Here is a 140,741-nt window from a genome sequence, read left to right as displayed (position 1 = left end):
TATGTACCGGTATATATTTCATAGGCGTACTTTTCGTTGCGTGTTTGCTCTGATTCAAATTTTCCTACTCTTTTTGATAACCCGCCCGCACATTACCGCATTGAGTGCATACCCGTAATATGTCATAATGTGTGCCTCATATATATATTTCCATGTGTATATGATGATACGTGCTACATATTATAACGGCAGCCGAAGACGTGTGAACCCATCGGTAACTCTGAGGTTTGCATGCGATGCGGCTACCATTTTTTCCAATTTAGACTTACATTTTGCCGTTTGGTCAATCGTCCGCCGAGTTAATTTCGTCGAGCGATATACTAGCTATTCCAAAGATCGCTTGACATATCCTTACGTAAACAATAACGTGACGTGGTTCGAATGAAAAAAACCTTCGAATGGCTTATTACAATAAGCGTGCAAAGTCGCCGCCTTCACCGCCGCACTGACAATGCACCGCGTAATGGTTTACGAGAAAAAATTTTTCTCAGATACGATTCGATGTTGTAATACAAATGTTTGATACAGTGTGTAAGCCTGTCTTTAAAATACATCGCACGGACTAGCTCCAAACTCATGTAGCATGTAAAATTATGCGGAATCTTCGTGACCTAGTTTTACAAGACTTCAGCTAAAGTGATATTACAAAAATTGTTTTATCTAGTGTCGAAGGACGCTGGTGGCAGCATTATGCGCAAACATTTGAGCCACACGTGCCATTGCGTATAAATGGAATCACTTATAGGGTGAATTTCACAAAGCAGACTCCGCATATTACTTCTGTGCATATTTTCATCATAAATTGACATCTATAATAATTATTATAGAAATCTTTGATTATTCCGTCGCATTTTCAATAATCTAGAATTCGTCTTTTCGAAAAAACTAAAGTCAAGATACAAATGATAATTTTTTAATCCTTTTTTTAAAAGATTTTTACCGAATATTTTTTAAATTATTTAGCTTAATGATTAACATTTTTGACTTCAACTTCTGAAAAATAATTGGGGGCTTTCCAATATAATATTTAATACAAGTCTTGAAACACTAATTTAACAATTTTCATTTTTTTATTTGGGCATATATGAGCCTTTCCTCAACCCAACAGTACTTAATAATATTTCATTTATTCGTTAGCTATAAACTAATTGAAGAACAGCAAAGTTATTCTCGATAATATTTCACTTTCTATTATATTTTTCATTTGATTTTATTAAAGGTACGAGCATAAAATAATGCTACCAACTTGATGCCACTTTGATGCAGCGCATCGAACGCACTCATTGCGCATTTCAATAAAATTTTTTTGTGGCACGGGTATTTAAAATTTTCATTTTCATTTCTTTTACTTTTTTTATTTACATGAAAATATATTCGCGTATCAAAGACATGTACAACATTAAAACATTAACTCTCTATACGCAAAAAGGAATTAATGCTTTCTCGAATTTTCACTTGAAAAAAACCGCATGCGTCGATGATATTTTCCATTTCAAACGAGACATTTTTGCCGCGATTCGAAAATTAGATTGCAAGCGAACAACACGGCTTCTGATTATATTGACTCGCGCACAAAAAAATAAACGCACTTTGTGAAAACGTTTATGACCAGGACAAATAGTAATTATCCGTATACGCGTTTATCCGAGAATGTATCAGAAAGATAATATGTAATTTTACTAATTGGTCGATCGAAAATATAAAAAAATTTCACTTGTGCGACGTATGTGGACTATCAAAATAATACCTGCCGTATAATACTTTCACATCAGTGGGGCAGTTCATGTACTTCGAAATCATGATCTCGACGAGTTTATAAACACTCGTGCAATATTTGTCTTTCCTATACCCAAACATTAAAAGAGGAAGGAGCCACACGTAGATGGCTCATATCATACACTTACTTACTCATTTACGTTCGTGTGAAAAAAGAAAAGGAGAATTGCGAAGACCGGTGGCAATGATCTTTCACAAACAACGTCTCGTTTCGATTTGTGTACATTTTTCATTGAACTAATTTGTACTAGGAAAGCCTAAATTTGATTAGAAATTTGGATTGTTGCAAATTTACACTCACTTTCTCCGCTCACAACAACGTTGATAAAGCTAATCGAATTGCTTTGGATCGCCGACAATATACGTTTTGTAATAACACGTTCGCTGTAATATACTTTTAATCGGTTTTTTACATCGATCGCTAAGGCCTCACCGATTCATTCGCTCATTCTCGCTCGAACGTAGTAAACGAAAAATATAATCAATCGAGCGAATTCGGATACGCATTTGTAAAAGGGACACACTTGAACGCGAGAAGACTTGGCGCGTAAATTAATCCACATGTATATAATGAATCTCAGTGGTTATACGCGAAGGATTTATGAGTCGTAAGTGAAAGGGAAGCTTACGAGGAGTTATTATATAATCCACTTATCAAGAAGGTCAAGGGCTTAAATCGATTTATTATCCTCTTTCGAAGGACGAACGCGTCTCATTTTATGCCGAATCAGGACCTTTTAGTCCTCCATGATTCATTATGCACTAATGATAATGCTTTGAATAGAAGAGATACTTCATACTTCAGAAAATGATAATGAGCCAAAGAAGCTCGCTCTTATCGTTCATTAGCGAATTCACAGCAAAATGCAGCGTAACCGGCGTTTATGTACGCGTATTCCTAACTGTAAGGTACATATTGTATTTTATCATCGTGGCATCGTGCTTGAGCGGCCGTCGAAATCACCGGAAATTTTTCTCGATATGCACGCGCAACAACGCCAACGGGCCGCTCGTTTTCCTCTACTTCTGCTGTTACTTCTTCTTCTTCTTCTTCTTCTTCTACTTCAATTTTTACTTGTTCCGGTTCAAAGCACACGGTAGCTGCCTATACGTGCCCATGCGATGATACAGTTTATTAACGTTTGAAAATAATAATGATCGTATCGTAGGAAATTTCTTGTTATACGGGACGCGCACGCAAACATCAGTGAAAGTCTTGGTGCGGATCGCCGAGAGCCGTCGACAGGTAAATATTAATATTTCGGATGTAATAAACTCGACGGATCATTTCTTTTATTTTTACAGAGCGAAATGTGCTCGCGAGCGCGTACGACACAATCGCTCAATAAAAATAAGCGAAAGCAAAAGTAAAATAATAAATTACAACTAGAGCAGTGTTAAGGTCTTTCGTTCTCTCTATTTTTGCCATCGCGTACGCTTGTAGTCGTTTTTGTTAAAACTTTTGTGGCATGTGTCACGCCTTCTTGAATCGATGCCTCGATTATATTATTCATACAATTTGTTAGGTCGTGAAACGCAAAAATCGATAATGAATGATGAACAACGACAGCTCGTATAGAAAAATGAAGCCGGCAAAATTTTGCCGATCTGCCAGTGAAATATGGCATCCACAAATTTAAAGTCAAATTCAAAAGAAGTTTACCTGGCCGGGAAGAGAAGTGAAACGCCGCATGCGCTGCGTGTTCTCCATTCAATCATTTCCTTTAATGCCGCGAATAATAATTTTAATACTAAATGAGATCTCTCAAAACTTAGTGTAATGAACATTGATATTAAAGTTTCGTTTGTAACACACTAGCTTACTTGCGGCCGGGACTTTAATCGCATCTCGCTCGCTCTCGAATACGACAATTATTCACGTTATAAACTTAAAATGCAGCAATGCACAATACGCTGTGACGTTAAAGTTTCTACGTCGTATAAAAATTTCAAGTACTCGAAGGATAAAAAAGTGGTCCGTGAGACTTTTACCATATACAGGAGAAGATACCAAAACTAAAAAATAAAATGAAAAAAGTAGACTACTATTAAACACTTGCGTGAATGTAATGCAGCTACTGGTTTTGCTTTACTTTTTTTTATTCTCAAACGAACAAAATAATACGCAAACGTGTAAATTAAAACTGTTTCATATCAAATCTACTGCAGAGCTACATATGCAGCTGGAACATCGTTAGTCCTGACAGAAAAGCACATGAGCTGCAACAAGTGCGGATGCGGCAATAAATTTTTGCTCATATATAAACGCGTGGTAATTAACGGTATATTTTGTTAAATTTTTACAGCATTCAATAAAATGATAAAAGAAATACATTTATATTCATATGTAGAAGCAAAGCTGCCAATTTCAAGGCTCACGTATGCATCGCGCACAACCACAGATCCTTAAATATGTTTTCCTTGAAAGCATATAAAGATGCACTCAATACATCGCAGTAGGTAGGCATTATAATAGGCGTGAATTGTCGAAAGGAAAAGGCCGCGTGCACAAATGTGTGTGTGTGTTTGCACGCGCGAGTGTATACATGTAATTATCTCCGGATTAAGTTCTCATGACGTTTGAGAATGCATATCACACTAGTACATAATACATTTATATGCAGCGACGGAAATTCATTCTAACGGGTTCGCATTGTTAAGTCATATACATATATATTTTTTGCGATAAGCCGCATAATTGCATCACAATGATGAGGATGAAGTGGATTGAAGTAAAATTTATTGAAAAATATATGCGAGCGAGATGATCGATGATTTACCATGTGAAGGTATTCACGCGAATTTTTATGTATCGGACTTTCTACTACATTGATACGATAATACGTAACATTTTTACGCGAGAGTTGCTTCATAATTAAACAATTGATGAATAGAGCAGATTTCGATTTTTAGCAGCGGTACGAGATCGATTACGTTTATTTATTTAGCGACGGATAGAAACGATAAATATTTTTCTTCTGCGAATAATTGCGGTGCGTTCGTTACGCAGGCGAAACTCTCGCAGAAAACCATGCAAACGCGTGGGTCTTATCAATTGCACATCACCATCCCGAAAAATATACGGGGGTAAAAAAGTCAAAAGACAAACAGTGCTTATAACTACGAGGACACATACGGTAATAAAAGTATCGCAGATGAATTGTTAATTAATTCACACGTCGCGTATGTACTCTCGTCCGTAACGCGCCCCGAGCTCCTTGCAATATACATATTCTCTCGCGCTGATGGCATTGTGTTAATGTACATATGCACGCGCTCGAGCTTATGCGTATGTACACGCCATTATCGTATGCATAAATATACAGTTTAAAAAAAAAAGTGCAATCGCTTTGAGGTACGTACCCGTTATTAGACTTGTATCTCCGTGTCTGTGCGCGCTCCATGCGGCGTTTTTTTTTCGCTCGCTACGCCTGCTAACGATCATCGCAAGCGCCTCGCTACTCGTGCATGTGAGTACAAGTATAACGACCAGAAGGATATCTCTCTCGAATGGCAAAGCAGGAAGAAGGAAAAGAGTCATCACGTCGTTTGATCGTTTTTTTCGTAAACCCGCTTCACGCATCAAACGAAAGTTTAACTTGGAGAAAGTTAGGTCCAGAAAAAAACAATATCTATTCGCTACGGGGTTATGAGTGTTAATTTTGGACCTGCGCTCGACGATTACGCGTATTATATGCATATGTGCGAGTATGTGCATCGAGCCACTGTGTTAATTAGCCTTCGCGTGGATATAAAAGTGTGAAATGGGCAAACGAGGAGTTTATGGCGGGGCGTGGATAAAATGCCTGTGTTCCTCAGATTACGTACCAATTTTGTCCAATTAGCCAGACACCTGAAACCGAGTTCGCTCGCGAGTTTCATGCTTAATCGAACAAATTATCGTGACTTTTTATTTTATTTTTTTTCCGACGCGCAGATAAAATCAGAGCTGAGCTGCGGCTATTATATATCTCGCAGCTTCCGAATGTATGTTTCGCACTGAAATCGAGCCTATACTGCTGACACTGCTTTCTTTTTTCGAGATCAAATTCAAAACGAATTATTTGACTGTTGGGCGTGAAATCCGTTGTGTGCTACTGCCTTTTTTACGTCGTGAAAAGCGAGAAATTATCTCCTATCATTTTTATCCGACCCAAGATATTGATTTTCGAAATTTTCTAACGACAATATTCTTAGTATTGTGCAATGCAGGAAAAAGATCCATCGTTCTATTTTGTCAAAAGAAAGTATTTCCGGATGATAAAAAGGACAGCGACATAGAAAAAGCGCATAAGCGGGAATGATGCGCTCTTGTGTACACTTCCCATGTTGGAGATTGCGGACTTGCGTCAATATTTGATTACTGCAGTGACAAGCTGTACACTTGTTTTCAACCTTTGATCTTATACCATGCCCGTTTTTTCGCCTTCGCACGACTTTTTTTGCTTGTACTTTGAGGATCCGTTATGTTGTACTCAATTATGTATCTGGATTAGTCTTTAAAATTAGTTCATTGTTTTTTTATAGTTATTTATTTTTAAAGTTATTCATCATCTCAAAACTAAAAATCCCTTGATTTTTTTTAAACAGAAAACAAGACAGGTTTTTTACACTAAAATATATCGAAAAAGGAAAATCTTCAATTAAAGTACTATTTTCACAGTAAAAATTTGTATTAATAAATGAAATACTATAATATGCGCCTATTCCTGCAGGCGGCTTAACCTTACATAAAATGCCATTGTTTTAATACTTGTTGATAAGAATTTCTTTCATTTTTCTAATTCATTTTTCACGATTGAAAAAATTTCAATTGCTTCCAAAGATACATTAGTGAGACATTTTCTTGCAGTTCGGGTTGCTTGCGCCGAGAGGAAGCCCTATATGGTTTCAATAGTGTCTTTTTTTCGCAAGAATTTGTTTCTTCATTTTTAAAATTTTGCCATAATCTCAATTTTTTAAATCAATATTTACTCAATGTATCTTGGCTTTGCGAGTCTGTTTGAAAAAAAATGAAAATAAATTAAACAGGAAAATCTGCTCGATTTTGTAAAAGGAGAGAAGATTCTCCGCAGGATCTTAGAGAAAATGTTTTAGATCTTGTAAAATCGATATCATGACAGAATGATAATTACAAAATAATCATCTCAATGCTCTTAGGGATAATACTCAACAACCAGAAAATGATCCATATCTATGATTATTAACCTTGCTTATGACAAAATCAATTCTCACCCTAAACAAGTTTTACCATAAAAACCACTTATTTAAAAAAAATAATCCAACTTTAATCCGTGGATATCCGAAAACAAAAGCGATGGGATTTAAATTTCAAAGATTTTCATTCATCAATATACCATTTAAGGATGCATTATTATATATCAGTAATTTCTAGGCATGTTTACATTACACAATTTTTAGACATTATTGGATTGCTGGTTTAAACACAAAACATAACTTTTATCTATCATTCAGTTTTAAGAGTTGAAAGAGGCTACTGCTCATTTAAAACAAATTACTCTTTACAAATGAGTTTTTACGAGTGAGACGGGTTTACATAATTTTTTTTATAATAGAAAAAATGGTACACAATATTGCTAAAGAAATGTAAAAGTTCGTATTATTTTTCAATTTAAGATAATTATTACGAAAATGAAGTATAAATAGATGAAAAATATATAAACAAATTTATGTAGCGCATAAAACGCTATCAGAGTCATTTACCCAAGTCTAAACAACATCGATGGGTACATGATGACAAGTTGCTTTTGGAATGAAATAACTAATATTGAACTTAAACTCACTTCCATAAGTGAACTTGTCGAGAAACTTGGTATGCAGCGGCCTATATCTTTGATTATAATTGAAATAAATATTATGTATTTTAATGAGTTCCATATTTTGATTCTAATTTTAAATTCTTAATTAAAAATAAATTCTTTTTTTGAGTTCTATTTTCCTCACCACTAAGGTAATCTTGGTGATTGATATTTTTGTCATGCAGAATATCAATATTATGATTATGATTGCAATTTTTAAAAAGTTCAACTCAAAAAAGCAAGACATAAACCTTCTATATATGAATCAATTTATCAACCAATATATATTTTTATAAAATATATAATGTAAAAAGTAAAATCATTTCAAAAATCCTGTTTCAGAGTTTAGTAAAGCAATAAATATTTATGCAACAGCACGAGTGGCTTGTGTTGCGCACAGTGTGCGGAAAAAGCTGGGAACATTTTGCATAAAATTTTGTATGCAATAGCATGCGAAAAGTTCATAAATAACAATCATGATATTTCACAAAATATCAAAAAATTTTATTGCACACCAGTGTCCAAAAACGTTGAAGCATCATTTCAACTCTTAATTTGATCATCAAGCAAAAAATGTCAATACAGCTTAGTAGGAGCCAATTTTTATTTTTTATTCACGTACTACGCCATTATTATTATTTCTAGATATTTTTAACGGATTACACACTACGTTGTATTTACCTTTTTTGCTTGATAATCGAATTAAAAGGTTCACTGGTGTGTACTTAAACAGCAATCTGATGGCCACACTGTCGCCGTGTCGTGAACTATACATGGTGCTCTTTAATAAAATTTCACCGATGATATGGAGGCTACCTGGTTTATTACCATACCTTTTAGATCTGAACTGAAGTTAATAGTAACATTTTTCTAAGATAGATGGCGCTCTCATACCAAATTATCCAGAAATAAATATTAATGGAATTACAGATTTCCTTTCATTCTTCCATTGATACAGGCTGTTGAAATTTAGTTAAAGTCACACAGATGCCACTAGCATCTTTTTAGGAGGCAACAATTATTTTTAGTTTATCGGTACAAGATTCGAATTCATTTTATTTAAATATCATAGCTCTATTTACATTGTTAAGAATTTTTAAGCACAACGAATCTGATGAATTTTTAAGATGCAAATTTTATTCATTCAATTTGCGTATGAAAACAAACAATGAAAACAATTTCATGTTTAATGCCAAAGAGTTAAACAGGTGTTCGCTGTTTATTGGAAGGCAAATTTTTAGTCGAAAAAAACTGGAGACGTATTCTAGTCCGAATTTCGAGTATCGGCTATTAATCCTAATGCGCCTAATCTTCTGTCTATGAAGATCATAATATCGCACTCATTTTTAACGAGCTTACTCCTCTTGCCCGACGCGGCCAAAGATGTTTCACTTGGAAAAAAGGGTCACATTAACGGGGCCGAGGCGTGCAAATTGTATTTTTTGGACCGTCTGCCAAATACGAGCTGGCCTATAGACATGCTTAATCGCTATGCACCTCGTGTCTGGACGCTTTACACGCACCTTTTATGCAGCTCGTCCAAGAAAGCATCAGCGCATTATCATCATACGTACAGTCTGTACGGGTCCAAGCGTGGAGGCTGTTTTTTATTTATTATTATTTTTCCCTCATGTATATGGGGTGTATAACAACTGCGAGGTTCGCGAGCCTCGTTGCTTCAAGAGAGACGACGAGACAGCGCAACAGCAGCAATATCGTAAGAGCGCGTGGGCCCCTCCTCTGGTTTTAGAATGCACCGGTCTCTTGTGTTTTCCTGGAAGTATATAAGCTGATGCCCCGCGAGAATCACTTTTTCTTTTTCTCTCTCTTTCTCTCTCTCTCTCTCTCGTCTTCCTCTTTTCTGCCCCCTCTGCACCTACGTCTTCTTCTTCTTTTACACATAATCTGTATAGACTCTCTCGTTCGCGTCTCGAGAACACATACAAACACATATATACTCACGTATATACACACGCACCCAAGCTATCTCGAAGATGAGGTTTCTTCGAATTTTCAAAGTCTTATAAATTTTCGCGCTTTACGTCTATACGTATACATTACACGCGTGTGTGTATGGCGGTGCGCTGCATTAATCCCAAAGATACGCACAACATACACGTCAAGCTATAAGGGCTTTTTTTTGACGATTTTATTAAAAAGATATGCACTCGGACGATGAGAAGACGAGCAGCAGCTGCTGCTTCGCTCTTATATACATCGGCCATACGTACGTGCACTCATAAGCTTTTCTTCTTCTTTTTATTATTATTATTGTGGAATATAAAAGCCGTGCCTTGGAGCACTCTTCACGCTTGACAAGCGCATACGCGTATACGCCAATAAGTGTGAGTATATTTAATACCTACGGGCGAAATTTCAGGTGAATTTTTCGAATGATTCTCAGGATCCTGTCATCGTTCGCGAGCGAACTTATGGGCGTGTATTCTCTTATCGAATTGACAGTTTCTGCGAAGTATACTAGGTAGAGCAAAAAAAACATACATCGAAAAAAATATACTTATTTTTTCATATAATATGCGCCTAACTACGATAAACATACGACATACACATTTTAGTACATTATGATTTGTGGATACGACAACAAAAGATTAGTATGAATCCGAAGTAAAAATAAACCATGACTCGAGGCGTCGTATCGAACTTTTGGCGAGTCGTATACGCGACGACGTAATAACCACGTGATTTTCATATGACTATTTTGGCTTGTGTCTCGCGCGTACTAAAGCCCCCGCGCACGTGTGCAAGTTTTTTCGTCTAACTGTGCAAGTATCTGTATGTGCGCTTGTGTGTGAATTAGCGCAAAATTTTTCCGTGCGTGGGTGTGCGCATTTCTAAATTTACCAAATGCAAACACTTGCCTGGAATATTTCTTTAATAATATTTTGACTTTTCGGATAAGAAAAAATATTCGCGATGTGCTTTTGCACAGCACGTGTTTGAGATTCCACAAGCAACCAGTATGATTCTTGGTACACATGAACCCATTGACATGTATATATATGTTTTTACCAGAATGAATGCGCACTTGTATTTATACCGTTCATTCAAGACTCGAAAACTTCAACAATTGACATGAGAGAATCTGGAGGAATTTCACACCTTTAAGATCGACGCTTATAAGTCTTTATGTACGTTACAGTTTTCAATAAAGATTTTTTGGCGTGGAACAAAAGACTAAAACAGATTACTTGAAAAACCTATTCAGTTGCTATAGACGTTACGAGGTAATGGTATGAAAGAGAGAGAGAGAGAGAGAGAGTGTGTGTGAAAGATCTATTTCGTATGTATATGAGTCTGCATTCCCGTGATTTTGTCGAGACATTTTTGAAAAAAGAAGAGGTGTTTGTTTTGCGGTTAAAGACTATTCTCTAAAAAAAAGTAAAAATAGAGAATGTATGCGACATTCGTTAGCCGATGTTTGTATTCTTCACGCACATACTTTCGTTTCCTAATTAATTATGACAAGCTGATATATATTAATGGGATTAACAGGGATCATGGATTAAACAGAAAGTATATACTTGTAAATACACGAATTAACCAAAATTTTAAAAAATCGTTATAGATATTCATATCGCAGTGCAAAGAAAACGCACGTATACCAGGTCGTAAGCAAGCGAACCTAAAAACAGAGATATATTGCATCAACAAAGATTTTGATTTACAATTTTTTTCATATTTATGATAGAAATTATAAGAGTTTAAAATTTTCTAATTTTTTATATCATGTATTTAATCAAAAGTTGATTTGAATTAAGTTACAAACGTTATATACCTCAATTGTTGAAGCTCGCTCAGTTGTTGGGAGTTTTTGTAAGAAATATTGCTGAAAACATGCAACAGGAAAATTCATTAGAAATACAATGGCCATTCAACGATTCAATAATTAAAGCTTTTTTATTACTTTTTTCTTTTATCCATCACATAAATGAGAAAACATTTTCAGTCGAAAATGATCATTTTATCGAAATGATTAAAAAATGCATCTAATCTACTATAACTTATAAGTATACTGCGCATACTCATATGTGTTTTATTTTCGGAGCAGGTCATTCAGACAATATTCCGTGTTTACATATAGTAAAAAACATAAGATCCACTACATCTCATTACAAAAACTCCAAACGCTGTCATCTCATGATCACAAATCATCGAGGAACGAAGCAATAAAATTTGAATGCTTAATAAGCGCTTTTTCATGGCGGACGCACCGACCATATATTTCTGCGAATTCAATTAGCTGATTTGTGTGAATGAGTATGGATATTATACATTAAAATATAAGTATAAAACTCAATTACTCAAATCAAGTTCAATAAAAATACGAAGAAAAGTAGAGCGAATGAAAAAAAAGATGTCTCCAAGCGTATTCTGCGGGCTCGAGCGTACGACATAGAGTTGCGATCATGGGAGAGAAAAACGAGAGGAAGAGCAAAATGCGGAAGAAGAAAAACAGAGACGGCTGTTGCAGTCGCGTGCGCGCGAAAGCAATAGCAACATATATTACACACGAGTCGGGAGTCCGTCCGTCCGTCTGTCTCTCTTTCCCCGCGTGTGTATACACATCCTCTGTGCGCGACTCGCGGCGGAGCCGAGCCGAGGCGACTGGCGCCGTTTAATCTTGCGCAAGTCGCTCTCGATACGACTTATATATATACAGCCGCGTACACGTACGCTAATAAGCATGCGATGTGGCGCTGCAGTTTCGCGACTGTGTAACATGTATATCCAGATTTCCAAGAAAACTCGCGACCGAGGGGGAGAAGCTCCTGCTGCAGCGCGTCGATCGCGTCACACTGCAACTTTTACGAGTCCACTTGAACGAGTACGCCGCAGAAGCTTCAAACGAGCTGCTGCTCGACGGCTCGAGTGCGCAGAGTCGAGAAATTGCCGTAGCTCTATCGAGACGATAGCTTCTCCTCGCGTGATCAGTGGGTCAAGTTCGCCCGAGCCTGGTGACTGCTGAATTTACATACATTTACGGCACGATCGCTGCTGCTGAGCTTGCGATCGAGAGCTCGTGCGCATCGCGTGTCGTCGACGACGCAGCTGTCAATTCATGCCTTTACTCCCGATGACAAACGAATGTGTAACAACACACATATAGAAGTTCGACGATCGGACGAATTGTCGCGATTCGCGCGCTAATTGTTGCTCGTGCTAGCTTACATGTATATAGGTGCCACGCAGCCGTCGACGTTGCACAACTCACATTTTCCGGAAAAAGCTTATCACGAAAGCTCTCCCACGAGCACACGGCGCGTCGTGCGTATTGCAAGTATACGTATATCGCTGATCTACGTGCGGGAGCAGATTATTTCGATAATTCTCGGAAGAAGCCTTAATGGCCGACGAACAGCATCAGTAACTATATATCTTCTTCTCTCTCCTTCTTCAAAAGTATGGCTATATGCGAAGCTCGCTCGAGCACTGGGTCAAGAGACAGTTGTCGTTTTTCCTCCTCGGTATTTCGGGAGCAGCCGCGATCGAGCGCGAAAAAAATCCAGACGCGTGAAATCTCGATCATCGACGAGTAATTTTTTCCCGGAATCTGGCACTCGTTACCCATGCGTGCGAATGTACGTAACGTTAAGTTTCTCTATACGAGAATTGTCTTGTTGCAACTTATCTATCCATAGGTCGCAAAACATTTCCAGCTAAAATTCTCACATGAATTCAAATTAATTTATGGCTACCGGTCTTTGTCCGTTTGTGTGCATGGTAAATTATATGAGTTATTACATAAAACATAACAGAGACTATATTCATAAATGAGTCAATATTATCTTTTCCACTCGGTCCACAACCTTGATGTTTTTGTGACTCGAAAATCATACTCAGCTCAGCTGGGATCTCATATGGAACGAACATGTAAATATTTAATAACTTATCAGTTGAATAATGATGGCTTTCAATAAGGAGCTTTTTGGGATTTGAAAGTGGGAAAATCTTCTTGTTAGTATTGATTGAATTGTTTTTAGTGTTGTTAGTGTCAATTTAAACTTATTGAAAAAAATTACATTTTCTTTTGTGTTAGTTGATGTCACAGATGCAAACATTTAAAAGAATCCAGAAGAAAAAGCCAGAATAGAAAATGTTTTCAAAATCATGCATGATTTTTTCTTTCAGTGAAAATATAAAAAAAGAGTTCATGGGTGTAAAAAAGCATTAAAAAAATTTAGTAGTAAGCCGTCGATACATAGTTTATATTTGAAGGCCGAGTAAAGAGCGATGACAATGATCCCAAAACTAAACAAAATTTAACCAAATTAAATTACCTTTAAAGAGATCTTACTATTATGAAATTTAGGAACGTTGAAATTCTATGGCCTGTTTTTCAAAATATAATAACTATTTATTCACACAAAAAAGTTTGTGAAAAATTATGTCTCAAATTTTTAGAAAATGTGACCGCACTATTCGTAAATAGAATCTATATTCTATTTCATTTTAATTGTGTTGGTATTAAAATTCGTACATATACGTGTTAAAAAAAATACGATCACAAACATCGAAATGATATTCTTATTAACTAATGAGAGACTAGTAGCATGACGATGCATCTGGATACACATTTGTTATAATTGCAACTTACATGATGTGAGATAAAATAACGACTTAACGCGGACGCTGATATTATTTGCTTCATTTTATATACTGCAAGAACTTATCCTTGGCCAAAATGATATTCTAAGATTTTGAAATCGCAAGATTTCGTTTAAATTAATGAGCGTGAAAAGTTGATTGGTTTATCTACATTTAATTGCAAGAGATGCGTATAGTAATTATGATATATTAAATGTTCGAATTTCATACTTTAATTCTGTTGTCTTATTCTCTGAAATCCGCAACTCAATTTCTGTCACTAATTCTTCAAAATTAAAGACAATCTACAAATAAGTATATAAAACTCAAACTGTATATAAGGATGGTATTCTGAATAATCGATTTTTGTTATTTTCTACTACTTTTTTTCGTGTTTTAAAAACCTTTCAAATTTTTCATGTATGATAGATGGCCACTACGAAAATTGGATGTATCGATTCATGTTTTCAGGAAGCTCTGCAAATGTTTCAGTAATGGATGAATCGTTGAATAACTGGTGAAGGAAAAAATTTTGATGAAAGTTTGTTTTATTATAGTATAAGATTTTATAACAAAGAGACAATTCCGTCGTTCCAATGCAGAATCTCTTTGAGGTAAAATTATATCTATATCTTATGTTATAACATAGGAACTTAGCACCTTTTCGCCTCCCAGTTTATTAAAATACCTCACTGCTCCGAGGCGATGATCTCATCCCTGAGATGTGGATTGGCTACAAGTTCCTGCTCTTGAGGCGGGGATCTACTTACAAGTGTAAAAATTTATCTCAAATTTTTTTCCGTAATTCACATTTTTTACGGTACTAAATAAATTTGGAAAACTCTTTAAAAAGCTAACAATAAATATGGCTTGTTACAGAAATTAGAATATTCCATATAGGGTGAACAATCTTTTTTTTTAAATCGGTTCAAGTTAATAAAACCGCTGCCAATTTATTGGCAAGGAGCTTCCTCCAACGATGGTTTTTACTTATTGTTAAAAATAAAATAAAAATAACATTTTTTTTCTGCCTTCTAATTGAGTAAGAGCGAAGATTACTTTAAGGAATTATGGGAAAGGCTCTAGATTTTGTTATGGTCCCAAGACCAAAATAGTAGATTTTCTTACAAGGGGGAGAAATGAAACTTCCGCATGCACGTGATAATGGCGCCGAGGCGTCATATCACGTGTATGAGGGTTAAAAATTTTTCTACAGTAAAAATGAATTTAGTGGTTTAGTTGAAGTTTCAAATATATTTTGGTACTGAATCACCATGTCTAGCAAAAGTCTGATTATTGAACATTTCATAATACTAAGCAATGATACATCTTTACACCTCAGATGAAAATTTTTAAGTTTTGTAGAATTTCTATTCCGATAAGACAAAGTCACGATTGAAGTACAGGCTTACATACTATTCTGCCCTTATAGTACATGGCTACTGGCCTTTACATAAATATTCGACATTGGAGTTTCTTATCGAGCACACACCCTACTTTCTCGTGCAGCGCTTGTATGTGAGTTGCCCGGCACGAGGTAAACGGTGCATCATGCGCATATGTTTTCATTTGTCAATTATTATTATTCAATTCTTTGGCGTCTTTCTACTGAATCCTCGTACAAGAGAAAATTTTGCATCGGATATAAGTCAAATTTTTGCAAGAATTCGCAAATTCACTGACTAAAATAAATATTACGGAACAAAAATATTAAACGTGTAGGATAATTTATATCGATTAAGAGAATTTTATCGATCAAATAATTGTTTCGCAACTTGCCAACAGAGCGACGCGAACAGGCGTACAAATAGCCTATTCTTATACGTCAGATTTGACTTCTTCAGCATGGGCCTCTTTAGCTCAGTGGTAGAGCACTGGTCTCGTAAACCAGGGGTCGTGAGTTCAAACCTCACAGGAGGCAGCTTAACTTTTGTTCTTTTGGAACATATAATTCATAATAATAAATCGAATTTATATGGGTTTTGGAAGTACGAAGTTTTAATCGATCTCAAGTTTTCTATTACTGATAATCGATCATGTATTCTATCAATTCTTTCTAAAGATGAGTGTTATAAAAAAATTCAAGACCGTGGGAAAGCAATCAATGACAAATAATTACTAATAATTCGAAATTTCGACACAGAATTTCGCGGTAAGACATCAACACCTGAGAAAAAATTCGTCCGTTTACCTCACTACCGCGCGTGAAATATGCCATTCGACGAAAGTAATTGTTTTTTTAATTGCCATGTGGTATATTGTATCATGTGAATTCATACGGGTATAGCAAGAAAACAGTGTTTATCGTCTATATTTTACATAAAACGTTGACACTTTTTCTTATTTTCTTACTTTATAGCGAAAAAAGTACGATCGATGTACGTCCCTGCTTTCTCCTTTATATGCAGACATGCCGATTCTCTTTTTTTTCCACTCCTGTCATCATCTGGATAAAGAAATCTATCCTATACCCACTTACGCGCGCTTATTCTAGCTTAAAGCTTTCTGTGAGTTCTTTTATACCTAGAACTTTCAATTAAGCACAACTTTATATATAATTGAATGCAACACTGTGAAACGGAAAAAAATTGAAAATACCCAATTTAATTTAGGAATATATTCATGAATTAAAAATTTTCAAAAATCTTGATAATCTCTTTAAAAAAAGCAAATTGCACCGAACATTTTTTTAATTCCAAAAAATTAATCGAATATTCAAAAAATCATTTGAAGATACGTTTAAAATTGAATGAATTTATTCCATAAACAATAATATCTCGCTCAGCATACTGCAACCATGTTTGCCGCTAGTATATCATACCCATCAAAAGCTTTGTCAAAGACAACAAGTCATATTCGTTATGAATAATTGGAAACTATGGTGTGAGCATGAGGAAAATTGATGAATCAAAAATACATCGGACAGAGCTAAATACATTTCCAATTAGACGATAGCCTTCTGTAAACGCAGCTGCACATTTTTAAGTGGCGAGATTGGAAATATTACGCATAAGTCAGATTACATACAGACGTTTAGCTGATTTCATTGAACTTAAAATTGAAGCGTTTCTGGATATCAATATGCTGATTATCATTTTCTAGGCCTACAACTATGTTCATCTTTTAATTCTATAATGTCTAAAAAAAAAATTTTCTTAGTCATTAGCAATTTCAAAAAATTGATCGTCAATAAATTTTTATTTTTTTACCAATAACTGTAATAATTTGTTATAATTTCAATTGATACATGTTATGCAAAAGAAAATATTCGCTCAAGCGCATTGGTCGTTTACTTTATATTGTAGCACCGACCGAATAAAGTAATACTTTTGACTCATCGAAAGCATAAATATGTATGCACTCACACATATTTATATATTTGTTAGACGGACGAAAAGAAAATATAGATGATCATCAACATCAACGTCATAATAAGCCATACAGCACAATTATCATTACTATTTCGTCTCGTGCAGATTCTGAGTATAGAGTCGAGAGTAGCCTATAACCATATTAGTTCATATAATATATGTACTTGCGTACTTATATGGTGTACATATACACAAATCGCAAGAATTGTTAATAATGCAGTGTACCTATTACTCTGAGCGGTGCATACTCTTATAACACGAAAAAACGCGTTTGATCTATAGCACTTGCTGCTATGAAAGATAAAAGTTTATGTGATAATATTAAATGTACTTGTGTACTCATGAAATTTGTATATATGCAATCGAGAAACAGAGAAAAGGACAATTTCGAGCATACCTAAGACGCTTCAAGTACATATTATATAGCATATATGCGTATATTTTTCATCGAATTCAATGAGTCAAGTAATGAAATTTTTATTACTTTTTCAAGTTTGACACTGCTTTATACGCGCCGGCCCCTTATAAGTGTAATAAAGTTGGATGAGTACTTAGCGAAATTTTCAACTTTTTACAGGTGTGTAATAAAAGATTAAAGTGGTGTAATGCACATAAAAAAAACGATTACTTTGACATTTTTCTTTTTCCAGAATTCATTATATAAAGCGCCAAGATGACAAGCAGAGAAATTATACATTAGCTGATAGTATTCGAACGATATGTTATAGCGCCGCCTTTTTGCACAATCCGTCCGAAGCTCCTCGTCATTCGCGTTTTCACATCAGCATACGGCCGACAGCTCTTTTATACTCGTCATATAGAAAGAAATAATCGTAATAATAAAATGACATTCTGGAAAGATTTGATAATAATGGCAGTAATGTGTGCGACACTTGATTGCTATTATATATTATATACTCGATGGAAACACTGCGTTTACGATTTCCAGGAATTCAACTGATTTTTTTTTCAACATTTGGGGCGAAATAACTCGTAGGCCTGCATACACTATAGGGGGTTTGCAGCAAAAGATAATTCGTATTCGTGCGGGTATTTGTGTAGTTGCATGTTCATCAACGATGAATTGCAGGTGAAAATTCGGGACAGCAGTGTAACTCCTCGTTTTGCAGAAAAAAGCATATTCACACACGATGCGTAAAGCACTATTTCATCATAGCATGCGAAAAGTTAATTTTAAAACGGCCAGATGTGCGTGAAAGTAGTACTTTCCGCTGTGGGCATTGTTTATTTGTCAATAATTATACAACTAACCGTTTTTTTCTCTTGCTATTGAGAGCAGTGCCTACATTATATACTTAGAGACCTATACAGAATCGTAGTTGTCTATAGTATGTATGCTGCATTCTCGGAAGCGGAAATAGGCTCACAATCGAGCATCTGCTGCAGTACAACGCTTAAGCTGATCGATTAATTCGTAGGGCGCAGAAGGAACTGAGTTAGCATGTGCATCGCACGGAGCAAAATCACATACTTTTTTCTCCTCCACATAGTCGATCATAGAAAGACATTTTCATGGCTCTCTGGGATAAATAATAGAATTTTGAGCTGGAAGACAGGAAAAATACCTTTATTTATAGAGTATCACTGTTCTGACCGTTGTTTTGATCCAAATTCATCGCACGAAGAAAGCGACCCATTGACGGGGGCAAGAGCAGCAGTAGATGAAATGTCGTGTTTTCAGATGGATTTCAGAGTAAACGCGGCCAGTTACAACAGTACTAAAATTGTGGTTTCATCTATCGTTCACGCACACACCAAGTTGGCGACATTTGTCGTGCGTCTCTCGGAAATTTTAACGATACAAAAAAGGCGGAAAACCACGCAAAGTTCTCTCTCCATTCTATATACTACATGGTTTGCGTAGCGCGAACTTGGTGAAAGTTGCACGGCGAGCTGAATGGTATTTTTTTTCAGAGAAAGAGAGAGAGAGAAAGAGAGAAAAAGTATATAAACAAAATCCTCGTGCGTGTGCGAAAGTTGGCAGGGTATAAGCGAAGCTACACATTATAAATGTGGTGGTGATCTGTAGGTTGCTTGCTATACACTGCACCCCCTGCGGTTTTTCAACTTGGCTCCAAAGCTATCCTTACGTTATAGCTGGATGCGTTTCGTTAAACTTATGGTGCATACGAAATTCCGCGTAGACAATTACCGATGCCGCGGCGATGATGAGAAAGAAGGTATAACGTACACGCCACACCACGACGCGCTTCCAACGAGGAACAAGAACAATCAGCGGCTCCTCTCTCTCTGCACGTAGGTATATTTTTTTTAATACATTGTCGCATGCAGCGCAGACTTTTGAGGTGTACATATAGAGACGATCGCGGTTAGATTTGCGGCTTCGAAGCGAAAAACGATTATCGTCCATGTAGGTATTATACGGCGAATGTGGAGCGTGTCCTTAACCTCGCGGCCTGTCTGCCCGAGCGCATAATCCGTCCCCTCATGTGAATAAGTACCCCCGAGCCGTACAACTTATATAAGTACAGGCGATAAGGCAGCGAAGAACATCATCGGCTATCGCTCGGAGTTTGCGGCAGCACAACTTCCAGGAAAAGTGCTAACGCGTGTGTATCGCTCTATCTACAAAGGCAAAATATATATGAGTGAGCTGCATTGACGTCAACGATCGACTCTCGCGACTCTCGGATATATACATATGAAATACAACACTACACGTCTCTCGGCAGGGATCAATAACCATTTGTTTCTTTCCATTTTTGTTATTTCTCGCTGATGCTGCTGCTGGCATTTTCCAAGTTTTCAGACGGAAAAATGAGCCTCTCGCCTTCCCGTTAAGCCTTTCAGCTCGCGCCTCTATACTATTAATTATTTTGAGCGTTTCAATTTATAAATTACGTAGAGCTTTGGGAGATGAACTGAGTTGAACCCCTTTTACTATTCAGCGCAGTCATTCTTGCACGTGCTTCTGTGATTTATTTCTAGACTCGCGCGCATTCCGAGATATTTGAAAGTGTGAAGAATCGAAGAACGATCAGTGGCTCATTAGAATCTCAACAAAATTTTACATTAATGTAATTTCTTTCTTTTATGCATCAAGTACTTATATGCGACTTGTCACCTTGTGTTTACATAGGCTAGAATAACATTAAACCGCATCTGATTACCCATAACATTCGACCACACACGTGGAAATTTTCATGAATCTGAAAGGGGAAGGAATAGAAAAAAAGCTACAACGAATAAGGACTAATATGCAATTCATGGTAATACACTTTGGCGCGTTGCAACGGACGCATGCCAACGAACAAGCGGCACCGTAAATTAATCAATGTGACCGAATATCAGTCTGCACCGGCATCTTTTTATCTTTTTCATCAATTCGTTTGCGCGCTTATTCTTATTCGTTTTGTTATTCTCTCTCTCTCTCTTTGTTCAATTATTTTTTCCTTTTTTTCACTTCATATAGATGCGTGGTACGCTGAGGTAAGTATACGATGCAAAAAAGTGACGCGTGTACATCTTCTTTCCTCTCTCATGTTTGACCCGCATATAAATGTGACACTAATATTTAACCCGCGTTTGACGTATTGAAAAATCGAAAAAGAGATAGAGAGATAGAGAGATAGAGAGAAAGGAAAAGAGGAAAAAAATGTTTGACTGTTTTTAGCGCTCATGTGCTGTACCTAAATATATAGTACGCGTCGTAAGTATAGCACATTCTTCGGAGAAATGTTGAGTTTCGAGGCGGTGATCTGCACGCGCCTACGTAACACTGCCCCGAACCGTCAGTCTCGAGCTATGTCGTTTTATTTTGGCCCCGCGTACTGATAGAGTACATAAGATGACGAGCCAAGACGTCATTCAATATTTGCTCGATCAATTTTTCACCAAGATATTTGTATACAAATGGACGCGCGAGCAGTAAAACTATGTTTTTCCCTGTATATGTATAAAGACAAGCTGCTCTTCTTTATTTTTCGAATCGATATAAACTATACGAACGTATCGATAGGCTCGCAATAATTTTCTGACAATATCTCCGGTCCATCGAAGTATCTATTACTGAACGGAGTTGATGATACTTGGAGTGAAAATGTTGGCTTGTATAAAAGATACTATTGCTAATGTAAAGTACATTAATTTTTGGCATCATCATTTCATTCAATTAATCTATACGTTACGATTGGTGGATTCAAATTTGTTCTTGCTCACTCGTGGGTTTACGAAATAATAAGAAAAGGAAAAAGTCAAACTATCATTTCGACAGTGCGTTTGTGAGCGAGTTTGCACCTTGCAATCAAGAGTAATCAAAATTACAATGGTGACTCGCTGCGGAGGGGGCCGTAATAATTCAAAACTCGTTCTCCTAGCGATGTTAGTCCAAGTCACCAGCAGCACATGACCCTTGTAACATCGTCGTCTTTGTCATTTTGTAACTGCAGACGATTCGGCGAAAAGCCACTCGCCCGGTTGCGATCCGCCGCAGACCGTAGCCTGACTGACTGACTGCCGGGATACTGTAAATAGGTACCGTGTGAGTTACGCGTACGATATAAAACGATATCCGCGCGCGTATGTGTGCGTGCACGTGTAGGGGAGCCAGCGTGCATGCGCGAAAATGCGATGTGTGTCTGGCGCAGCTGCAGTACCGAGAAGCGCAACGACGGCCCAACCCCTGCAATGGGAGATGCTGCTCTCGCTTTCTCCTATACACATACGTTACCAAAGTCCGTAGGGCAGATGCTTACCTATACTTTCATTGTGCTCGTGTGCCCAGTTTTCTTTGATTGGAAACAAATGTACGGAAAAGGTTCAAGCGGAGAAAATACGAACTAGCAGCTTGTGGCCAAATAATGTCTAGAGGATTTTCAAGTGCCCCAACTGCTTGTTTGTAATCATAAACTTTTACATACAATTTGTTACCATAAGAATTTTGTATTCAATGAAACATTGATCCCCTTTCTTGTGTAACTCATCGATACGTTTTTAACATTATTAATCAGAAGTTGCCCGATGAGGATATCGTTATTATATTCCTAGCCTTCATTGGATGCTAGCTCGATTATTACAATGCCCACTTTTAATTTTTTAATGTCTGCGAAAGACTGTCGTACGATTAAGACTCGCGCGGTACGTATCGGCATGAGGTCCGAGCATGTGAGCCTATAATGCACCTATGAGGCGTGGCCCATTATGGCTATTGCAACGTTATTTAACTGGCGAGCAATGAGCCCATAGCCATATTACCATGTTGTGTGTATACGAACGAAAGAAACATGCGAGGGCAAGAGAGAGAGAGAAAGAGAGAGAGAGAGAGACAAAGTGTATTGAGCAAAGAAGAGAAGGAGGAGGAGGAGGAAGAGACTCAAGAGATGAGATGCAATTTTACTGCACACACATACACACACGAGCTCATGGAGTATCGCATATAAGCTGGCGGTGTATGTGCAGCCGACCTTTATTCCGAGAATTACTCGGCGTTGGTGCTTTCCGCGAATTTCGAGCTCGAGCCGCCGTCGCAATGCAACTCGTTGTCTCGGGCGTCTCATTCGCGCGCCAGCGACCAGATTATGCTCGATCTATATACTTATGGTCGGTGCAACCCTGAGCGACAAATTACCATCTTGTGCACATGTATATGAGGTGTGTGTGTGTGTGCTGCTACAAAGACGACGATGACGAAGATGATGATGATGATGATGTAAAGGGTTCGACGCGGAATAAAATCGCACGTCGTGGGTTCACCGAGTCGAGAAATTCGATTCCGAGGATGAATTATGTTCCGCGCCCGGATCGGATTGCTTCATTACCCGCAGGGGACTTTCTATAATGAACGCTCGATTCGCGGTCTATTTCGATCGCACCATGTACCTACGATAAACACAGTGTATACGCAAACGTATACATAGAGCGAGGTGTGTGCAGCAGCTTCGAGTCGTGTCGCGCGCCACTGCATCAAAGTCCAAAGGACACTTTTGTCGTCGCGTGATGCGGAAACGAGAGAGCCGTACGCAGAGAGAAAGAGGCTTTTCGCTCTCGCGGTTTTGCAAATTATAGACGTCGACGACGACGACGACGCCACACAGTCGACTTTATACGTGTATACCTGTCTATGTACGCCGCGCCGCGTGCAAGCGGGTGTCGCGATATTCTCATTTCCATCGCCGACGAGAGTCAAAAAGATCCGCCGCCGCTATTAGCCGAAGCTTTTGAGCATGAAAAAAAAAAGGAGACGCTCATTATGCGATTGGGACACGATTCGACTCATGCCGCCGTACGTCAAACTACTCTGCGCATACTGCGACTGCATTGTAATCCACCCCAGCTCCGTCGCTAGCTGCTGCCGCAGAGAAAAAAGTATTATCATTTCGAGACGACCCTTTTTACATTTCTCAGAAATTCGCTGACGCGAGCTTTGCCTATAATACATTGTTATACCTATTTATATTGTATATTGGTTTACGGAGAAAATGGAACGTCACCGACGTCGCCTGAAATGAAATATTTAAATCTCCGTGAGTGGCGCGAGCGATGGTCTGCGAATGAACGCGAATAATAATAGAAAACATAGCGCGCGCGCGCGTAACGTGAAATTTTTATGAGCTAATATTTCTTTTACTTCTTCTTCTTTTTTCGTAATAATTAGGTTCACTCGCGTCGCTTTGAAAAATGTAATAACGTCGTGTAGATATAGCAGAAAATACGTGGGTCCGCGTGTCGCATCAAACTGATACATGAAAAATTAATCCGATCAATTAAGCAAAGTCACTAAGCAGCATCTAGCTCGCGGTAAATGTGTACAATAATAGCGGCGTGTACGGCCGCGGACGTATACGTGCGGAGAAATTCGAGGAAAAGCTTTGTAATATAGACGAGCTTGTGATATAATTACAAGCTGCGCACTTGTAACAACCGCCGACGAGCATGAAAAATGCATCGCTCTCGCGCACACGAAGGCATTATCTTTTTGAAATTTTTTCGCCGCGTCGCTTCACATGCAAAGAGAAAGAGATTGACAGTTTAATCGAGATAGGAAAATCGAGTTGGCATATATTATGTATTCGCGTCCAAGGAGATGACGATGCGCAACTGCACTCGAACGCGCGTACGTGTATAACGAGACTAAATAAGACTCGCTGCAGACACGAAGGAAAAATTAGCGTTGAAAGCTCGAGAGGCGAACACGCGGCGCGTTCTCGGTAACGTTTAGCCTCGAGCCGCCTTTCCTCGTTCGATACGTCTGTGTGTACTGTGTCTGTGCGTGGGCTATATAGCGCACGCCGAGCGTGTATAGGTAAACTCTCGCACCAGCCTATTCATCGTAGCGGGCGTTTTTCCCCGGAACACATCGTACATGCGGCAGCGAGCGTTGGCCGCGGATATTTACCTTGTGTGCACATGTCCCACAGGTGAGAAAGAGAGAGCAGAGCCGGCCCCGCTATATTGTATTTATAAATTGATCAGGCCGGCGACTCGAGCGAGCGATACACATGTAGCCAGCTATACATATTAATAATATCGCGGCTAAAATATTCACCACCTCTTTCATAATGAAGCGTACATATATGGATCCGCTCGTCTTCGTTATGCTTAGCTTTAGAGGGACAAATAAATAAACAAAGCCACTGAAAACATTCCCGGAACCTCGCGTCCGGCGAATATCACGAGGCAATCGATAATTTCGACGCGTTTTTATTCGTCGCTATTTTTTTTCTAAAACCTAAACTGCAACTCGATATAGCCCGCGTGCATCATAATAAAACCGATATACATTACACATAATACAGATACATAGAGACATGCACACATGTATAGGCAGGAGTACACGCGAGATGATATATTTTCTCCGAAGTTGACATTTATATTTGCAATAAAGACTGTCTCTCATTCGAGTCTCGTACAGGGAGCGTACTATAGACTCGGAGGCGGGCGCACATGCGGGACGATTTATCGTCTTTCCCAGAATGAAGATTTCGAATATTCGCGGGCACGCGCGCTCTACGGGGAAACGAGATTCTCTCTCTTGTGCACCACCGCCACCTACTGTCTCTCGCTGCAATAATAATAGCAGCGCCAAAGTCGTGCAGCACTATACATGTCATATATATGTATACCCGAGCTACTGCAGTCGTCGCTGCGCCAGTGGCTATTATTGTTGTTATTATCGTTTGCCATGTTTCATCGTCGTCGACGCTTGGCGCTCGCTCGCGTTGCTCTGCACTCTCCACGATAGAGAGAGAGAGAGAGAGAGAAAAAGCTGCAGGCCTGCATATTACACCTTGTGTGCATGTATGTACGTGTGCGCCAACTGCATTGTGTGCGCTTCCAAACAGCTGCACAGATAGCTCTTGTGTGCCTTCTTTGCTCTAGTTGCTTCTTTCTCCTCTCTCCTCGTGCTCCTTGAGACCCTTCATCTTTTCTCTCGGCTTTCCTTCGGCCTGCGAATCTACTCTCGAGTGCTCTGTGCAGTGAATAAACCTTTCGTCTGTGCATATATATATATGTGTGTGTACCTATACTGAGCGATGCAACAAGCGCATTCAACGCGTCGAGTCTCTTTGTAAACTGGCTCGCTACAAAAATCCAATCGAGCCATTTCGTTGCTCCTTTTCTTTTTTGCTTTTTAACGTACGATTAGAACGCCCACATATATATATTTATTCGCGCGTCGTGTAACGCTCAACGTTCGAGATTCGAGAAACGACCGCGAGTCCAGTGCTTAAACGCAAGCTCGAGTAAAAAAGTGCAAACAAGTCCAGTGCATCGATAATTGTGCATCGCAGATAATTTTCATTATCGTACTGATCGAGTCACTCCAAAAGGACCATTGCAATAGTCAAACTGGCTGACTCGAAGGAAAATAACAACGAGGTTAGTAATTGGCGAAACTTCAACTCTCTGCCTGTTGCTGCATTATATAGGTATACATTTGCTCGCTCGTGCGTGTACATTGGTATACTTGGAAGAGAGATGCATATTGCGAAAGTTGCTTCTTACGGAGGTTAGGTTTTCGCACGTACTGCTATGTGTGCAGATGGAGAGACACTTTTATATATGTACGATTACCGTGCACGAAGCGCAGTCAAGTTATGCTGCGCGCTCCGTGCAATCAATCCACGCTGCAATTTCTCATCGATAATTCATCGTATCGTTCGATTTTCCGTTGCGCCTCCTTGTGCCGTACGAGGAGGAAAAAAATTCTATTCAACGCGATTGTACATTACTTTGCGCAGATTCCTTTGCGAAATTTCATCCGATTCGCGGAAACAAGAAAAATTATACAATGGGGTTTACTATTTGTATATGCGTACGATTATTACAGATGCACGATCAACGTTCTACATTCAGTACATGAACGTACTTACGTATACACACATTTACATTTGTGTATACTTAACTTGAATTTGTTTCCGACTGTGCGTATTAAGTGCGACTATAGTATGTACTTAAAGCATGTACTAGGTATAAGTGTGTGTGTGTATGTGTGCCGAGAGAGAAAGAGAGAAAATGCGGTACATAGGTACTCGGAATACGATAAATTGGTAAATAAACCGAACGCCAATACATGTGTAAATGTGCATCGCTTGCTGCTCAAGCAAAAAAAATACGTATGCATATGAAGGGTTGAATTGAATTATTGTTCAAAGCGATACCTTTTTTAATTTATACTTATTGACAGTATTATTTAACGAGCGATTCCAAGTGATCCGAGAATCGATGAGCTTAGGATTCAAAATTGTTTATATTGTAACGGTGCCGAGAAGGACGACATACATCGGCACCTTCCATATATTATTGAAAAAATGATGCATGTTGCATACTCATCCACGCCGAGTCTCTTGACTTTTTTGTTCGAGCGAATCGCGTCCAAAAGATAATGAATGATGAACAAAGTGCGCTTTGAACTTGGTGCACATACAGATTCAGACTCTGACAGAAGTATCGGCGCAGCTGATGACGTTTCTCCCGCTCTCCCGGGACGGTCACGCTCGTGTTCGCTCGTTCGTTTTCTTTTCTCTTCGCTCGCGAGACGTGCTGCATTATAATATACACATTGTCCGATGCAGCAGCACAAGGACGACAGGGAAAAATGACGCTGTTCCGAGTGCCTCGAAGGGCCCGACGCGTGCAGCTGCGCCATTATACAGCTTTAACGGTAAAGCGCATATAGTGCGACAGATATAACTAATTGTCTGCATCAGCGGAGAAATGGTCATGGGATTTGAGCTCGCGGCTTACGGTGCAGCCGAGTTTCATTGTGAACTGCATATCGAGCTCTCGATCGATCAAAAGCGCTCGTTTAAAAATATACTCTATGGCAAAAGATTGCCAATCGGAAAACGCATATACTACCGCTAGCTCGAGCGCCTCGTATCGTTTATTTACGAACTGGAAAGCTCGAAGGCCGAAAAAGAAAAAGTAAAGAGAAAGAAAGAAAAAAAATGGAGAACGACCTTTACCCCAAACGAAAAAATCAAAGTCACACACTAAACTCAGAATACACGCATAAACTTTCGTGTCGCTCGAGCGCGCGGGTGTATATAATACCTAAGAAGCTATCGCTCACAAGCGACGTTCTTTTTTTTCGCTTTAGTTTAGTGCACGCGCGTGCTTGGTACCTGCTACGTGGAAATGCACTTATGAGAGTTGCTGGCACACATATACACATATGTATCATACGAATGCAAAGCGCTACAAAAATGTCAGAAGCCAATTCCTTTTCCTCGAAGATACATTAAAAGCACGTCTCTTTAAAAGCCATCACGGCGCGAACCTTTTGAATTATTATTTTGGCGAATCGCATCGACGTACATACATCGAACGATTATCTTCATCACTGATAAAGTGACATTTTTTACCTTATCTATGTAACTGAACGAGACAAAAATCGAGTGTTTATACAGAGTGTACGAATAAACGAGTTGATCGAAATATATTTCCGCGAATTGTCAAGCTCAAGCAGTTTTTTCTTCTTTTATTTTGCACTGTACTACAATACTCCTAGACGCCTATACAGATCGATCGAAATCGTCCCATTTATAAAAGCTGGAAAGCCAAGGTCTTTTGACGTACGTATTATATGTATATGTATACGCGCACGTGTATAGAAGCAGGATATAAATATATACGTCGTCGGTCACTGGTCTTCTTTTTAGCTGCTGCTGCTGCTGCTATGTTCTATTGTCTTGATCGGGTCGTCGCGCGCGTTGACTGCTGTAAGAAAAAGAGAAAGAAAAAAAGAGACAAGATTCTCGATTTTGGAATTCAACGGTGAGACGAGGAAACGTCTCCCAAGTTTTATTTTGAAAGACGGGTTGAATACTCGATACTTCGCTCGATACTTGGTATGCGTGTTTTTTATGCAAGCTTTATTTTTTCAAACCCCTAATATTTTTTGCTCAAATATATCTGCATCGTATTCCATGTAGCCGAGGAATAATTATTACACCAATAATTGGTTCAATGATACAGTTTGAATGTGAAATCGTTAAAGTAATTAATTGCGAGCTCTCGGTATTTCTCAGAAAATCAAATTGAAACTAATAATCAATGGTTTTTTTTCTTTAATTCTCTCTCATCAACATTGTCAAGCATCGCAAACTTCGTCAACATCTCAATTAAGCTTACTTATTACTCAATGATAATTCAAGGCATTTGGAGTTCTCGATGCTCGCACGCACACAGTATGAGGAAGGCGCAATCGTCTTTTTAGTAATTCAAATGTACATAACAGCGCTCGATCGATTGAAAAGTCGCATCGCATTAAATTATCATCGAAATCGCAGCGCTCGTAATATTTTTACGATGTATACACAGTGCGGATGGACGGAGTGAGTCGAGACGTATTATCTATTCAAGACAAAGCATACACTCATACACACGTTCACATTAGGTAGTACATACATGCAGTCTTCGCAAAATTCATGGTCATAAGCTTTCTTCGGACTCTCTTCCTCTCTGTGTTTTGCGAGAGCTTTTACAGCCCTTTTCGTCGAAACAGACGCTCTCGTTCGAAACGACTTTTCGGAAGAATATTTTAATAAATTTTAGGAAGGCTAAATATTTCTTACTTCTTTCAAGTATGAACGGCCTCGATAACTCGCCGCGGATTAATATCTAAAATAGTGTGTCCCTGATAAACCTTTTATCGTTCAGAATGCTACAAACCGAATGTTCAAATGTTTCTATTCGCTTATAACGTTTTATCCAACGTATTTAGAAAAGAAATCTAAACTCACTCAATTGTATAATAACTTCATTAATTTCACAATTCATAATGAAAGTCTAATTCTTCTTAAATATTACGTTTTATGAGTACACTTCATTTTTAAATTATTACTTATCTTGTCATTACAAAATTACAACTAAATTCATCAAGTCATCTTTGTATTTTTCTAATCACCATCATGATTTATTTTAAATTTTTTCCATGAAATTCTTGACAAATAAGGTTTGCCATCGAATAAAAGTTAAAAATTTTTGGAATCAATCACAATTTGTGTACTTTAATGTCTCTATTAAAGGTTATCATTCTTTCTTCGAAGATAACATGCAGTAATATTTGTTAGTAGACAGGGCCACGCGCGTGTAAAAAATTCTTCACTGTTTTTGCGTACACTCCACCTTCGATGTACATATAATATGGGAGTGTATATATATAAACGTTTGGAATAACCAGTTAATATAGATAAAGGTTTTCCTAGAAGTCTTCTGTCATTAATAACAAGTAAGATATTTTCGCGTATAATCAGTGGCAGATATCCATACACACTTATTATTAAACACGCTGCCCGGGTTACTAATAAGTACGAGCACTTGCATATTTAAATAGCGAGTATTTAAATACATATCACTCGACGCTCAATATAAAAAGTTCCGCGAACAAAAAAATCTATTTAATCATGTACTCTATAGACATGCTACAGCTTTTCCCCATGCACGAGCAGGCCATGTGGATATAAATATTTCAAAGCCCGTAGATTAGAAATACGGATTTGTAATGTTTTATTTTAAAGAATATGACAATTTCATGTAAAGCTCACATAAATGTTGCCGTACCTCTGCTCGTGCTCGATGAAAAACATATCGAAGAGGGCTGAAATTGTTATCTTTTAGCATTGGCAAATTCTCGGTAAATGGTCGGTGTAATCGAATCATACGTCCCAACTGCTTTGCTCTGCTTTTATCGCGCAGGCAAAAGATTATCTCTTTTTCTCTGGTGAATTATGAGAATGTCGTCGATGAACTTCATGGAATCCGGAATCAATTTCAAATGAAATCCACGTTGGGTATCATTTTTGACGTGTCTATATTGAAGTTCCTGCAATGAAAGTAGATCTTCTCTTTTGCGAGTCTTTGATTCTGACCTTCTTATCTTTGAACTTGAAAAATCGATTTTTACGCGAGAACAAACGCTTTCTTGCTCATTGCAGCTTCATTTTATTAAGAGGATATAATTTTATTTTAACGACATGATCGGCTATTATTATCATGCATTTTATTAATCATGGTTATTTATAAACTTTGAATAATTATTTTTTATGGTAATCTTAGCACTACGTGACTTTTTACAAGAAATTCGCGCTTGCCATCGTACAAGAGATACTTGGTTTATTGTTTTCAATGCTACCATGACTTGGACAACGTGTCAAGACACCCTTTGAAGAAGCTTTGGCAAAATGAAACACATAGCGTCGAGCTTTGAATATATGCATTTATATGTGATAGTAGTATGTCACATATTAACGTGCATGAAAAATGTGTCGTGCGTATTCAATCGACCTGCACTGAATATAAGGTATATCCTATACTATGGGAGCGTGACACTTTTTTGCACATTGAGTTTCACTTTACGAAATAAAATTGCCTTTTGTTTCTTTTTTTCCGTTGTCTCTATTGATTAAGAAAAAGAAAATTTTAAAAGTCATTTAGAGAATTGTACAATTATTAATATCAGTCATTGTAGAGCTGTCTTACAAATGAACGAGATTTTTAACTACTTCACGTATGCATGCTCACATATACACACATAGGGAAATTAAAAAAAACGTCAATATAATGAAGAGTTGTTCATCCAATTCGCGGAAGAATGCAACATGCACACCATTTTCAGTCAAAATCCGCTTTTATTTATCGTTTCTCTTTCCAGCGCATATATATATGTGCACGCGCGCGCGCGCGCGTGTGTGTGTGTGTGTGTGTGTGTTTGGGTTGTCCTAGTGTCTCAGCGGACACTTTCTTGACTCTAATTCTCTTTTTTCCTCTTTCGCTGCTTCTTTTTTTCGTGTCTATATGCCTCCGGTATAGACGTTATCGTTAAGTTATGTGTGGACGAAGGCCGCAGTCGCCGTCTCCGCAAGTATATTTGTGCTATTTTCAACTTTGACTATTATTGCCTTAATGCTCTTTTACCAAGAGTCGAGAAAGAGAGAGGACATGCCAAGTTCATAAAATTGACGGCCGAGCTTCCTTTTTTACCATAATTTTTTCATTGACATAAATATTATAATAAATGGTACACATAAAATAAATACATTACTTCTAATAAATCATCAAATGTATGTTTTTTATGAATCTCCATCAATATTTTCTAATACTATAAATTGTATCGTCCGAATGATGGTACAAAGAGAAAAAAATCATGTGCAAAAAATAAAGCATAACTGGTAGATAGAGAGAAAGACGTGTCGCTATTATACAACACATCCTAATCTAGACGGAAATGTGTGCTTACCAACAAAGCCAATGGAAAATTCGTAGAAGCAAAATATTACGCGTCGAGCCGTAGTCTATAATGCGCTACGTTTGACTGGTTCTTGCTAGCTCCTTTTTGCAGTCAATTGTGTTATTATAATTACCGTGGCTTGCAAAAAGACCCAATAATCATTGCATCTGCTTTAATTATATACACACACGTGTACGAGTTCACACTTTATTCATTCAAGAGATGTGGAACGTAAGAAAAGAGTTTTTGATGAAATACGCCAGTCTCAGCTCACATCGATTATAAATCATTCGATTCACGCAAAAATGCGTGAGTGCAGTGTAATAAGTTAGGCTGCGCGTATAGTATGCGTGTGTATGCATGTATACACAAGGAAGGTGCACTGTTGAAGGGAAAAAAATTACCCATGCCGCTTGTGAGTACACATACATATATACATACAGGACCATTACTTTTACCCCGAAGGTCTTTTACGTTGCTGTTCGCGTGAACAGAAGACTCATTCGAACGATCCCGCGTATTTTAACGAGAGTCGAGGAGCACGCGTGCTCTGCGCTGCACATGGCGATTTTCGCGGTACTTACGTGTGTATATAACGTACACGATTTTCACGCGTAATACACTCCTCCGTCTCTCTTTCTTTCTCTGTCTCTCGCATATGTACATAAAAGTTTCTTCCCGGATAACGATTATCCGCTCATCGAGTCTCCTCGAATTCAAATGCTTTGAAGCCCGCTCGTATTCCTGTACTCGGCACTACTGCTGCTACTGCTGCTGCTACACTTCTGCTACTCATTCCGCAAGAGAGAGCTTTCCGCGTAAAGAAAATGTTTTTTTTACCTTCTGCCACGAAAGTTCTTAGATGTGCGTATAGCAGACTGAACATCTTTACACAATTTTACAATGTATACTTTTTATTCTTGTGACTTTAACTTTATCGATGAACGGATAAATTGTCAAATTTATTTCTCAAATGAATTTCTCTAATGCACTGATCTGATCAGCCCATAAAATGCAAAAGACAATCGGCGCAACTTTCTAATGAGACACACAAGCAGTAATTGGCAGTGCCGAAACAATGAGATTTGCGTCACCAATCTGGAACTTATCACATCCAGCAGTATTTTCAAAATGCCCGCATCTGCTTATAGTGCATGTATATTCGGACACGCGAGAGTATGCTAGTATGGCTTATCAATCTTTTGCGGGCACGTGTGAATTACAAATTTACGGGTTTTTGTTTCATTTACATTTTGTATTCAATCAATGATAAGTTCAATTTTCAATTGGGGACTTTGAAAAATTTTTAGGCGGAATTTTCTCTGTAACTAGAAATTGAAATTTTGCTTTATTGATGAGCAGATTTTTTTACTTTTTGGAGAGTTTTGTGGGGAGGGTTTTAATATTTAAAAAGAGCGGAAAATTTTACGTTCGAATATCCTTTTTTGTTTTTATTTTTAGAGGTCACTTTAAAGATGCTACAGACTCAAGTAAAACCCCTACGAAATTACAATGAAGGTCAAGTGAAGAATTTTTTTTCTTACCGTGAGGGCTGAAAGTTCAATTGAAGGCTCTTTTTATGTACCCAAATAACATACTAAATTTTGGAATAGATTCATAAACCCTCCTTACAAAACTCACCAAAAAGAAAAAAAAATCTGCTCTAATGTAATTTCGAATGAACTCCACGTGTATTTGCTCATTTGCGAAGGAAACACATGATTCGGCACAATAGTATTCAACTGATGGATTTAGAGCAAAGAAAGGTAAAAAACGTATATTTTCCATCGATGCGTTCTGGATAAACGCGCATCTTAGTGCCTTAGCGAGTTAAATGGCAATTGTTTACGTCAATTGCGCCGAAAACTAATTAAGTTTTATGAGAATGTTGTGTATTTATTTATGTGTGCGTGTGTGTTTGTGTGTTTGTGTGTATATATACTTGCGTGTTGATTGGTAGGTTCTAACGATCATAAATATGATGAGAAATCGATTGAACTTGAAAAAGTATCGTTACAACAATTTTCTCGTGACCACGATTATTGCAGCGTACTTGGAAAAATACAACGACAATGCGCTATTTATTATCACAATTTCTTAATTATTAACCTTGCTTTATATACATAGCAGTACTAAGTGTACGTTTATTTATTGGATAGTTTACTACTACTGTCCGCACGTGCATTTTTAATAACATCCAAATATACGAATCTTAGAACGGTGACACAGACTCTTATTTATGAATTAACTGATCTCGAGTACTACTTTACTCAATTGAATGAATAAGTCATATTTTCATTTGTTTAAGTTTTCGATCGAGCTCTTTGAACGATAAAAGGATAAAAAGCAAATTTAAAAAAATCATTTAAAAAAATCATTTAAATTTCATTTGGCATTTGCCAAAAAGACCGCTTAGAAACGGATGCCACGAGTTATTGTTTGATTCATTTGTTTTGTTTAAAATCAATTAGTTTATTATTTTTTCTCTAAATATAATAGGATTCAAAGTATTTTTTTTCATAAATCTATTTCTAATTCAATGACTATTCTCGGAACCTATGACTAAACGAGTTACTAGTGTATCGTTCGACTTTACATTGTTGATACAAGTAATTAAGAAATTTAAATTTGAACGCTCGATAAATTGCGTTAATGATAAGTACTGAACAAGGCCAGATTTTCCTCCTGCTGTAAACAGGCCATTGTTTGAAACATATTTTCGCGGGCAAAATCGCATCTAATCGTCACGCGTTCCTGATCGGTATAAACAAGGAAGAGAGAAAAAGAGAGAGAAAAGGCACCAATCCTCGTCTCTCCGCGAGTACTTGCCACTGCTCTCTTGTGTACATGCTGTACCTATATAAACTTAACGTTGTTGCGTTCTTGTAAAATGAAAACGAGGATATTCGTGGAAGAGAAGACCTCGTCTGCAAGAAATTTCTAAACCTGCTGAACAAATATTTTCACTTTTTTAAAGTGGCGTAGAGAAAAAAGACCAAGAGGAAGGGAGACCGCGCGCGAATTTAGTAAAAGGCTGAAAATGATGAGTACTGCAGGAAGAAAGAAGCTACTGTGTACAACAGAGCTCTCGGGCTGTTTTGAAAGTTAACAATAAATTCTCCGTATTTTCCTCTTGCAATTGTTTGCTGTGTCCAAACGTCACGTAGAGGAGTTGCATTTATGCAAAATGATCGTGTTTTTTAAGAGTATTCGAAAAATATATTATGTTTGTTACTGCTCGGCAGTTACAGAGTCAACACGTACACAAATCATCTCTCCCTTTCCCTCAATTTTATACATTTACCACGATTCAATTTTTGGTACGATGTATGAATTTTGTACTTGTTTCAGGTAAGACCCGTGAGCGCACGATTACCGTAATCCGGTGTACAATTGAAGACGTCTCGAATGAAGTAAGTCATCATCAATTAAGAAGCTGCGAACGTTGACATAGGAAAAAAACTCCAAATTGCGCGTCTTGCATACAGACTCGTTCGTTACAGCCATGCGTTGGGCGTCGAAGTGATCCGAAGCTTATTTTTTTTCCACAGCTCAGCTTCAGGTCCCCGAAAAAACTCGATTATGTCGATCTCTTCTTGCACTACTGGCGCGACACGTCATTGACGCGTGCGATGACTATATTTGCTTGGGCTCCTCTTTCCGTTTCCTCGCACGCGTGTGTCTTGCGTGTCGGTGTATATTTTCTTCAACCAAAAAAGTGTCTCTTTCTTCCGAAAAGTCGTCGTCTTCGCGGACAGGGTTTGCGAATCGCTCGCAGTTCAACGAGTTGGTAAAATTTTTGAGAAATCGATTTACTTCGAACAGATGTTTGAATAACGAGCGGAAGCACTGATAATGAAAAAAATTGTGTGTGAACAACGGCGGTTATATACGTACGACCCTCATTATCCCTCGAGTACCGCGAATTATCGGGAACACACGATATACGAAAGAAAGAGTCATTGGTATGGGACGTTTGGTAAGGGAACATTACACTCGCGTACGTAAACATAAGTAAAGGCGCATTGGAATGATTGTTTGAGTAGTTGGAGGGAAAAAAGGCACACAGTCAACGATTGAAAAGGAGCAGCTTTTGCTCCATCATGCGCACACGAGACACCTTAGTTTACGAAGAATTAAAACGGCCCTACTGCTCCTGATTGTGCGTAACATGTTTTTCATGACCGTGTTATGTGCGTACACATTCAAGTATCTATATGTAGCCTCAAATATATGAGCAATGGCGTACTGATTGTGTCGCGAGCCCAAAATTGATACTCGTCATAAGTATAATGTAATGGGTATTTTTTAGTCTGATCACCTTCGAATTTCAATACATACAACGAATTTTCAAATATGCTTCCCCGCTTTACTATACGTTCTTCGTTAGCTTGCTTAGCGTACGTGCGAGTGCGAGCGCGTGTGTGTGTACGCGGCGAAACAAAAAATTATGATGTCTTCATTCGGGAAGTATGAATTACGACACGTTATCGGCCATAATTCAGGATTTTTAATCGCGCCAATCCGATCTAATCTTGCTCGAATATCATATTTTTTTCTGAATTATGTAAATGACGCAAAAGCAGATATAATAGTTTATACGAATATCCTACAAGTAAAAGAGAATAGGTAAAAAAGAGTAAATTCTTGTCGCGGCAAAGGTCTAATCGATCAATCTGAGATAATCACTTAATCGGGCATTCTCATAAACACTGCACGCCGTACACGAGGCACTCTTTTAACATTGTAGTAAACAAAGTCTGCTGCTAGCGATGTACTCGTTGCAGCTTTTCATGCGAATTTCACGCGCCGTTGAACCGGGCACTCACATAACGCGGCACCAAATTTGGATTATTACAAGCGGTGCGCGTTGCATTATCGGAGCTCTTTAAAGGCAGAAGCTAACGTGTTGTTTTATTTTTTTTAACGAGTTGGCGCGCAAGGACAACAATCGCGAGAATCGAGCTCGACTGCAGATAAAAATCTATGTATTATATATAATACTCAAAGCTCGTCATGCAGTGCAGCAGGTGCTACGTCATACAACTGCCTGCATAAGATTCATCAACACACGCGTGCATATAATACTTGTCTCTCTTGGCGTTCTTTATTTCATGTATCGAGAATCCCGATGATTGTGTCGCGTGGCGCGTTTTAAGGAGAAAAAGAAATGCACCTCGGCTGGATTCGATGGAAAAAGGCTTAATTTACTTGTGCTTAAGCGCGAGCGAGAGAGAAAGAGCCTCGGAAAAGGTAATAATAGTTTTTGCGAAACGGCGCGTTACAAACTGCAATTCTAAAGAACAAAATGTGTGTCCGTGGATGCAGTTGCAGCTACTACTAATGCTGCTACACACTAGAACGAGGGACTTCAGAGGAACTCGAGTGAGACATGTTTCAGGGAAAAGTCGCAAACACTTTGGTCGATATATACATTATATAGCCTTAGCTCGTGCTGCGGTTGCTCTATTGAAAAATAGACGACGTTATATGCGCTACGCTTCGTTTGCGATGACTAAACTACAATTCGGTTGAGGTAGCCTGGCGCGCGTATATCCGTCTGCGTCATGTGTGCTCGAAGGAAAAATTGCTCTCGCATTTGCATGAAAGAGAAACGTGTCAATAACCGATTGTACGATCCCCGCACGACTCGAGCTATCTTGGCGCGCGATAATAATGATTTGCAGCAGTGACTTGACGCGGCGGATCGTCACGCACAGAAATGCGCTTGTCGTCGAGTGCATTAACCAACGGGTTAAAGGTAATCAGATCGTTGTCGCAACATTCGCCCGCTACGCATTGGCCTTATTTGGAAATCCGCTTATCCCGCGTATTCCTCGCACGATTGCGACTGTCGCAGCGGCGTACAGCTGCCGATTGTCCAAGTAATCATATTTTTTCATTATTCCGCGTTACGAGCTCGCGGCTCCGTGTTTTTTTTATTTTTTGCGCTCAATCATAATTACTCCAGCACAGATTTATATTATAGATTATGATACAGAAAGTGGCTTAGCTGCAGGAAATATTTTATAAAATTACGTAGAATATTGGAAATACTCGCTTTTGCGCCGCCTGCAAATTTGGTACAAGCAAGAAGAAAAAAAACACAGTGAATTAAGCTGAAACTGTTTTAATAATCCGCTTGTTCCGAAAAATTACCACACCAAATCCATCTGTGATTTTAAGAAAGCAGTTCTCGCGGCTATCGTGCTTTATACGCTAATATTCACACGTATTGCTTTTACAGTTACCGAGAGAGAGAGAGAGAGAGAGAGAGAGAGAGAGAAAGAGAGACAGAGAAAGACAGTCGCGACAGCTCGTCACAGCTTGTATATATTAAATGTACGCGTACGACAATTATGATTATTTTATGATCCATGCGGAGATTAAGAAAATCATTTTTTTTATTTATACAAGCATACAGATATAATTTCCAAGAAAGAGAGATAGTGCGAAGTTTGAGCGAGAGTATATATAAGGTGTGTACCGCCCATGTAAAATCTTACACACATTATTATACGCCTACGTGCTGTGCACCGCTCGCGCGAGCTCTTGCCGTAACAAGTTATAAGCTGATTTCTGAAATGGCTTTTGTTATTATAGCCATCCTTGTTCTGTGATTATGTGTATGTATATCTTTAAATTTTTTTAATTCGAGAGAACCTTTCTCGTGTCTTCCACGGATGAGAGAAGTAAAGTATTACCTGAAGTATCTCTCGATACATGTGAAGTATTTTATACCTATCCATACGAGTGTCGATATTAAGCTTCAAATTTATCGCTTTTAATCGGAAATTGATTTTCTTTTTCAGTCATCGAATATTTAATGATATAGATATTTTGGTTGGGAGAGAAATTGATATTGTTAATTCTTGTTGGATATGCAATACGATCTTTATGTATACGCTGTGCAATGGTTTTGTCAAAAGGTATTATACTTCATCACGCGATTCTAATTAGTCCGTCACGTATAAAAGCCCATTTCTGGTGAGACGCGCTTTATGAAAAAGCACTTGTAAATACGATGACAATAAAACAATCAAAAGCCACAGTTGGTTGATTATCTATATTGTCTCGATCCCAAACTCTCGAGTTCGCGGATCAACCACAAAACTTCTGTTGTAGCAATTGGGGGAGGCTATGTATATTATATACCAAGTCCACGTCATCACGTAGTCGGGGTAAATAAAATGTTTTTACGCTCGTGATTACTACATAAGAGTAGCGCGCAGATCCTGATCTCTGGGTGCAGCAGCGTCAGCTAAAAACCACAAGGTCGATTTTCCGAGATATCTATTATAGTTAGAGAAATGAAGTTCGATAATTGATGCACTTAGGCTTTTTCGATATCTCTCTCGCGCGTTCCTCTGTGGTGTACCTGTACTCCGCTACGACTTCGTCATTTTCTGTACAGCTGAGGATTTATATGACCAGCTTGTGGTTTTTCGGATGTCTTCGCTTTGCTTCATGTATTAATGTATATAGAAGATTGCCATACACAAAACTTCAATGTATTTTCTAAAGAGAAGCAGCCATGTATAAACAGCATTCGGAAGTCATGGAATGATTGGACAACGATGCAATTGAAATGGCGCGCATGAAAAGAGAAAATCTAATTAAACTAGTTGTGTCATTTGTGGTATATATACCTCATCAAGTGCGTCTCTGCACTATGTCACGCAGCAGAAGCAACACTAGCATGTATGAAATGGGAACATGTGTAAAACGTTATAGCAAACCCACTAATTGCTCGGCACAGTAGTGGCGAACTCGTTAGTCGTCAAACCAGAGTAAGCAACTTTGCTCTACGCAATAATGCAATGGGCGTGGACCCGATTGGTCTCGTGTGTCACATTTAGAGATATGCAAACACATGATTTCCGAAAAAGTATAAAGCACTTGGCGAATATGCTCTATAAGGGTTGATTTCCAAATGACGAGATAAAGAGAAAAAAAAGGTAATGAATACATTTTTTAGTTAATAACAAATGCGGAATCCAAGACCATAATTCATTTGAAAAAAATCGTCCGTTGCTAAGGTGAATTATCATTTATAGAATGTTTATCAACAAAAAATGGAATGTTAAGGTTTAGCAGCATACAAGATTTACAGAAAAACCCTGATCTTTTATCTTGAGCAATTAGGGCTTACGTTAAAATATTGACCTATTCGTAGGATATAAACAAGTTTACTTTTAAATTTATATGCTATTTTTAAACTTTTACGAGGTTTTAAAGTTATGAATATGAATTTTGACAACAAATTTGAATTCCTCTAAAAATTCTGCATATAAACTGATTATTTGTTTACAGATTTGAAACTCTACAGATTTACGAGAAACTACCCATTTTTTGAATTTTCTTTTATGATTGCACTCTTGATCATACTTGCGTGGATATTTTTTTTAATGTAAGCAATACGATGCTTCGGACCAGGAGAATAAACACAGCCACACAAACACGTGAGTGCGTCGATGTATATCAGTTATCTCGTGAAGAACCTTAGTCATAGGCCAGGCTTACAAAAAGCCAAATTGTTAGTTTGCGTGTCGTCCGTCGCCAAATCGTCGCGTTCTATGGCATATATAGGTATAATAGATACAGATACACATCGGTCGTTCAAGAGGGGATCGGTCGTTAAGAGAGATTCCGAGAAGCTTTTACTTCTGCAAAAGCTGCACTTGATTCTATTTGTAATGGCTTCGCGATACACACGTGTGCATAAGCACACGCATACACCCATACGCAAATACGTGCAGTATCTATACGCGTACATGCTACAATATGTATATAAATATAATAACCGATATAATGGCCCTCTAGCTCATTTCCCGTTAGCTTCAAATTGATGCTTCACGCGGCACATCGCGTTTCTTAGTCGGGCAAAATTGTTTCCTCTCCTGGGCTTGTATATATAGAAACGCGGGAAAACTTGGCGAAAAGCTAATATCGCTATAGTATACCCGAAAAAATATATACACAAATGTTACCGAGTCACACCTCTAGGTCTATAGTCCTAGTCAGTGTGCCATTAAAGTATATAAGAGATTCAAGTCCCCAATTTGAGCGTATTATATCGTCTCACATGGCTGATTTATGAAGCTTTTATGCATGTTTGTACAATGGTCGACTTTCATCATCCTATGCTCGTACGAAAGTCGTGTAGTTGACCTATCCGGAAGCGTTGGAAGCCTAGGAACACGATAAGTTCACAGAAATCGACCTTGTCTCTCACATATGCGAGCTGTAAAGCATATTTTTGCTGAAAATCGCTCGAAGCTCGCGCTCGGTTTGGCAATCGAATGATTCTCAGTGAGCTGCTGCACGAGGCAGATACCGAATGAGATTCTACACAGCGCATACGAGTCTCTGAAAGGCCTCCTCTTTACAAAGTGTACGTAGAGTACATGTAACGCCGCTCGCTGCTCTCTTCCGCAAAGCGATTTTCGTGTCTTAATGGCTTTCGCGAATTTAATAGCGTGTGAGTCGATGAGCGCACTGGCGTATATATACGTGCCGTATAGAGCGGCAACTCGCGCGACGCAATTGCTCACTCGACGTATATTAGCAAGGATGGCAAGCGACGCCGCAGCCGTTCGCGGTAATTAATCAGACGCCGCGACTCAAGAGAGCGAGAGCTTACGCGCGCTGCCTTTAGTTGCAAGTATCTTACTGTCATTTTTCGGCCTCCGCGTGTATGGACGTATTGTGCGAGTGTCGCGTGAGTCTCAACGCCTGGATAGTGTATCTTTGTATTTGAAAAAAAGCAACAAAAACTGTATGAAGTGAGAGAGAGAGAGAGAGAGAGAAGCGCAAGCAAAGGAGTAACGCGGCAAAGAGGGGCTTTCTTCGAAAAGCTCGATGCTGGCTAGGTACAGCGACGAGTGCTCGACGTACTTAGATAAAAGACGGCTTCGAAAAAACTATACAAGCCTCTACAAAAGCTCGTCTTTCGGGAGGAGTAGGCTACGTCACGCCAACGTGTCCAATTCCAAGGATCATATGCGCAACCTCTAAACTGTTGTGTGGGTGGCGTGCATAGCGCAAGCTACTGCTCCGCAATATGCACACTTACATTATTACGCACATGCATAACCATCCTGAATTGAGAACGAGTTCATGCGAGAAAATTGCGATACAATGTATTAAATGCATGTTTCTCTCTGTCTCGCTCATTTATAGCTGAGGAAAATACCGCACAGAGTCGTGCGTCTGCCAAGAGCTGTGAAAAGTGAAATCGGTTTTACAAATTTTTATGATTATCGGAAAAGTTCAACGCCGGTCGTTGCTTTGACTGACGCGTATATGCCGTGCATGTGTGACACGCGCTCACGTCGAGACCAATATTAAGCAATAATATTTCGCGCAAGTGAGAAAATATTATAGTTTTCCTGGAAACTTCGAGCAATACACGCACGAGTCTATCGACGATAAAGATATGCACACCCAAGTCACCACCCCATACCCTGTAAACATCATACATCAGCTATTCTTTATCCTTCTCTATTGTGTAACGCAGATGATCTTGGGTAGCATACCAAAAGAGAAGGAGGAAAATTTCAAGCCAAAAAAATCTTATTCGCATCAATGATCCGTAAAGAGCAACATTATGCGATATATAAGTATCGAAAATCCATGCATGACTTGCACTGCATTACAGTTAAAGAAGTGCATAGCTATGTAGCCAAGTGTGCGTCAGCTGAAAGTTTTCGCTGCGCGAAGCGAATATCATACAGCTGCAGAAAACTATATCTCTTATAATCCAATCTGACGTTTTGATGTATTATTTCTATGTTGCCCGCATGCGCAGTCAAATATCATAAGCTTCGAATCCGTATAAAAATATAAAGAAAAAAGGCTTGTATATATTTCTTTTTTTTTCTCTATCTTTTAACTTCGCGTGCATGTGATCGGATATCGAACCTGTCCATCTCTTAGCTCGAGCGAGTGGAAATTATAAGGAAGACGATTCAGCGAACATTCTTATGCATATTATCCGATTGATATTTTTTTGGTAATGATGCGAACTAAGATCGTAAATTTAAAGTCGAATAGGTAAGACGGGTAGCCGGTTAAACACAAGATAATTTTTTTCTTTTTTTCATTTTAACGCAGGGCAACGTTGAATTCCTAAGTTGTGTTTTTTTACTTGACCATACTAAATGTGCTGTACATCGCCGCTAAAGCTTTTTTTCATTCTATTGTATTATTTCTATAGATACGATCGTTCCGATCTTGATGTAGTCTGTTATTTAAAAATTTTCAGTTTTTGCATGCGCGTGCCAAATAAAGCTGAAACGGACAAAAAAGCCGATGTCGCTGTTGCGCTTGTGATTACCAGATATTTTTTACCCGAAGCGCGTTTTTCATGCTGTTTTTTTCTTTCTGAGGACAAATTAGGACTGCTCTCTGAAGTCAAAGAATCGATGAAAAAAGACTAATTTTGCTACTATTGCCAATTCCCATGATGAACTAATACTGCTCCGTTCGATGCAAAACCTCATCGTCTGTTTTTGAGATTATCCTTCACATTGGCCATTTCTAAATAATTAGAAACTCGAAGTCGAACTATAACGTCTATCGTGAACGCTATATAGAGGGTTAAGCAATCGATTAAACGGCCATTAGCTCGTAGGTATAAAAAAGAGTTAATAAAAATAAAACTCTTTTACAGATGTGTAAGTGTGTGGCACGAGCGATTCCAACAGCGGCTTTTAAAGGCTCGATCCGGTCGCGTTTCCCATAACCAGGATATGCTACGAGAAAATCCAAACTCGTACAGTCCAAGTCACGATCGTCATGGCTATAGCTTCTTTTTGAAAAAAATTTAGCCTCTTTTCTTACTTGGATACTTTTCGGATGTATGTGCTAGCACGTATATATATAGCAACATAAAATATCTACAAGCAGCCCAACACAGCGGAAAAGGTTTTCATGCTCCGCTGAACCTTTTGTACGTGGGAACGAAAATACGAAGATGGGAATGCTCAAGTTCCGTTGGTGGTTTTTCGGATAAAAATGTCCGTCTACGTGTGTTCGTTAAGGGGGCTTTTGCGACAACCCATGGTGAAATGCCATGAACGTGTACGCCTTTTTTGGAAACATTAGCGCAGATGTTCTTGCCTCGCTGTTTTGAAATCATGCACGATGGAACGGCAAAAAAAACAATAATAAATGGTGAACATACATATATTTTTAACTGGAATTAAATTGTAATTTTCGAGAACTCCCTTGCCGCGTATTGGCGTTGGTCTCGGCATATCGATCCGAGAGCGGCAGTAGCAAAAAGCTACGGGGAATCGAAAATGAATTTCGAACAATGAGATCTCATAAGCTATCGTCAAGACAGCCCGCCGCAAAGACAATTACCTTCCAATTGAGAACTATGAGTTCTTGAAAAGTTTGCACTGTCACCGGAAAGCTTTTCTCCCGTTATCTTCTTCCCTTTTTTTGCAGAATTTGAAATTGTCTTGCTGGAATAGAGCAAGCGATTTGCTCTTAAAAAGCTAACTTTAATCAGTCAGATAGTATTATCAGTTTCATTAATTAACTCAAATAGAATCGAAATAACCGACCACAGTGATGCCAGTGACGCAAAAATGTTCTCATTTCTTTTTATTAGTACCGATTAGTTTTGACATTGAATTTCCAAGAAAGTTCGGATGACGCTATAGATAAGAAGAGGCCTCGAAGCAAATACAGATAATTTGATTAATAGATATAAGTCCGGTTATATGAATATACGTATAATCTAAAAATATACAACATCGCATTTTCGAGTTGATAAAAAAAAAGTTAAAAATTGACTTGAGTTAAAGCGAAACTGTACGTCTGACTTTTGCAGGTGATAGTGATTATTTATGTACGTCTGCAGAGAATCATCAATCTCTGCGAAAACGTGACTCCCCTATACGTATAATTCTCCCAACTCTTATCTGCTTTAACATGCTCGTATAATGCGTTTGGCGTAAAGAAATCACACATTCTATTTAGATTTATTTCTCATTTTAGTCTATTGAAAAACAACTGAAAAATAGAAGAACCCCCATCTAAATCACATAGTCATTAACCTCCATCATTATCTTGTTAGTATTAGTAATGCTGTAATCGCATATCATTGAAGTGAAACATATACCACTAGCGGCTGATGACGCGTGAATGAACAAGTAAATAAGGACCACGCGCAGCCGTAAAAATTCCCGTGAAAAAGGCGCATGGGCTCCTTTCGCTGCTTCGAAAATTAACTCCCTTTTTTGGAAAAACTAAATATACTTTTCTTTTGCCATGTACATTACAAAAATACCTTGAGCCGCAGCGCAGATGATACTTCGTTTCTTTTCTGTAGGACGCACCTCATATGTATGGAAAACCATATGTGTATGACACTATAGATACTTTGTACTTTTTTCGCAACAATGTTTTTCACTCCCTCGTATACATAATAACTCATTCAGTTCGCTCGCTAATATAGCTCTCAGAATGCACTTACATGTACATATTTATAAGTATATAAGGGACAAATAATATAGCAGCGCGAACTTGATGATTTACCAAGAACTCGTCATTTATTATAATACGTAATATACCGCTATACATAAGAGTTGTAACGTATGTATACACCAAGTGGTTTTCTTTTTTTCCTCATGCATGTGAGAAGCCTCGTATGTTATTCGACATCATCGTCGTTGTAAAAGGTTCCATATAAGAGGCTTTTTTAGTCCACGTTTAATTATTATTACTAAAGTTCGAAATTCTTCGATGATAGCTTCTATATACATAATATAACTCGTGTGAAAAGGCTTTGACTTCGTGAAGTCCGATTTACGTAACTTCAAACCATAAACTTCACCTAACCCGGTCATAGCAAATAGCCGCGTCGCGTTGCGGCGGCAGATTTTACGGTCGCGGTGTTGTTGACGCGCACGTAAAAGAGAGACAGGGAGACTTGGTGGCTTCATTATAAACCTTTGATAGTATAATACACAACAACTTTGTATTCTTGGAATAATTTTTAAGCGAAGTTTCGAGCACAGCGGTGTGCAACGCGCAAACTTTCAACAACAACAAAAAAAAGAAACGAAACGAAATGAACGGGGATAGGAAATCGCCGCGTGACAGATGGCCGATTTGTGACAATGTATTATTGTCTTTTTTCCTTTCTTACCTTGGGCTTTTCGTGTTTCAACTTTCGTAGAAATTTGTACGTGTCCATATACATATATAGATATATATAATAATATATATTATATATGGGTAAAATCACATCAGCTGGGTTTATTTCTCATCGATTTATAGACTCTAAGTTGGATTTTAAGTTTTTATCAAAAATCTTATTTGTAGCTTTAATACCTATTGAAAATTAATAAANTAAATAATGCATCGTTTGACTTTATCACCTGACACTTTCGCACTCGCGCTGCCTCGCTTATCTTGTGTGCAAACTGACTCTCTATGCACACATATACACATATACATGTACAGACGCAACGACCAATTCAACTTGCTTCTTTTCTTTTCTTTAGATTTTTTTTGTCTTCCTCTCAGCTACTTTAACTTTTTTTTTATTATTTTGAACCACTTCGTAAAATTGACCTAATCGTTTCTCGCGAGCATAAGCTTTTGTCATTTCCGCGACTACGTAGCAACAGCAGTAACAGCAGTGTTATATAGTAGAACTCAATCCATCCTGAGAACACCGGAAGTGTTGCTTTTTTGTATTATTATTTTTATATTGTACTCGTGCGAGAGGCCTCGTGTATAGGACTTATTGGGCCAATCTTTGATACATACTGTAATAACGCAGGAGGGAACAACTAAGTAAGATGTTGCGTGCATTACTTGCGAATTTTTTTTCTTGAAATTCACGTACTTCTTATTAAATGTTTGTTTCTCCCTGCTCGTATGTGAAGGTAAATATTTTTACCTGAATCGAAACGATAAATCAAAATTGAAAATCATCGAAATACGCTTATGATTTTATAGTTTCTAATTATCGTTAATATTATTTACAAAAAAACTCACGAATTCAGTTCGAGAGAGTACACACATGGCAAAGTTGGTGTCTTGCTGCTTTCCATTCGCCATAAGCGAAAGTGAGATGCTCTTTTTGTTCTACGAATAATCATATTATTGAAAAACAATTAAAACAGGTTAAAAAAATTAATTGGGAAAAGTTTAAAATGGTTCGAGGATTTCGACGGATCAAATTAGCTACTCAAAGCAACGGAGATAGCATGACGTTTTTCTAATTTATCCACTCCAGATACACTCAAAATGCCATTAGATCCATTTCGCAAGTCGTGAATTCAAATATTTTTCAGAATAAATAGAAAAAAAGGGCTTTCTTCTCATCTCGATCACAAACATTTGAAATGATAATATGATAGTTCTATTGAAAAAGGCATCACGCTTGAAATTAATATTGAAATGAAGAAAAAAAAACTTGTTCTTCGAAGGACTTTTTTTACTTCTCTTGAGGGTTGTTGTTGACTAAATTCAATGTCGTTGTATTGAGGCAGGAAAAAAATAACAGCCGGAAGTCATCTACTCTCATATTGAATAGGTATCAAAGCGTAAAGATTTATATTATATACATATTATAAAAAGTATTAAATGTGAGGCAATAAATATCACACCTGCTGCTACTGTTTTTTCTTCTCGAGAAATAAAAAATACCTGTGTGTACAAGTTTTTTTTTTAAGATTTAACTATGAACTAAAATAAGTTCGTAAAAGAATCACATTTCGGCGTAAGATTTTTTTCTCCGAGCACCATTCAATGCTTTTTACATGTATTTGGAGAAAGAGCCATTGTTTTTCTCAAATAACTAATATATAAGCCGAAGTCGTAATAGTAGTTTTAGTTTAATATTACGCCAACGTTCAATCGAATTCCATTTCAAAATGGTTACGAATTTTAAACTGCTTGAGGAAATTTAAAGGATCCTAAGTAAATTCTTATCATCGATGGTAATGTTATTATTTCGTAAGTTAGAAAGCGAAAATTGGTCCGATGTATATCCCTGCGCTTGTCAATAGCTTGATTTAAAGTCGAGAAGTGTGACTGAGCGTATCTCTTATACGCAGCTGACGCCGTAAAAGTTTAAAGACCAAATCACTCGTTGTTGAAATAGACGTTCATTAAAATACAAATAGGGATTTAGACCAGATTTGTCTAAAAGTCTTTCTTCTTGCGTTCTTCGAACCATTTCAAAATTGACAAGCAGCATGAGCAGCTAATCCATTAGTCATCGCGAGAGAGATAGATTTTTCCTCGAATTTTCAATCCGTTCCAAACGACGACTCGATATCTCTATATACAGAGCAGTAACAGCCATCGTTTGGCGCTGAAACGAGTACTCGATCGGGCCGCGGTGCGGCGTGCGCAACGTTTTGCACTACTACATCAACAGTACAGTCACGCCTACACCGAGAGATCTTTTTGAACGCTGCTCGTGCGAGCACCAATACACACAGACATGACACACGCCGAGTGCTGACTGCCGACGCAACACAGGCCGAGCCGCCGTCGATTCCGTGGCGGCGGCAATTATATACATTCATTCAGACGCGCCGATGCCAGTCAGTCACTCGACGTCGTAGGACGCGTGAAGACATACTTGGCCGGAGCGTGCCAAAAGATGCAGTAGTCAGTTATCAACTACGCATGTAAGCAGCTCAATTGTTATCTGTTGCAGTATTACCCTTTTTATTGTGTAGACCATTGTAATTCAGAGTGTAAATGGTGTGATTACTCTTTTTGAATTTTTTAAACAGGATCTTGTTTCACGGGATCAGTGATATAGCAAAAAAGTGTATTGTGCATTACTTCGTGTGTATACTAGAGTGCTTGTGTCAAAAGTACGCGTTGATAATTTCGTGCTTAGCGTTTGAACCCCTATTTCACGACGGAGGCCAAAAAAGCTACTAAAACTGATCGAGGCAAGTTTTTTTTATGCATGATCAAAGGATCTTGAGGAAATTAACTTCGTTATTAACAGATCGAATCGCGTTAGAGGATACCTTCAAGTATGATTAAAGTAGTTTGCTTTAGCGGAGAACTCATATACGAACAGTATACATAGCAAAGAAGCAGCATACAGTAACGCGAATTAGTAAAAGAGAAAGAGAAAGAGTAAGAAAAAAAAAAAAGAAGGAATTCAACGGCGCGAATTCCACGGACGAACAGCAGCGGTGCGCGCGCGCGGCGAAGGCAAGATCCGCGATTTCTCTCCCGTCGGCCAAGCCAGCACTACCTATACATATACACATATTTCTTGGTACTATGAGCATTCGCACACACATACACTCTCGCAATCACCAACGTGGGTACATGCACAAGTATACATTTCCTATCTTATGTATGGCGTATACAATGAGCCCAAAGAAATGGAGGCAAATGCAGGAGTTTGGATAGTATAGTAATATATGGTTATCAATATTGTCTTGCAAATTCTATCGTACATTTGTACTTTGAAAAAATTGAAAATTGTCATAATACCATTTTATTGAGACATCATAACGCAGTTTATTTTTTGAAACTTTTTTGTTCGTATACTCGACAACTAAGAACGACAAAATAATAGATGCGGTCTATAGATTTCGCGAGGCTCTCTGGTTTTTCGGCCAGGTATATCTTCTCTCTACTTCGTTTTCTGTACCTTTTTTAAAGAGAAAAAGACTCGACACAGCTGCCTCGGCTCTGCTACTTCTCGGTTCCAGTCGACTTTTCTCAGAAGTTTGACGCTTTAGATATGTATACTGTAGTATATGTGAGTACATACACAACTCTCTTTCTCTTCTCTCCTTTGCACTCTCTCACTCGTGAGGAGTTCTCTTGGGTGTTCGTAATTTTAACTTTATGATGATGATTATGATGACGATCGTCTGGCAGCAGCAAAACTTGTGTATTCTCTCTTTCACTTTCGAGCGAGCAAAGTCTAGACACAATTTTTGCAACATTTTTCACGCAAAGTGCACGCAAGAATCAATTTTTTCGGTTACGATTCTCTCTCTCTCTCTCTCTCTCACGCATGCACATTCTTTTTTTTTACGATTCTTCTGCTTGTAAGCATTATTGGGAAAACACGCGGGTATCCGACCTGCGAACGAGAGACAAGTATTTTTTTCCTTCGAATTTGAGGCATTCTATATACATCAGTCGAAGTGTGCGGCGTTTAATTACCTGGAAAAGAGCTGATCTCAAATCGTTATGTTTTCATCGAACCGAACGAAATTGTAAATTTACTTATAACCGATTAAGCGAACCATGAAATGAAGAAAAAATCCAGGGTTTAATTGTTCTTTAATGGACGATCAATCGATACTTGTGAAACAACTAAATGATATTAGCAATTTTTTCACATTGATAATTCGATTCGGCATTGAGCATTCGAGTGAAAAGTATAGATAGTCACTTGTATATACCTGAAAACAAGAAATTTTTTAAAGTGTCGATTTGATGATTTATTTCAAACTATCTATAAAAGAATTTGATGTGTGTTTTGACTCGAGCTCACCACAGTTTACAAGGCCATTGCTAGCACACGCAGTCTCGGCGAAAAAAAAAATTACTTGGCGTGCAATATTTCAAATTATTGTGGGTCAGTGTCATTGGTTTTTATCATCGCGTTACGACTAGATCACAGATTAACCGAGATTGTTAATTTATGAACCTTGGAATAAAAATCGGAACAATAAACCGAAATGCTGTCAAGTATACATGTATGCGTATGTATGCATTCGGTAATAACGGCGTTAAAACAAAAAATAAAATGTTACTTAATCTTTTGAAATACTTCAGTAACTGGCGTATATCTTCTTCAATATATACAAACATGCTCGATTCAATTCACGGAAAACCGGATGTGTTATGATTTATGCCTGCCTCGAGATTACGAGTGAGGGAAATGGCAAAAAAAGTGGAAGGAGGGGAGAAAGTACACGCGTCAGAGAGTTATCGATGGAAGGACAATCGAAAGCATCGATTACACTTCCGTTACGTGTATTAATGAGTCTTTCCATACGTTTCAAGCAGCGATAATGTCTTCTGAAAATATTTTTACCAACAAGAAAAATGAGGCACATATTACCTGCGTGCATAAGTGGATGACTCATTCGTCGCCGATTATGATGAATAATTATAAATTCGTTAAACTATAAAATACGAAAATTCGGAAGATAGGTAGCCAGGCCAAAACACACGACATAGGTAGTTCTCATACGAATTCGAACGATTTCCGGCGTATATGTAATGTATATTTACGGTACACCTAAATGTAAACGTGCGCGTATATCTTTGCATTAGATGCTAATCTTCTCGATTCCTTGAAATCACATTCAATTTTTCCTATTTTTCCCCATTTATACACATGTAAGTGTATTTATCGCCTTCTCAGAATCATTAAAACTTACATTGTATTATTCGCATGAGTGTATTGGTGTACCAATATATACCTTGGAGCATACACGTGTGAGGCTCTCTCTTTTATCATTTTTACATTCGCACAAAAGTAAAATTGAAAGGGGGCTTGAGGCTTCTTCCCTTGATGCACTTGTGGAATTGACCACACAGCTGGTTTCTAAGCATTGCATTTCTCGTCCAAAAAATGATTGTGACTTCATTGCTATGGCTGAATACTCCGAGACTGTTGGCCTTCTGGCCGGCGCGCGCTTACGGCTGAAGCATATAGAATTGCGACAGCTATATAAGAGAGCAAGAGGAGAGTTCGTGGTAATGTGGCTCGGTTCGCAGCGACTGCCGCTTCCGCGAAATTGTTGCTGGCTGCTGCTCTTGCCTCTTTCTCTCTTTTCTGCTGCCATACCGCTGTCGACTATACAACACACGTGTGCCTGTGGCCCAAAGTATTATGTGTATTCCAAAGATATAGGTGGCAAAGGGTTTTTAGCCTCTCGCCGACATTTGCAGATCTTCTTTTTCTAAAAGTAAGAGAACAATTTCCAAATATTCCCAAGCTACACGAAAACGTTCTTGCGAGCTCGCCTACGCCCAAAACTGACCATGCACATTCGGTCGTGTATTTTGCATAGCGTAGAGATGACATTATGCAAGTAAATCTGCAAGCGGTATCTGCAAAGTGTTTATTCAGTCGCGCAACGCTGACCCAAATTCGTGAAAGTTTTTCACGGAATAATTTTCTCGCTCACTTACATACTTCTGCCCGTGTTTGAATGTTTTTTATGTGTTATGAGACTTCTATTCTGCAACCTTCGCACAAGTTTCGCATTATTTTTTTCTTGGAGCTCTCTCTCTCTCTCTCTTTCTTTTCCTCTGTCTGTTGTCGAAGAACATGCGCGCGAGAAACAAAAAAGTGTTCGCAAAAAACGCGTAACTAGGGTATTGTTAGGCGTTGAAAAATAGCTCATATCAGAAAAGGGGTATAATATACTGTACAACCGTCAAGAAGTTCCATAACAAATTTTTATATAATATTATATCTTTCCTACATGTTAGCTACATTTGCTTACTCTAGATATGAATTTCATACAGCTCGATCATGGACACGCGTATACCGAAATAATAAATTGATAGACGAAATTTTATTGGCTTTTCAAAAACAAGCGGTGGATGGCATTTTTTCCTTTACTTTTGAAATATTTTACCATAACCATTAATCTATGTCTAATATAAAATAAGACCATAAAGACCTTTATTTTTCTCGTATTATTTAGTTTAATTTAACTTTTGTTTTTATTTTGCAGGACTTGGATGGCGAAGACTGCAGTTACGAGGACATCGATTCCGCAATGATGAAGGAATTCGAGGACACTCAAGCTGACAACGGCAGCAACATATCATTGTTCTTCACATGTTCGAGGTGTAGTCAAGTCGTCAATGTACACGCCTGCATTTGCAGCGCGGAATACAACTACGACTTCTATGACAGCGATGAGGTTGCCAGTAGTATCTACGGTAGCGACTGTGGCTACAGCGACAACACTAGCCTAGACGAATATATGTCAACCACCTCACAGGAGCCTAATATTACTCGTTTGTCCTGTGAAGTATCGGTGGATCCTCCTACTACCAAAATTTCAAGCCAAACGAAAATCTTGTCTGGCGGGGGAATAATCTTGTTCAACGATTGTCCACCCACCACTAGCTTCGACGGAGATCCTGAAGCCGGAATGCACCTCGTCAACGTACAACGAGTACACATTAAAACCTTTTCGTCTGGTGGTGATTGCTTGGTCAAGCAAAAACCCGTTGAGGAACAACCGCTCATCAGTGGCAAGGATCTGGAATCTTTGTGCCGGTACGCAATTATTTTTCTTTACAGGCAAATCTTTCAAATGGTTTCTCTCTTCTTTTCGTTCGACACTGTAACATACAAGTCACACTTAATTTGCTATCATTTGCCATAATCGTACGTTTTTCGCGCTTAACGTACACTTTAGTCGCTGTCTGCATCCGTCACAGATTATATAAAATTTCTAACATGTAATTTTTATTCTATTTTGCAGTATGATACAACTACCGCCTACATTTATTACTACTATACCTTGTACAGTGGATGATGAAAACTCAACTGAAACGAGCTACTGTGGAACGACTTCAGCAATATTCATTACTCCTGAAACTTGCGTAAGTTCAGAAACTTCTAAAGTCCCTGAAGTCTCTGAAGTCTCTGAAGTTTCTAAAGATTCTTCATCACCAGATAAAATCAATATGTGCACCGAAAATCACAATTGCTGTAGTAAAGAAAACAATAGTTATAACGAAAATAATAGCAATAGTTGCTGTCGCAGTCATTGCAATGTCAATTGCTGTGATCACTCAATATGTCACAAAGTTATCTCTAGTATACTAGCCTGTCGAAATATCAATGCCTGCTGCTGGTGTAGCAAAGGGTATCAGTCAAATGATATGAACGACAACGGCAATTCGAACAAATGCGTTTATGCAAAGCGCACTATTCCGTTTTGTCATTTCTTCGGCGGTGGAATCATAAATTTCGATGAATTCACGATAGCGATGCATTGGATTTCACCCCCGGGCGACAGTGAAATGAGAATTCTGACGGAACCCGAAATTGCAAGACTTAAGGATATCAAAAAAACTCTACTTGCGAGTGGATGGTATTACGAAAATTTCACATGGAGTCAAGCGGACGTTTTACTTAAAAATGCACCTATAGGAAGATGGTTATTGCGCGACAGTAGCGATAAAAGGTTTGTTTTTTATCCGTAGAAAATAAACACCAATTTTTCAAAAGTCATGTTAATTAAACGTTATGTTCACCGTTCTAGGTTCACCTTTTCTTTATCGATAAAGACGACATCCGGACACATTGCCGTTAGGATATCATACGTGAATGGTTGTTTCAGTTTTGATACCATTCTGCATCCAGGTTGGAACAAAGTACCAATATTTCCATGCCCAATTAGAATGATTGAACATTATATTGCCTACTCTAAAAACCCAACTGGCCGATATCAAAGTGTTTGGGTAGGTTATTATGGTGAAATGCATTCAAAAATGTGCCTAGAAGAACCTATTTTGAAGAGTGTTCGGTCTTTATCTCATCTATCAAGAATATCCGTTTTCAAGAATCGCAAAATATTGTCTTCACAAATACAGAAATTACCTCAACGTGTAAAAGCTTATATCGAGGAATATCCTTATACGATGTGAAAAGAGTGTTTTCCAAAGGATTTAGAAAGGAATATAAGAGTGAATGATGTGGAAGGTGCGATTTGTTTGAAATTATTTGAGAAAATAGTTTCCTTTGCATCAGCATATGAATATGTTTTTTAGAACGAGTTAAAAATATATGTAATAAATATAAGTCCTTTCTAGTGAGAGATTGAATGTTTTGAGTAACTCACTTTATGTATTAACTATTCTAGAAGAAAAAATATCTAGTCTAACTTACGCAAGTAAAAACTTAAAGTAGAAAGTAGTAGATTATCTCTTTTAAAATCAGTTATTTTGGTTTTTTTTTTAAATTAAAGTTAAATTATTTACTGTGATATGTTTTATTTTAAAATATATCACATGGAAATACCTTCAAATTAAAAGCAACTACTTTCTACAAAAAAATTTACAACATACATGAAACATTTTTTCAGTATTTTAAGTTTTTGCTTATTAAAACTATAATACTTTCATTTCAAATCCCGAAGCTTATATGTATTAAAATTGAATTTAAATTATGCTGTGCAGAGGAAACTTGCATCAGATCGTAGATTTTGACCAAATAGAATTATTTTTTAATACGAATTAGAGATCTTTTTAAATTCGTGTGTTTAAAGATAGGAAAAATTAAAAAAGATAAATTGCATTTTAAACGATTGAATGGTATTTTCAAACGAAATCGTTATTTTTAATGATGCATTCATGATTTTATTGCTTTGTTTATTTTTCTATTCATTTGATTAATGTACAGTACAAAGTAATTTACGTGAATTGTAAATAACAATTTCATCTTAGAGAATTGAACCGTATTTTTCTATGAATATGTCAAACTCTGAGTAAAAAAATAGAAAAATTATTTTATTACTATAGAACGTTATTCTCAGAGTAATTTAAGCTTTATAAAAATTTTCATCAATGCCAATTATTTAATAAAATCCACCTAGCTAGAAAGAAAATACTTTTATGCGAGTATTAGTAATAAATTTAGAATAATAAAATTGATTAAATTTACTTATTAATAGAATCGAATTAACCATTCTTTATGGTTTTCACTGATTCTTACACAATTGATTAACTTCAATTGAATAATATGATATTTCAAGTTAAATATTAATTTTGTAATTGCCAAAACTCGTCAATCGCACAGTTAAGATTCAAAATAAAGTTTCTCCGAATGAAAAGTTAACTTCGTATTTAGCTATTGATAACAATGTGTTTGTTTTGTGTAAGTAGAAAAATTTGATTTATGCGTAAAAGTTGTGTTACATGTGCGTGACTGTTTTTTGTACTCTTAATATAATTGAATGTTGCACATAGGTTTTTGTACTGTTTCTATATTAGAAACCAGAAAACGTTTTGTTTGGAGCATGGCTCTAGTAATTATTTTTCAAACAACCGATTCGCAGCGAATTAAGCGAACTTGATTAATGGTATAAAAAATGTATATAATATAGCTATAATGAATTATATATTTATTGAATTGTACTATATTATTTGGTTTATAAATATTTTGGACGATAGTCAAAAAAAATTATATACAAGAGACTGACCAGGCGCCTTCAACTGCCAATTTTTTAAAATATGTTCGTTTTTGCATTAAACGATCGATTTGCATACTTTGTTTTTACCATTGAACATGATTAAAAAAAAATGTTCATAATTAAAAAGAAATAAATCATAAAACTATTTATTAAATCACGAGTATTGATTCTCATTTTGTTGACCTGTACATATTATAACATAGAACACTTATTTTGTTGCATTCAAAGCATTAGAAAATAGATTATCTTTTTCTATTCACAAAAGAATCTCGGCACTAAGTTATATGTAATTTTCGTTAACTTTGTACAATAAATTAGTACCGCTCAAGAAATTTGAGCGTTACTTTCGTTAAATCCACCAAGATACTTTGAGATGGCTGCTTGAAACTGATGAGCTCGCTGAACTTGCTCAGATCTGAAAATAGTGACTGCATTTATATTAACAGTTTTTTGTTTGAAGAAATTGAAAGTGGCACAACTTACTTGTATTCATCAAGATCTCTGGTTTTTTGTGCAATGGTATTTTTCAATTTGTCAATCTCACCGTTCTTTACTCTCAAGGCCTCACTATGGTTTTTTTGTGCCTCACTAAGTTGAGCATATAAATTATTAATTTGATTTATCATTTTTTGTAATTGTTCGTTTTGTTCTTTTAATCTCGATCGTTCTTCAAGTATATCTTTCTTTAAATTTTCTGACTTCTCTCTTTCAATTTGCAACTCTAGTCTTAAAGATTCATATCGTTTCTGCGGCTCTATAGATTCTTCTTGCAATTTTATCACTTGTTTTTGCAATGTAGCCACTAATTTTCTTGATTCTTGAAGTTTATCTTCCAATTTATCTCGCTCCTCTTTGGATTTTATTAATGATTCCTCTATTTTAGCAGTACGGGCTGCAAAGCGTTCAGCATCATCGGTTTTAATTTTAAGTTTGGTTTGTATTTCATGGGACTCACGCAGATCATTTCTAAGCTTTTGCAGTTGTTCTTGACATTTCTCCAGAGCGTCAGTAGTCTCTTTTAATGTTTCTTTCAGGGCGTTTGTTTCTATACGATATCGAGTTTCTTTCTCTGCAGCTTCTCTTTTAACTCTGTGTACCTCTGTCTTACAATCGGATATAGTATCTTCTAATGATTGTACTGTCGATGAGTGTTTTTCTTTTAAAGATTGTAATTCTAATGCAGATTTTCGTAATTCTTTTTCATATGTTCTAAGTTTATTTTCTGCTTCTTGTTTTAATTTAATGTTATTATGATTGAATTCTTCAAGCTCTTTGAAAGTTTCTTTCCAATTTTCTTTTTCTTTAAGATTATATTTTTTCAAATTTTCTATTTCTGTACTTCTTTCCTCTAAAATGTTATTGTTCTCTTTCTTCAATTTTTCTATTTCAGATTTCAGATCTCTGTTTTCTGTTTCTATAATTTTTAATTCACTATTTACTGTATCTATTTCAGTTTTCAAAACGTCAATGGCAGCAGATCTTTCCAATAACATTTGATTTAAGGTTTGAATTTTTTCATTAACATAAGTGTTACTTCTATTACTTGATTTTTTAGAATTTTCCTCATCATCGTTGCCAGAATTGCCCAATGGTGTTCCTCTGTGTTCTTCCAATAAATGTGTTCTTGCCTTTTCTTTTTCTTTTTTCTTTTTATGTTTTTTCTTACTGACCATCACTTGATTATCATCTTCACTTGAATCCACTGAAACCCGATCTTGTATATGAAAAATACTTTTTGGTTTTTCAGCAAGTATTTTCCTTTTTTGATTTTCCATTATTTGCTCTTTGATTGCTGAATGTATATCACTTGGAATACAGTTGCCTTTAACATTAAGTGTGACTATATTATAATTTTGTTTAATGCCTTGAAGGATTTTCTGACCACCCGTCATACCTGAAAAAATCACTTAATAAGTATTGCAGCATGGGTTCAATTTTACCGTTGTTAAAAATGATACCGACCCAAAGAATTCCAAGACAAATCCACTCGTTTTAAATTTTTATTAGTTATAAAGGCTGCTGCTAAGGCATCTGCACATAAGGTTGATATTTGATTGTACCTTAAGTCTAATTCTTCAATGTGATGATTCCTTGCTAGACCAGTACAAAATTTACTAAATGATTGTACCTGCCCTCCAAGATTGTTCCATTCAATATGTACAATTTTGAGAGTATTGTTGCTTAAGAAAAGTTCACCTAATTGATCAACTAAATGACCACTTATATTGTTGCCTTTAAGAAATAGTGAATGAACACTAGAACCCTGAGATAACGCTTTGAATATGGAAGTTAAGCCTTTTGAAAGTAGCATGCAATCGCTGAGATCCAACACTTTTATATTAGAACTGGATGTTAATACTTGTGCAATTATATCACAGAGACCAGCTATAATTGATGTGTTTCCAAGAAAGAGTTGGCCAGTCGTACTAAAAATGTTATTTTGATATTGAGCTGCAGTTCATTGATAAAATTTTGAAAGGTTTCAGTATAATATTCAAACTTACCAACTCGTCTTGACGGCCTTTACAATGTCTGGTTCTGCAATAATGCCGCGTTTTCGACACAATTGTGCAAAAAGATCTGCATCGTCGAGCATTTTCTCGTTTTAATTTTTAACATAATAACATCACGTACAGTAACATTAGGGGTAAGCAGGTTTAGTAACGGCGTCGAACATGTGCACGCTTGAGCGCGGTTACCCCGGGAACGAAAAAAAACATAACAAACAGTAGCGCTATCTTTGAGCTATGTGAATTTGATATTGAACATTTAAATATTTGTAGAAATCGTATATTTTATATAGATGGTTTTATTTTTTTTTTGTAATTTTTGTAGCAAGCATTTATGTAAATTTACAAGTAGCATCAAGTCTTATAAATAATTTTACTTTCAAGTAAAATTTAACATATATACAAAACAATAAAGTTATTTTACACAACATACAAGATCACAATTAATATTTATGTGGTCTAAATGGATTGTCAATATCAAAAAGCATAGGATCGTCAACGAATTCAGCTTCTTTTGTGTAATAACCCATCATACCTGTAAACATAGTTTTTTCAAATTTAACTTATTCTTGAAAAATTACTATAGTTAAAAAATTAAAGACAAATGTTTGAATCAATTTACCAGCATGTTGAGCCTTATGTATTTCTCTTTCAACTTTTTCTTGCTGTGCTTGACACAGGCCTGTTATATGTTTAGCGTAGACTCTACCAGTATAGCGACTTTGAAATTGAGAAATTAATCTAACATTTTTGTAATCAGGCTCAATGTTATATTTACACAAAATGCACTTTTCTTTTTTTTGTGTGTAAGGATTTTCCATTTCAATGGGCTGAAACAATAATTCTTGTTAAATTTGAATTAAATTAACTAAATATTAAAGACAATGTTCTATGGAGTGTTTACATACAGCATCTCTATCCTCGGAAGTTTTTGCTGGCGACGCAATTGATGAAGTAACTACAATTGAGCGATAAATTTTAAAATGTTTAAAAAAATTGTAAACAATAAACAAATTCTTAAACATGTATTAAAACTAACCTCTACCGGGATTGTGTAAATTGCGATTAACAATCATTCCTACTCTATTGCTTACTACAATTCGTAAGCTTGACATAATGTGCATCACTGACATTTTGACAGTTAACTTGTACGTTAAATTAAAAAAAAAAAAAAACAAAATTCCAATGCAAACTGCCAAAAGTTTATGGTGATCCGTACAAAACGAATGAACGAATCACTATAGAAAGTTGCAGACAGCAGAAGGCAGAACAGTAGAAGCGAACGGAATGATGGATTTGAAACGAGGTCTTAGTTTGCTCTTAAATTCAAAATTTTGTCCCATTCGAATGTTGAATCTATATGCTTATACTTGTTCCAATTCATGTTCCAGGAACAAAATTAATGTCCGCACTCCGCATAGTGTCCCTGCTTTATGAACTGCAAGATGTGAGCTCTGTAACTCGATCAATCAATCAGTCTCTGGATCAGAAATTTTAATAACTTTCAAAAAATCGATTCTTTTGTATTTTCTAATTGCTTATAACTTTTAAAATCAAGTCCTAAAATTTGATATAGAAATTCGAATGCCAAGTCAGTCAAAATCTGTATTCAAGTTTTTTTAGTCGTTATCCATTTTTATCATTAAAAAACTCCTGGATCGATCGATCGATTACTTCAAGTTTAAATTCTGCTCATGGTTATTTTTTACATAAATAGATATCTTTGGAACCTTTAACATATTAAGTATTTCGAATATTTTCATTCTTTTAAATTAATAATTTTAATTAGTTATTAATAGTTGTTAATAGTTTTAATAGCGAATTTTTAAAATTTTTTCTCATCGATATCAATCATTATTATTATTTTTTATTCGGATTACTTCAACAATAGTTAATAGCATAGAAAACAAAACACTTTTTTAATATAAATCTTTTTATTTAAATCGCAGGTAATATTAAAGGCTTTTCTCAAATGCTTATGGAGATGCAGACGTGGATCAACGTCAAATAAAAACTTTTTTTACAAATTTCAAAAGTTACTTTATTGAACACGAAAAATTTGGTTCAGTTAGTTCAATACTGAAACCAGTTATCAAAGATTACTGTAAGGAAAAAAATCAGATTTACTTGTAGCGTTAATTCTTCAATACAAATGCAAAGAATCATGTTTCTTTGATTGGTGTGAAACAGAATGATCCTTTAAGACAGTCTAATTTTAAAAGAGTTTACTAAACTTTTCAAGAGGCAGAGGTTTAGTTGTGTAACTTGACTTTGAAAGTCAATTCGGTGTATACTGCGTTCGATGAAACGCATATTCACCGGTTACAGAAAGCACTCTGGCCTGCAGATATGTCGGAGGAAAACAAGGCGCTTCATCTCTCCCTCGAGGGCTCATGCACTAGTTGCCGAAACGGCATGTACACGAAAGGACCTAAGCGACAATCGAAATCGAACATAATTCGTTGGGCGAGAAGCCGCTGCTTTTCCCTGATTGCAGCCGCGCAGTACACGCGTTACAAGAGCCAGTGCAAAAACTATTAGTGGCAGTGTTTGACTCGGACGATGATACTGCGTACGGAATGTTGTGCTGCGCCGGCGCGCCAATTGCCGGGCGGTAGGTATGTAGGTATAGGATAGGTGCAGAGTCTGCAGAGGAGATGCAACGCCCGCCTCTTTCCCTCTCGCTTTGGCACAGTGCAGAATCGACGGCGAGCGACGGACGGCCAGTCAGCGACTCGACGTCGTCCGGTTAACGTTGCGGTCCAGCGTTGGACGATAGACCGCGCGCGCGACTTTGATTTGTGTTCGGTGTGTCTGTGCTCTATGCGTGTGCGTGAGTGTCTGCAATTGTCTGTGTAACTGCCAGAGGAAAATCAAGACATGTCGTCTTTTAATGGAGTGCATCAATAATTTCATTATAGTTCTCTTGGAGGCTTCGTTTGAAATATGATATTTCGCTGATGCCCGTTCGATTCATCGGTCTTGTGTCCAATAGTCATTGCTCGCATTGAAACTCGGGGAGGTTCGCGCTTATCTCCGTTTCGATACGATGGAGCAGCTCGTAGATGCGACTGTGACAAAGAAGACGACGACGACGACGACGACAACGACGACTACGAGAGCCAAGACGACATCGAAGAAAACGTCAACAACGAGGAGCGATTCGTGCACGCGGCTACAGCGAGGCTGCTATTCGATCACGGTGGACGTTTGACGCCCGGCGTTCCAAGCTCCGAGCGCGAAAAAAGGACTCGACTCGATGCCAGCCTGTGCAAGAGAAGCTGGAATAAAGTCGTTGGAGGCTTGAAGGAACATTTTGCCAAACAGGTGAGCTTTTTGCACGGCCTGTATGATACTCGAGACGCGCGCGTCTCCGCTGTCTCGGTGTAGATGCGCTAGCTCGCGTACACGCAGTGCTGCAGTCCTTGAATATATGCGTGCACGGCCACATCGGACGGCCTCGAGAGCGTAGGTGGAGCTCGTACGCTTCCAACCAACGCCGTCTTTCCTCCAACTCGATCTTTTCTCCGTCACATTTTCCTTTCCTTTCTCGGCGCTTTTGCGCTATTTAATTATGCTGCAAAGAAGCTCAGCTGCACAAGGAGACTGGACTCGCGCAAAAGAAAATATACTCGGCGTAACCCATGAATCGAGCTCGTCATTAGCATTGACTTTATTATCTTTCGAGCTCTCATTCTCTCGCCTGCGAGAGAATAATCTCTGTGGCCTTTTTTTCGATCAAATTATTATAGGATTACGCGCGACGTCAACGATGTTATTGCATTATTATATCCAGCCCCTCGCGTTTATACGTGTATACATGGGGACAGGAGGAGGGAAAGGAAAGAGGGAGGAGGGAGGGTAAATTATTATAACAGCCAGCTTATATACGTGCGCGCGCAAGTTTTTAATAATCGACTTATTACTTTGCCCATGGGATTATGAGATATTAATTGCAAAATTTCGCGTGCGCGTTGAGGGCCGCACACTGTGTCGCGTAAATATGTATCCGCGTGTGCATGATACATCCACCTACGTACGCGTGGAATTAAGTACTCCTGCATGCGTATGTATACTACTCCTTACCGTGTACTAGCGAAAGAGTACGATCGTAAGTAGTTGCAGCTCCTCCAGGCTATGTAATGCAATATATCACTCGGAGCCGAGTCAAGGTCAAAAGGTTTTTTTTTGTTAAACAAATTACGCCGCTATAAAGGAAATAGAAAGCTTTAAAAATCAGCGAGGTCAGCCGACTTTTATTGGATTACATCGCTTTCTCCCTCTCGAGGGAAAAAAGTCACTTGTCGACTTTTGAAACATTAGTATACGGGGATTGAATTAACAGAAGTCATCACTAAATTATTCCAACGCGTTCTATACGCGTTATGTATTTTTTTTTTTTTTTTTTTTTAAACACCTGCAGTCGAGTCTTATAAAAAGTGACAAAAGTGGCGAAATTCAGCAAAAATTCCAGAGCGTACGAAGCTGCAAAAGCAGCAGCAATTGGAACATCTGAACTTTGGAAAACTTGAAATATGTAACCAAGTATAAATATGTAAAGTGTGTGAGAAGTGAGGCTAGCGCGCTTGTAAACTTGTTTGACTCACATTCCAATTCGAAGATTTTACATTGCTTTGTTTCGCATTCTTGAATACTCGACATCTATTTTTCATTTACTTTTTTTCCATTGTAGTCCGCGATCAAAACTGTACTGTGCAGCTAAAAGTATAGCAAGTGAAAAAACTAAAGTAATTTTTCGGAAATTCACTCGATATAAGTATGTCGATTGTGTAGCGACAGTTATGTTAGGACAAAGACAACTCATATATTGTTAAAAAATTAGTGTAAATAATTATTGCTCTTGACTATGATGGTGATTGTAGTTCTTAATATCAAAGGCAAATAATATATTATAGCATTATAAAAGCAATAAAATATTCAAGTTTTAGCCGTAGCAAGAGTGACCGGCTACTTAAACTGTCTCGAGCTTGCAAAGCTTTTGGCCAGCTGCTGTAATAAAGCGTAGTCGCACTCTAACGTTTCTAGCACAGCTATTGCTGCTAGCTAGCGCGGAGAGGAGGCGAGGAGGTGGGCTGCTAATGAGCCATTTCGCGCGAGAACTCGATTGACGCGTTTAAATGAATTTGTAATCGTCTTTTAATTGATGTCAGAAAGATCAATAAATATGCCCCGTGTTCCTTTTGTTTTCTTTTGCAGAGGAAGAGTGAAAAAAAATGAGCGCCGAGGAGAGAACAGCTCCTCGACTATTGGAACGTGAATCGTCGACAATCAAGGTCAGCGGCGCATAAGCCTCTACTTGCAACTACTAAGCGTGCACTTAGCCACACACGAGTGCGTACGAAATCAGTGAGTGCTTGATTTTGTGCGCGAACACGCGTGATTGAAGACACGAGAGAGGGAAACGAAAGACCGATATCGATGCTACCGAGTAACGAATAGTCAACTATTCTCATCAAGTTTCTACTTATTCAACGTATTGTTTAAATAAAAATATAAAAGTGTTCAATGGCGACGCCACCAGATTCGCCGGGCCCCGAGGAGGCCCTGTTCGAATTTGAAAGCGCCCGAGCTCGTCACCAGACGACCAGGCCAGTGGCGCTCGAGGAGCTCCTTAGGCAGACCAAGTTCTCTAGACAAGAAATCAGAGTCATGTATCGAGGATTCAAGCAGGTAAGCCTTTAATATCGATCATTAATCAAATCAAAATGGGTTATGATTGGGTGAACGCGCGCAAGTGCATAAAGCACAATAAAAATGTCAAAATTTGCTCGCGAACCGAGAGAAAAAGTGCGAAGAGAGAGAGAGAGGGTAGACAATTTAATTACTTGGAAGTGATAAATCTCAGCTTGCTTCCATACACTACGTAGAGAAGTGGAAAAAAATATTGCCAAGGATAAATTTTCCTTTCTATCTTTCTCTCTGTCTCGATCGCTTTTTTTCCATATGAACGTGCTCATAGTGCAGAAAGATCGACTCTATTCCGCACGCAAATTTGTGATTATATCGCAACGTGTGCGTTTATAGACTGGACACAATGTGTGCGTTTGCGCTCAATTAACATTACCTTTCTGCGCGTCACCGTCGAGAGTCGCCGCGTTGCTGCCGGTTCTGCCACTCTGGTGCGCAAATTTCAATTTCAATTTTGCACAAAATCGTTATATCACGTATTTCATTTATGTACGCACTGACTATCAATAATTATAAATTATTTTGAAATATTGAAACAATCTGGCGCGCGCACGTACATTTATATTGTAAATTGCTTATCGACGCGCGCGTTCATATTACTCGATCATGAATTTACGTTTCAATTTGGAATTATACTCGGCCGCTCGCGATGCTCTTCCTTACACAACCGCGTGGCTGGCTGCACTATAGTTCATACAGCGAAGGTCGTAACGCACGCGTTGCACACCTTGCCGTTATGCACATGAGCTTTTATATTATATGCACACATCATGCGCACAGCTTGTACACAATGGCATGCAAAGTTTACTGGGTCACATGATCGAACAAATGTACAATATACACACAAGCAGTTATTAAAAGCTTTATCTTAACCAATACTTGAACGAGTTTTTTTTTTAAAGGTAAAGAGATATTCATTTTTTTCGCAAGCAATCGTCTTTCTCGAATTACTCTCTGCATTCCGATTCTCGTACACGATATGCAATTATATATTATCGGGAATGAAATAAAATTGCAAGTGCTGACCCTTTCAGCGATCTGCACCTCAATGAAAAGAATAGGGTTAGAGGGGAGAGGCTAGTCTCTCTCTCTCTCTCTCTCTCTCTTATGAATGAATGATGATAAAGAGCCCCAACTATTTTTCGCTTTTCATATTTCGCCTTCATTGCGATGAGCACTCATAAAGCTCGATACTCTGACGTGCATCAATGAGAAAATGTGTTCTAAATGATGAGAAAAAGCTCGCTGACTTATTATGTATCGCACGTCCGCTCATAATGTATTATCAATTACTTCGCATCGTCGTTTCACGTATAAAAGACACATATCATCGAATCGATCGACGTGGAATGAACAAAAACGGATAGAAAAAGAGAAAAATAAGAGAAAAAATTTTTTGCCAGGACCCACCGGAGAAAAAAAAACCCGAACAAGAACAAATGGCTTGTAAGGATGACGGGTAATTTCCTATGATTGTAGAACGATAAGTAGTACCCGATGTGCTCGTTGTGCTGGTCGTAAGAGCGGGTAGTAAAAAAAAGACCGAAGAAGACGAGGGAAGGAGGTCTTTAACGACTCGAACTCTAGGGCGCTCAGTTGCCGCACGTGACGTACTTGTAATACAAGAATTTCCCGATGAACAATAACACGAGCTGTTCGCGTTGCCCATGAGTTATAATCTAATGTTTTATTATTCATAGGGGGCAGCTACAGGCTGGCTCGATTTATCAAAATCGTTAAATTATTCTTGGACACAAGTAACGCTCTCACAAGGGCACAATGAAATATGCCTACGCGCTTATTTTTACAAAGTCATGGACGCAACTGTTTTCTTACATCTATATTTTTTATACCGAATTGCATCCAATTATACATCGACATACATTTTTTTGAATCTCAAAGCCGAGTGAAATAAAACTCCGAGTGATGATATAAAATTGCAATGTATTTGTACATTTGCTGAAAACAGGATCGATGAAAGTGCGCGTGAAAACAAAACATTTGACGCATACCTATATACGAACACGATAAATTAATTCAGCCGCAGGCGTGCCACATACTCGCCCACCCTTCGGGATATAAAATTTTCCATATTCATTTACACAGTGATAAAAAATATGCAAAACTTTGTATCACATGAATATAGCAGTGGCTTAGAGAAACAAATACATTTGCGTATGTACATATGTTTGATATACAAGTGTATATTTGGAATCCACGAGTATCCCGCAACGAGGTCGAGCTACGATGCGATGACTTTCAAGGTGAGGCGAGAGGGACTTGCTCATCCGTCACGCAAGCTCACGATTACACGCGAAAGAGCGAGTGGCATGGAGCCGAGGGAAAGAGAGAATGGGTTACGGTCGTTTTGTGGCTTTCCTCCCCCCAAAGTACTCGTGCTCACGAGTCACGAGAAGCCAAAACTCAACTCTCGTTACGAATTTATTAGCTTTGATCGTCGAGCTATCGTAAAATTTACAGTTATTTAAAGCCTTTTCCACTGTAGTCTCCTCGCATACGTAATATTATACGAAAATGCATGGAAAATGAAATAACAAGGATTGCATTATCTTGGTTAGCCGGCCCCTGCGAGCTTTTGTTTTTGCGTCGAGCAATTCTGGGACGTATTTAGCGAGCATATAATGTAGTAGCGCAGCTCGCTGTTTAGTCAGGCGCGCATGTACACGCACTTGCGCCAAGTTTCGTGCATAAATTTGCGGCGAATAAATCTCGATTTATAATACTTCCATGAGCGCATCTCTCGACGAGATACGGAAACCTGGTTAAACTCTTACACGCGCGAACACGCGTATACATGGCTCATTTGCATCCGCAGTTCCGAGCTGAATTTCGAATTTCTCTTTGCGCTTAAACTCGACTAATTGCACTGCACACGCTATAGCATATACAGCGAGACAATCGTTCCTGGGCGCTGTAGATGCAGGGTTGGGCTCATCGTCGTCGTCGTTTGCGTCGCAGTCGTCATTGGCTGCCTGGTGAGGGCTGCTGCAGCGAGCGCGTGCGATAAGCTAAGCAGTTTCTGTCACTACCAACGTACACACACCTACACATATATAATATGCGAGTGACAGGCCAATTATCTTGCTGCGGCGTGTTCCACTGCTCATCAACTCGCGTATATATAGCCGAATTAAGCCTCGGCGCCTGCACTTCTACGACGAGGCATTATCCAAACTGACTCTAGCACAGCTCTATAGATCTATACAGACGCTATTTGATAATTATGTAAACGCAGAGATGTATAAAAGCCCACACGTACCTACGTAACGCTGCAATCGATATTATTTCGCTCAATGGGAAGGGCTAGTCTCTCGAGAGCCAAGCCGATTTTGCGGGGAAATTCTTACTCAAGGATTTGCTTGGCGCTCAAGGTTGCCCGGAGGCTAAGCTAAAATATTTATACGCCCATACCATTTTCGTGTGTATGTAAGGTGTATTTACTAACCACGCCTAATATATGTGCCTTTGTATTTCTTCTAAAACATATGCGTTACAGTAAAAAAAAAACTATATTCTACAAGGACGTAGCATGTCTTATCCTAAAACGAATCAAATCAATGTTCCATACTTATAAGCATATATTATTTAAATTTCGAGCGCGAGAAGAAGAGATTTAAAACTTATCGAGAAGCACCCCTTTTAATCCACTTTAAAGACGCGCACACAGGCTAGATTCTTAGCGAGGCTCTTCTAGGTCAGCACCTAAAGAACTTTCAGTACACACAAAAAGATTCATGGTCCAAAAAACTCGGCACATTTTTACCCTCTCGCTCTCTCAGTCGAATCAAAAACCTTTAATCTTAATTATGCACAGCCCGAGCCGCGAATAAATAAAAGTACCGTCCGAAATATGATATACCTTGATCATATTTATGAACGGAAAAGCAAGAATTTTTCAGTCAGTCCAAATAAAATGGAGTAAAAAATAGCTTGAAGCACGAAAAAGTACACGAACGCATTAAATAAATCATGAGCGTCCGCTTGCCAGCGGAAGCTTTTATACAAATTCGTTGCTCCCGATACGGTACATGCGTGTCCTTTTCCGCACGCTCCTTCAAATGTGAAAATTGTTCTGCCAGAAAATCAGCCTGGGTTTTTATATTTTGCCATTCAAAATTCCGTTGGTGTACGCTCGATTTACCTTCATAAATGGAGGCTTAGTGAGAGAGTGAGCAGGGACACTCAGTGATCAATTTTAAATGCTCCCCTACTGTAACCTTCATGGTATTTGCCCATGTATTTACACTCGCTTATGAAGTATTAATTATCTGTATATAATATAAGAATATTATCGACATGTCAATCACGTTCACATATATTCACTCCATAAAAAATTTTAAAGTATGGATAACTAGGAATGTTTTTATGTAATTGATGTTAAGATTTTAATTTGGGTAGTCGGACCAATCAATGACCGGGTACCAGTGAATGAACATTTTGGAAAATATGATATGAAAAACAATTAAAATTATATTTGTATGGTCGTTATTCAATTCTTCAGCGAACTAAGTATCTTGCTTTCTATGTCCAATTATCATATAACAAGATAAAAGAATGATTATTGCACATCCAAAAGTGGTTATTTACTGGTCGGAAACGGTCAATCACTAGTCCAAGTACCCTATATCAATTTACAATCGGTGAAATTTTTACAGTTACCCGAATGCATATAGGGTAGTCAGACCAATCAATGACCGGGTACCAGTAAATGACCATTTTGAAAAATATCATATGAAAAACAATTAAAAATATATTTGTATGGATTTAATTCAATTCTTTAGTGAACGATGCATCTTGTTTTCTATGCTCGATCATAATTTAACAAGGAAAATATAGTTATTGCACATCCAAAAGTGTTCATTTACTGGTCGAAAGCGGTCAATCACTGGTATAAGTACCCTAGATAAATAAATTTAGAAATAATTATTAATGGTGTGATATGCATATTTATTGAGTACATTACAAAAATTAATACACAGAATGCATGTATGTATCTTTTTATGTGAAAATGAAGAGTGCTAAATTAATTATTTTGCACTATTAATATATTAAGTAAAACGTCGAAAATAACATTGAATAACGAAGAATGATTTTGCAAATATTTACTTTAAAATTGTTTTTCTATTTTAAATTATACATGTTTATCTATTTCAGTCATATAGACCCAGAAATGGTAGTTTAAATTATGATTATATAAATAATTTTTGCTAAGCAATAAGACGCATAATATGAGATAATAAGCCATAAGAGTATTCCTCTTAGCGGTCGATTTATTTACATTCTTATAGTTTAAGTGTATCACTTTTTACTCAATTACTTGGAGATACTGCTGCCTTTAGTCTTGCATCTGCAATAATACGTTGCTCCAGTTGTTTTATGGTCTGTTCGTTGGACGACGCTTCGTATGTACCTTAATGCGATGGATTGCTTATCATGTACGTCGAATGTATTGCTATTGTTTATTTAATATACGACTTATTTTTTGGCAATACATTTATAGTTTTCAGTAATAATTAAACTAATTATTATTCATTTAACGTGAACTATAATTACTGCGTCGGGTTGACGTGATATGATCGTGTCTATATCAATCACATCATTAATCGTCAGAATTACTTGATGAGATGTAAGACCTTGAACGGTTAAGTGAGCTTGAAATGTCCATAATACTACTGTCCGAGTCAATGGCAATGTAGCTGTCATTGATGTTATAATCGCTACGGTTCAAATCATCACACATGTAACTGGTACTGCTGGTATTACTATCAGCCGTAGTGGTACTGTCAGAGCTAGTGCAACTAGAACAGCTCGCGCTACTATCGGAGCTAATGCAACTGGAACAGTTTGTGCTACTGTCGGAGCTAATGCCACTGGAACAGCTCGTGTTACTATCAGAGCTAAAGCTACTGGAACAGTTTGTGCTACTGTCAGAGCTAATGCAACTGGAACAGTTTGTGCTACTGTCGGAGCTAATGCAACTCGAACAGTTCGTGTTACTATCAGAGCTAAAGCTATTTTTACTCATTGTGTCATGTACACGGTTGTCAAGAGTATTATTCGGGACATTTTTGTCTTTATCATAGCTTTCATTCCTATTATTACTTCCATTGACACTTTCACTTTCACTTTGATCACTGGTACTTTCATCAATTAATTTGCAGTAGTCATAAGCACGTTTTTCGGTATTTGCAGTTGTAGATAATGCGGTGTCACTGGTACTGATAGAGCTTATGATGCTGTCACATCTGTAATGCTTACTTCCATCGTTACTTTTCTCATTATTTACTTTATTGTTGCGACTTTCATGAATTAAGGCATCGATAATATCAATAATACATTTTTTGTCACTATCATAGTTAGAGCTAAATTCGTCGATGGAGCTTTTATCACTTTTAGTGACGCTGTCGGAGCTAGAGCTACATTCGCGGATGGTACTTGTATCATTTCTGGTGACACTACCACAGCTAGTGCCGCCGTCAAAGCTAGTACAACTATCGCTGTTGGTGATAGTGTCACTTCTATTATACTTGTCTTTTACTTCCCTGTATTTTTCCATTGAAATCACTGCGGAATCGTCGTCTAGCGGTAATTGGGGTGGATTTTGAAGATTTTGCAAGATCTCAGTAATGTAAAATAAAATGTGAGCTCCCATGGTGTGTATAATTCAAAGGCGCAAATGAAACTGATTGTTTGCTTCATTTCCTAGACTTCACACTTGGTCGTCACCAATTTAGGCGGAGTTTCGATGCTGTTCTATTCCCACCATTGAAAAATTCTCGACTTTTATCTACTATCGTATGTTTTATAACACAATTTTGAGTCCAATTATCTTTTTCAGATTTTTCTCAAAAACAATTAAGTTTTATCGTGGATTGCATTTGTGTTTTTTATGAGAAATGTGTAGTTGTACAAAAAAATTTTTTTTCCAATGAAGTCCAAGTATTCAACAATGAAATTTCGGAAAAACTATATAAAGTTGGATAACGTTAAAATGTTAGCAATAATTGTTGCATTTCCTAAAATGCTGAATACAATTGAAGTACACATTACTTAATTAAAAATGTCACAAGATGAAGTGTACCATTTAGTAAATTTGGCGCTCTTCCGTAATGATTTATTTATTTACGTTAGCCATGAAAGCAAAAATCAATCGTCATTAAATATGGATTTTCGAAAGTATAACGATTCGAAAATATAATTCGGAATAACTAGACGCGACAATCGACGCTGAACGATCGATGATCGATAAATGTGAACAGAGTAGAAAATAAGAGCAAGCGATAGCGTGTGCGTAATATAATATCGTACTGCTGTACATACACCAACATAGCACTATACACATAGTGTATATCTCTCTGATTGGAGGTATGCACAGAGGAGTTATTGTTTCCCAAGTGCTTGTTGCTGTTTGCTCGACTTGCATGCATGCAAGCAGTGCAGCCGAGGCTTTTGACATGATTGTTCCGGGTCTCGAAAACTTGCCGTATGTTTTATGCGCTGAGTTGCCTTTTCAAATGTTTACCGAATTCGCTCGCTGTAAGAGCGCGCGTGCGCGATGTTGTATCCTGAAAACTCAATCGTGCCGCGTACGTGTTAGTTAAAAATTACTGTCAGCACGGACTCAATAGGTTAAAAAGCGTGACGAGTTTCTCGTCGATTTCTAATCACGTGAATATCAATGATAAACTCTTGCACGTTCATGTCTTTGAAACATATAATAGGCTTAAGACGTGTGCGCGTGTGTCACGTTTACATGTCGGAATACAATCATAAAAATTTGGCCAGGAGCCAGTGCAAGGAAAAAGTATTCGCGTTTTATAACGTACTGGTGTTGTCGCAAGCGTACGCTGAGTACGTGTGTGAGCATGTTTTAGTAGTTAGAGCAGCTACATCCTATAAAACGTTAAACTAAAAGTGTCTCTACGAGCGAATGCGTGGAGGGTTGAACGATCCCGTAAAAGCTCGTAAAATCTAGCCTACTCGACTTTACGATTGTTGTTTCATATTTAACGTATTTGCGATTATCTTCAAGGCTCTTAGAAGCTTGCGATGTTTTCCTGTCGCACAAGCGCATAATTAAAACAACGAGATTTCGATGTGCCAGGTGCCACCGGCTTGTACGTATGTACATCGGCTATTTTTCTACTACTAAGAACGATATCGACAAACCATTTATCCTTCTGACGTTGATTCGTAGCTTTTCCTCGATACGTAAGTGTGAAAAGCTTCGCGCCTCGCTCGAATTTCATGCCCGTTATTAACGACGTATCAACGACAACTTGTGCTGCTGCTACTGCTGCCACTGTTATAGTTATACGGTTGAACGTGTGTTAGTGTGTATATATGAACCAAAGCTCCAGTCTAACGAAAATAAAATTGAAGCAAAATTACTAGAAATACGGACTGACTCTTACAATTTTTATTTTTTTCTTTCTCGTCCTGTTGAAATCTGCACTACTTTCGTTGCTCTTTTAATCTTTGAACTTTGTTCATTTGCTGTTTTTTCTTCGATTTCATTAATCATATTTGACTTATTCGTACATAGGAATTCGAATTTAATGTCCAGCCGTAAATTATTTGGTCACAGCCATTATGGTACTATTTGGATTTGTTATTAAATCAAAAGACAAGAGGGTTTTGTCGACTAATTATCATGGTTCTTCCGTTTCTTCGACCGAATTAAAAATAGAAATTTCGAGCCTGCAATATCGATTTGAAATATAAAAGAAAGTTGATATTTCCAATCGGTGGAAGCAAAAAATATTCAATTCATACATTCTAGAAATCCATGTACAAAAGGTCGACGCAGTCATTGCATAGCCAAGCACGTGTATACATGCGAGTGCACATGCACATAGACAATGTGACTTGAAGCGAGTACAAATCACAGACAGAGACAAAGAGATCGCAGCCTCAGCAGTAGCTGTAGCTGTAGCAGTACATACAGTGGTTATGCGCAGAGTACATGTACGAGTTGCAGGTAGCATCTGTCGGAGCTGCTGCTGTTGCAGCTTGTTAATCACCTTCCTTCCGCCGATACGTATATATTCTGCTATACAACTATATAGTATATACCCACTGCCCCGCTGCCACCGCCGCCGCTGTGCTACTGTTTCTACTAGTGTGTACATCAAGGAACGACTCTATCTCTATATACGTAGCTTTAGCCCTCGCAGCTATTCTCTCTCGCACATCGTGGATTTCTCTTGGCAGTGGTCCAAACCATATCCACCCTCCGAACTCGTAGAGCAGTGGTGAGTCTCTCGCAAGACAATTTTGTATGCGAGATACGAGATTGTCGTCGAGTTTTCGAACGATACGCAAATGGGCAAAACTTGTGATTAGCACGAGTACTCGGTCGGGCAATCTCATTTTCATCGATAGTTGCATTAATTAGCCGCTCTTGTTGGGCTTCGAGAGGAAAAGAAGACGTGATCAAACTTGTCCAATTATTCGTGCAAAACGAATAAGCCAACTTCTTTGAAAGGCCCTGGAACTCGTAACTTTTCTTTCTCTCCCTCGCTCTCTCTCTCTCTCTCTCTCTCTCTCTTTCTTAGCGAAGAGAAAATTGCGAATAAGCGAGTAATTTTAAAGATTGGCTTGTGCGGTTTGGCCTCCGAACTAGCCACTACATAATTGATATACGCCACCACGAGCTAGATGTTTTTCAATTCCTTCGAAAGATATGCATTTGGCAATATGAGTTGGCTTAACACGAGCAATAATGTCAGCCACAAGCACAAAATGGGTAGAGGTTGTGCAAAGTCGTTTACGAGCTTCCGCGTATGCAAGTTTCCATTTTTTTCCGAATAGTTATACTGCCTCTCTTGAACGTATTATACATACGGTGCATTCACAAAGTCGCGTGACTTGGGCTGCACGCCCAGACCAATACAGATGCATCACAGGTATATAGCGCAGAGCTTGCAATTGCGCGCGACTATAAAAAGCAGCGTTTGAATAATAAATCATTCCCGCAACAGTGCATCCGCATGGGCGTGTAGCTATACACATGCACAACATGTATAAATTCTGTCTGGCGTTCGAATTATTGTCGAGGTGGCGCTTTTCTCTCTCTCTCACATACACGCAGGTGCCCGAGCGTGCGTATGAAATATTAAATATCCACGCGATACGTGTCTCTTGAAACGCTCTAAAAGCTCTGAAAAGGCACGAGTAGTGCTCTGTATATGTACACTTTGTAGCTTACACGATAAACAGACGGCGTCGAACTTTTATTTTGCCGCTTGGGCGCGACGCGCGGCAAAACAAGCCGCACACGATAACGACAATGTTGTGGGTGTTTCTCGCTTTGCACTCGAGGCTGTGTGCAGTCCTTAATTTTGACTTTGGCTCGTTGAGCTCTCTTCGAGCTCTTGACATTCATTAGGTACGCCTCCGCCCTCCTGCCCTCTGGCCTTATATAATCTAGCTCGGGGCTAAGACTGCGATGCTATGTGCAAGGCTTTGAATATCGTTCCGTAGACGCTTCAAATTCTCTCTCGTTCTTTTAAAAGATTAAAAACTAATCCGACAAAAGAGAGCGAAAGAAGCAGAGTTGGACTCTGGAAGCTCTCGGCCTGTTTATTTATTGCTGCAGTCGGCTGACGATCAAACGGCTGCACACTGCACCCTACCAACTGCACTGCTAGATGAAATTCCAACACGACCAGGAGGCGTGTTAAGCTTTCATGAAAAACGATAGCGTCGTTCGTGTTCCTTTCATCGTAGTACCTACATAGCGAAACTAGCAAAATATTATTCATACTTGTCTTATACCGAGGCAATCTGAGCATTTTTTTCAAGCCCTTCCTTTTTCTCGGAAATCTCGGGCAAAACATATATAAATTCGTTATATCGTAGCTGGTGTGGACGAACGTGACGCGTAGGGCGTTGTTCGCTTTCGTGTTTATTGCAGCAGCAGTCGTGTCCTCTCGTGTAGCGGCACTCGTGTAATTCGCCATAATTTTCGGAGGGGAAAAATTTAAAGTAGAGCAGCAGGCACTGTTAGACACTGTAGACGTTGTTACATGAATAGCCGCACACGTATGCGAATATGCATAAAAGTTGCCCGCGACGACTCAATGACTCTCGGGAGAACGTCGCCAGCGTCTGTGTATCTTGGCTCTGTCTGTGCACGTGCGCGGATTCTTACTGGTGCACTCGTGCATGCATCGTCCCAGCGCATACACGCGCGTCTACACGTAGAGAGGGAGAGAGGGCCGAGGGACGTGCAAGCGCTATTCAAGTATGTACATTGCCTGGGGGCGCACTAACCCGTACACGAGCCCCTGCGCCGCGCACAATCAACACACATTTTCTTCTTACTCCTCCTCTCTTTTTTCTTCAACTTATATCATAAAAAACAAAAGAATAACATTTTCTGTCGTCGTTTTTTTTGTCCTCTCTGCCTAAACAATAACAATTGGACTCTAATCATCGCGTGTTAGTTCAAGTGTGCAGGTATACATGTCGTGCACGACGAAATCACAAATAAATATCATTCGACGCGCGACTAACAGGTGGCACGTATATATCTCTCTTTTCTCTCGGAGCCACGGAAGGGAGCATCGGGGGAATTTACACCTGCAGCGATTGATTAGATACGCGGCGCGATTCGATATACGTTACATGAAGCATCGAGTTCTAGTGCAGTAATCAGCGAGTCCTGTTGGATATTAGACACATAGCCAGCCAAACGTTCAATTAGGCGAATACCCGAAGGCCGTGGGGCAAATTATAATACACGTCGAAAAGTCACGTCGTAGCCTGTGCATGCATACAGGGCCTCGCCCCGCCGGATAAATATTCATTACATTCGCCGTTCGCTCATTTATATGCAGGTAAACGCGGAAGTATACAAGCGTACGCCGAGCTATGCGTGAAAGCAATTTGCATGATTTATGCGCCATACGGGCTAGATTTATATCAATTAGGCACGCATACAAGCGACGAAGCTCATATATATCTAAAGGTCATAGAAAGATTCGCTTCGAGTTAACTCGCGGATTGTTTCTCGCGCGCGCGAGCTTTCGAGGCGGCTGCGCGCGACGCTCCCTAACGAGCGAGCTATTCAAATTATTCGGAAGAAATTTTTTTTTAAATTAGATACTTCTCAGATTGTCAGCTGATTTCTTTTCATTTAAATATGCTGATTCAAATCGTCGAGTCTTTTTTAGCAAATCACTCGAGGAATTCATCATTTCTCATACGACGAGGATAGCAAAGCGAATCGCCTCGTTCCTCGGTCATATTTTTTTCTTATTACTTCAGTAAACACGAACTTTTTAACTCGATAAAGATAACGTTATTTTCTATTGGTTTTTTCATTTTCTCAAATGCAGCTACATGATGATATACTTAGCGCATACGCCTAAATACGAGCTTGGTATTCTAAATTTATTAGAATATTTTACGACCAATACATGGAAAAAAGCTACAGAATCAGCTTTTTTTTAACTTTCATCTCCCTCGAAAAAGTATTTTTCTTCCTTCTTGCCCTATTCACTGTTTTTTATTACGATAAAATTCAACTTTGTCGCTATGATAACACATAAAAGAAAATTTGCCGATGAAAGGGTATAACATCTGACTTTCTCTCTCTTTCTTTCTAGAACTCGACACACAGACAAGAAGAGAGAGAGAGAGAGAGAGAGAGAGAGAGAGAGAGAGAGAGAGAGAAAGCTGCAGAACTCGCGAAATGAAAGATTCTTACGTAAGCTATGCAGTATTGCTCTGCTACGCTAGCTTGTCGTAATTTCAGGGCGTTTCGATCGATATTCTCGCTGTCTCGCATTTTGTGCAAATTTTAGCAAAATTTACATTTTTTCAAAATCTAGATTAAGTCGATCGTTCAGATTTACAGACATTTTTCCGAGTTATTTACAAAGCCAAGGGATAGAAGCAAGCTGTTTGACTTTATACGACAAGCTACATCTGCTCGCTAGCAGGATGTTGTAGGCGATTATTTGAGCGAGTCTTACGTCGCCGAGAGTTCATGTCGCGCATACTTCTCGAGATGCATATGCACGTGCAGACGTTTAATCTGCCTCGTAAAGAATTCGAAATGAGCGAAAATTCGAAGCTCGCTTCTATTTTGTTTGCTGTGAAAATAGACTTTCATTGCGCATTCCCGTTTCACGGAGAGCGGTTAGTGTCTCATCACACGTCGCCGACAGTAGCAACAGCAGCAACTGCAGAAACTTTCTATTTTTGCGAGAGAAATGCTGCTTTTGTACCCAACGGTAGTCAAGAGTAGTGTAGTAAGCTACTAACCCGGTTATTGTGTGTGTATTCTAGTCTTGAGAGGCAATAATAAAGTCACCTCTGCTGTAAGCTAAACTCGCCAGGAGCTCAAGGCACGTAGCCCTAGCGAGTCTTTCATATTTTCTCGTTCATTATCTCAAAATGAAACCGAGTCCATGATCATTACATTTTTTATTGTTTAACGATCGATTCTTTGCCGTCAAACTCGTCAAACTCAGTGGCTCTTGGAGCTTGCAAGCTTGACTTTTACATCCGCGGATAGATAGCTGCGTCTTAGAAGGATAGAAAATTAAGCCCTTTTCTCGATTCCCGCGTTGCAAGGTACTGTCGCTTCAGTCTTTGATGTGATATAAACTCAGTCAAAAAGACGGGCGTGCGCGTCTGCTGGTGCTTTCAGTGTGTACGTAGGGAAGAGGGCGGCTGTATCGATCTGTCGTCGTCGACTCTTTCGTGTGTGCGTCGCGTGACGTCATGCGCATGCACACGCGGCGAGAGCGGCTTGCAAGCTCGCATCTCTCTCTCTCTCTCTCATCTCACTCACTAGCTCGTTGCTATCCTCTTCCCCATTCAGCAGCAGCAGCAGCAGCACTGGCGGCTAGAAAATCGATGGCTTGTTTAAATGGACAATGACCTTCTCGTCTTATTTCTATATTTATATATGTAATGTGTATCGGTACGTTAGAGTATACGCGATGTGCGCCATAGAGCCACGGATCTCTCGCAAGATGACTTCTATTAGAGTTTTTTTTTAGAAAAGCTAGATAAATGAGGTGAGGGACGTATCTGTCGCTCAAAGGTCGAGCAGGTGGAGATGAATGAATGTGCGTAAGCAGCAGCATGAGCAATGCAACTTGCAATAACTACATACTCTAGCAGCTTCTTGATTGAGAAAAATGCCCAACCAAAGTACACGTGAACTCGAGTACTAAGACGATAAACTCGTCGTCCCTCGAGAAGCCACTCGATTAGATACATCGCGATAAGTTTAAATTGCATCTCTTGCCATGTAGCGATGTCTAATTTGCTTACTCGATGTATTTACACTGTCTCGCTTATCACGCGAATGCATGTAAAGTATTTACACGAGCTTTAAATGGTGCAGCTAAAACGCTTGTCACGGCCAAGCCGGTAAAAACATCCAGAATTAGTACAGTAAAACTATAGACTAAGCAGTCTACATTTACACCCCCCAACATCGCCGCTCGGGTTTGTAAAGCGATATTCCATTGGCAAAGTAGTACGGGGCAACTGTTGATTCCTTATTTGCTCGCACCTTGCCACTATACCGCAGGGAAAAATACAGTTTCGAGGTCTTTGGAAAAAGATGCAATGCAAGCTTTGTGACGTAACGTTCAAAATATCAAGGACTTATCTCGCTCGCATGTAACAAGAAAATTTTTTTGCTGTCTCTTTCCTCGCTTGGAAACTTTTACGTGAGTGTTAAAATAAAACTTGATTAATAATTTTATCATCTTACGCACGTGTAAGTGCACTCTAGACTTTTGACTTTAAACGAATTTTTCATGAAAGCTTTGTTGTTGTTTTTTTTATTAAGATATTTATATATATAGTATGGTGCAACGTAGTTAAAATCGATATTTCACAACTTTCGATACAAGTAGACCAGTCGACGAGTCTGGTAATTGGACACTCTTCTAAAAGTTGCGAACTTTAATCAAGTTGTTGTTTTGATCTGATCGTTTCGTCCTGTATCGGTGGTGCAGTAGAAAGGGCTTCCCCAATAAGAGTCGTTGCATCGTCCAAGTGTTCAGCACCATCTTCTGCCGCTATAAAATATAATGAGAAATTAATTCCCTACTTGGTGAGGCTGCCTCGTGCAATAAGTATGTAAAAGTATATAGAGTTCGGTCAATGTCGAGTGCACGCGCGCGTTCGTTCGCTCGCGCTAGACCCACGCCGAGTACTCGACCTCGTTGCGGGGCTTTTTAATCGATGCTCGTGCGCAGCGCACTTTCAATCGTACAGCATATGCATATATAGATATACGCGCATAATGCGGCAGTTCACTTGCTTGTTTTGATTAGAAATGGCGAGGGAGGAGCAATCCAAGAGGCTACAGGGAGAGGAGGGAGGGCCAAGTGACACGCTCCGCTCGTGTCCTACTGAAAAAGTCATGCCTTACTTATTGTTTAATTGGAAACCCGAGCTACAGGAGGGATGTTCACTCTGACACACGAGCAATCAAGATCTTTTTCAATATCCTTTTTTTGCGTTTTAATACACCTACAGCCGAAATAATAAAACGCTTGCTGAATTTTAGACGAGGCTCATGCACGCATATTCATCAGTCGCACAACTCGAGCTATTATTGCACTCGTACAATCCAAATGATTTATCCTTAATATCCCGAAATTTTTCACTGTCTCTCTCTCGAGAAAGAATAATAACGGTCAGTGGCGCGGTAAAATCTGCTCAGGTTCATGCTTAACTTGAACTGCGTACGTACCATTTTTTTTCCATACACTTACCTTCGTTTTCGATGGTAATATTGTCGTATGATTGTGGTTTTTGATAAATCACGTATTCCTTAGGGGGCTTGAGACTCGGAAAGCGACGCCTCGTTCCTTGTTTTTTGTCGCTGCTTCGACGACGATGCAAATAGTCGACTTTCGATCTCGCTCTATTTCTAAAAAATGCAAATAATAAAACTTGAATACTCACTGCTCTTGGAACTTATACTGTATTATATTTGAATTGCTAAGTTTATTTAATTTAATGCGTGAATTCCCAGAGAGAAGAATTTCTGCAATGTTTTGGCGATGGCTTTTGCTCAAATAAACCGAGCATAGCTGGCGTTTGTTTTCAAAGTAGCGAAGTGCAGCTTGAAAAATGAGCGCGAAAAAGCGCGCGAACGGCTTTCCATACGTGTATATATACAGAGTGTGTGTGTGTGTGAGAGAGAGAAAACTTATAAACTGGCGCATTATCATGTGAATTACGAGGGAGAAAAATTGCATCGGCAAAATATAGGTACATAAAATAGGTTCTTATCGGATACATAGTCATCGTCGTGGCACAAGTACTCTTACTCGCCTGACACAGTTCGAGTACATATTTGCGCTATTGCCCTCGCACATATACACCGATGCTTATTCGATCCACTTTCGCGAAAAGATTTCAACGGTTTTATTTATGCTATGCACTTTATTTGCCTTCACTGCCCGAAGCGATTGAAATTTTGGGGGAAAAAGTGTCTATTAAGATTTCGGAGTGATTCGCTCTCGACGTTCGACGAGACCTTACTTAGAATACAAAAGATCTATTCGTACAGATAGGAATAGAAAAAGGCAAAAAAAGCAAGTTGAAGAGAGGGCAAGAAAGAACTTTTGGGCTTGGGCCCAAAGGCTGTCTGTGACGATTGCTTTCACACTACAGCTGACAATTTCAATCGACTTTTTGTGCGTTTACGCGAACGCGAAGGAAAAATGTACCGTCGGTACATCCCCGCATAAAACTAGCAATGACTTAGCTATGATCTCCTTGCCATTGACCACTTGAAATAAAAAAAAAGAAGCAATAAATACCGGAGCAAATCTCTTTCGACTCGTTTTTACCTTATATTTTCATGCTTCTTTCAAGAGAATATATCCGTTGATTTATAAACATTATCGTTGCGCACACGCACGCCAAGAGAGAAAGATCCGTTGAATTTTTCGAGCTGACCCACATTTCTTCGGTCATTATCGTAAAGCACAGTGCGAGTCTCTTTTCTGCACTACACACACACACACGTGCACATAGTCGTGGAAAACCAAGCCTTTTATTGCTTCCCGCATAGCTTCTATCGCTTGCCTTTCCTTTTTCTTCTGGATAGTTTAACTCTTTTTTATCTACATATCTGGGAAATTTACATCCCTTAGCGAATTTCGAGGGTGTTATTATAATTCTTATTTATAGCGTGCATTACATGCCTAGTGAGGGTGAGCGGCTTCAGACTCAAATGTACGTAAGCTAAGAGTGCAGCTTTTGTGCGCAACGTGTTCGTGACATGTTTTTACCGAGATGACCATTTGTACACGCGTCAAGGGTGCCATTATCGCTCCCGAGTCTGCACAATAACTTCATTTGTGCAACGCCTGCGTGTATGCGTGTATATTACAAAAACGACTTGGATAAAAGTGAATGAGCAGCTTTTTTATTTGTAAAAAATTGCAAGATTTTCACAAAGAATTAATTTTAATTATGGTAGAATGAATTACGGTCCATTGTTGAAAGCAAAATAAACGGAGTGAAATAAATTTCAAGCTGAATTGAATTGCAATAATAACGATATAACGAAATTCAATTCAAACAAATAATCTTTCACGAGCAAAAATAAAATCGGTGACAGTCGAATTGTTGTGTGTATAACAAAAAGAAATAATAGCAGCTCGTAAATTCGAACACGTGACGCGTACTTGCATTGGCTTTTGTTCGAGCGACGCGTGCAGTTAGACTTGAAATTTTTAATTTTTGAGTGCTCTCCCTGCATTAAAAAACGAGACGCACATACAAAAGAAATAAAAGTGTAAGGCAACGAGCGAGTGCTTTTATGTGTAAATTCATGAAGTATTTTTGAAATTGACTGCTCTAGCAAGCTACGATGCGTATCAATCGAATCGACTGCGAATGCGTACAGCACGCCTTCAGACTCTCGCGTGGCGAGTCAGCATGTGCGTGCGGCTAACTGCTGTGCTCTGTTGTAGTCGGACGGCGTATAGGTTAGACAGGTTGTTTTCACGTGCGGCAACGTCAACAAATCGACTGATAAATAATAACAAAATGGAAAATATTGAAGAAATTGAAAGTGTTAATGGACAGCCGGAGGTGCTGCAAGAGGGCAAGGCAAAAATTTTAATTGACAAAAAAAATATATTTTACAATCCTGTGCAAGAGTTTAATAGGGACTTGAGTGTAGCCGTTTTAACACAATTCTCGAAAGATTGGACAGACAAAATGAACAATGATCCCAAAATTGTGGAAAAAAGAGGTCTTAGAGTCTTGGAGGCTCTATCAGCTACTGGTCTAAGAAGTATAAGGTATGCCAAAGAAGTGCCTGGTATTGATGAAATTGTCGCTAATGACATATCCGTCTCAGCTGTGGAGGCAATTAAGAAAAATGTAGTTTTTAATCAAGTTGACAGTATTGTTAAGCCTCATGCTAATGATGCTACAATGGTAATGTATGAGAACAGGAGAAACAAGTTTGATGTTATTGATTTAGATCCTTATGGTTGTCCAAGTATATTTTTGGATGGCGCTGTTCAAAGTATCAAAGATAATGGATTGCTGTTAGTGACAGCTACAGACATGGCTGTGTTAGCTGGTAATTCTCCTGAAACTTGCTACGTCAAATATGGAGCAGTCTCTTTAAAATCTAAGTCTTGTCACGAAATGGCTTTGAGAATTCTATTACAGCATATAGCCAGTCATGCAGGAAGATATGGCAAAGTTATTACTCCATTACTTTCTGTAAGTGCTGATTTTTACATTAGAGTATTTGTGAAAATTCACACTAGTCAGAAATCTTGCAAACAAAATACAAGTAACTTAGGTATGGTATATCAGTGTACAGGCTGCAAGACTTTAAATATTCAACCTCTGGGTATCATGCCTTCTGAAAATTCTTATAAAATACCAGCAGCTCCTGTCGTAGATAAGCATTGTGAGTTTTGTAAATACAAACATCAAATGGGTGGTCCTTTGTGGACAGGTAAACTTCACGACAAAGACTTTGTACATAAAATTTTAGAAAATATAGAAAGCGAAGAAGAAAACAATATCCAATCTTTAGGAACAATCAGAAGGATACATGGAATGTTATACGTCATTGAAGAAGAACTAGAAGTTCCTTTATATTACCAACTAGATCAATTAACATCAACCATAAGAGGAAATGTACCGCCTATGTCTACCTTTAGATCAGCTATATTAAATGCAGGACATCAAGTCTCTTATTCTCATGCTAATAAGTATTCCATAAAAACAGATGCACCAAATACTGTAATATGGGATATAATTAGGGCTTGGGAAAAAGAGAATCCAGTGAAAAGAGAAAAATTTGTCGAGAATAGTCCAGGCCTGGCCATCCTTGAAACGGAAACAAAAATAAATGTATCATTTGAAAAACATCCTAATGCAGTGCCACAGTCGCAGCAGAAAAAAATGACTCGCTTTCAATTAAATCCAAGTGCATACTGGGGTCCTGGTACAAAATCCACAACAATAGTTCAGGATCAGCGAGCACAAAGCAAAAGGGAGAAGAACCAAAACAAAAATAAGCGTAAAAGAGAGAGAAATGCCAAAAATGATGAAAGTATGGAAGAAAAAAAAGCCAATACATCTGCTGAATAAAGTTTTGTTTGTAAATACTGATAGACAATAAAAATATTTTTTTCCAAAATAGTTTTATACAATTATTATTATTATTATTATTACTATTATTATTATAATTATTATTACTTTTATTATTACTTTTATTATTATTATTATTATGAAACTAAAAACATCTATAATTGTTTAGAACCTGGGTGAATTTCTTGCAGGCTTTTTCTTCTCCACTTATTTTCATAATATGTTAACATTTACTCGTGAAAAATCTTAAAAAACGACAAAATGTACAAAGTCATTGCTATGAAGCCATCTCTCTTTCGTTTACATATTTTTGACATGATTATAAAACTATTTACTAAAAAACCAGCTAAAAAATGGGAAAATTTAGTTTTACTTAAGCTCGTTCGTATACATGTAGAAAGAGAAGGGTTTAGATGATTCGCGTTGAATATTTGATCGACGCCGAGCTCCAAGTTTCAAAAGCTAAAAAAATTCGTTTGACATGAAAAGCTACGTAAACAGCAACCTCTACAAGGCCAGTTTATAAAAAAGTCGCTTTATACATTGACGAAAACGCTCAGGGTACATTGACTGCTAGTGGTCAAAAGGGTTTAATTAATTTTTGGCAAGCATCTTGAGAGTGAACTCAAAGACCTGTAGTAACTCATTTAAAGTGGGTGATAATTAAATTGCGTTCAGGACACTTACTCAAGATGATCTTCTTTCAGTTAATTCGAATTTTATTTATTAATAGAATAATAGAATTTTGTTATTTATGAATTTCTGGCGATTTGCTTGACTGAGGAGCGTAATAAAAATACTTTAACCATTTAACTTAGATACATCGCAATATTTTTCGTACGTTAGAGCGTAAAAAAGTAACTGTAAACCAACTAATTTTATAACAAAATTCTAAGATTGAATTGTGGCATCTTAGTGAAGAAAAAAAATATTCCTAGTATTTTTTTAAATGAAATGAAAATGAAAACAAGTGAAAATATTTTACGTAAAAGCTAAGAAAAAAATTCTGTGGACGTGGGTTTGTTTCAACGAGTCAGTATGATTTTAATCGAGCCAAAACTGTGTGCACGTAGAATAAATCGATCCTTCAACTAGGTTTATGTAGCCACGCGAACGATCAACGATCTACAATTAACATCGCGCAGTAGTCTGTAGGTGTCACCCTCGCACGATTATTGTTAATTACACTGCGGAGCACAGGTCGGCATATAATAGCTGCAGTCGAGCTCTTATACTCGAAATCAATCCAGTATTGTAGCCTTTGGCTTCCGTCCAACGGCTCGGCAAATTCATATTATATGTGTTATACATGCATCGAACAAGGAGTGGGCTTGAGTCGTTTATAAATTGCACCCAGGGCGGTTTTATCAATTTTTTTCATTTACAATGCGAAATCAACATGAATTCGTACGTGTGTAATATAATAATTGGGTTGAATATCAATTTAAGTCATTACCTGGCCACGTTATCGCTGATGACGAATTCGGATTCTTTACGGAAGCCGCACATCCTCACGTCAAGAGCAGTTATTGCCGAGCATGATTTCGCGACGATTTCAAAGGCTTCGCCAACTGTAGAAAATTAGTTTATTGTCAAGTGCACGAGGGTATTAAAAAGTGAAATAGTAGATGTTGTATATGCGTCGAGCGACAACTTGAACTTTTTTCATCTGTAAGTTAATACCTCTAGAAATATTTTCCGAACTTGTATCGTAGGTCTCAAGGGAAAATGTCAAGGCCGGTTTCAAAGTATTATTTGTACTAACCGATTTCACCCATATAGTTGTTGGAAATGTCGAGCTCTGTATCGACGAGTTTCGTTTGACCAGAGGTGAGAACTTCGGCCATAGACATGCCACCGCCACCACCGAGCTCACAGCCGCTCACGTTCAGGTACTCCAGATCGGGTATTCTCAACAACACTGATACTCAAACGTTTTTTACGTCAACTGTAATTGTGATGCATAAAAAAAATTATACTCACACGAAGCCAAATGGTGTGCTCCTTCTGGGCCAATCGGGTTTAAACGCAAATCTAACTTTCTGACTGCAGGGCCTCTTCTTTTTTCGTTCACAAGGAGCATCCCTCGAACTATGCCAGCGATACCTTCCGGTCCAATATTGTTATCCACCAATTTAAGGGTCTTTAAGTGGCAGATTCGCGGTCTTGAAGTAAAAAAGCCCCCGATTGCCTGAGCTCCGCCGTCACCCATTCTGCAGTGCGAAAAGTCAATTTCGCTGATCTGCTCAAAAATTTCAAAACTTACTTACTTGTTACTTTGAGGCAAACATCTATCATTCAATTCCTGGCTATATAGTAGAAAATATCTGAGATTAATTATTTTACACTAGAAAGCAAGAAAATTCTCACTTGGCGTGAGCCAATATAATCCAAAAAAGATAAAAAACAATGTAACATCGTTTTGTAATTGAAAATGCTATTCAAGGTCGATTACTTTTTCCTGCGAACTTTTTTATGTCTTTTTTGAAACTCTGATTGTTGCACACACAATACCAGTATATTGGTGATTCTTTGTCAACCCTACCTGGTCAAAAAATTGTTGTACATCTTACATGCTGGATATGTTTTTTGGTATGCCAGAAATGACCCAGAATTTTAATAGAATTTTTGAGATCGTCTATCAACTTTTTTCAGAGACCCAAAGTTGTAATTTTTCCGAAATTCACGATCACAGTAAGTATTAAAATAATTCCTAGCTCGGTATAAAGTGAATTGAACGAAAAAGTACAAGAGAACTTTTTTGTTGAAAACTATCCAATTTTTAGAATTAACATATTCCAACGTCATAACCTAGAGGCTTATACAATAAAAAGAAACACAAAACTCAAAATCTAATCAAGTGCGTTCAAAAACATTCACAGAAATTCTTCAAGTGTCAAAAATGATTATATGTATTTTGTTATAAATTTGATGATTTCCGCCTAATATTACTACTCTTGTATAATAAATCGAACTCATTTATCGACGTAACATTTCTTTTCCATTGGCGTTGAATATTTCGTATGAAATTCCACACTCGAATAATCGTGTAGCAGTTGGTGTAGTATAGATACATCGAGAAGTACTACATTACACTTACACTGACACTGACAGCTAAACCTTGGAGAATCGCAGCAACTCGGGGCCGATCAAGATTACTTCGCGTGATGCTGAATTTCTTTAGGCAAGGAAGATTCTTCGCCCCTTTGCCAAGCTTCAGGCTATCCTCTATGGAAAACCTGTTGTCGTTATCGATACATAGAAGAAGAGTATAGTAATTTTTCATTGTTGATTTCGTTTATAATATATTAGGGTAAAAGATGGAAAATGCGTCGAAGCGATGGATGAGGTATTTTTTCAGTTGGCAGCAATTTTTCTCATCGCGATGGCAAAAAGCGTTGCAAAATAGCCCATGATACTCACTCAAAATCTTTCCAATCGATGAGATTGTCGAGATATATGACGCCTACGTTGATTAACAGAGACGTCAAATTGGGCAACTTAGCGAGCACCAAGTTCATCGGTATGTGGTAGGTCTCGGGTTCGCGTATCTGCGGAAGTTTCAGCTGGCGCGCCTCTTCGGTGTCTTGGGCGTCCGGTACCTCAGGCAATTTCATCCTGCACGCGGCCGGGTTACAACAAAATCCACTTTACTACGCATATATAGACACACATCAATGCGAAAGAGAGACGGAGAGTGAGAGCAATTTCAGTGCTCAAAATCGCAAATCCAAACGTACGGATATAAGCACGCCCGAAAGCCTAATTTAACTTTCAACTTTGCCTCCGTTACTGGCTCTACTACTACTGCTGTTGTGCTGTGCGAGTGAGAGAGTGAGAGAGAGAGAGCATATTGCAATGTTCGGGCGGACAAAGTTTAAATTACGAGCCAAGTACTATTACGACTTTTGTAATTGTTGGCTTGAACCAACTCTCTCTTTCTCTCTCTCTGCCAGCTTTATTACATAAAGCAGCATAGGTAGCACGTAAAGTCGGGGGCAAGTGCGACCGAGCAAAAATGAATCGGAGAGGGCTCTTGCGAGCGAGATGAGTATCGGCTATTTGCTCCGACTATATGCACGTATACTACAACACACGCTGTAATTGTGTGTACAACGAGTCACTGCTACACGTATGCACGTGCGCCCCCGCGTCGGACCAATGAATCTTCTCGGCCGCGTATGCGAGAGATTATGCTCTTGAATTGTATAGCTTGTAAATTTGTGTTTTGTGCAGATAATGGAGAGCCGCGCGGGGTTGGATCCGCTCGAGCTTTTTGTTGCATGTGGCCTGCATTGTCTGCTGTGTGGCCTCGTATTACATGCGGCACAACTACGTGTTCGGTACTGTGCACAATTACGTGTTTCAAAGCTCGTTGAGCTCATACGAATAATATATTGGACATAGATGAGAGCTTGTAGGCACCTCGCGCCGAGCAACTGTCGCAACTTCAGCTCCTTCACGTAAGGGGAGTAAAGCTCCATTTGGGCCTCGATCTCGCTGAGCTCCGCCTCGAAGTAAGCCGGCTCCAATCTCTCCAAGTAGTCGGCCAAGTGGCGCTCGCAGTAGAGCTGACGCCACGAGTTCCCGTGCATACCCGGATCGTTGAATTTCCATCTGCCCAATGAATAATTCCTTGTATCGTTACTACTGTACGCAAAATATCTTGGCTTTCGTCCAACCAAAATACACGAGTGCGTTATACATCGATAAAGTGGGGGACAATTTGTCCTGCTGGGCGATAAGGCCTCGGCAGTGCGTATGTACAATGGAATTAGACACTTATAAAATAGAGAGAGAAAGAGAGAGACTCTTTGGCGCGAAGCCCATCGCGTACACAATTATACGAGTTCGATTAATGGTATCCGCTCGTACCATGATTTTTTTTCTTATCTTTTTACTGTCTCGAGATCTGCATCCAACCGTTGATTCGATTTTTCACGTCACAAGCCTGGGGTAAGCCGATTTGAATTCAATCAGGCCTGCATACAGAGATCTAAATTCAGATCTTGATAGCAATAAAATATAATATGAGTTGATTTGCGAATTTTTTACGAAGCCTTACATCGCTTGAATTTCCTCTTATCTTTTTCTTTTTCTATCTTACTCGATATATCGGAAAAGAGCTTCTCTTTCTTTCTCTGTCAATCTGTGTCATCGAGCGAGTTAAATATCAGCTAGCAATATCGATTATCTATACGATTTTTATGTTTCGGGCAAAAACGATTCTCGTTTTATATGTACGTGGTCGCGAGCGATCAAAAAAGGTATTTCATCGTGTGTAGCACTTCTCGTAAGCGTATGCAAGCATTTATTTATGTGAAATAATAGGGAGCTTTGCGTCGCACACGAGCAAGACAATTGTCAAGTTTACATACTTGTACACGTTTCGCGATTATCGTTGGGCACAGAGAACGCACGGCTAGTTGATTAGTGAGAGGAAGGTAAAATTTACGATTAAAAATCGACTAATTCGTTTTGTCGGAACTTGCCTGGCTTCCGAGGCTCTCTGCCAGAATATCTCGTAATCGATCATCTTGATGGCCATCTTGAAAGGTATCCCAAGAGGTAGCAGCTCCAGCAGATGATCCCTATCGGCGCTTGAGACCAATTCGTTTAGTACCGGCCTGGCGAGCCAATTTCTCGCCAGAACTTTTAAGGCCAAAGTCTTTAAGCTGTCCGGCCGGCCTTGCGTGTCCCATTCCTCATCCTCCGAGCGCAGTGTACGATTCAACTCGTTCGGCAGCAGCTTCGTTTCCTCCGAACATCTAAATGCATGCAAATGGATTTTCCATTATCAAGCTCTTGTATTATCTATGAATGTGAGCGCAAAAGTGGGATGACTGAAAAAATTTATTACCTAAAAGCCTCGAAAGCGTGATCGGGTATAGTGTGGGGAATCCTCATGTTTGCTGGAAACTTTGATAATATCTACTTAATTGCATATTCTTGTTTATGTTTAGGAGTGTCCAGAGGGAGTCGTGCACGAAGATTCCTTCAAGGACATCTACGCCAAGTACTTTCCACACGGCAGTGAGTATAATGTCATCACAATTGCTAATCACCTGCGCGAATATTGCACATGATTAATTGTACAAATTATTTATGCAAACATAAAAAAATTTGATAAAATTGACTCTATTAATGATTTTTTCTATTAGGTCAATGTATCTCCTAAAAGTTAATATGCAGTTTTATAACAAAAATAATGCGTTTCATGTATTGTTGATTTTCGTGTTATTTCAGATTCCAGCATCTATGCTCACTATGTGTTCAAAGCATTCGACGTTAACTGTAGTGGTGCCATCAGTTTTAGGGTAAGACAATCATCCGATCACTTATATTGTTATAACATAAACCCAGAATTGTTTCCATCTCTCTGATTCATGTTTGAAAATACAATTTTTGAATCGTTAGATAAGAGGAACTTTTAATTGGGGACAACCCAAAAAGTGAATAATTTGTTGTGAAAAAAACAAATTTTATTATTTAAACTACCATTGTAAAACTTTTTTTGATTATACTTGGGATGAATGAGGTTGACTGACAAAATAGCCTCGAGTTATCTTTACAATATTATTTTCCTGCAGATACTGCACCAATGATTTACTTTCCTAAAACTTTTCGTAAATAGAGCGAATATTTTTCAAGCTAATAAAAACGATTTTAGTAACGTCTTTTTCTTTCATAATTCATGATGTTACTTTGTATGGCTTTATCCATTCCTTCTACTCGATTACTATAAAGAATCCAGTTGAAGAAGGTCAACCAGATAATTAATTAAATTGTTTCTTTAGTTACATAAAAAATAGTAAAAGATACATGGAAATGTGTGCAGGACCTTCTGGTAACGCTATCCACTCTATTGCGGGGGAGCATCTATGAAAAGCTCCGCTGGACGTTCAAGCTGTACGACATCAACGGCGATGGTTGCATATCGAAGGGCGAACTCGGTGAGATCATAAGCTCAGTGCACGAGCTCATGGGCCGAAAGCACCGCGAGACCGAGGAGCGACAGGCCCGCGAACAGCTCGAAAAAGTCTTCCGGAAACTCGACCTCAATCAGGACGGAGTCATCACCATCGAAGAATTCATGGAGAGCTGCCTCAAGGTTTGTAAGATGAACCGAAACAACTAGCAAAGCTCAATAAACGAATGAGCGATCGAATTATCTCGTTATCTTTCGTCGACAGGATGAAGTCATAACGCGATCTCTGCAAATGTTCGACAGCGATCTCTGATCTCCAGAGGACGGGATGGCCGCGAACTTGAGCGGCCGTCCCGGCAGCGCCCAGGACGATCTGCAGCAGCTTCAGCAGCACGCGGCCTCGACGTCGGTCGGTGTGATCCTGCCGAGCGCCGCGGCTGGCACCTCCGCCTCCGGCGCTACGATCGATCCAGCAGAGCTGCGCCGCAGAAACTTTCCCGCCGACGTGCTCTCGGCCACGGCGACCTGGTCGACTTTCTCGTCCTCGTCGCCGTCGCCACCGCCCTATCAAGAGCTTCGGCAGAGAGGTAACGCCGCCGGGGGTGGCGCCGCTGGCTCGGCTGGTGCGTCCGGTTCCGGAAACGCTCCTGGGACTTCCTCGTCGTTGTTGTGCTAGGAAAGCCTGCAGCTGAGCGCGGAATTCATGAACGAGTAAATTTTTATCCTCGCGGCCCATCTTTCATTCGCTCGACTTTTCACACGCAAATGTACGTTCGTATACAGCCGCATACGTAGCACTAGTGCAAGCAACCCTTATCTCGAATAAATCTTCTGGCCTTTTTATCACTTGTGTGCACCTTTGGAGTCGGCTATTCGGAAAAGAGGTTAACACTACGAGTTTGCGTGTGCGCGAGCTGTATTGCACGAAAACGAACGTCTTCCCACCCTGCCCTCCGCCTATTTCCATTTACATATACATATTACATGTGCAATGCTGCATTGGAAATTTTGGATTCCATCCAGCTGTTACACTCCTCCTGCCTCTCGCGTGCAGTGGTCCGTCTCGCTCGTACCAGCATGTGTAAACCATCCTTTTAGCCCTCGTGTGCGGTCAATAAATCGTTGAACAAGTAGATTTATTAATCTATAACATTTCTCAAAGGAAGTAGTATTGAGTGGAATTGAGCGAACGAAAAATGAGTTTCCAAAAAAGAGTGATAAATAAGATCTCAACTTGCGTGGATACGTAACATTGGCAACGAAGGAATCGTTTCCCCCGACTTTCTTCTTTTTATTACTACAAAAATGAATGAATAAATACACTCAAATCACATTAGTTGTACACATCCACGGACACGTACGTGCAAATCAAATACGTACGCCTATACATATAACATAGTCGATAAAGTGTATTTACATTGTTAAATAATAAACAATAATGTGCCAAAATACATGTCGTTCATAGGCGTATACGAATTAAAATATTATATTATATTATTATACATATGCGAGCTAAAGATTTTTTGAAGAATCAACTAGAACGTAATTACTGTCTGTATATCAACAACGCGAATCTCCCACAAAAAAGAAAGGCAAGAGCGAAAGTGAATACGCAAAGAATAATCAAAGAGAATAATTAATGACTTGATAGCAAAAATATACATAATCTATGTAGTCTTCGCGTGGCTGTGAATTCAAAGATCGTCCAGTTGTAGTAAAAACAAAGAAAACAAATGTTAAAGATGTGACACACATTCGTAATAAGTATCATGTATATATAAGACGATCTCATTTCGCTCGGCTTGAGGAAAAAAACACGACAAATCATTGAAAAAAATATAACGAACGAGAAGACGTGTAACGAACGAACAGGAAAAAAAATAAACAGAATCGGAGTAGTACACTTTTTTCTTCCAATCAAAGCGAATCGATTCGAGACTAATTATCTTTTACTGCGTACGTAACGGACGAACATAATAAAAACTTTTTTTTCATTTATAAGATATTTAAAAAAACGTCGTTTACATGATTGACAAATCTTATTCGATAAATTGAGAGCAAAATAAAAGAAAAAATGAGTACTCGAGTGCAATGTATGTATAGCGTGCAGCTTTGCTACGGGGAGTTGTCACGCATTTCATCTCTGTACTAACGCATAAGTACACGTACACTCTACACACTACACACACACACACACACACACATAGAAGAGCTATAAGGCTGATTCTACCGAAACATGATTTTTTCGAGTGCAAGTTTGTGTAAAATAATGTACAAATGTCATTTCTAAAGGCTAATTTAAAGGCTGAGCTACAGCTATCTTCTTTTTAGATTAAACTTGAAATTTTTTATGAAACAAAACTTTGTGTTTCACTAGTATGGAAATCGTTCTCAATTCATTGGCAAGTAGCTTCTCGTTTAAAATAATAATTTTTAACATTCCCTAAAAAAAAAACATGGTTTTTATAACCTTTCAGTGTCATAAAACCAAATTTTACGCACGGAGTGTAGAAAAAATCGCATGTAACTAGTAGGTAGGGAATATGATTAATCACTTGCTGCATAATATACTATACTTCCAAATGTTTTTGTTTCTGCACAAAACAACATTAAAAGTATAATAATAAACATATAATAATTATGCAAATTAAAAAAAAAATTAAACCCTCCAAAAGAAACGAAATTATTTCATTTTAAGGATGTGACTTTGAAAATGCCCAAAAAATGCTCACGTTTTATTTTTGTATATTAAAGTTTAACTAATTTTCGTACAAAATCACTACATGAATTCTAAAAAAATTACTTTGAAAGTACAAATCAATAAATCCTTATTTTTTGCTGACTCTTAAATTAAAACTTAACTGCTCTTTTTTGTAACCACTGCGAAAATATTCAAACACACACGCATGTGCAGCGCGAAAAAAAAACAAATTTGGGTTTTAGACAGGGGGGAGCGGCATTTTGCACTTTTATTCCTGTACCAATTGTAACAGACAGTAAATTATGATATTTTTACTGTAGAAGGAGATAGAATGTCACTCTATGAAAGCAGTGCTTTGAGACACTGGGGCAGGCAAATGGCGTGTTTTGGTAGAATCAACCAGGTGAGCATACATACTGTAACCAAATGAAAGATATGCATTCGTAGGTATGTGTCACCTTGTGCATGCATAAAAAAGCGAGAAAATGAGATAAGTGTAGACACCAAAGGATCATACGAATGCAAAGCTGTTCTCGTTATCACCGCACAGAATGAGTAAATATTATATGCGCGCTCAGGTTTTAATTCGCAAAACAGAGAAATAAGTAAAAATGTTTTCGTTTACTTTTTTACAATGAGTCTTATTGTTATTGTTATTGCTTTTATTTCGCGTTTCAAATTTAATTAAAAGCAAATACATAAAAAATACAAGAAAAGAATATAAACACTTTTTTAATTACAATCGTTGTGTTACTTAACATACAAAGCTTTCGATATTGCAATAGTTTTATTTAGTGTATTTTTACCTCTCTTCCTTTCGTGCGCGTTCATAGGTCGATATTCTAGAGAGTAAAACTTTCCGAGTGGGAAAAATGAATATTAAGCGATGCGAAAGAGTACTTATCGTTATCATTCAGTGAGTAATAATAATATAGACGAAATAAATATACAGTATACACGTATACACACATATATACACACGGTGTAGGTAATACTAACTACGTAATACAAGCGGATCAGTTTTGTAAAATTAGTCGTCAGGGTAGATAGTTGATTAAGAGACGTTAATTAATGATACTTACATTATTATGTATTACTAGTACCTATACATTTAATACGAAAAAAAGTTGTACGTCAAAAAAATAATTACGAACTGTTAAAGAACGTGAATAGTTATCATAAAATATATCATACATTATTTGCACACATCATTTTGTATACTTAAATTATATTAAATTGTGAAATATTTGTTAAGGACTTTGTGTCATTCCATATCAAATACATTTAGATTTTATCTCTTGTTGTATTTTATAAATTATGAATAATATTATGAATAATTGAAAAAATGTATATAATATCAGTATGAGTTGATGTGATCACAAGACAAAAAAATGTTGATTTTATGCATGAGAGCTAGGATTAAACTACATAAGGAATTTATAAATATTGTGTAAGGTTTAATTTAACGAAGAGAACGAAAATGCCGGTGACGATTAATAACACCAAAGCTAACTCAATTAACTTGAAGCTTTTACGCATGCTTTTTTTAGTAACTTGAATTAAAGAGAGAATATTGTCACATGAAAAAGTCTTTGTAAGCGTAAAATGTGTTTTAAAATGTTTCTACTCGATTTTTATCTTCTACCACTTTACGTATTTTTTCTCGTAACAAAATTATGTTCTTTCAGTTGACTACTCACCTAAAAATTTAACCTGCAAATTCTTTAGCAATCAAAATATACCAATCGAAGAAATTCGCAATTTGTTACTATTGTAAAAGTTAAATCTAAGCGTTTTTGTTAATTAATCTTTACTGATAAAAACTACTAATTTTAAAAACACGTTCGACTTAAACTGAGAAAGTTTCATGAAATTCAAGCTTTTCTGCAAACAGCAGTTGATGTATAAATTGTAACCCGCCTTGACAACGTGCGCGTTTCGATTAAACAGTCCACTTTTCTTTCATCTGGAATAAAGAAAACTTGAAGAAAATCAAAATTAATCAAAAACTCGAATTATTCTTAGTTATAGCACGATATTCAAAATAATGTTAATAGAAAACTTCGTTTATAGTGTAAGAAAAAGAAAATTATTCAAGTTCGGATTGTTTACTTAAAGCTCATAGGTACCGGATAACTCACGCAAATATATAATACGAATGCGTGCGAGAAAAAAACTTTAGTTTACAACGGCCCAACTTTTTGAAAGAGTGTAAAAAATATCTCTGGAAATTCAATAGTATATTACTGCCCTAGGCCGGGAAAAACAGAAAAGTCCCCAAAACACGTGAAATAAGCGACCGAGGCGAAGCTGAGGTCGATTATCACGTGCACTGGGGCTTTCTTTTTTCCCGGTATAGGTCGGTATGCTATTTTACATACCCCGTGGCCCGAAAATAGCAATATTCCATTTAACGCAGCGGCAGGAAAGTGTTAGTTTCGGGCCGCTAGTATGTAAAAAACTTTTCTTTACACCTTTAAGTTTCCGAGTTCGCTTTTTCTGGCACGTGAGCCGCACTGTACAACGTAATGGTATTACGGCAACAACAAAATCAAAATATAATATACACCAGAATAATAATTTCGAGATTTGATCGAAATAAACAGTAACTTTATGATGAATAATATTTCCGAATTAGTTTTACACAATGAAGAGTAATAAGACAAGGTGAACAATTACATTACGATGATTGTTAACAAGAAATTACAAGATTTTTAGTCAATTCATTGAAATAATGAGCACATACTTCTCATAATGATAAATATAGCGATGAAAAGTAAGAGGTTTAATTATGATGACATTTGTATTTGCGACTGATCATGACAGATACTACGAAAAATGAATAAAAAGTAAAAAATGAAATAAAGCGTCAAATTTCTGCACGATAGAGCGACATTTTTTCCAGTCGACTTTTTGCGATTATTACTAGGTCGTAAATGTAACTCGAGTGCGTTGTACTGTACGTATTGTAAGACTAATTGTAACATTGTCCCGAAAGATGTGTATAGTATAGCGGTCATTCATAATATTCCACGACCATCGCCATACGAAGACACCTAAATTGAAAGACGACGATTTTTCTAAAAAAATCCACACATTCACACGTTTTTTGAAAGGGTAAATTTAAATCTTTCTAATCAAACAAATACATATATATCGGATAGACTATCTTCACCGACTTTTTATATTTTTATCCACTGCTCTTTTATCAAACTGAAGATAATAATAATAATAAAAAATGTAATACGTATCATTGTTACTACGTAATCTTCTATTTAATGAGTAAAAATATGGCTGTAGAGGTTTCAGGCAATTAAAAAAATATTCGTCGCTTTGTAACTGCCAGCTTGGAGAGTAAAATAATGAAAATTTTGCTAAAAGAGAAACGAAATCCTGTGCTTTGTTTCTTCCCACTTTTTCATATCAATTAATTTTTTAAAACTATAAAATTATGGAATTATTACAATAAATATATTTGTTAAAAATTCTCTGCTCACAGGACAAAACCAATCGAGTCATCGATTTGCAAGTTCTCGAGGAAACTTGCACTACTTCTTTACTCTATTATAGCATTTTTTCAAATTCTAGCGACACCCAAATCAAAAAACCCATTGTCTCCGTTTGATTAAACTCGAAAAGTAGAAAACAGAGCATTGATTTCTTTTAATACACGTCCTCTTGATCTCACTTGAATTTCGCGCTAACACGTACATAAAGTGTAATGCTAAAATGCAAACTCGGCGTTTTCTTTACCATCAACGCATTCTCTTTTCTTCTTTTTTTTCAAAAGCGTGACATTAATTCAAGAGCAATTCATCATCTCATAAAAAACCGTTGAGGCGTACATGCAGACTAAAGTTGACCCCTTTCTTGTTAAGAAAAAAAAATGCTCCTTTATATATCGGCACATGGAATGACATAATTATTATTATGTCTATTATAAAATGTAACAAATACGTTGAGAAAAAAGACAACAAAAACAAAAAAATGATTGACGTGCGTTAAAGAAATTGTTGCTTGTGAGCGTGGTTGAACAGTTGATATTTATATTTAAAAGATATTTGTATTTGTGTGTGATTGTTGGACAAATTTGAATGCGATGCAATAAATAAAATTTTGCGGAACATAGAACAATTAAAAAAAAGGCGATTTCAGGAGAAAACTAGCACGTTACAGCTCTGCCTACGAAATAAACGTTAATTAATTAAAAATTCGTACTTGTAGTAATTGTTTTTTGGTAATTACTTCTTACAGGTAAGCCGATATAAAGCTTACGAATGATAAAATTCGAGGAAAAGTATAATACCCGGCACCACCCTCAGTGTAAAGTATTATGAAGTTTTTTTTCTTTTACTCATGAACAAACGAATTAACATTATAGTGGCGAAATTGTAAACATGCTAGTTTGGATTAAGAGCGTCGTTATATGATTTAACCCTTATAAGATCAAGTGGATTTATCAAATAAATGTTAATACGTGACATTCGACAACTACTTGATTTTTCTTCTTTCTCTCCAAGCATCCTTGCTAAAGTTAACAATATTTACAGTCTAGGGTAAACGATGGATCGTTTTCAGAGCCATTTTGACGTCTCAAAAGAGTCAAGTCCTTCGGCTCTGAGCCTCGCCAGCATGGGCCTGTAAATATCAGGCGCGAAGGGTAAAACCATACCACGTTGTTGGATTTCGCCTGTAAGTATTGCAAAAACGAGTGATTATCGTAACTGACTAACGTCGGACTAGGTCGAGCTCATCTCACCGTCAAGAATCATTTTGGTGGCTATGGCCGCGGGATATCCAACGGTGGTAGCCATGGCCGAGTGACCTTTAACGTCTCCATAAGTAACCATATTGACGGCACGCTCCTCGATTCTGTTGTCGGGCCAGCGAATGCTGACTTCGTGCCTGAGAATAATCAGATCCCTCTCGTTGGGCCCAAAAACAAGCTTCTTGGAGAGGAAATGGCTGAGAGTGTCCAAAGGCGTGTTGAGCTTCATCACGAGGTCCTCCTTGAGCAGACCCAGCTCCTCGATGGCCATGGCCCGCTGCTCGGAATTCAAGCGCTCGGCGAGCTTTTGCTTGAGATTCTCGTAGAATATGTCGTCGCTGGCGAGTCCGAGCAAGTTACAGACCATCGCACGCTGTGGGTTGACAAAATGCGCGTGAACGTCGCTCGACTGGAAACTTTTACTTCGAGGCTTACCCAAGTTATGTCGGGCCCGTTGGGATGCAAAGCGGGATGCGGATTCGGATCGATAAGGCCGAGCAGCTGAAGTCCCTGAACGGTGTCGGAGTAGCCTTGGAACCTGAGCGTACCCCTGAGGACCGTGTTGGCGTGCTGGATGCCGTAGAGGTCTTTGTACATGGTGCTGTCCCGGTTGGGGAATCCCTCGAGCGCGAAGCCCGGCAAGAAGTCGAGCTGTTGCACCGACGACATGAGATCGCCACCGCCGGATATCTCGACGACCTGACCGGCGTGAAAGTACTTGGCAGGCGACAGGGTGTTGAGCAGGACACCGCGCGGTGACCAGCTGAACTTGTACCTCAGCGGATTGCAGGAGCACTCGGGAGCCGGCAGACCACCGCACCAGGAGACAAAGGACTCGATGCGACCACCGGCTTGGCGCACGTCGTCGAACAACTCGAGAGCCAGCAGGTGATCGATTCCGGGATCGAGGCCAACCTCGTTCAAAATCGTAACTCCGGCCATTTCGGCTCTGCAAAGGATTCGGCTGCTGCAGATACGACCGGTGCAGAAATTAGCGACACGACGGATATACTCACTCGTCGTGCAAGGCCTTGACCTTGTCGTTGAGGTAGCTCGCGGTAACCAGATGCTTCCTGGCTCTGATGCAGCTCTCGGCGACGAGGTGGTGCAGCGTGTAGGGCAGCAGCGAGACGACGACGTCGGCCGCCTCGACCACGTCGTCCAGGGCCTCGGGCTTCTCCAGTACGTCGATGAAGACTGGCTCGACCCCCGAGTAGCGGTTGGCCAGAGCATCGGCCTCGTCCTTCAACTGCGAGCCGACGATTATGCGCAGGTTCTCGTCGCGGTGGAGGTACTCGACCAGGGGCGCCGACACGTAGCCGGCCCCGAGCACCAGCGCGGTCCGGCTCTTGGACTCGTGGCCGTTGTCCTTGTGCCTGCTCCGGCAATTCTGCGACCTCAGATCCTGAATGTACTGGAAGTTCGGGGTGAGCTCGCCGTTCGAGGCGATGATGGCCCCGTGGACGGCCGGCGTGAAGCTCACCTCCTCGAGGGGCTTCTTCGCGTCGGACTTGATGATGTCGAGGGCGAACGGGAAGAGCAAGTCGCCGAAAAAGTCGGTCGACTCTCTCGGCAGCTGCGTGGGNCAGCAGACGAATAGACGGCATTGAGTAAGCACTCTCATCGTAGAACACCTTATATCAAAACAGCGGAGCGGTGGCTGCAGTGAGCCCCTCAGCCCATTTGTAATAAAGCGAGTTTTGACTTTACATACTTCGTTTCTTATATATTATTGTGCTCAATCGACACTAGCAAATACTCACACTAGTAGTGACTTGTCATAAGCGTTCTTAACTATACTGCTGTCACGATACGGTAAATTATTCATATTATCAATTGTTGTGCTCTTTTATTACTCAAAATTTTAAATATCATGACCAATAGTCAATGAAACTTTTTAATCAGCTTTTCACTGAGAATTCTATTCATCCATTAAAGATATTGCACAAACTTGTTTATGTATAGTTGTTTATATCTACTATCAGCTTGTTCGATTCCATTTGTGTGTGTGTGTGTGTGTGTGTGTGTGTGTGTGTAAATAGTCTGCTCCGGCTTGGGTCTTGTGATACAGTTGTATCGTGAGCACGTATTCAAGCTAGGCTTTCAAGTAGTGTTAACTTTTTTGTCGCTCATCTTACTATTAAGTGAAACATTAGTTATATATTTTCAGAAAATTTGTGATTTACTAACTACTTATTTCCATTCAAATAATTTTGGACCATTTAAGGTGAATAAGGTGAAAGCTTATAAAATTTTACTTAAAAAACTTTCACAATGATGGTGCAAAAGGTAAATGAATTCATGCTATTGATTGTAATACTCAATCCATTTGCAGGAGCATATATGTATGATACTTATATTTTTTTTAGGAACAAAGTGAATTAAGTATATTCAAAGTAGTACTCATGCACTGTATTTACATCATAGCATTTCCTGTTATTGCTTTCTTTCTAAGCAAATTTTTACTGTCTAATGGTGAGTGAAATGAATTAATTAATAGTTCTTCTTTAAAAAAATTTTAAACCAATCTAAAAAAAATATTATGCATTCAATATATATAGGTATTTTTGGATTAAGTGCAGTTGCAAGTAACGTTTACGCAGCAGGAATTGCAATACTTGTCTTACATGTAGCGTTAGGAGCTTTCATATATAAAGCTTACACTGATTCTTCAGGTTCCACAAAGCCACAGTCCAAAGCAGATTGATCAAACTTTTTTTATTTGTATTTACTTAGATATAAAAATGCATCTAACTACTTTATTAAAATATTTTTAGAAATTATAGAAAAAAAATGTATCAAAAAGACAATAATTTTATTATTAGATAAGTTTTTTTATTGTTTTCTTACAATAAATTAATTTTTTTCTCCCAAGTATTTCACTGTGTATTTTTGGACATCATCTTTCCAAAACATAAAGTATAAAAATGAAGTTAATGTAAATACATATTGCAGCATACAAATAAAAACAACAAGAGCCAAAATTGATAAAATATTTCAAATTATTATTTGGATAATAATTGGTCTATTCCTAAATATTACCTCTCACATATGAGCAGCAAGTACATGCTAAATAGCATAATCATGTTCCAGCTGTTTAAATCGCGAAAATATGAGATATTTAATCATATCTGTTAATTTTGAATCATATTCACAATTCTTCAACTGCAAACTATTTTTCTATAAATATATTAGTGTATCTGCTCAAACTATATCATTTTATGAGAAGCAATATAATTTTTAACTTAATTATCAGTTTTTGTTACTTCAATACATCTAAAATGCAATAAATGTGTTATTAACCCACACTGAAAATGTATTTAAATGTTGCATTGGTGTTGTACAATAATTTAAAGTTTGAAGTTGTCGATTTTTAATGAGATCGCCAGCGATTTTAATTTAACTCTATTCAATTTAGAATAATACAATTGTCATGTCTACATGTTTCCAGTTGTTACACCATACATTTACTACTCTTAGACATGTAAGTTGTGAAGTTACTTTGGCGGTGTATAAGATATTTTTCACATTTTCAAAAATAATTTAAAAAGAATCAGTTTTTTTAAAACTGTTGTCAATGATTTTCAAGAAATACGTTTAGTCTATAAGTGATTCAAAGGTATAAAATTACACGAAAAATTTTCCTATAACATTCTTTACCACGAATTTGTTATAAACTTTTTTATTGTATCGGAAACTCGTAAAAGCGAAAAATTTTAATTGATAAAAATTGCCAAAAAAATTTCATTTTTTTCAAAGAGCATAAACACCATGTAAAAAATTAATTCTCTGACTATAAATCTTCATAAATTTGAGCACGTAGCTCAAACAATTAATCCATTTCTACTTGTGGAATATTGACAACAACGAAAATATACGTTACGTATATAATTATTAATGCTATCGAGATAGCGTGCACTACTAAATTATTAATAAATGAGTTCTACAAATGGATGAATAAGGGAAAAAGTCAATTTTAAACATTACTTATCATTGAAGCCATTCATATTTTCATTTCAATTCCACAATCTTAACATTTTTCAAATTAAAAAGAAGGAATTTACGTTTTATGAGTTATCAAAAACAAAGTGCTGTTTTGAAATTTTTGTTATCATTTATGTTAACTAATATTCGAAAAACAATCACTCCTCAACGCAGCTGATACTCTCATGGACGTTACCTAATAATTATTAAGATATAAATGCTCACTTTTTCTCTCAATAAACACACTAATTCATGAACATCTTGTCATTTTTTTTCTTTTAACTCGCAAACACAATATATTATTACACATACATGTTTGATTGCATTCGATGCCCATGAAGTAATACATATACATACAGGAATAGCATAATAGTCGCTCGTACTAAAGGAAAAAAATTAATCGCACTGGCTATATTCTGCGACGAGGTATGATTCGCTTGTTACGCCTCAAAATAGTTTTACGCTTTTCATTAAACTTATAACTGAGTGAACGAGGAGGTGAGGGGGCCTGAGATTATTCTGCTTGTGCATTAGCACCGTCGACATCCATTTGTTCTTCTGTGCCGGATTGACCGTTATTCTGAGCCTGTGGTTGTTTCTCATTCTTGTCTTTTACTTCCTCTTTGGGGGGTTCCACTTTCGGGGCTGGTTTATTAAGAATAGGCTTGATGAAGTTTTCGACGGACTGTAACACAAAAATAAAAATTCACAGTTAATTATCAAATCGATCTTTGCTTTAAAAAAACATTTTTAAAATAGTTAGTTATTTTACCTGTTTTTCTGTTCGAATCTGATTAGTGTAAATTGGAGGTTGTTGCGTACGTGGAGTTTTACTTAGCAGTGCACGCTTTTCTTCCAACCAAGTCCATTTTTCTTGAATGCATTTGTCTACTTTAGAGATTTCCTCCAATGTGATATGATCCCATTTACCCTCTTTATTCTCATGCGAAGCACGAATTTGATCCGCAGTCTTTTTCGCAATTTGTAGGAAATGAGCCATCTCTTCGATTGCAGGGCCTCTAGTTTCAAATTCTATTCTCAAGTCTTTGATTGGTTCACCTTGAGACCTCAGATTCGCGAGTCTGTCAGAGTACACTTGTCTCTGGCACTCCTCACCATCTTCGTATAACCAGTTTTCTGTATCTTCTAGTGTACGGCAAATTCGTTCACGATCTTCTTCTGTTATGAAAGTGGCTAATTGATCTTCTGACAACAGTTTGGAACGCAGATCATACACGTATTCTTCCAAAGCATTACGAGCGTCTACTCGTTCTTTTTCTTGTCTATCTTCTGCAACCATTTTACCCTGACAAATTAAAAACATTTTGTGTGTTAATCTTTCAATTCAAAATTGTACCATTTAGATTTCTAAAAAAATTAAAAAAAGCTAAATTACTTCTTTTTCTAATGCTGTGTCTAATTCTTGAACACTCAAACCAAAGCCATGAGTTTCTATTGGCAAGTCTATGAGACGAACTTTAATTTTGCCCTTGGCACCTTCCTCAGCCTTATCATCACCCTAAAAATAAATATTATAAGTATTATAATAGAAATACATTTTTGAATCAGTTGCATAAATAATCATGAAAATGTTAAACATGTCTAGCATAACAAAAATATAATATTTTCACATTCAATTTTGTGAATTATGAGAAAATAGGGGTAAAAAAAATTTTTGGAGTATTTAATTGAATCACAATGCTATTTAACAAAAGCTTCGTGCTATAGTATCATAAACTTGAAATAAACAAAAAATCAAATAATGAACACAAGATAAAAAAGTTGTATATTAGACAATTGTATCTTGGATAACAGAGCCCAAGTAAATTCAGTGTGAACATATATTTGAAATAGTCAGTTATTTGATAGTTTAAATTGGTTATTAGATAGATAGAGATAAATAACAGCGGAACGTGACACAACTTTAACTTGGACCCATGGCTATTTAATTTAAAATCAAGTAAAATATTCAAATGCAACATTTAAAATTCTCAAATGTTTCAAGTTAACAAACATGTACAACGATGGCATGATAGGCTTGTGATTGTATGACGCTTGAAGATAGAACGTAATTTTATACATTCAAATTTAAAATTTGTACATCAAAAGTTGAATTTTTGGGTCTGTTTAAAATTAATTTTTTTTTTTCAAATAAAAAATGATTTCCAATTGCATTATTCAAAAGGTTAATGTTATAGAATAAATGATTCTTTATAGATATGTAGTATTTAAGTGCATCAGAAGCTTTGTCTAAAGCTAATCACTAGAAATAACACACAGTGTTACTGACATAAAAATGAGATAATCTACACTCCATTCAATGAAATGATTATAATCTAAAAACATTCAATAAACTTTGTCTACACATAAAAATTGAGAATAGCACAAACATGAAAAGTATGCAGTACAAAAGTATTTGTGATTTGTTATATAAAATTAAAAATAGAGCAAACGAGAACGAAAAATTTTGCAAAAATAAATATCTAATTAAACCCAGCTTAAATATTTCATTAAGCATTGTGTGGGTATGTTTATGGGTTGAAATGCAAATTACACATGATATTACAATAAAAATGTGACTGTAGATGTAATGTGATAAAATATAAACGCGCATGGGTCCAAGTTTTTATAATGACAATTGAAAGTATGTGTCGCGTACCGAGCTGAACCAGGAAAGAGCACTTTTTATCCTAGAGGAGTAGGACGAGCCCTTGGCTTCATCCTCGTCATCTGAGCCGTGCCGCAACTTATCCATTTTTACCTAAAGACACACATACGTTTTTTCTAAATCTCAATTTTTTATCTAGCTCGATTCAAACTTTATAAAAAGACTGGCTGAATTTAAAAAACTTATCCCGTCATTAAATTACCTATTGCAGCTCGGCTATGAATATTGTAAAAATAAACGGGATGCAACACGAAAATACACACATTTCCAATTGAAAGTCGCAAAATGAGTTAATCGAATTACAAAAATTCATGCTGTTTGTCCACATGATCATGATCGTCGATACTTACTTCAGTAGCTGGGGCCTCTTTAGCTTCAGCTTCTTGATCAGTTTTATTTTCTTTTGATGGTGGTTGATCAACGTTCATAGAATCTTGCTCTTGATTATTTTGTTCATCTTCTTTATCTTGCTGAGATTCACGTTTTTCTACCAGTGAGGCAGAAGCCACAGTCAAAATGCCATTGATATTGATTCTAACTTTTACTTTAATCTTGGATGATTCACCTTCCTTATTTGGTTTTACATCTTTGATTGTGAATGAGCCTGTGCACAGAGTTAATTATGTATATGGTTTCAAAATATATGATGAATAATAAAGATGAATAATAAAGGTGTATGAACTTACCAATATCACAGGTAGGGAAATTAGGTGGTTGTTTGCAATATTTTGCTGTCAAAGTGAAGGGATTGGAACGGTAGAAGGTAAGCATTTTAGAGAAGGGAATTTGATGATTCTGTTCAAAAATTTCCATTTCACCAGCTTCACCTTGACTGGCGTCCCAAGTAAGTTTGATGGGATAGGGTTGAATGTCGGTGACAGCAAAGTCACGTACTCTAACAGCAGGGCTGAGCATAGCGCATTGCAAAGCACATCCGCGAGCCACTGCCTCGTCCTGATTAAGGGTCGTTGAACATGGTTTGTTAAAAACTTCTTCAACAAGTTTCTTTATTGCTGGAACTCTGCTTGAGCCACCGGCAAGTTCAACCGAGTGAATATCCTCCAACTTCAATTTTGACTGTGCCAAGCACGATCTGAGAGTGCTTTCGACACGTTTGAAAAGATGAGCGCACATAGCTTCCATATCGGTTCGCTGTAAATCGCCGTGGACATCTTTCTCGTCGATGAAACACTCGATGTTGATAGGAAGCTTCGTTGAGTTGGCTGACATTTGCTTCTTCAATTTTTCAACTTCACTGAGAAGACGCACGTAAGCGCGCGGATTTTTGTGCGCGTCAACCTTGTAACGCGCGAGAAAGTCTTTACTGAAATGATCGGCAAGAATAGCATCGATTTCTCGACCACCAACATTGCTGTCGGCCGCGCTGGCCAGCATCTTGAGCTTGCCCTTGTGGAAGGCACAGATGGACACTTGCAGACTGGCATAGCCGCAGTCGACGAATACTACGTTTCTTGGGCCTTGATCAGGCGCTGGCAAGTCCTGCTTGTAAATGCCGTAGGTCAGAGCGGTGGCTGTAGTTTCGTTAAACAGACGCAGAACGTTGAGGCCAGCGACGCGGGCCGAGTCGAGGAGAGCCTGACGCTCTGCTTGGGTAAAGTATGAGGGTACCGAAATGACGCAATCGTTAACAGCAGTCTGCAGGGCATTTACTGAGATGTCTTTCAACTTGGTAAACAACATAGCTGTTATCTGCTCAGGTGTGAACACGTGCTCTTCGTTAAGGTACTGAACCTATGGTCATTTGTACATGATACGATTTTTTTAAAGTTCTTCGTGGCTCGAAAATTTGAAAAATTAATTTTTGAAGAATGCAGTAAACTTACGTGAATGCCAATACCTCCATCGGCCTGTTGCGATGTTCTATATGGTAGAGATTGCAGCTCTTTTTGTGCCTGAGGATCGTTGAATTTTCTCCCCAAGAGACGTTTGAAGCCGTAGACTGTGTTTTTCATGTTCGTCACCATTTGATTTTTTGCGGCGACGCCAAGAATACGATTTTTTCCACTGAATGCGACACATGATCTACAAACAAATTCGATTAATTTGATGAAGTCATTCGATTTTAGTTTATTGATATATATGAAGTAACAGATCAAAAAATTAGAATTCATACAATGGGCTAAAACTGAAATTTGAGTGAGCGATGTGTCGCGCACGTGGGTTAGTCAGCGATCTTTAAATATCTACTTTCCTTATTCGTACGAGGTATCATCAGCGTCATTCGTTATGTACGAATTAACCGCGGATATACATACTTACTTACACACGTTTATTATGAACAACAACAACGGCCTCGAACTTTGAGAGTCGACGAGAGAAAGAACTTTTTCAGTGAGAACAAGACTCTGACTCAATTTTCCATAAAGAGATTGGGATTTATATACATTTAGTTGCGTTGATAAATCTCGTTTTTCTTTCTTTTTTTTTGCGTTCAAATTACAATGGCATTTTACAATGCCATTGTTGCAAGAGGGCTCTGTTGACAAATCCGACACAAATGGAAGGTTCTCCTAATTCTGCGGATATTTTTTATGATCATCTCCTTTCCTGTATCATGCTCTCATTTTTAAAAATACCATAAAGAAATCACTAGCAATAATTGTTTCAATTACCTAAATTTGAAAAATCAAATCATTTTTTTATAATTTTGATTAAGACGAATCAGTTTTGATCCTCATTTTTGTTGTTCTCTTTGACACGAAATATACATTGTCACCATGATTCGCTTTATGAATCGTATTCATTTGCTTCCTCAATTTAAGTTCAATTAAGTTAAAACTCCCTTAAAATTAATCCCGAATCATTCAAGTAAATTATCATGTTTCCAAAGTAACAAAATTTTAGCAAGAAGCGCAACGGCTTCTTAACCTCTTTTACCTTAAAACATCGAGTAACATTTAAAATGTTGAGAACTTTTATTATTTTCCGTCCCCAAACGAATTTTAAATGGCATAAGCAAAATACGAAGCTAGATCATGATTTATATAATTTATATATAATACGACTCAAGATAAATGATTGGTGCAGACGCTCGAATTGTGCAGTTCAATGTGTGTGCGTGCATGAGTGCGCGCGGGTGTGCATTATTTTAATGTATGCACAAATTGTGACATTTAACATGTTTAAAAGATCTTTCAGATTTTCCAGGTGTCGATCCGCAATATTCATTATGGAAAATTTGATAGTCAATCTCTCACGCCATTGAAAAATGACTGTTGAATCAGTATTTATAAATGAATTCAGTTTTTGCAACTTAGAAAAATTGTGAAAACAAAAATAAAGCTACGATATGTGGCAGCGAGATACATGCGAGCGAGAGCTTACAAGCGTAATCGAAGTTAGGAAATAGCAGAGAAAAAGTTGCCGAATTGAAAGTTCTCGAAAAGTCTCGGAAGCGCTGCTCTACGAATCAGCTTTGAAAATCGTATCGATACAGCCAAGAGTAAATCAGAGTCGGGTGAAATTCGACATGTCTCTTCGGCATGTGGACAAGTCATGCGAACGAACGCGTGATGCGCCTCTTGTAGATATAGGTGTGTGAATAAAAGGCTTAATGCCGATATACTTACGGTGTTCCACGCAGGCTGTAATCATTGGCAATGGTCTCGATACCACCAGCCCTGGCAACGGCGATGTAACAATTGTCGTTACCAAAGTCAATACCGATGACAGACATAGCGGCCATTTAATTTTTCCCTCTCACGGTGAATATGATGGTCCTCGCGTGTCACAGCAAGTATGTCGTTACGTAGATTAGTCGTTGACGATGAGCGAAGAAATTTTCGCGCTAACTGAGGTTAGGTCTGCTTTTTTGCAACAAGTCCACGAAGGCGTAAAGTCGATGAAAAATCTTCGATGACGATGTTGTGTCGTGTCAAAATGAGTTTATGCTTTGAACGATAACTTTCGATGTTAACGAATCTTGATCAATATATGTTACGATTAATTATTTGTACGAAATATATAGGTATGTTAAGTATTCGAGAAGTTTCACACTCGAGAGTTGGCTTGCGTTGTTAACGCTTCGTCGTTTTCTGCTAAACTGAGACTGTGGAGCCAGCTGCCAGTGCCGCCGCGGCGAACCCCCGTCCTTCCGCGATTCGAGCGCGCTCAAACGAAAGTCAGCGCCGCGAGTTCATGGCATGTATAGCGCGGCGCAATGCGCATTACATTGCCGGCACAATATGTGTACAACATCGCCACGCGTACTTCACTTTCTGGAAGCTTCTGGAACGTCCGGTTATTTTCCATCGCTGGCGCGAATCCCCCGGCAGTTTCGCATGTGCTGCCTATATATATTTACATTATTATTTGTGCACACTGCGTTTGTGTGGGTGTACAGCAGTGCACGGTTGGCACTTGAGTTGGGGTGATACATCACACATTGCGTGCGGTGCGGTTGGTTTATCGATTTTCAGTGTATATGCTTGTACATTACACGTATATTACAAACAGCTCGCAGCTGAAGCTCTATACATATACACATGCAACCATGGAATTTTTGTGATATTTCATTCAGATTTTGTCTCGAGAGTGCGAGATTGTTCGATTGACTCGACGATCGTGTGTAGATAGTGGCTTGATCATGAGCTTGCAGAACACAAACGTTCGAGACAGCAACGATACGTCACGTCGCTCTTTCATATCGGTAGCAGCAATGAACACCATTTTCAAATTTTCCAACTGTCAATATTTTGTACCACAAATGGCAATAATTTCGCATAATCATATTATGATGCTCCAAAATAAACGACACTCTTTGGGAGCAACTTGAATTGCACTTGGTTCAGTGCAGTATCAATGAGTATTAAAAATTATGCGTGCACAACTTGGCTTGACTGATGTTCGAGTCTCAATTTTGTCAGCCCAGCCAACGAGATACCGCCAGCGAATTGCGACCATCTCACGACGTGAGTTAGCGTGGCCCGCATAAGTAGCGTGTGATTGCGTCACGCACGTGGCCCGCAACGTCAATGCATATGCATGAATATATATATACTTATATGTATATAAAACGTATAGGATAATGTGACTTCACTTTACGCGCTCGTGTTCAATCGCTCGTACACCAGACTCGGATACTTCAACAGTCAATAGCAAAGGAGAACGCAGCTGTTTATCGTCAGCTCTTATAATTTTTATTGCTTAATAAATTATTGATACTAAAGTATTACACAACGTATACCGATATGCCAAAATAAAACTTTTGATCTCAAAACCAAGAATGAAGATCTAACCATTGCCACCAATTGAAGAATTAAAAATTCAGATTCAGCCGATATGTCTAATTTGTGGAATTCTCGACTGAGATATTTGGTGAGAAAAGCAAAGAGTTTTGAGTCAATATTAGAATGGAACTGTCGCAGAAATGAAACTCCGGGAACTTCGCATTGCAGAGGTTATCAGGCTCTTCGAACAGCCAGGTGCAATAATTTGAATATTAGTTCCGCTGCTAATGAGAGCGAAAGTGCAAAAATAGAGAATCAACTAAGTTTTGAAAGAATAACACACAATAAAAAAAGTTTTCAAAATTTGGGGCTCGTGCTAGGTGGCCTAGGTTTTGCTCTATTACTCTGTGATAACCCACACACGCTTTCTGGTCAGTGTTATGTTTATACATCTTTTTAACAAACAAGTCAAGTGTTAATAACAATTATTTTTTGTCACAGTTAGGAGATTCTTCTTAGCCGCTCAATATGGTAATATACCTGACTTGAAAAGGGTAAGTTACAATAAAAAAACCCATCAAAGCCAACAACAAGATATATATTATTCAATTTTTTTGAAGGTCTATAATTAGTTAGTTCTGGTTATATCATCAATTAAAATTTTCAATTTTCCTGCTGGCTTTGATGTTCTTTTAATACAATTTTTTTACCTTTCAAGTTATAACCCTAATCTTGCTGTCCTATAGTCTTTAGATAATGGAATTGATCCAAATATGAAGCATCCACTAGGTTGGACAGCACTACAAACGGCTGCAATCAATGGTAAAACTGAAGCGTTAAAATTACTGATCAAACATGGAGCTAATGTAAATGACAGTGATGACTTTAGTAATATTTATAAAGTTGCTGTGGATAAAAGGATGCATCCATCTGAGGGTAAATTTACATTTATTTTACATTTCAACTTTTCAAAATTGAATTTTTGTAATTATTTTAATTTTAGCTCTGAGTCAAAGAGAAAATGAATTCTCAGATAGATTGATAGCTCGAGCTACTTTCAAAGGTTTTACAGCATTACACTATGCTGTTCTATCTGGTTCAAAAGCTTGTGTAGAAATATTACTAGAAGCTGGAGCCAATCCAACAATAGAAAACGAAGCAGGTCGAAGAGCTGTTGACTATGCTTACATGGATAAGGATATAGAAAATATCCTTATAGCTTATTCTTTGAAATTTGATGAAATGCAAAAAGAAAAAGTAAGCTAAGCATAAATAATTTTTGATAATATTGTTTGTATTTTGAAGAAATCATTATTTTTTATTAGGAAGCCGAAGAAAGAAGGCGGTTTCCATTAGAACAAAGATTGAAACAGTATATAGTTGGACAGGAAGGAGCCATTTCAATTGTTGCCTCAAGTAAATATTGCAATAAACGCTCAAAAATCAATTTATCGAAAATATTTAGTTATTTTTTTATGTTTCACGCAGCAATCAGACGGAAAGAAAATGGATGGATCGATGAAGAACATCCTTTAGTTTTTTTGTTTTTAGGTTCTTCTGGTATTGGAAAAACAGAGTTAGCTAAGCAATTGGCAGCATATATTCATAAGAATAAAAGTGATACATTTATAAGACTTGATATGTCAGAATATCAAGACAAACACGAAGTTGCCAAACTAATTGGAGCACCACCAGGGTACACACATAATAAGCATATATCATGAATAAAATTTCAGTTGCAATATAAATTATTTATTTGACAGATATGTAGGTCATGATGATGGAGGTCAGCTGACCAAGTTACTCACAAAAAATCCATCCGCCGTCGTTTTATTTGATGAAGTCGATAAAGCTCATCCTGATGTTCTTACAGTATTGCTGCAATTATTTGATGAGGTTGTTGGCCACTATTTCAATATACCAATAAGATGAGTAGAGTTTTCAATATGCTTCTTTTACAGGGTAGATTAACAGATGGAAAAGGAAAAACGATAGAGTGTAAAAATGCTATATTTATAATGACATCTAATCTTGCAAGTGAAGAGATTGCTGAGCACGCAATGCAACTTCGAGGAGAAACAGAAATAATAATAACTAAAAGACTTGACGAAAAAACTCTTGAAGATGCAGAACCAGAAAACATAGAAATTTCAAGACATTTTAAAGATCAAGTTGTAAGCGCTTAAATTATTTAAATGAAAAATGAATACATACTTGTAATGTTGATAATTAAATTTATTAATATATTCTCAGGTTCGCCCAATTTTAAAGGCACACTTTCGTAGAGATGAATTTCTTGGTCGTATAAATGAAATTGTTTATTTTTTACCATTTTCACGAGCAGAACTCCTAAAATTAGTCGCCAGGGAACTTGAAGCTTGGGCATCAAGAGCACGTGATCGTCATAAGATCGAAATTAAGTGGGAACGAGAGGTTTTATCAGTTTTAGCTGATGGTTACGACTCTCATTATGGTGCTAGGTCAATCAAGTATGAAGTCGAGCGACGTGTTGTGAATCAACTTGCTGCTGCACATGAACGTGGACAACTTGGTAAACTGACTTTTTAGATTTTCAATTAAGGATTCGGAATTTTTATCAATTAATAATTATTTCAAATAAACAGAAAAAGGTTGCTGCGTTTTGCTGAAAGCTCGGTGGCATGAAAATGGAAGTAGTATTGGTATATCTGTAAAACCAGCAAGTAAAAAAGAATACGTTGATCTTGTCGAACCAGATCAGTTTATAAAAAATATTAATTCCAATTTTTGAAATTACGGCATCACAAGAACATTCGGTGTAATGTTAATTTGATTTAAAATTCGACGATTTGCAGTTGTTTCGATAATCACCATATTAATTCTATAAATTAATTTTAAAAACTGTTTTAAAATTAAAGAATAAAAACATCGAATCTAATAAAATAGCAATATTCTCGTCGGATTGTCGTAAGCGCAAAAACGACTTGTAAATAAAGTTGCCATTGTTATTTTTTGCATGTTGAACAATTATATACACAACTGTACAGAAAGATATTTTTAGAATAATAACTGAAATGTATTTTTATTAAATTCAGTAAACTCATAATTTATTTTTCCAGTTTCCTTTTGCCCAATTTGTCCGCATCTAAAATCTTTTGCTTGTCATAAGATTGGCATAAAAACTTGATGATGTGTTCTACATTTTTTTCTATAAATCATAAATTTTATAAAGTTAATTTTTCTTTCATTTTTAAAATTGCAATGAAGCATGATGCTTTGCACATTGTAATGTCCCTCTCTCTCTCTCTCTCTCTCTCTCTCTCTTCATTTGTATGAAATATTTCAAAATCAAAAGAAAATTAATTTTTTAATACGTTGTGCGCAAAACATGGTTTAGAGTTTGGAACGCAAACTATTTAAGATATGAAAATAATGCAAATGGAAGAATTTTTTCGACTTAACCAACTTGAACTAAATATTCGCGGTTGAACGAACAACCATTTAATTGTTTTACCGCATGCATCATAAAATTGGATGTTGAAAGTGTTTGATCAACATATAATTATGTTTATTATTTTTATTCCAATCAGATTGTTTCATTTTCATAATTAAATGAAATTTATTGGAAAATGTCTTCCTTTCAACAAGTGTTGGTTTTTTATTAAACTACACATAGGCCAGACTGAGGTAACTTGAGAGAGCTTCGAGTTTGGCACTTGGATTGAACTGGTTACCGTAGGTCGTAAGCGATAACCACAGTTTGCCGATAAATTAAATTTGGCTATTTTATATGCAGGAGATTGACGACTAGTTACGTCTTTCACTGTATCAAATGTTTATGCGTTGCAAATTTAGGTACATAAAAATGAAAGGAGATGAGAAATTATTCAAGATAAAAAGATTGGATTGGAAATGATTGTTTAAAAACTTACATGAACAGAGCGTAAGGATTGAGGGGTCTTGAGCATGAGATTATTTGCTCGTTTATCTTTTCTACTGAATAGCCCCGACACGGACGAGTTTAAACTCTCGACTCTTTGACAATTTTGTCGTGGGAAGTCAAGTTCTTTGGTGCGCGCATAGAAGGTGGCCGGCAAAGGTCGAGGCGACTCGTCAATGGTCGAAAAGTCATCGCGATAACGAGCATCTTGAAAGCAGTAGCGATCGCTCGCTTTCGTTTTTGGATTACGCTAGAGTCAAAAAATAGCAGAGTTAGGTAGCAGTTGGATCGATCGTAAGAACGTGCGAGCCTCGACCAACTCACTTGTCCCGAGCTGGAAGCGTTGTGACGTTTGCGCAGCAAGTGCCTGCCTACTTGTGTGTAGCGCAGTCCAACGAGTCGAGCATCGTTATTGCTGGACGTCAGAAGTTTCAGCTGATCGCTGCGACGACTGCGATACTGCGGAAAGCCGCTACGGTACGGACGCTGCGGGTAACGATTGCCAAGCATCGACTCGATCGGCCCCGAGGCTGCACTCTGTCGACATTCCTCCGCGTTCGTGCGCATCTGCGACATGGCCGATCGACATGAAAATGTACCGCTGGTGTTTACGAGCATCGAGTAGGCGAACGAGCGTCAATGGTCATGCTTACTCCGACTTGTTGCCATATTTCGTTGGCTGGCCAATGAAACGCCGTCATGGAGCTGCTCGGCCAGCGTTGCTCCCCGGGAACGCTCAAGAGATGAGGCTTTCGCGGCTGCCTCGTTTTCATGTTCGTCATCTCTCTGGATCTTGATGCGTGAGGCATTGAGAAAATTCGAATCAAAAGTACACATCGAAGCCTGCTGGAGTCACCGTAAATACAAATATATCTACCTGACGTCACCGAAGTAAGGATGCTCGAGCATCTTGGCTGACACTGGCCGATCCTCCGGATCGTAAGTGAGCATCAACTGCAGTACTTCGAGGCCGGCAGCGGAGATTCGCGGCAAGGCACAAGCCAAGCCCTGGCCTTGGCCCGACTGCTGCGGAAAGTAGATGTCACCGCTTCGTGCTCTACTGCTTTTTTCAACGTCGAGCGTGAACGGTCGGCTTGAAATATTATCGCGATAATTTACTCTGGACACTTACTTGCGTCGGAACTTGGCGATGACGCGCGAATTCGGCGTCCCGAGAACAGCGTGAATCTTGCCGATCTGGTCGAGTTCATTTTCACCGGGAAAAAGGGGCTCCAGGCTGCACTTGGTAAACTATTTATCATAAGCTTACTCTCGATATGTCGTAATTTTGTTTGTGTCAACGGCACTACGCACGTGAGAAGTTCATAGAATACGCATCCGGCAGCCCAAACGTCCATTTTCGGCCCGTAATAGCCAGAAGTTAAAAGACATTCGGGTGATCGATACCATCTTGTAGATATATACTCGGTGTAAGGCGGTCGGCTGCGCGTCACTCTGATCGAGCCAAGATCTCCGATTTTCAAGCAACTTCCCCGTAATAAAATATTTTCTGGTTTCACGTCGCGATGAAAAATTCCGTAACTGTGCAGATGAACCAACCCTTCGAGAAGTTGACAAACGTAACATTTTACCCTTGTCTCAAGTATAGCTCGTCTATATGACCATGAAAATCCGAAATTAGTGTTACATTCAATTTGAGTAATGGAAAAATGCACTCCCATACCCCTTTCGGCCACGCATAAAATCGTACAGGCTCATGTCCATTAATTCGAAAATCAATGTGATTCTTCCAGGCAATGAATCGCTAGATAAAATATTACCTCGAGCTACGGCAGATCGTCAAGAATGAACTGATACATTATTCAGTAAATGGTACTCACGAGAAGGATTCTATAAGATGTAGAACGTTTGGATGACGAGGAATTTTTCGTGTTGCTATGAGTTCGGTATTTTCCAGTACTTCGTTCATGCTTCAACAAAATACAGCCATTTTAAAAAGTTCAATCCTATCAGTTAGATAGCACATTACAATTTTTACTTTTGATACGTTTTTTTCAAACGTTTGGCCGCATAAAGGGTCCCGTTTAGCCGATTTTGACATTTCAGTACTTCAGAAAATGAACCTTCACCAATTTTCTCGATTACTTTGTACTCTATTTTTATAAAATATTGACCAACGTAAGACGTTTTTCAACAACGCTAATCTATAAAATTTGATTAAATACTAACTGGTTTGAAATGAAGTTGTAGTAGCCCTAGCAGTACACATCTTCCTTTTCTTTCATTTGATGTCTTTAATTAAAAGCCAAACTCACCTTTCTGGTTCGGCGCACTCTGATTTGACTTTGAACTCTTTCATCCGTGTAGTTCATAGTTTTGTTTCTAAGAATAACATAAAACATTTGTTGAAGGTACAATTTTTTTAATATTATAAATATTTTAACACTTTCGGTAACTTTTTTGGTTACTTAAATGTTTCTTAACCTAGTAATCAACTGTATAAAATAAGAATTGTTTTTGTTTGCTTCGAATGTATAGATATTTGTGTCGTTAAAAATGATCAAAATGATCACTCTTGAACAACTTAAATAGTGTTGCATCATACATTTTTATTATGTTTTTTTAAATAATAAATAAAATATTATGTCTAAAATATTTTCGGGTTAATAAAATGAGACTCGCGTATTTTAAAAAATGTGAACATTTTTTTACTTCGATTCAATCCACATTCTATTATTCCAATTTATTTTACTCAATATGTTATAGAATGTATGAGCTAACTCTTTTTTTTATATCGACAAGAAACCACTCTATATGGATCGAATTATTTGAAAGAAGTATTTGAAAGAAGTTATTTAGCCTTATGATAATCTTTAAGAACCCAAAGGACAAACTGACACGAAGTCTCTTTCATATACACTTCGCAACAAAATTATCGCAACAAAAATTTTTCCAGGCAATTGATTTGTTGATTTTCAAACTAGTAGCATCTTCTGGCCGATTGAGGTATTTGACGTACCAAATGAAAGAATTTGAGCTCTATTTCAAAAAACTAAGTTGCAAAATTTCTTTGGGTGATAGATAAATAAAAATTATCATTATATTAACTGTTTAATTTTATATACTACCTAAAAAGATCGACAAATGTAGAAGTTATTGAAAATTAGTCGGGATAGAGTTGCAAGTCTCCGCAAGGACCCAACGTGCAACGCTGGCTAAGAACGAGATTTAGACGAGAACATTCATCAGGAAGAGCTCCATGCTGCACTCGAAAGTGCATTAAGTAAATTTCTCGTTAGTAATATTAAACTCCGGTCATTTAGTCCCGTTTATAATAGCTCCAAAAGGGTTGCTGTAAAAGCTGCACACGGATGCAAAAGCTTGCTGGAGTCGGGCTGCGCCCGAGTCGGTCGGGTTGTCAGGAACATTGACTACAAAAGCGATCAAGAGCTGATTTACGCAGCGAAATGTAAAAGCCCGTTCACATGCTAAAATTTGATCCGCTCGGACAGGCAAACGTGAGCATCCGTAGACTTGATGAATTATAGATATCTACTAGGAAAAGAATTATAATACATTTCAGTTGATTTTATGTATATTTTTGACGAACTATCGTGTTTTTAACTACAATTTTTTACATGAATCATAACAGTTCTCATTTATTCAGATTTCTTGATAATCGCCAAACAATAATAAAGATCATTTTCATCCCTTTAAGATGATAATTTTTGTTTAAAGTCACTTTCTTTCAAAATAAGAGGTGCATTACTGATGTAAAACACTAATTAAAATAGCTTATAATGATTATTATGAAGACGATACCGTGATATGAAATCATAAAAATTTAAAAAGAAAAAGATTATAGCACGTAGAGATTAAAACTAAACTTAATAAATTGCCACCTGAGATCTAGTACAATGTAACGTTGTCATCAGCATAAGTTTGATAATTTCGAATTTCAACAATACTTAAGAAAAAAAAACGATCGCGAAACTGTACATTTAAAAAAGAAAAAGCAATGTGCGTTTTCAATCTTAAAATCATTATGACAGTAAAATTATTTGTAATCAGAGGAAAATAGTGTACGATTCTCGGGAAAGTCTTAGTAAACTATTGTTTATCATAAAAATCCTTTGACATATCATATTTTGTCGTAAAAAATTTTTTCAACCTCGAATTAATGAAATATAAAGTTAAAATATCGCTGATATGCACAAAATACATACACATAAAAGCTTTCATGTAAGTATGTATAATAGCGCGTTATATATTAATAATTAAATTGAGACAATGCTAGTCTTATCAATAATCATATGTAATATGCTTCTAATCTAAAAATTGTTAAATAATATTTTTTTTAATGATTTTTTCATTCGCCATCAATTTCTTCCTAAGGAAGAAATTTTATGTCTTGAAAATACGTTTGTCTTGATTTTTCGGTTTACATTAATAAATGTTTTCAGCTTTTATTAATGTAATTATCTTAATTTACATACTGTTTCATCAATCTGGTTTTTCAATCACTGCTTCAAAAAATGAGCACTCGATTGCTTACATAGTTATATATTCGTTTTTCCGAAGCTACTATGAACCACTTTTATTGACAAAATGATTACTTACATTAAGGCTCGACATAGTTGCATTCGGAAGAATAATTGTGTATGCTGGAAGATTTATTGCACTTTCAGTAACTGAACGTATAAATATATATTGAATACACTACATCTAAGTTATTTCGTTGGTCGATCAATGTGATCTCGCAATAGAAGCTGACTTCAAGTAATTATAATTAATTAAACAAAAGACACTTTTTGTTCATTCAAAAATGTTTGTAAAGTTTCATGACACAAATACCAAGAGAAACTTCAAAGTAAAAAAATCTCTTGAGAATCATTCTCACAAGCATATTTCAGTATCACTATTATCAACTTTCGCTCTGACAGTCGTTACTTATGAAAAAATTATAGAAAATGATCAAATAACTTGGCCAACAATTTTTGATTTGAGACAATTATTTTTAATCAAGTCAAAATACCAATGTCATCACGTTGAATCACTCAGACATTACAAGACCGTAAAATAATCAAAATGCCGCTTACAAATTTTTTTCAATAATAAAAATCTTCATGACTTAGAAGCATTTCCACTTAAAATAGCATTAAGAACGTTTTCATGAACGTTAAATGTTTACAAAAATAGCAAAAGATTTCGCTTGTGCTATCAAAATTTTATACTTAATTCGATTCTTTAAAACTAATAGTAGACGTAATAGCATCCACTATCAGCAATAAAAATTCAAATAATAAAAATCATCGAAATAATACACAACCTTGAACTCCTGTCATATTTTCTTCGTATTCAAGAGCGTTTTCTATCCTAATACAATTATATATATGCATATTTCACCTTAAAACGCAAAAGGTTCGCAAAAGCATATAAATATAAGTATACGTAAAAAACAACCTATACATATATGATAAACGGCAATATTGTGCGTTATGACGTAACAGCATGAAGAACGAAATAGAACATATAAAACAGTAGGGAACAATATCTTCGTATAATTCAATAATATATGCGCGATGATAAATTTATTTATGTTCTATATTATCGTTAATCATGGTGTTGTTTCTCAATTATTTTTTCGTAGTATGTGGAGAATTGAGTATGCTGGCTGGTATATATTCAATTCACAAGCGCGCACTAATCCGTAACAAAAGTCACGACAATGTCCACGCGACCAGCAATACATTTTGTTTGACCAGTCGGTAAGCGGCTTTTGAAAAATACCATACGTCAATTGGGCTGCCAAACAAATCTTATAGATCGTCAAAGCTGCGTCAGTATACTTCAGACTGTTGTCAATTCCTTTTATACACTGATAAAGAGTTAGAATTGGGGTCTGCAAAATAATAGTGGTTAATGCAGTTTGCGGCAAAGTCATATTTTTCTCAAAAATAAATCACTTACCTAGGAGTGATAAGGCGTCACATAGGTAGAAGGAAAGAGACCGCGTCGATTACCAATTTCACCATGCCACCAATGTTGATCCGTACGGTCTGTCACGGTAATTACATCGCCTCTTCTGAATTCGAGCTCCCCTGGTTCTTGAGGTGTGAAATCGTACAAGGCTTGCACGAGGCACTATAAAAATAAATAAGTTTTCTTAAAAACATAATTTTCAAACGTAAATAATTTCGCGATCTCATTAGATTCCAAACGATATCTAAAATGAATTAAGGAAAAACAAAAGAAAGAAACACCAATCAATACGTCAAGTGATGATTACTTGATTAAAGTAATAAGCATAGTAAATAAAGCATCTGGATATTTTTTTTCGCGACAAAAATAAAATTTAGCAGTGTTTTTATGGACAAAATAGACAGAAATTTTTCAAGATACATACTTCTTCAGGTACCATATCGCGTAATTTGACGTCTTGTGAGCGAGATACCGACGCAGTGCGATGATATTCAACGAGCTCATTGAGGCTGCTGAATTTCACAACCCAAAGGAAAAACTTTCCTTGAGCGTCTCTCAGAACTTTGAAATGCTGCACACCGTCCGAGCACCTGCGATAAGGTAAATGAAAACAACCATTTTAGTTTAAATATTTCGTTGTTTTATCGATGCCTACACGTAAGTGGATAATAATAACGATTTTTGCAAGCAAGTGGTCGTGTCATGCAACTCGAAAGGCATATTCCACGATAATTAAGTACAAAGCAAGCTTATGCTCTTGTTAATCAATCATACGATTTTAACGTAGAGATAATCACAAGTGTGAATCGATAAACGTAACATGAAGGGTTGTTTTGTTCAATCAGCCTGAAAAACTTTTTTTAACGCTCCGTGCGTAAAATATGGCTTTTCTAACCTTTCAGTGACACAAAAAATATGGTATGCAACTAGTGCGTGAAGAGGAAGACTCGCCCAGGAGTCTTTTCACCCTCGCTGCGCTCGAGCGTAAACAACACCTGGATGAGTCATCTTCTTCACGCACTTGTTACATAATATACTAGCTTTCTTCAAGTAGATACAAAAGTCATACTAAAATTATCCTTATTATCGATATTTTAAGATTTTTACTGAATGTCTCCTTAATACTATTATAAAAATGTTTATGCATTGAGAAAATAGAGTTTAATAATAAAAAAATTCGTCACAACAAGAAATAGTAGTTTGGTACCCATTTCAACAACATAATTTTACTGCTAATAATTTCATGTCCATATTCAATAGGCACAAGAGGCTCTATCCGAGTTGTTTTAACATACAACTAAATGCACTAGTTTGCGAAGATGCAAGGTACAAATTTTGTTTTATTTTATACCGAAGTTGGCTTGCTGTATTATTGTAACAATAATGCTATATTGCTTGCCTAATAGACACTTGAATGTGGACACGAAATTTGCCATATTATAAAAAAGCTCATATGTATTTAGATATGATTATGATTAGAGTACAGGTACTGTTTCTGGTATTGGAGCAGCACATCCTTACTCGTGAACATATTTTTGCCAATAAGAATACATCGATATACTGATTATGAAAAATGAACTGTCAACCAATTTCGTTCATTTTTCTTGAGCAATGCTGCTTTCTTGAAAAATAGTCCATGAGGTTCAAAACATAAAACATAACAATATTAACTTGAATTTATACAATTAATTTCACTCATACGCTTGAAATAGTACCTTTTAAACACTTTTAAGGTTCGATCGAAAAAAATTTAATAATGAAAGAAAAATCTGAAAATTGCATAAATTTTACTCCTGAGATGAATGGTTTAAATATTTAGAACTTATTACATTGAAACATTTAACCTCATGGATAATTTTTGGGAAAGAATGTTCATTCTTATCATTCGATCAATCGATTTTCAGACTGACAGATGATCAATACTTACTTGACAGAGAGTGAAAAATCACCGGGCGAACTCTCACTTATTCGAATGAGAAAAGCTCCTTCGTGCTTGTTCATAAGCAGTCTTTCAGCATCGGCTCGTGTTATTCTGCCGTAGTACCAACTAAAAAAAAAAGAATTGAAAACGCATGTTTACTCGGCTTACAATGTCGAATGATTACACTTACTCGTGATTTTTCATTTCGATATAGTTGCTGGGTATTAGGCCTTCTCGTGAGTCTAATTCAGCTCTAAACCAGTTCATATCATCTTCCATATTCAGAATCTGAAAAGTGAATAGAAATAATAGAATATAAAGTTATAATTATTAACATATAAAATACATATTTTTCATACGCGAATAATGTGATATCAAATGTTGATAAATTTTCATTTTTCAAAAGATACTTGATTTGTTTATCGAAAAAAGTTCTTATGTATGCAATTGGCCGATTTAGTAAAACTGTACAGAAATCCTTAAAGCTCCCGCTTTTTCGCCATTATGTGGTGTAATGATTGAAGAAAGGGCAAAATAATTGACTAATTGGGAAGGTGTTCTTATTTCGTTTATAGTGCTGGACTCGAAGTAAGTAACAATAGTAGAGCCACATTGAACGCAGCGAGAATCAGTAGTCGATGAAAAAATCTATTAATAGCATCACGAGGAAAGCGCAACGCTCGTTATCATCAAGGCAGTGCGCGTGCAATGTTTGGAAGTCTCATGAGCTTGAAAATAGAACGGGGCATTGAAATTAGCTGTCGCTCAAGCATCAATTAGATTAACGCGCCGATTGAGCGTTGATTTTGCCTCGTCGAACTTTTTATCGATGGTAGCTACCCATAAGCTGAGGGCCGCGAGTCTCGACAAAGTTGAATGTCGAAACCTGGGTCCGTTGAAAAGACAAAATAAACGTTTGCGCAAAAAAACAAAATATAATTGAACAAATGGCGCGGAAGAACGCGTAGACTGCTGCATGAGTAGGAACGAATGCAAGTATATCATGAAGTATATAACACATAAAGTCAAGTGCTTAGGATAAGCAGCTCTTAGACATTATGCAATCACAATACATCCAATTCACGTAGTAGCAACATACATCTTGAGAATTTTTAGCGTATATAATACTCTGACTCATAGTCTCACTTCAATCGAAGTTCCAAGCAAGCTCCGAGGGCAATCGCGAGTCTGAACTCCCTCGTTGACTTGCTTGCGTCTGAGAGAAGTCGCGCAAAGGTTTAGTTACCGAGGCACATTCATTTTTCAACAATTATAACTAGGCTGAACTATATATAATTGTTGGATCTTATATAAATACCCGTGAGCGAGAAAGAACGAGAGTCCGGACAATGTTGGAAAATAGAGGTAGACGGATGATTTTCGGTTGCGGCTCAACGAACGCACGACGTTCATAGCAGAGAGAGAGAGAGAGAGAGAGAGAGAGAGAGAGCGAGGAGAGTAAGAGAAACGAGAGAAAGAGACCAATGTAAATTAGGTTGGGCCACTGGCAGAGCACGATCAAGAATATCCTCGACTCAAATACACGTACATTATTTTCTTCTTGTTTTCTGAAATCAGCCCGCTCTGGTTATGGATAAATAATTCTGGGCCAAGTTTTATCTTGAGAATAAAATTGAAAATATTTTTCGCAGAAATAAAAAATGGTTCTATCGATGAATATGTGCAAGGCACACAGAACGCGATACCAGCAGCATAGAAATGACAGAATGTAGCCGAGGCAATCATTGGTAACGCGTATAGAGATGAGATCCGCGGTATCCTTTGGCTGGTGCATCGTTAAAAGTCATAGATAATGGCACGTGCGAGTGATTACTTGTTTTGTACGCCGTGTACTCGCACATATATATTGTATAAAATCTTTTAATCTCTATTCAACTTTGAACATGAAATTAATCCAATACAAGCTGAAACTTGACATTAAAAACTGCGTAGTAGCGAGTGTTTTACGAATTAATCATTGCTAGAGCTTTCAATTATCCCTCTGTTTTTTACATTTCTTTCAAGATGATTATGTTGATTTGGATAATCGTTGCGAAATGCAATGCAAAGAGTAAGCACGAGCGACGATAAATCATCGCAATAGCAGTAGAAACTGATCGATCGATAAACATACATAGGAAGCCAAACATTTGAGTCATTTATAATGAGGGGAGGCAGCAGCAGCGTCGATTGACAAAACGACGTGTTCCATATTATTAATTTTTTTTGTTTCACAAGAAACAAAAAAATCTTACAGGCCGATTGTTATTTCAAGATTTGGGACTCGACGCCTACGCACGTGTTGTACGAAATCCATAGACAAGACAACTATACAATCGGTTGATTTAAATCTGTCGATCGAATGAAAAAAAATGTAAAGAGAAAAGAACACATCACGGCTATTTGTGTACATGTATCAATGTTCGATCATCAAATGTGTTCTCGTGTATGCTTGCAGAGGGACGCAAAGAGAGTGGGAGGGGCTGGTCTGTTGCTGCTGCTCACGAGTTTCATTTCATACGACGACGAGGAATATCGCACTCACTCGGCACAGGCTCTCGTCTTCGTTGGCATTAAAGCTGAACTCGACGCTCACACGTATACATCAATACGGAGTCAGGCAGGGCAGGCAAGCAGGCACGCATGTTTTGCGTTTTATAATACGGGTGGGGGCGACGAACTCAGCCGAAACAGAGAAAAGATTGCTGTACATTGCACTGCGAGTGTGTGCATTCTCATGTGTATGTGCGTATGTAGGTACTGCCTAAGTCCATACACACGCATCGTACACGCTCGGACACGCTGATTCAAGTATTGGCTGTAAAGTAGAAAAGTGCACGAAAGAAGAGAAAAGGTGAATTAAAATCATCAATTTGTTTCACCAGTTATCGCAATAGCATAAATGAGGAACAGTCGAGAAAATGAAACAGATGTTTTCAAAGAGTAACACAGAGAGGCGTTTCAGAGGAGGCCTTTTAAAAAACTTGTATCTCTCTCTTTATCTGTCTGTCTCGCGTCCACGACTCGGTGCGTCGCGCGCGAGTAGCCTGCATATCGAGGTGTATATGTATTCATTATGTTAAAAGCTGCGAGAGGCGATCCTCGAATTTACGTTCCACGCATGATACAGGAATGTAACTGGCTAAAATACCATAGTCGCTGGCAAAATACGTATAAGTTTAGAGCCATACCTTGAGTACTTGGCTTCGACGAAAACTCAGCTCGTCTTCGGCCGTAGCAGTGAAATCGTGTTTCGCGATCGCTTCCATATTCTAACCTCCTTTTTTTTCCTCGACTCGAGTTTTTCAGTGAGTCTGTGATTGTGCGAACACACAGGCGTTATTTCGTATATATATTTATATGCGTATAATATATATACATCGGTATACTATGGAGTATGCAGCATCAGTAGTAGCAGCAGCAGCAGCGGCAATCGACGACGGACGACGGGCTTTCGATATACAACGTCCACGACTTGGGCAGGCTGTCCCTCGCTGTATTAGTGTATAAGGCGCAATGTTTACTCTGGTTCTTGAACACACATTCGTGACTCTATCTCTCTCGACGGCTGAAACACGGCCGAGCCGAGAGAAAGATCGTACCTTTACACACGTACACAATGACGCAGGTAGTATATAATACGCGAGATCCGTGTGACTGAGTCACAAACACGCACGCACGCACTCACGAACGTATGTATAGCACATTCACAAAGATACACGCGAACACAGAGACAGCTTCACTATCGAGAGTCTCGGGAGCGAGTCGAGACAGCGACAGCAGCAGCACCGATCACGGGCGCTCAGCAAAAAACGCGTAGAAGACGTGCTCGAATCTTCCCAATTGTTGTTGTTGCAACGATCTTTGGCCGTGTGTCGATGCCTCGTGTAAGCGACTGCAGGCAGCGCTCAACGGTGCGGTCCTCGGACTCCTCACTCCTCGCACTGCGACGCGATTCCGTGTGCGTGTATGTGTGTGTGTGTGTGTGCGTGCTGCGCCGCTGTTGTAAGTGCTCTCGCCTATGCTCGCGCTACGCTACTGCCTCTCCGCGGCTGCACAACTATTGTTGCTGAACGCTGATGCAGTTTACAACGACACACGGGCTCGAGGCGTGCACTGCACGTATACACGCACGCACACAGTCTATATCGTGTAGGTATACTGCCGACTCTCTATAGATATAATAATGCGTAGTCGAGAGCGAGAGAGAGAGAGAGAGAGAGAGAGAGAGAGAGAGAGCTGCTGCTTACACCGCCACCACCACTGTAACTGCGCGCGATCTGTATACGGCTCTCGCGTTTACTCTCGGCCTCTCGCTCTTTGCGGAGTCTGGATGTATGCTTACTGCAGGCACTTGTCAAACAATTTTTCAGCCCAAGTCCGCCAGCAGCCGCAAGTATTTACTCGAGAACGTATCGAAGGCCGCTGCTCGTTAGTCGTTGTACGCGCCTCCATTAAAGAGAGTAGCTCGCCGTCTTATGTATCGGGGCAAAATATCCTCCCAAGCCCGAAGCAGCTCCCAAAAGAAGCATCGATGTGACACATCGCTCCTACACACCTACACAGCAGACGCACGCACACTCTTTATACGGTATACGCGGCTCGCAGACAAGTGGCTCCGAGGATTTTCTTTCGCAGTGTACGATAGAACGCGATCCGACAGTTCACCCGGCCCGCGACTTCTGACAGTCCTCTCGCTGCACCGCGCCAATCAGTATAGGTATACCGAATAGCGCGCCCGAATAGTTGCTCATCTTCTTTCGAGTCTTCTGGGTCTCTCCCTCGGCAAACTCTATACACCTTGCTATTCCGTATATTGCCTAGGCTACCGCATTCTACCGGCTCTACGGCTATGCGGCCGAGCTCGTGCAAAATTCATAAGGGATGCGAGTGTAAAAACTAACGCCGTCGCTGCTTGCTCAAACAAACCGAAAGACTCTCGCTACTTTTCATCCCCACATATGTATTATATATTGAAGAAAACTCATCGGTGGTTAGTTATTTTGTAGCTTTTTCGCTGATCTATTATACGGCGTGAAATAAGCGATTGAACGACATGCTTTCGAACGAGTTAATTTGCCGCGAGCTCTGCGTAAATCACTGCGTACCTTCAACTATCGTCACAAACTTTACTGTTTTAATATTGTATTAAAACGTACATCACAGGAGAAAAGTGTCTATTATCCTCCCGCTGCGTAAAATGACAAATATAATTTTCGGGGTATAAATCCCACGTGATAAAAATGCGGCAATAGTATGGGAAAAAAAGTATAACAACATTTTTGCTTATGAGCCTGAGCGAGGTTTTTTTTTTTTTAAATTATCTTAAAACCTTAAATGACCTCAAAAAGTCCCCTAAGTTTTTGACATAGTGCACATTCTATTACACTCGAATGAAAAAAACATACAGGTATAAAAAGAATCCCCAAACTTTTCGTTTTTCCCCGCGGCCTAGGACAGTAGTACATAATTTCCATATGCAAATCCACACTTGCATTTTTCCACCTGACTTGAACGTATGCATGTACCTTTACACCACCTCCAATTGTACGCCCCCGTGGCAAAAGTTCTTTATAACTCACTGAGATTTTGTTTACCTCATATTTTGGGTATTATACATGGTATGAATCATATTTTGAATCAGAAGTCACACAGCCAAGTAAATATCGGAAGAAACTCTTTTGCTTTCACATACATGTACAACGATGCCAGCTCTTATCTTCCAAGTGACAGCTGAGCTTCTGTAAATCGATACGATGCGACCAAAAATGTCTTTTTATACATTATTCGAACAATCAGCTGTATTTTTATGAATGAACAAAAAGCCATTCATTTTTTTAGATCTACTCTAAATCTACTTATAGAGTATTACGAAAAATCGTTATTAAATGATGTGTGCAACTGTATGAGTCTCTACAATCGTAAAAATAATAAATTCGAGATTTACGTTGGAAATAAAAACTAATTGTGCTCCGAGACATACACGCTTATGTGTACAATTTTATAAGCAGTACATACACATCAACATTAGCGGAATATCCCGATCATGACGTCATAGCACAGCAGTGCTGACGCAGAGCTTACAACGTATATAAAAATCGTCTCTTGCTCACACGTAGAAACTCAGTCGGCGCTCTGCTGATGAAATTTTAAAAAATCATCAATTTTCATTCGACAACAATAAAAATGTTCATCGATGCATTGAAATGTCTTCAGATTTCTTATATTTCATGTACTTCCTTTCAATAACGTCTTGATTACGTTTGAAATATTTTGAATATTACAGGAATCTTATAATAATTGGACAGTCAATAAATAATTACCCAAAGAAGCTCTTGTAATTTCAAACATCTAATAGTTTGATTTCAAAGAGCTTGCGATAATCTCAATTTGATTGTTCGATTTAAAAATTTCATTAAAGATCACGATTTTATCGATTGTTACATTCATAGAAATCTCCCATGACAAACACTAGATAATGAATCGATTGATAAGGGGCACAATGTACTATGGCAAAAGCATACATTGATCTTTATCATAAAAAGCGTATATATGTAACAATCGTTCGGTCGTAAAGTGCTGCCATCTGCTATGCAGATGTGATACACGTAAACTTTCGGTAGATTTCTGTAATGAAGCTTCGCCACAAATACAGTAGATGTCACGTGAGAAACGATTCATTTGATTACAAAAAAAGATTTTCAAAATTAGGCAGTTTTGTATTCATCCTGAAGCCAATAAAAAATTTAAAAAAAAAAGAAGAAAAGATTTTCAAAAATTGAGAACAGTAATGAGTAAAGTATAGAACTATGTTTTTTGATGAAGCATTGAAAAGATATGAAAGTTTTTAAACTATAAGGTCGCATTTATGAGGATGTACAAAAATTAAATGTTGATTTTAACTAAAAATATTTGTAGAAAACAATATGTTTATTTTTAGAATATTTAAAAATTGCAATAAAAAAACACTGTGTTACAACTTGAATATACATTGAAAATTACGAAATAGGTCTCGATTCCAAAAATAGATTGATCAATTTTCAAATTTGTTAAATGAAGGGATCCTCGGATGTTTTTGAAATTTTGATACGGCAAACAAGGTCGAAAGCCACGGGCACAGATTTGTACTCTTAGAATCCATGTTGGTGTTCGATTTTTATCAGTATCTAATACTGCTTCAAAAAGTCTGAAAAATACATGCAGGTTCATTTCGACAACTTGAGCGACTTTTTAGATTTTAAGAATATTACAGCCTTACCAATATTCATTAAAATTGTAAATTTTAATGAATCTTTTTTTCTCCGGTGAAATGGTTTGAAATACCATACTGAACCATGTGATTTTGACGATGAAGCGGTTTGCTCGAAAAAAATATTTGAAATTTCCATAATTTCAAAATCTGAAAAAATTCAAGATTGTTCACATTGTTGAAATATAGCTCCATGAATTTTTTGCAGATTTTTTGAGTAAATATTACGTTCAGAATTGATACCGATAGAAAATTGTACATTCTTTGAATAAAGTCACAATGATGTATTGAAAAATCGAAATGCAATTTTAAAGCCGAGTAATTTCAATAACAAGCAAGGCCAGTTTTCTATAAGGTCCTCACACTTTTTTCACTTTGATAAAGTATTTTGGACTGCAGGACGGTTGATACGATACAGTCCATATACATACTCAAGCCCATCGTCTGTCGCCGTGTTCTGTAACAGGTGTTTATAAGTATCCTCGCAATCGAGCGGTACATGCAGTACACACACCGGCAGACAAAATACAACGTTGTGAGAGTACTGAAGGAGACGAATAAATACTCTCACACTCAGGCGCGCCCGTGTATGTGTGTGCCGTCTGTAGAGCATGTGTACGCACCCACGCGAGTGAATGAAAAGCGCTAAAGGAGAAAAATAAGGTACTTTTATTTTATTCGCACGTGTAAATACGTACGCATAGGCGGGCTGGATGCAGTTCGTTTCGACGCTTCAAATTCGTTTGCCACCGTTGAAATTGCACACGTGTGCGTCGATTGATTTGCTGTGTACCCTACGCTTCACTGTTTTTTCCCGGTTTTATTTGCCATTCCATTTTATTTCCTGTGCGCTTTTGCTCCCTTTTTTCCTTTCCTATCTCTCTCTCTCTCTCTCTCTCTCTTTCTCTCTCTTTGCTTCACGAAGGGCTCTGGCTTGACTTTGACCCGCTTTTCGAATAGGTTGAGTGATCGAATAAGTGCGGCGCTTTAACAGCGGCATCACTTTGTTTGGTTCGTTGAACTCACGCTTCGCTCGCTAGATATTTTTCTCACTTTCGATAGAATAAAATAAAATCCTATTAATTATCAAGTCTTTGGACGTTGGTTTCAATTTAAAAGTACTGTCTTAATGATACAAGAGCACAGACCAGTCTCTATCTACACAATTCTGTATTCAAATGCATTATTTGAGTTCATTACTTTGAAATTGAATTGATTTTAACTTGAGACTGTGGGGCTTTTTATTTGAACGACGAATAAGCTTGAGTATTCAAAGGAGATCACTAGAAAGGTTCTCCATTGCCTAATCAGACCTGTGTGTGTACGTGTGTGTATACACAAGAAGAGCAACAGGTAGCCGATAGTTGTGGCGAACGCAACACTCGCATATTCACTTACACACGCAGTGTGCGCGAGCTTAATCGATGGCGAGAAAATGACTCTTCGACTCGTTTGGTGGAAGTCAAGGTGCATCGGCGGTATCTTCGACGAAATCGCTTGTAGTTGAAACGACTACGTGGTGCAGTTAGAGTCGAGACCATTTTGTCAACCGTTTGGATGTTATTGTGAATATTGTGGCAATGTTAAAAAAAAAAATTAAAATCTGACGAAAAATTAATTAATCGGAAACATGTGCATTTGGGTGATTTAACATAAAAGTTTTTCGCCCAAGGTGCTCTTACAAAATCAAAAGCAATATATAGTTTATATATGTCATTACAAAAAAGTAATTAATGACATATCGTATAGATTCTCAACATCTCGTTGATCATTATGCTATCTTATAGGTTAAAATTAAACGACATAATCGTGCGGCAATAGTGTTTTTACTCATACGCTATGATTTATTAAAAGTCGAATCGCAATTATCTTTATACACATTCTTTTGTAGCTTCTATAAGGAAAAGGAATTTCAGCTTCGATTTTGGCATCGTTGGCTCCGCCTCAACGTGCATGTGTAACATGGACAATATTTTCGTTACTAGATGAGCTTTTTTGTCGAGCATATTGTGTATCGTCGTTGCGAGAGGTCATAAAAGTTTTCAGTTTCTTTCTTTGGGCGCTTCATTAGCGTAAAGCAGCTTTCGTAAAAATCTCGGAGGAATCCTTCGAGCATCGCATAACACACGTGCGCTTCTGTTACTATTGTTGTTCGTGCAAACTTGCCTCGGAGCTATTGCGTATGCACCACGTTGTGTATTTCAATACTTGCATGTAGCAGTGCAAAAAGCTACTCTTGCGCTCTATATCTTATCTCGCATTAGCGTGCGTTGAGATCAATTCGTTGTTGGAGTGGCAAATGCCGGCCCAATTCTACTGAAAGTAGTTTTGAAACGGTACAATATGTTTCAGAAAAGAAAACATATTCAACAATACGTTATTTTGGATAGTTGAAATTGTTTTATATAAATCATATATACACGCCAATAATTATTGCGATCGTTTGTAGTCTCACCTGTCTAACGCGACGCATGTGTACAATAAATTAGTATACGAACGAATACGTTTTTTTTTGATCGAATAAACGAGAAAATGAAAACCTTTTAAAAACAAACTGATGCAGCAGTAACAGCTGTCGTTCGGTTAAAAAAAAACAAGGGGGAAAAAAGTAAAATAAAATAAATGCTCTGCACTTTTCCAATGGCTGCTGCAATCGAGTCAGCAATTAATCTAAAGTTGCATGAAAATCAACGAACAAAAATATTTTTTAATTTAATTGAGACGCACGGGGATGCGCTAGAAAAGGACAACAATAAAATTTGCAGTTTTGGCGTGCATAAAAGTGAAAAATCGCGAGTGCAGGCCGACATAGAAGCGTGTGGCTGAGCTTGTGCTGCTGCTGCTGGGAGCGTCGGGTCGCAGCTCCTATATATACCTATCGTACTGCAAGCAGTCTGCTGCTGGTTGGTATCGATTCGACCCCAGCAGCGCTGCTCGGCTAAAGGCTCCGATGCGGCTTATACGCGCCTGCCTTCGTTGGCAGCTCTAGCTTCTCTATACGTAATACGCTTACCTTCCAGCTCGTCGTGTGCCCGTCGGGGCCGCCATGCACATCAGCGATCTGTTATTTTCTTATGTCTTTTAATTGAAGCAAATCAGACGAATTATCCTGGCTGCACTCGCGATTAAATATTCAACCTCGTATTGGGCAGTCGTGGGCGCGCCTACAGGACCAACAGCTCGAATGATATACACAGTCTTATTGTGCAAGGAAACCTCAATCGAGCTTTTAAATTTTTTTCTAATAAAAATTTTAGAGATGAGCGCAAATATTTTTCCCATGATTGGTACAAAATTAACGTACATTGTAGAAACGTGCTCGCGTGTGATACGATTCTGGCGAGTGGTAAAAAATAAGAGAAACAATTTCGAAATCAAAAATAATTCGAATTCGAAAAATTCGCAAATAAAGCGCATTATAACGTTGGCAAGCGAGCAGCAGCCCGCACTCTTGAAAATATTTTATCAGCCCGCTAGACTGCGTAGCACATACAATTTGAAAAAGGCGCAGGGTAAAAAAGCTTTGAATTTGCCGAGTCGCGGTGGGCCCAGACGACGACTTTTTAATTAACGGAGTCAATTTGAATCAAACTGTCGTTCCCTCGTACATACGCGCGCGCACTTGTAACTACTTGGAATAATGAAAGCTCGAGCGTCGAAGCGAAGCTTTTTTTACAGGGCACTGGTCTAATAACTGATCGCATCGTCGTAACAATTTTTAATAATCTTGCATATAAACGTAAAGCTCGTGTATCATAGTTACATAAATCAAAATGTCGCGATAAAAAAAAAAGTAATAAAGTAAAGATCGAGCCTATAAGGCTTTTTTATAAACGGATAGAATGTCAAATCTTTTCTTGTAGGTCAATAAAAGTGAAGAATACCGTATAACAGGTATGTGTATGAATGAATGATTCTCAACTGTACATATGGGTAAAAGGGCAGAAAAATAGATTGAAAATTTTACATGCTTTATATACATTCAAGTTGAAAATGGCGGGGACGAACGATTAACGTTTTCCAAGCAGTGCATATAATGCAGCGAACGCCTCTCTTTCTTTTATTTACATGTCGATGTTCTGCAGCGGTATATGAAGCATCGCATTTGTAGCTCGGTGGAGGTATGCGAGTGAAAAAGACCGTATACCGATTATTACGATGAATCTGAATTGGTATACGCACACAAACATAGAGCGCAAAATATTTGTGTGTTCGATGTATAGGAGGGAGCATTTTGACTCGCGAATCAGCTGATTGAATTACCGGCCGGTACGATTATACGCGTGCGTGTTTATATGAAAAGCCGGTAAAATATCTTAGGCGCGCACAATGTGCTTTACTCACACAATCGAGCCAGCGATACAGACACACAGACACAGAGAGACACATACACATAGGACAGGGATCGGTGCACGTGTGCTCGACCGTCTACGTACACATATCTCTGTGTATATGAGCATATTTTGCCGCCGCGTGCGCAGCTGTGATTCATCTCCGATCTTCGTAGTATATTGTATTTATAGCTCAATTGCTATTTAATATTGAAGTGCGTGCGTCGACTATAAATATATGTTCATATACGATGCACACCTATATAGTCGCGCACACACGCGACAAATTACATAATATATATGTCAGCGTGAGGAGGAGAAGAAGGGAGAGGAGGTGACACGGAAGAACTCGTAAACATTCGCTCGCGGATATTAAAATGACGGCATATGTGTGTGCGTGAGGCTTAGCGTGAGTCTGTGTGTATATCTGTTCGCTCGTATATAATGGTCGAGAGGGACGGGGAGAGAGAGAGAAAAAACGTGAAAGACGACGACGACGGCCTTGACCTAGATTTATGTTTATCTGTCTTCCACTCTTTCTCTCTCTCTCTCTCTCTCTCTCTCTCTCTCTCTCTCTCTCTCTCTCTCTCTCTCTCTCTCTCGCTCGCTCGCTCTCTCACTCTTTATCAAAACAAATAGCGTGTAATGTACATAGGTCATTGCACCGGCGGAGCAACACGCGGTCTCGCTGACGCCGCCGACGCTTCCAACTTTTTTGCCATCCGTATATAATATGTACATGCCGATCAGCTTTCCGCTACACTACACTTTGCACATGCACGACGCTAGTGCGCTCGACTCTGCCGTTTCCAACTTGGCTCTTTCTCTCGCTGTCCATTTTATTTTCAATCTTATTTATATTATTTACAGTGTAGTGCAATAGTTTACTGGGACGAGCCTTGTTTTTGGCGTAAAATTTCGCCGAATCCGTAGTCAAATTTTTCGAAACTTTGCTCAGACATTTGTAAAAAATCGGAGCAATCTGTCAAAAGCTCGGGCAGCTTGTACCAAAAGCTCATGTTTGGTTTACGTGACACGTAAGGTTCCGTTTAACTTTAGAGAGTTTTTCTCTGTACAACTGTTCCCTTTTTTAAATAATCGCTCAAAGTTAAGAGTTAATTACCTTAGCATCATTAATTTTACACGTCTTTATCCGAATCGGCTTAAAAATACTTGTGCTTCCAAGCTCGTGCATTATTGAAAAGTATTATTCCAAGTTTGAATAATTATTTTTCAAAGTAATAAATTCTCATCTATATGGGAGAAGTGGACAATCGCTATAATTTGTAAACATACCATTACGACTCCAATGTGATACTTTAATTCTTTGTGATACTAAAACGCAAAGTCTTGAATTGTTTTAGATTATGCAGCGTCAACATTTCTGATAACAGCACACATGAAAAAAAGTGCATAACTGATTCAGTTTAATACAAGTTGAATTTTTCATTTCATAGATGTTATAACGACCAAATCACTTCCAAAATGTTAAAATGACCCCAACTCATATATTTTTACAAAACATAGTATGTGCGATTTCATAAAAATGTATCGATGAGAAAAAAAATCATTAAATTAACATTCATTGTTCGCTAGGCAAAATAAACAGAGTATCTTCTGCAGTAACTAAGATATTCTGTACGTATGAACAGAAAATACAAATACTTAAGGTAAAAAAAAGTAAAATTTTGAGGCCAAGATTTGTTTTGTTTAATGTACTTAAAAAAGTATATAGAATTTTTAGTTAGTTCAAAATATTGTCATTCTTATTTTTGCTATTAATATAGATTAGACAATCAATTGAAATTAATTATAAATAATCGTTGTGCTCGAGTCTCCCCTAGATAAAAAATTAAAATCAAGTTTTCGGTCGTTTTTCATGATTGGAAAAGTGTTAGTGATGCCATTTATTATTACGTGGTTACTTTTTTCAAAGTAATTTAGATTTATTATGCTTCTGGACATTTTTTTCGGGCATTACACTCATGTGGTCAATTGGCCTTATCTTTCCAGTTCTAAACGTGCTGCAGTCGAATTACATAAATAATTTCAATGCAGACATCGGCAAAGAGAAAAGTGTATATGGTCGTGCATCGAAGTTAGATATCGATCTGCCTATACAAGTGCGAGGCTCTTCTTTGTCGGAGTCGCCCCTGCCACATCGGAGCTTTATTATGGGCTCGGACACACAGAGCTTCGATATTATCCATCGCGGCGACTGTCATTTCTGAAACTTCAGTACAGTCGTTCTTGTTGAGAGAGTCGCTGGAGCTTGTGGGGATAGACACGTTTTTATTAAAAATAAAAGGAAAAGAGAGAAAGAAAAAATTGAAGCGAAGAAGCAAGCCGCGAGCTAAACTTTGAGGTATTATAACGATCGTTCGATGTATCATCGCTGTACGCGATTCATTTCCATGGCGGGTCGTTAGTACGACTGTGTCAAAGTGACACACGCGAGGAAGGGTGTGAATTAAAGAAGTGAGAGAAAGAGAGAGCCAGTGGCGAGGGCAAATATACATCCACGCCGTACTATTATACCCTCGAGGGCTTCAACGGAGACGAGGCAAAAAATTTCTAGCGTTCGTTGATTCATTTTCGGCTCCGTATAATATCATACGTGCAAATACACATCTTGGCAGAAATTAATGATAAAATTGAAGGGACTTGAATTCGAGCGAAACAGAATTAGTCTGAATTTACTCCTAAAGCAAGAGTACACGTGAGACAAATTCATTATGTGTTAAGCCGGAAGTTTTGCCCATCGGTTTAATTTCGGACAGTTCGACCCCGAGAGCTGTCTCGCGTGAGTCGTCGCGCGATGTCACCAATTTTTCTTGGTTTCGCGTGTCGCCCTTCTTGCTACGATAGTTATTTTAACGTTATTACAAACAAATTTTATGCGAGCAAGAAATAAGGGGGTGAAAAAAAGTTCTTAGCCAAATATAAGTTACACGTGCAATAACTTACGCCTGAACGTTGGCAATTGGTAAACAGAGGCTCTCGCTCGCTCGTTCGCTCGCTCTGGCAACAAAATCGTAACGCGCACAGCTCCGCTCAAAAATAATATATCCATTTTTATGCAAGCCGAACACACCGAGCGAGAAAAATTTCGTCCAAAGTTTATTTTACGAGGGAAAAATAAATCAAAAGCGAGGAGCACGATAAAATTTTGCATTTGAGCACGAAGAAAGAGCTTTATTACTCGTTATAGATTTTTTTCCAACAATTCAAAAAATACCTCCTCTGAATAGCTAGGCAGAAAATGATTCATTGACAAATTAACTCATAACTTGTCGAGTAATTCAGGTTCATTCAAAAATGTATTTTATATTATAATTTTGAAAAAATTGTACGATTCAATCGTTTTGATGATAAACAAAATTCAAGTGGCCGAAAGAGCGTACGCGAAGGAGGAAAGCGCAGCCTCTCTCGACGTTAAATTTCATCAATTACGTAATTAGCACTGGTTACGATGGCTAGCTGCAGGAAGGGGGAGGCAGACGAAAACTGGACCGAGGTGAAAAAATTGGGGAGGCCAATTAGGCGTAATGAAAAAGGCTCGGGTAAAAAAGCTCGTGGATGATTTTTGCGCGAAAAAAGTAAAAAGAAAGGAGGAGAGAAATAAAAGGTAGGTATATAAGCCGTAAAAGAAACGAGCAGCGAAATATGTTGTATTATATATCGGGCTGTATATGCGCTCGGGTCGCGGCACAGGCACGAGGCAGTCGCTTAGCTGCGGCTGCTATATACACACAGACGCGCTCGCGTATATGCACGAAGCCCAGTACTTTTCCACTGCGGTATTATATATCCCAGGCTTTGTACGTGTGTATGTGGTGGAGCGTTATAAAGAGCAAAGTTGGATAAGGTATGGAGCTGGCCGGTCGAAAATTGGCTCAGCGGATAGAGAAAAATTTCACGAGCCCGAGAAAAAAAGGAGCGCGCGAAAGCTCCAAGTTAAAGGCGAGTTTCGCTGCTTTTTGCATCGCCGTGATAATCATATATACTCGAACGTAGTCGGCAGGCAGTGTAGAAGCGGCGCGCGAGAGCCGAAGCAGCGGCGCAGCCAGCCGCATAGAGTATCGAGTCGAGCCACGCGAGCCTGTGTGAGCCACTCACCGGCACACACACACACACACACACAAGAGCGAGAGCTATATAAGCTAAATATAGCGGGGCAAGCAAGCAAGGTCAGCCCCTCGCGACGGCTCGGTCTCTGTGCGTGTGTGTTTGTGTGTGTGTGTGTGTTGTGTGTGCGTGTGTAAAGAGAGAAAGAGCTCGCAGCAGGCAGGCAGGCAGGCACAGCTCAGCACAGCACAGCACAGTATATACGCTGCGGCAAGCTGCGGCTTGCGAGCCGACTGCCGAGGCACGAGAGAACGATAAAATGAATTGAGTCGAGTTGGCTCGTTGTTTGTATGCTCAACTTGCTTTTATATACACGATGTGTTGTATCTGTATATACATATACGGCCTCGTGCTTTTATGCTTATAAAAGTTGATTTTTAGTCCCAGGATGGAACTGCCACTGCTCCGCTCATTTTTCAACCTTTCTATTTTATTTTATTTCACTTTTTTATTCTCTCTCTTTTTTTCTTTCTTTCTTTCTGTCTCTATCGAGTCAATGCTCTTTATCGATTTTTACGAGCTATGTATCGACAAAAAAAAATATTATTTATCTTTTCTCGTTCGATTCCCAGGCAATCAGCGACGATGTGTACGATGTAATATCTGCCTTACGCGAGCTCGCGCCGATTGAATCGCGCTACTCGTCGTCGAGAGCGACGAGACTTTCGTTTTTGACATTTTTGAATATTCCACATGCGTGCAGGCAGACGTACATACACATTCGAGCATGACATTGTTCGCGTAACGAACACGTCTGCTTGTATGTATATGCAGACAGACTCGCAAAACTATGTGCACACATAAATGTGCTCATTGATTACGTAAAGCGTCTTACGCGCATCATAGACATCTCGCGCTTTTATCTCATTCATCTCGTTTCGAAAAGAAAAAAAAAAGATTCTCGACGCTGTATATTGTGTACGAGATAATTTTCTGCGCGTGTATACGCGGAAGTCGATCTTACTTCACGTGGGATGTTTATACCTTTGGATCGCAGTTCATGCACTTGGACATTATAGCGTTGAACTTAATTAATCGAATGTCGAATCGTTGCGTTACGAAAGATACGCGCGTTAGATTAATTGTTCACGCTCGTCGTAACGTTCGATTAATTTAACGAGCAATTAACGAGTCCGAATGTATCGAATTCGATCGTGCACCGTAAATACTGCACAATGTCGCAAAGGAAAGCGAAAAAGAAAGGAAAAAAGTGCTGTTGAGTGAGTCGAGGGAAATGCTTGGTCAATCAACGCGTGCAAGCTTATGCATAAGTACACGAATAGGACGCGAGACAAAGCAGATCGAAAATGGAATTAACGACAACGATCCGAAAAATCGGTGCGCCTCGCTCGTTTAAAAGGCCAAATTTATTTTTCCGCTCGTCGTGCGAGCTGTAGAGGTATATTTTTATACACACGAACGCCCACGCATCGTCGTCGTGGCTTCGAGCGAACCTCGAGCGAGTGCACGCTTACGCGTGGCCGTTATGCCTATATACACAAATGCACTAGGCTGTTACCGTTTGTACGATCACGGAGTCTGGTCGCAGGAACAAAACAGCTGATTTCTGTCCGATAGTCGCGTTTGAAAGTCTGTCATACCGCAGACATATACATAAACACGAGTGCTCGAGCGCCAATGAAACGTACGTGCCCGTACATAAACGGCGCAGCTGAAAAAGCTTTGGCCGTAGGTGGTAGGAGGACGTTTGCAAATGTGCGATAGGTGCGTAGGTGTGTGCGTGGCCGCGTACGTCAAGTGCGTCCGTGTGCAAATGTAGTTCAATGCAGAAGCCGAGGAGAGAGAAGCACGTGGCAAGCAAAAAGCCGGCCGGTACCGAAGACCGAGACAGAGAGAATGAGCGAAATCCGTGATATGTTATATTCGCACCAACACACAGAGCCGCGTGCACATGGACGTATGTACACTGCATAGTCGTTCTCACTCTGCCACCCACTTCCGGATTTGTGTACACGTATAAGTGCGCGTAGTAGCTTGTACATCGACCTGTTGCTTTTATATACATGCACACATTTACATTGTCGGTCTTATGTACGCTGGCACACACACACACGCGCGCGCGCACACCCACAAGTGCAAAATGCCTATGTGTGATTGTGCATCGGCAGTAGTGTAGCTATACGTGCGATGCATCTCTCGCTCTCTGCTATGTGTGTATGCGCCAGCTTCTTTCTTTCCTACGAGCATGCACATGTACACTGCTCTGTATGTGTGCAAGTGCACCTACGTTTACGCCGCTGTACGTGCACGCGTACGGCTGCTCCACGATACGTGTGTGTATGCGCGCGAGTTTGTGCAACGTCAATGACTCTCTCTTGCATTGTATGTCGTGATATAGTTGTAAGAGCCGAGCACGTGTATTTACTACTAAACGTATGATCCCATGGCTACGCAGCTTTGTATGAATTCGCGCGTATTAGCGGCTACAGTTGCGTATAGTTCTTTTGCCATTCCAGAGGGTTTCACATTTTATGAATCGACTCGCGTGCGCACACATTGCTTTGTACGAGAACCTATCGTTCGCGAACCTTCGCACGGTAAAACGCGTTTTCATCGCTGCGTGAGCGCAAAGTGCTACTTTCGCGCACGGCTGGCCATCTTAAATAGTACATTACGTAACTGAGGCGGGGGTTGTCTATAAGTCCGGTT

At 38.2% G+C, this 140,741-nt stretch overlaps 11 protein-coding genes and 1 non-coding gene across 16 annotated transcripts; 6 read left to right on the top strand and 6 right to left on the bottom strand.

Annotated features, from left to right (window-relative positions):
* The first annotated feature begins 16,050 nt into the window (after positions 1-16,050).
* On the top strand, positions 16,051-16,122 carry Trnat-cgu. Its single transcript has one exon. It is a non-coding gene; the product is annotated as a tRNA-Thr (tRNA).
* A 9,667-nt stretch (positions 16,123-25,789) lies between these two features.
* On the top strand, positions 25,790-56,639 carry LOC106658019. 3 transcript variants are annotated; one of them, XM_023460777.1, is made up of 5 exons: positions 48,853-48,952; positions 49,061-49,225; positions 53,006-53,559; positions 53,768-54,475; positions 54,554-56,639. In XM_023460777.1, exons 3-5 carry the CDS (start codon positions 53,051-53,053, stop codon positions 54,936-54,938), a joined length of 1,602 nt encoding a protein of 533 aa, XP_023316545.1. In that variant the 5' UTR covers positions 48,853-48,952; positions 49,061-49,225; positions 53,006-53,050; the 3' UTR covers positions 54,939-56,639. The 3 variants fall into 3 exon arrangements, with proteins under 3 accessions (XP_023316546.1, XP_023316547.1, XP_023316545.1); XM_023460778.1 differs by lacking the exons at positions 48,853-48,952; positions 49,061-49,225 and adding an exon at positions 25,790-26,431; XM_023460779.1 differs by lacking the exon at positions 49,061-49,225 and having other exon boundaries at positions 48,846-48,952.
* Positions 56,640-56,731: 92 nt separating this feature from the next.
* LOC106658018 (leucine-rich repeat-containing protein 45-like) lies at positions 56,732-59,315 on the bottom strand. Its single transcript, XM_014379801.2, has 4 exons — positions 58,987-59,315; positions 58,445-58,908; positions 56,966-58,376; positions 56,732-56,897 (listed from the first exon to the last, which is right to left on the bottom strand). The coding sequence occupies exons 1-4, from the start codon at positions 59,076-59,078 to the stop codon at positions 56,807-56,809; spliced, it is 2,058 nt and encodes a 685-aa protein (XP_014235287.1). The 5' UTR covers positions 59,079-59,315; the 3' UTR covers positions 56,732-56,806.
* Positions 59,312-60,273, bottom strand: LOC106657932 (28S ribosomal protein S18c, mitochondrial). The gene is made up of 4 exons (XM_014379647.2): positions 60,032-60,273; positions 59,901-59,950; positions 59,615-59,822; positions 59,312-59,527 (listed from the first exon to the last, which is right to left on the bottom strand). The coding sequence occupies exons 1-4, from the start codon at positions 60,123-60,125 to the stop codon at positions 59,436-59,438; spliced, it is 444 nt and encodes a 147-aa protein (XP_014235133.1). The 5' UTR covers positions 60,126-60,273; the 3' UTR covers positions 59,312-59,435.
* Positions 60,274-61,732: 1,459 nt separating this feature from the next.
* Positions 61,733-91,625, top strand: LOC106657972 (Kv channel-interacting protein 2). Its single transcript, XM_014379703.2, has 6 exons — positions 61,733-62,319; positions 64,210-64,683; positions 90,306-90,375; positions 90,589-90,659; positions 91,181-91,453; positions 91,536-91,625. The coding sequence occupies exons 2-6, from the start codon at positions 64,519-64,521 to the stop codon at positions 91,581-91,583; spliced, it is 627 nt and encodes a 208-aa protein (XP_014235189.1). The 5' UTR covers positions 61,733-62,319; positions 64,210-64,518; the 3' UTR covers positions 91,584-91,625.
* Positions 82,586-84,382, top strand: LOC106657971 (probable tRNA (guanine(26)-N(2))-dimethyltransferase). Its single transcript, XM_014379702.2, has one exon. The coding sequence runs from the start codon at positions 82,618-82,620 to the stop codon at positions 84,340-84,342; it is 1,725 nt and encodes a 574-aa protein (XP_014235188.2). The 5' UTR covers positions 82,586-82,617; the 3' UTR covers positions 84,343-84,382.
* Positions 91,626-97,997: 6,372 nt separating the features above from the next.
* On the bottom strand, positions 97,998-100,363 carry LOC111694081 (alpha-aminoadipic semialdehyde synthase, mitochondrial-like). The gene is made up of 4 exons (XM_023460790.1): positions 99,756-100,363; positions 99,175-99,688; positions 98,731-99,112; positions 97,998-98,661 (listed from the first exon to the last, which is right to left on the bottom strand). Exons 1-4 carry the CDS (start codon positions 100,361-100,363, stop codon positions 98,546-98,548), a joined length of 1,620 nt encoding a protein of 539 aa, XP_023316558.1. The 3' UTR covers positions 97,998-98,545.
* Positions 100,360-101,516, top strand: LOC111693215 (vacuolar ATPase assembly integral membrane protein VMA21 homolog). 3 transcript variants are annotated; one of them, XM_023460836.1, is made up of 4 exons: positions 100,360-100,554; positions 100,967-101,028; positions 101,109-101,214; positions 101,301-101,516. In XM_023460836.1, the coding sequence occupies exons 2-4, from the start codon at positions 101,014-101,016 to the stop codon at positions 101,444-101,446; spliced, it is 267 nt and encodes an 88-aa protein (XP_023316604.1). In that variant the 5' UTR covers positions 100,360-100,554; positions 100,967-101,013; the 3' UTR covers positions 101,447-101,516. The 3 variants fall into 3 exon arrangements, with proteins under 3 accessions (XP_023316604.1, XP_023316603.1, XP_023316602.1); XM_023460835.1 differs by having other exon boundaries at positions 100,910-101,028; XM_023460834.1 differs by lacking the exon at positions 100,360-100,554 and having other exon boundaries at positions 100,780-101,028.
* Positions 101,517-102,105: 589 nt separating this feature from the next.
* LOC106658021 (97 kDa heat shock protein) lies at positions 102,106-109,454 on the bottom strand. Its single transcript, XM_014379803.2, has 7 exons — positions 108,982-109,454; positions 107,236-107,434; positions 106,078-107,143; positions 105,742-105,995; positions 104,120-104,242; positions 103,496-104,029; positions 102,106-103,408 (listed from the first exon to the last, which is right to left on the bottom strand). The coding sequence occupies exons 1-7, from the start codon at positions 109,095-109,097 to the stop codon at positions 103,238-103,240; spliced, it is 2,463 nt and encodes an 820-aa protein (XP_014235289.1). The 5' UTR covers positions 109,098-109,454; the 3' UTR covers positions 102,106-103,237.
* A 123-nt stretch (positions 109,455-109,577) lies between these two features.
* Positions 109,578-113,624, top strand: LOC106657873 (caseinolytic peptidase B protein homolog). The gene is made up of 10 exons (XM_014379568.2): positions 109,578-111,011; positions 111,082-111,134; positions 111,327-111,516; positions 111,584-111,837; positions 111,906-111,996; positions 112,069-112,276; positions 112,344-112,476; positions 112,542-112,754; positions 112,834-113,131; positions 113,205-113,624. The coding sequence occupies exons 1-10, from the start codon at positions 110,693-110,695 to the stop codon at positions 113,348-113,350; spliced, it is 1,905 nt and encodes a 634-aa protein (XP_014235054.1). The 5' UTR covers positions 109,578-110,692; the 3' UTR covers positions 113,351-113,624.
* An 855-nt stretch (positions 113,625-114,479) lies between these two features.
* Positions 114,480-116,729, bottom strand: LOC106657773 (MAPK/MAK/MRK overlapping kinase-like). Its single transcript, XM_023460789.1, has 10 exons — positions 116,690-116,729; positions 116,499-116,613; positions 116,341-116,430; positions 116,184-116,264; positions 115,814-116,113; positions 115,632-115,736; positions 115,377-115,562; positions 115,153-115,291; positions 114,824-115,066; positions 114,480-114,749 (listed from the first exon to the last, which is right to left on the bottom strand). Exons 1-10 carry the CDS (start codon positions 116,727-116,729, stop codon positions 114,480-114,482), a joined length of 1,569 nt encoding a protein of 522 aa, XP_023316557.1.
* A 1,308-nt stretch (positions 116,730-118,037) lies between these two features.
* LOC106657837 (protein enhancer of sevenless 2B) lies at positions 118,038-126,558 on the bottom strand. Its single transcript, XM_014379518.2, has 6 exons — positions 125,555-126,558; positions 122,554-122,651; positions 122,370-122,489; positions 120,867-121,032; positions 120,431-120,604; positions 118,038-120,362 (listed from the first exon to the last, which is right to left on the bottom strand). The coding sequence occupies exons 1-5, from the start codon at positions 125,630-125,632 to the stop codon at positions 120,431-120,433; spliced, it is 636 nt and encodes a 211-aa protein (XP_014235004.1). The 5' UTR covers positions 125,633-126,558; the 3' UTR covers positions 118,038-120,362.
* Between the last annotated feature and the right edge of the window lie 14,183 nt (positions 126,559-140,741).

The sequence above is a fragment of the Trichogramma pretiosum genome, unplaced genomic scaffold (genome assembly GCF_000599845.2).
Source record: "Trichogramma pretiosum strain Unisexual culture from Peru unplaced genomic scaffold, Tpre_2.0 scaffold6, whole genome shotgun sequence".
Taxonomy (NCBI): Eukaryota; Metazoa; Arthropoda; class Insecta; order Hymenoptera; family Trichogrammatidae; genus Trichogramma; species Trichogramma pretiosum.
This window is presented reverse-complemented; position numbering and strand designations above follow the sequence as displayed.

What these genes read in the sequence shown, in the direction of transcription:
- LOC106658019 (XM_023460778.1), top strand. Translation starts at nt 53,051, where the DNA reads ATGATGAAGGAATTCGAGGACACTCAAGCTGACAACGGCAGCAACATA. An exon ending in GATCTGGAATCTTTGTGCCG is followed by an intron (nt 53,560 to 53,767) that starts GTACGCAATTAT and finishes TCTATTTTGCAG; the next exon opens with TATGATACAACTACCGCCTA. An exon ending in CGCGACAGTAGCGATAAAAG is followed by an intron (nt 54,476 to 54,553) that starts GTTTGTTTTTTA and finishes TCACCGTTCTAG; the next exon opens with GTTCACCTTTTCTTTATCGA.
- LOC106657972 (XM_014379703.2), top strand. Translation starts at nt 64,519, where the DNA reads ATGGCGACGCCACCAGATTCGCCGGGCCCCGAGGAGGCCCTGTTCGAA. An exon ending in TGTATCGAGGATTCAAGCAG is followed by an intron (nt 64,684 to 90,305) that starts GTAAGCCTTTAA and finishes GTTTATGTTTAG; the next exon opens with GAGTGTCCAGAGGGAGTCGT. An exon ending in TCATGGAGAGCTGCCTCAAG is followed by an intron (nt 91,454 to 91,535) that starts GTTTGTAAGATG and finishes TTTCGTCGACAG; the next exon opens with GATGAAGTCATAACGCGATC.
- LOC106657971 (XM_014379702.2), top strand. Translation starts at nt 82,618, where the DNA reads ATGCGTACAGCACGCCTTCAGACTCTCGCGTGGCGAGTCAGCATGTGC.
- LOC106657873 (XM_014379568.2), top strand. Translation starts at nt 110,693, where the DNA reads ATGTCTAATTTGTGGAATTCTCGACTGAGATATTTGGTGAGAAAAGCA. An exon ending in CATTTCAATTGTTGCCTCAA is followed by an intron (nt 111,997 to 112,068) that starts GTAAATATTGCA and finishes TGTTTCACGCAG; the next exon opens with CAATCAGACGGAAAGAAAAT. An exon ending in ACATGAACGTGGACAACTTG is followed by an intron (nt 113,132 to 113,204) that starts GTAAACTGACTT and finishes TCAAATAAACAG; the next exon opens with AAAAAGGTTGCTGCGTTTTG.
- LOC106657932 (XM_014379647.2), bottom strand. Translation starts at nt 60,125, where the DNA reads ATGTCAGTGATGCACATTATGTCAAGCTTACGAATTGTAGTAAGCAAT. An exon ending in TTTACACAATCCCGGTAGAG is followed by an intron (nt 59,951 to 60,031) that starts GTTAGTTTTAAT and finishes GCTCAATTGTAG; the next exon opens with TTACTTCATCAATTGCGTCG. An exon ending in ACATAAGGCTCAACATGCTG is followed by an intron (nt 59,528 to 59,614) that starts GTAAATTGATTC and finishes CTATGTTTACAG; the next exon opens with GTATGATGGGTTATTACACA.
- LOC106658021 (XM_014379803.2), bottom strand. Translation starts at nt 109,097, where the DNA reads ATGGCCGCTATGTCTGTCATCGGTATTGACTTTGGTAACGACAATTGT. An exon ending in ATGGAGGTATTGGCATTCAC is followed by an intron (nt 107,144 to 107,235) that starts GTAAGTTTACTG and finishes AAATGACCATAG; the next exon opens with GTTCAGTACCTTAACGAAGA. An exon ending in TTTCCCTACCTGTGATATTG is followed by an intron (nt 105,996 to 106,077) that starts GTAAGTTCATAC and finishes CTCTGTGCACAG; the next exon opens with GCTCATTCACAATCAAAGAT.
- LOC106657837 (XM_014379518.2), bottom strand. Translation starts at nt 125,632, where the DNA reads ATGGAAGCGATCGCGAAACACGATTTCACTGCTACGGCCGAAGACGAG. An exon ending in ATCGAAATGAAAAATCACGA is followed by an intron (nt 122,490 to 122,553) that starts GTAAGTGTAATC and finishes TTTTTTTTTTAG; the next exon opens with TTGGTACTACGGCAGAATAA. An exon ending in GATTTTTCACTCTCTGTCAA is followed by an intron (nt 121,033 to 122,369) that starts GTAAGTATTGAT and finishes ACCTTATCGCAG; the next exon opens with GTGCTCGGACGGTGTGCAGC.
- LOC106658018 (XM_014379801.2), bottom strand. Translation starts at nt 59,078, where the DNA reads ATGCTCGACGATGCAGATCTTTTTGCACAATTGTGTCGAAAACGCGGC. An exon ending in TTTGTCTTGGAATTCTTTGG is followed by an intron (nt 58,377 to 58,444) that starts GTCGGTATCATT and finishes TGATTTTTTCAG; the next exon opens with GTATGACGGGTGGTCAGAAA. An exon ending in AGAGATCTTGATGAATACAA is followed by an intron (nt 56,898 to 56,965) that starts GTAAGTTGTGCC and finishes CACTATTTTCAG; the next exon opens with ATCTGAGCAAGTTCAGCGAG.
- LOC106657773 (XM_023460789.1), bottom strand. Translation starts at nt 116,729, where the DNA reads ATGTGTACTGCTAGGGCTACTACAACTTCATTTCAAACCA. An exon ending in TTGAAAAAAACGTATCAAAA is followed by an intron (nt 116,431 to 116,498) that starts GTAAAAATTGTA and finishes ATTTTGTTGAAG; the next exon opens with CATGAACGAAGTACTGGAAA. An exon ending in GTATTCTATGAACTTCTCAC is followed by an intron (nt 115,737 to 115,813) that starts GTGCGTAGTGCC and finishes TACCAAGTGCAG; the next exon opens with CCTGGAGCCCCTTTTTCCCG.
- LOC111693215 (XM_023460836.1), top strand. An exon ending in CAAATTTTTACTGTCTAATG is followed by an intron (nt 101,215 to 101,300) that starts GTGAGTGAAATG and finishes CAATATATATAG; the next exon opens with GTATTTTTGGATTAAGTGCA.